We start from the raw sequence: 144179 nt of genomic DNA, 5'->3' as shown, positions 1-144179 counted from the left end.
AAAATTATGATACGACACTGCTAATATTTTGAATGTTTTGTTTGTATTTGTCCGTTACTTGTGCCCTAAGAATTTTTAGAAACCTTTGTCACGAGAAGGACCGTATGCGAACTCATCTGGCAATCCGTAGTAAATCATGTCAGTTTGAGGGTTTTTCTGGTGAAAGGGCATAAAAAAGTTCGGATGGTACTTTCTATTTTTTAGTTTAGGATGTTTAGTGCTGTGAGTCTTTGAAGAACCTCCATCAAGTCAAATAGCTTTTGGTCTATGTCTTTCTAAGGGACTCGGTTTGTTTCTTTTTTTTCCCAAAGCACGTTAATGAAAGTATTCTTTAAATAAATTCTTACTGGTGTATGAAAGTTTCATTTTCGCCTGAGTCAAATTTTCAACACGGAAATATAACTTTTTTTCTAATTTCATTAAATTGATTTGTATCATTAAAGATGTTTTTAATTTCAATACATTGATATGTTTCTAGACTTTCACCTAGAGTTCTTAGTGATGAAGCAACAAATCGATAAGAGCCTAAAAATCTAAGTTTAATGAAAATATTTTTAGTTTTATTATTTAATATTATCATTTTATCTACTAAAATTGATTTAGAAAATACAATATATATTTCTTTTGTTTGTAGAACATCACATGATCCCTCACAACAAAGCTGTTTAATAAATAGATGGGAGTCATAATTGAGATTGTGAAAAAAAACTGAAATAAAGTTTGACGCTTTGTAGTATAAATTAGGTAGGCTGTGGACTTTTCCACGATAAGATTCAGTAATATGATCATGGTCTTTACCCTTAATATCTTCAGATTTAAATTGTTCATTGCAAATTCTACAAATAGCAAAATTATCGAAATCTTTTTTCTTCATCTGTTAATAAAATCATTTCGACAACATGTTTCAAATGAGTATAGTAAATTCTGTGAACGTGTTCTTAAATTTGTTTGCAAAACACCTTAGCTACCTTCATACCGAAATAAAAATCAAGTAGTGATGGTAAATTATCGTATGAGCATTTAATAAAATAAGCAAAGGCATAAGGTTCATGTTTAAAAGTATTTTTAGTATCTTAGCGTGCATCAATCCTAATCGCCCGGACTACCGCGGCGTGCGCCGCCTGTCTTATATAAACCAACCTCTTGAGTTTTTGAGGTGTGGGTGATGACTCTGAGAGGGTGGCAAGGCAGTAGTCTTCGGGAACAAAAGGAAGAAAAGAGATATATTGGGCCAAGAACCAAAAAGCGAGTGTCTGTCTAATAATACACTGCATTGTGGCAATTAGTTTGATTTCTTTTTTTTTTTTGATAAAAGGTCTTTCTTTTACCTTTACTTTATCAAGTATAAGACTCAACACAACTTTTTGGTAGTTCAAATTCTAAAAGTTTTAAACAACATTCAAAGTTGGTATATATTAGAACGAAACTTTTAACTGACATTGAAAATTTTGAAATTGAAAAATATTTTCTGGAATGTTTTGACCATACTTATCTATCTTTTAATTTCCGTTGTAAGAATTTTTGTTGTCAAATGGTTACAATCATTTCTTTAATGCTTTCTAATTTGTGCTAAGTTGAAATACATTAAACAACCATCACGAAAATATTTTTTGTACCCTACTTTATTAATTTGAAAAGAAACTAACCTAGACATATCCTTTATCCAACAATAATGATAATTCTTACCTTGATTTACAAATAACCAATTTACATAGGTGGGAAGTTTTCGAGAGAAATAATGAAGGGGTCCCATTATTTCATATTTGTGTTCACTATCAACACTCTCTAAACCATATACATTCACAGAAATATGATTTTTGCAATTCAAATAATTTGACGTCTTTTAACTTTACGGGAAACGATATTCTAGTAAAGTTAAGAACATTAAAAAAATTTGGATATGAATTTTTTCTATCAGCGTTCATTTCTGCAGGAAACTGCATTTATAATACTCCACCCGAAACAATATTGATCCTTATTCTTCGCGTTAATTACGGCATGTTTGCTAGCGATCTCTTTTGGTAACGGAACATATGAGGAACCTCGCCTTGGATTATATATGTCAATGGGGACTTCTAAATACATTATTTTCTCCAAGGCCCACCCTGATCCAATTTCAGCAAAACACTGATGCTTTTTCTTTGATTTCACTCAAGAAATCAGCAAAGATCACTATCAGATCCGATGTTGAAGAAACAATCTTATTCGTGTGTGTACAAGGTATTGTCCAAACAACTCAACATTTACCTTTATCAATCTATGTTTCTTAAGTTGTTGTAAAACCAATTCTATAAAAGATTTTATGACATCATCAAAAAAATTCCCAATATTTACCTGTTTCTTTTCTAAAAGCAGCGTAAAAGAAATTATTCGGTTTTTAAATGCCGACCTTATAACTTTCACAGCTTTGTTGTTTTTTTTTAACACTTCACTTTTATGTACATTTAAGCGCAAATGAGCATGAAATCTGTTCCGACTGTACCAGTTATTGCATTCTTTACAATGTGATAGCGCCAACTTCAGAATTTTGGCTTTCTTGACAGGACTGCTACAAAACTCAGCTTTTCTTTTCTCCGCTTTATCCACTGCACTAGAACAAGACGTTTGGAAACGACACGATTGCTTTATGTGGCGATGCATGTTACGCTTTTGTGTAGAACTTTTATTACATGCACTAGACAGGGTGTTTCATAAATAATGCGAAGAAATTCAGAATAAGTTTCTTTGCTTAAAAATAAGAAAAAAAATTCATATGAACATATGTCCGGAAATGCTTCGTTACAAAGATACAGGGTGTTAAAGTTTCATTGTTATTTTTGTTTTTTCTAAATAATATTTGAAATAACGTCAATATTTTCATGCAAATTGGTATTTGAGGGTTTTTTGATATGCGAAATTCGAATTTGATCTTAGTATCGTTCTAACCCGTAGAGGGCGCCACCTAAATTTATTTTTATTCTAATGTACAGCCATAACTTTTTTACACGTACATGTATTACATTCTTAAGTGAAAAAACAGATTTTTTTATCATTTTAATGCAGAAAAAGTATATCTGGTGGAAATCGCTACGGCCAACCATTCTCGAGATATTTGAATTTGAAATAATCGATGCATGTGATTTTAATAACAATAATTTATTAGAAAAATTGTAGCAAATAACAGTACTGAAAAATAATGAGACGCTAAATAATTGTTTACTTATTAAAATTAACAACTAAATTTTAAAAAAATACACCACCGAATTACAACAGTTGCTCAAAATGAGCACGCCCAACGGAAATGTGTGTAGATTAGTTGTTGTTTACATTACTTACTAGTTGAATATTATGTTTTACTCGAAAACGAAACAATAATACGAAAAATTATATGACCCCCAAATACCAATTTGCATGAAAATATCGACGTTATTTCAAATGTTATTTAGAAAAAACAAAAATAAAAATGAAACTTTAACATCCTGTATCTTTGTAACGAAGCATTTCCGGACATATGTTCATATGAACTTTTTTTCTTATTTTTAAGCAAAGAAACTCATCCTGAATTTCTTCGCATTATTTATGAAACACCCTGTATATTCGGATTCATTTAATTAGAACTTAAATTTGTTTTAGACAGTGACAAGGATAAAGTTTTTTAAATAATTTATACAAAACCGAATAGAATGAGGAGGGGAAATGATAACAATAAAAAGGAGCGAATTTTGTTGTTTAATTAAATTTGAGAACAAATTCTAAGGAAAGTCTTTCAACTAAAGAGATAAGCAACGATAAAAGCTTATTTACCAGATCAGACTTGAGGGTATTAAAGTTAACAAATCACTTAAAATGGACAAGAAAGTGCAACAGTTGTTTAAGCTCTTTCCATTTGAATAAGAGAGAGACAGTACCTAACATTTAATCATTATCTTTCGGGGCCCTTTTGAGAAAGGATAGTTTTTCTCAATTGTTTTTTAATGCCTTGTGCGTGCACCAAGGAGGAATTAAGGGGTATCGTGTTAAGGTACAAAGATAGAAGGTAAAGTTCCTCAAAGCCCAAGCTTGTATTAGAGCCAAAAGAAACGCAATTTTTCTAGCACAGATCGAATATACTTTTGTGATTGCTTATCTTTTTAACTGAAGGACTTTCTTTAACCATTTTGTGGTCAAATAGAGTTTGTCCGATACGAAACACTCCTAGTGATAATTTATTAATTTCAGAGAAAGCAAATTGGGGCTTTAAGGTGAAGTGTAAAACATTTTACATTTTTTTTTTGGGGTGGGACGCGACCCCGGGGGTAAAAAATCTTGTCAGTAAGACGGTACTGGAACCCGTGCTACCAGCCTGTGTGGGGTTTCACCCACTAAAAAAACCCGTGTTTGCAAAGGATTTCGAACCCGGTGCCCGAAGTCCTCTCACGCGCTTTTGGGCCGCTTTCTGTAATTGGCATCAGATAACAAAGTCAAACGGGATTATCGCTTTTTACTCTGCCATCTCTCTAGGCCTCCTTTGTGCCTTTCTCGGGAGGTGAGAAATATCTCCTCCCGGATCTTTGGCTTAAACCACTCCGCCGACAGGGGTTCTTCCGCTCTCTTCTGTCCTTCTGGACGCTTGTTTCTTCGTCGGTTGTCTTCCTTGTGGTTTTTTGATTTCCTATGATGAGTTAGAAGTACCAGAAAGGATATCCAGCCTTCTTCCCTCCATCATTGCAAGGGTTGCTTTTTGGCATTTTGTATTTCCTTTATTTCAAGTCTTCAGCTTGTTTTATCATGTATAGGAGTATTTCCTTCGTCATCTATTTTCCATCAACTGGTATCTCGACATTTCGGAGTTATCTCTAGAAAACACGTGAACAGGCCTTCGTTCCCGCGTTTTCCGACTGAGATGGTGACGACATGCGCCATTGTCTTCTGCTGGTCAATTCGAATCCTGAGTAAGTGAGGACAATCGATTTTTTTTTTTTTGGGGGGACGCGACCCCTTCTCGGTAAGACGTACTGGAGCCCGCACTCTAGCCTGTGTAGGATTCTTACCCACTAACGAACCCCGTGTGTTGGAGGATTTAGGGCCCAGCGCTTATGAATCCTCGAACTCTTCACGGCAGTCATCGTTGGAATTCGCTTTCCCGTTCTAAAACATCTCGCAGCCCGCCACCATGGCTGCGGCTTGACACATCTTACAGGTTGAAGGATGTCTTTACTTCACTAGGCGGATAATTATGTCGTCTGTGAAGCCTACAGCTGGTGTCGTGATCGCTTCCAGGACTGTTTTATTTCAGGCTCCGGTAAATAGCTAACCAGTGCCTTCAGTAATTCGTCTGGATGATCTTTAGCCTTATAGAAGGTTTTGTCAGCTTTGGCTCTCATGAAGCCGCACACCGGTTGCCAATTTAGATTTGAATGAATCTCTTCGTTACTGATAAATCTTGGCGCATTCACCACTCTTCAGAGGTAAATGCTTTCAATCGTTTGTATGTGTCTAAGATGAGTTTCCGCAACATATCCCCATGTTGCCGATCCGTATGTGAGGATCAGCCGCATAATGGACTTTATTATCAGCAGTTTCCCATCAACAGACATGTGGCTTCTTCTATTGAGAAGGAGGTATAGCGAGGGGGTATTAACTCCTTTGCCTTAGCGACGGCCACCTTGATATGGGAGCCTCAGGTTAGTCTTTTATCTAGGATTATTCCCAGATATTTGACCGTGTCCTGCCACGGCACTTCAATGCTGTCGATTTTTAACGGATCTGGAACGTCATCAAGACGTCTCCTCAGCATCGGATTTACTTTGATCCGCCAAGTTACCATCCATTCATGTAAGTCGTTTAATGCAAGTAGTAGATTTCTTTTAACAACCATTTTTCTCCGGTGTTTGGATAAAATGGCCGTATCGTCAGCGTAGAGTGCAAGTGAAATCCTAGTCGTTCTAGGAATATCACTTGTGTACACATTATACAGGTGTGGTGATAGAATGGCTCCTTGGGGCTCGCCTGCTTCCAGTTTACTGGGAACAGAGAAGACGTCTTCCACTTGGACAACGACCGTGCGATCTTGGAGATAGCTATCGATAAGTTGGCAGATATCTGCCGATATACCTAAGTACCTCATTTTGTAGATCAACCTATCGTGCCATAGTCTGTTAAATGGTCCTTCAGTGTCCAGCAGGACAAGTCCAGAAGACAACTTGTTAACCCTGCCTTCAGTGGCATTTTCTATGATTTTCAGAAGCTACATTTCTGCAGAATGCTTCCCCCTGAAACCATATTGTTAGATTGGCACGATGTTTAGCTTCGTACAATCGTCGGTCAGTCTTCGTAGTATGACTTTCCCCACGACTTTACCAGTCCCACACAGAAGCGTGATTGGTCGGTAATTTTGCGGGAACTTCTTGTCTTTGCCGTTTTTGTGGATCATTTTCACCTCCCCCTGTTTCCACCTAGTAGGAAAGTGACGTAGCCTGAGTGTGGCATTTGCTACAGTGCAAAGAGCTGCGACGCCTTTTCTCGTCATATTTTTTAAAACTCTGTTGGAAATTCCATCACGGCCAGAGGCTTAGCGAACCTTGAGATACCCCAGGATTTCTTTGATTTCCCTCGGTGCTACCAGGTCAATCAAATCACGTGGCTCCTCCAGGGCTACGCCCCTTAGTTGGCGCACGCTTCTCTCCACCATGAGTATATAGTATAATCCCACGAACTTTCAGATGGTCAGTAATTAATCATGTTCATGAGTCGATAATGCATTTGGGGTGGGAGAAAACTCTTGACAAGGTACATGAACACTATTGGTTCGAAAACATTTCAAAGTATGTTGGAAAATTTGTAGAAAATTGTATAACTTGTAAAGTGTCAAAACCATCATCCGGTAAGATCCAAGCCGAGTTGCACCTTATCCCCAAAGTGGCCATACCGTGAGTTATGGAGCCACGAGTTTCGCCTGGTCACCATGACGCTCCTTTGTTAACTCATTTATTGGTGCAAAGATGCTTGGTACCATAAAACCCTGGAAATTCCCAAGGACCTACCACGATTGGTACTCTTTCCGCCCATTGTTGCATCATTTGGTACAAGGACCCTCGGAGTCATAAACCATGGGAACCAAGGAGAACGAACGATATACAGGGTGAATTTTTTAAGTGTGTCACGTAAATATCTCTGAAGTCATGAGTTTTAGAAAAAAAAATTCAAATAAAAAAGGGATTATATGAAAGGGGAAAACTTTTGGCATCATCACTGTTTCGATTCAAGGTCATCTTCAGGCTCTAATCAAGGTCAACTTTGTTTTTTCAAATGGAAACCCAACATTTTTTTGACAGATTCTGATTTGTTGTTCAAAACAAACATGTTTTTACTTGAAACATTTTTTTATTCATTTGATAGTTTTGGCACAAATTGACATTTTTAAAAAATTTTGTTGTAATGAAAATGCTTGTATCGATACATTCAAGAGAAGAAATTTAAGAAAAAACATGTTAGATAATGCTTTCTTTCATAAGGCAAAATTTATGAAAGTATCACTTCCATCAGACACATAAATTATTTTTCGATAGATATGTTTGGTCTAGTTCCTTCAGGATTATATACAGGGTGTTCCAGTTTATAGTAGCAGGACTTTAACAGTCGATAGAAGACCTTTTCTTAAGATGAAAATGTTATATAAATATATATTGAAAACGGCTCGGTTTTTGAGATACAGGGTGGCAAACTTGCCTTTTTTTAAAATTTTTTAAAAATAATTCACTCAAATATTAAGACACAGCCATGAAATTTGATATTTTGGGATTTTTCGCAGTGCCGAATTTATATTTGTTAAAATTTTCGTCAAAGGCCGTGTATGGTTAAGGGGTTAATTCGTCCCCCACGGGCGATCGATCTGAAATTTTTACCAATTGTCCCTACCACTCAAAGGACTTACCACATAAAATTTCAACTTCCTAAGTCTCACCATTTAAGGGTAGGACGGGGTTGAGGGTGAAAACTTTAAAACACCATATCTCGGAAACTATTCATCGTACAGCGTGGGGCAAAATGGTGCGTCCTTCAGTAACCACCTTCTTATTTTCGTATACTTATAGATTTATCGGTTGATGCCAAAGGGCCGAAATCTCAAAAAAAAAAAAAAATTGTGATTTTAGAGGAGTTGGCACTTTGGTACACTAACCATTTTTGCACACTGTATAGAGGGCCTCTCGAAGTATCTACCCACGTTGAATCAAATTTGTACCATATTCAGTATTTGGGATATAACGATTGAAAATATAGATATATAAATATCAATAACTTATAAGTCTAAATCCATATAATTCATATAACTAACGCGGCAGAAAACAGCATCAACACCAAATGACTTCGTTATAGAATATATAAGGCATAGAGCCCCTAGAGCTGCCCTTTAAAGTGATGGGCAAGTAAGTATAATTATGTACCCAGAAAGAAAGGAAGAAATTCAATGTTTTTGAGAAGACTGGTTATTAATCAGGTAGGGTGGTGACGTCAGCATCTTCATCCGTATCACTGTCTTCTTGGACACCTACGAAACCAGTGTTCTTAAACATGTTGGTTAAAATCTCGGCCGGGTTGATAATTCGGGCTAAGTAACGAGCATGTGATAAATAATAAATAATTGCAGCCACATGAGAACAACAACCGACAGTACGCTTTCCATTCGCGCAATCACAGCAATAGCGACATATACCTGCTACATCATTTCGTTTTAGCGTATAATCGATGAAAGAGGTGTAGGTTTTCCGATTACTATGCCTAGAACGAGATTGTATTCTCAAAATAGTTGCATTCTCTTTCAAGTAGTCAACATTCAGGGAACCATCTTCGTTCGTTATCTCTGCTAAATACGATTTAGCTTGGCCCAATTGATAAGTACCTGTGAAAAGTAATATTAATTGAGCTTCTGTTAATTGAGGGAAATCCTTTATCGCATTTGAAGTAATCCGTCTGAAAATAACTTTCTTACGCGCCCATTTTCCTGTTTCTACTTCTTCCGCCAAGTAATTCGGTGTATCTACTAGCGCTTGCATCCTTGCGATGATTTCTTCTCCAGCGTCTTTATCGGAAGTTAATCGTTGCCCAAACTGATTTTGTAAAAAAGCCGCGATTCTAAAATACTCGCCTATTGTCGGAATCATCGCTATTCTCGTTGATATTAATCTGAATCGACTCTTCCACCACAGGATTTTTAGAGATGTCATTAGAAAGTCCAGCGTTTTGCTGAATTGGGACCAGCATTCTTTGCTTTTTGTAAAAGGAAATGCGGCAATATCCGCACACGGTGCGATTCTGTTGAACTGCAACACAGAATACTTTTGAATATAAACGGACGTCTTCAGGAGTGTTGATACATTTTACCTTTCCAGGCACTTTTCTCCAGGCACGTGAACAAATCACACACTTAACATTCAGCGACGCTGATGTGGAAGGTAATGCATCATGAGATTCCATAATTTAAAATAAATGTAGGTTTTTCCAACGTTGTCTAGGGTTTTAACAATAGGGTTTATTGATATTAACGGATACACTTTGAATTCTACTTGCGGATAATAGTTCTGGTGAGCCACTCGAAAGAAAGAGAGAGCTCTCTAGCTTCGGGGCGCTCTTAAATACTAAACTAAGGGTAATTAAACAGTGTCGTACCTAATTACCGACTTAAGACGCCACCTGCAACGTTACCGTGGTACCGGGTTACCGTACTGATAACACTTGGTCGGTACATTTCCATAAATGCCGATAAAGGGCGGCTATCCTTTCTCACAAGTACCGATAAAGGGTGGTTAGACGTTAATCATAAAATATAAGAATCGCATGAAAATAACGATTGCGAAACCCTCTTAATTGACGAAAATAGTTCTAACCAGGTTGCGACATACATAGGCGTCCTATAGGGGCAACATCAGCCCCCTCAAAACTCTTTCATCTTAAACTAACAGGCCTAACCTAATTAACAATATTAGCACTATCACTATATACAACTCAAAGATTTCCTGATCGTACCTCGACTTTGTCGTAAAAATAGAGAAGTTTTTACATATGTGCAAAAGGGTTAGATCTATTTGACCTTAGAATCCCACATGAATAATAATTTAAAAAACTGTAAAAAACTAATCGAAAATTGCCAAGTAAATATACACACCACTAGGCACAATAGTTTATTGCTATGTGTACAAGTATACTAAGGCCATAAGTGAGAAATTTTTTAAAAATATTTATTGCGATAAATACTGTTTTTTTGCATCGTGGTCTACGTATACTTTGAATCGCTATATCCCAAATACTGAATTTGGTACAAATCTGATTCAACGTGGGTAGATACTTCGAGAGGCCCTCTATACAGTGTGCAAAAATGGTTAGTGTACCAAAGTGCCAACTCCTCTAAAATCACCAAATTTTTTTTTTTTTGAGATTTCAGCCCTTTGGCATCAACCGATAAATCTATAAATATACGAAAATAAGAAGGTGGTTACTGAAGGACGCATCATTTTGCCCCACGCTGTACGATGAATAGTTTCCGAGATATGGCGTTTTAAAGTTTTCACCCTCAACCCCGTCCTACCCTTAAATGGTGAGACTTAGGAAGTTGAAATTTTATGTGGTAAGTCCTTTGAGTGGTAGGGATAATTGGTAAAAATTTCAGATCGATCGCCCGTGGCGGCCGAATTGACCCCTTAACCATACACGGCCTTTACAGAGAGCGTCATATGAAACATACTAGTGAATATTTAAATTATGATAATTTTTTTGTGCCTCTTTGTAGCAACTTTTTTTTAATCAAAATGGATTCGCCGTTCATTTTTTTCTAAAAAAGGTACTCTTGTTATAAATTGCTAAATGTCAATATTTTCGAGATATTTTGAATTTGGTCCTTAGCAGTACGACTGGCTTCCACAAAGGAGTTGTGATTTGATAGTAAATCATTTATTTTGCCAATTTTTATGTGTTTAATAAATGCTAAAATATTTTTTTACTTCATTTATCAACGTTATTAATTATTATGACTATTACATTTAATATTATTTATTTATTCACATTTTAATGTTTTGGAAAAAAATTAATACCAAACACTTTTTAATTGTTAATTAATACAAAACAAAGAAGTAATTATAATCCAACTAATCTAAAAATTACTGAAACATCGTCCCACATTTTTAAAATTGAAATAAATGGAATTAACGCGTTAAAACCTCTAAATAAAATAAACACATAAGCACCGAAAATGACAACTGAGATTATTGAAATGAGACTTGAACTAGTTGCCAAGCAACTGTCATAACTAGCAATAATAACACTAATAATAATGTCATTTATGAAAACTAAGATGATTATTACTATTATTGTTTATTTTATTTAGAAGTTTTAACGTGTTAATTTAATTTATTTTAATTTAAAAAATGCCATTTTATTTCTTGCCTCAAGAACAAGCCGATATCCATTTTGTATATGGGTTCGCAAATGGAAATTCAGCGTTAGCAGCTAGAGAATACAGAAGAAGATTTCTCAATAAACGACATCCCCATTCTTCCGTTTTCGTTCAAATCCATAACCGATTTGTGATTCAAGGTTTAAGGATTCTACCGAAAGATTTACCTAATCATATTCAAGCAGAAAGGACAGCTAGACAAATATTACAAGAATTTGACAGAGACCCCACAACAAGCATTAGACGAGTGTCTATTATCACTGGTACATACCAAACAAAAATTTTTCCGGTATTAAAAGGAGACCATAGGCATGCCTACCATCGGCAACCAGTTCAAGGATTACACCATGGTGATGAAATACTTAGACTGAACTTTTGTCAGTGGATTTTAAACTCTTTGGACAACAACAGGGATTTTTTATGTTGTATTTTATGGACCGACGAATCAATATATCTGGGCGCAAAAAAATACGCATTCTACTAGACCTAGAAATTTTCAACGGGAATTTAGTGTAAACATTTGGGTGGGAATTTTCCAAAATCATTTATTTGGACCCTATTTTTTGCCAGATCGATTGAATTCTGTAAATTTTTTGGAATTTCTGGAAACCGAGCATGATAATATGTGGGACGATGTTCCAGTAATTTTTAGAAAATAGCCTTGGTTACAATTGGATGGTTGTCCAGCGCATTTTGGAAGAAATGTAAGAGCTTGGTTGAATACGAATTACCCCGGAAGATGGATAGGACGTGGTGGTCCTGTTTTGTGGCCTCCATGTTCCCCGGACTTCACGCCCTTAGACTTCTTCGTGTGGGGCTTTCTAAAAGAAAGAGTTTATGCTACTCCTGTGATAAGTATCGAAGATCTGAAATTACGGATATGAAACGCTTGTCAAGATACGAGTCAATCATTTAATTGAAATACGAAGGTCTATTGAACGTCGTTGTCAACTTTGCATTCGGCTAAACGGTTTTCACTTTGAACATTTACTTTAAATTAGAGCCAAATTAGTTTCAGATTAGTTGGAATATGATTACTTCTTTGTTTTGTATTAATTAACAATTAAAAAGTGTTTGGTATTAATTTTTTTCCAAAATATTAAAATGTTAATAAATAAATAATATTAAATGTAATAGTCATAATAATTAATAATGTTGATAAATGAATTAAAAAAATATTTTAGCATTTATTAAACACATAATAATTGGCAAAATAAATGATTTACTATCAAATCACAACTCCCTTGTGGAAGCCAGTCGTACTGCTAAGGACCAAATTCAAAATATCTCGAAAACATTGACATTTAGCAATTTATAACAAGAGTACCTTTTTTAGAAAAAAATGAACGGCGAATCCATTTTGATTAAAAAAAGTTGCTACAAGGAGGCACAAAAAAATTATCATAATTTAAATATTCACTAGTGTGTTGCATATGGCGCCCTCTGTAAATTTGACGAAAATTTTAACAAATATAAATTCGGCACTGCGAAAAATCCCAAAATACCAAATTTCATGGCTGTGTCTTAATATTTGAGTGAATTATTTTTAAAAAATGAAAAAAAAAGTCAAGTTTGCCACCCTGTATCTCAAAAACCGAGCCGTTTTTAATATATATTTATACAACATTTTCATCTTAAGAAAAGATCTTCTATCGACTGTTAAAGTCCTGCCACTATAAACTGGAACACCCTGTATATTCCAAATTTTAGCTAAATATCTCAAAAACTGCAGGAACTGTAAAGAAAAAATTAAAAATTTCTGAAATTTGAACATCCTGTTGATAGATAGAGAGGCGTTTGCGAATCTTTGTTTATACAGTTAGGGCCAAAAGTCCTGCATAAATTCATTTAAAATTAAGGGGTTTGTTTTTTGGAAAAACGCTCGGACTCGTCGATTTTAATTTTTTAATGTGGTTTTTTTATGGTAAATTCATGTATAGAGGGTAGCCAGGTACAACCACCAACTTTGTTTTTTCAAATAGAACCATTTTTTCAAATATAAACATCAATTTTTTATTTTACATTTTCATTCTACATAAAATTCTACGTATGTTTCATATAACAAGTTCTATACCTAAACTTAACAGTTATCGAGTTATTTTGTAAGATCGTATCAGGTGTACAACTAAAAAAGGCAGCCTTGATTTCTATGACATATCAGCAACTAAAACGATTATTTGTTTGGTAGGTTTGCTTATTTATTTCCACAGAATAGTACAAACCATTGGAATCTAATGTATTAATTGTTCAAACTGCGCCCCATCGAGTTTTTGACAGTAAGCAAGCCGCAATTCAAATTCTTCCATAACTGTTAAGACTGTAACTAGTTACATCGGACTATTTCCTTAATTAAGATACCCGATGCTACGCCCCTGTATTTGTAATTTCGTTTTAGTTCCCGAATCCTACTAGGTTTTTTTTCTGTAAGTTAGTTTAGTAATAGTCACGCGCATTCAAGGAATTCTCAGCGTTAGCACCCATCATCCCCAGATGGTGGTGTTTTATGATTAGGATTCCTAGCAATGTTCTTTGTCGGAGCCATACTGTCCGTCCAATTTAAACGCCGCTCCGCCGGCCTGGCCAACGAAGGCCCAGTCGGCTATTCATCTGGACGTTGCGCGTTAACACGATGAGTAGCCGGGAAGCCGACAATTGCTTCTAAGTTAGGGGTACGTCTATGAGTACCGGCCCTTAGCTCTATTATTTAAGACCCAAAAATTGTAGAAATCTCGCTCTCATCTATCACCTCTCAGTGCAACAACATCACGACCAAGAGACTGTGAGATCCTCAGCTACCTCGCGCACCCCTTTCCGACTTGTAATATCCACTCCGGGCGTGAATTATTAAGTTAGTTAAGTGCATTACTTCGTGTATTGTTCAATAGTGCAATAAATGAATTGTAAAGTACTCCCGAGTTCATTGTCCGCGAGTCACGAGATCCTGTAAAATATTCACGAGGGTGGTACTCGCGCCAATCGAGGAACGAACCCCCTAACCCGAACAATAACGTTAGATAACATTTGATGTGAAATTTGTTGAATTTCATGTAGAATTTTATTTTTTGTCTTCTATACCGTTGGACTTCTCCACATATATTTTATGTTTTAGATAACCCCATAAAAAGAAATCCATAGGGGTGAGGTCCGGTGACTTAGCAGAACCTCACCCTATTGGCTTGACTATTTTGCTACTTCGCGCAATCCAGCGACCCGTAAATACTTCATTTAAATATTGACGCACCTTTACGGTAAAATGTGGAGGCGCGTCATCTTGTTGAAACCAAATTGAATCCAGTAGAATAGCGAGGTTATTTGCCTTTGGAAACATAACACATAAGTCGAGAATTAGTTCATTCCTTAAAAAATCCAAATAACGTTGCCCTCAACAAAATTCGGTCCTATTACTCTATTATTTCCAATACCGGCCCAAACATTGATTGACTGACGATGTTGAGTGTGAGCTTCAATCGCCCAATGAGGGTTGGTGCTAGACCAGTAGCGACAGTTTGTCTGTTCACCGTACCGTTTAGACAATATCCACTCGTCAAAGAAAATTATTCTACGCCTAAAAAATCTATCGTTGTCACATATTCATTAAAATTTCACAAAACTCGATTCGACAGTCGACATCATCTTCGTTAAACTTATGAATACTTTAATTTTATAAGGATGAATTTAGCTTTTTCCAAAATCCTTCGTACAGATGTTTTCCCAATTTTGTTATACAATGCTACTTGTTAATTTGATTTATAAGGATTTTCTTTAATGAGCAAAATAAGATTTAATTTTTCATTCTCGGATATTGAAGGTCGACCAGATCTAAAATCTTTCACATGTTCTGCTTCCCTAAACCTTTCAACTCTGTTTACGGTAGCGACATTTGCTTGTCAGGATATTTGGCATTAAATATTTCGTAAATCTCTTTTTGGGTCCTAGTTTGATCACCACATCATTAATATATTTATTCTCTGCATTTCACTTAATTTAACCATCCAAGGATTAAAAATTTAAAAGGAATATGTATAATCCAAAAATTTTAATTTTTGACAATAGATTTCACTACGTATATAAAATGAGCTTCTTTATAGTCCAGCATTTACATACATACAGGTGTGAGCAAAAAAATAGCGTCACCTACTTTTCGTTTTTGTGTTTTTTTGTAACTTTCCTCAACATTTTCTTTAATATGCGACGCACCGACATCAAATTACTTGTAGATTGTTCTTAAAAGTGTTCAAAGAACGTATTGTGTTTATGATTTCACTCATTTCAATTGGTAGAAAAATATTCAACTTAAAGCTACGAGCGCATAGGTGACGCTATTTTTTTGCTCGCATCTGTATATAGTTTGAAAGTCATTTTTATCCCTTGTAAAATAGCACTCAAAATACAGATATTGAATCAAAAAGGTTATTATCTTCGGAATTATATTTTCAAATGGGATATTATCTACGTTTATTTCAAACGGATTTTTATCTTATATATATTATATATCTTATATTGAAATTGATACAAAAATCCATACACGTGTTGTTTTCCAACCTTGTTGACAAGTCGCTGTGGCTTATGTTAGATTATCATTATCTTTGATGATACGCAACAGCAATAACGCATTCCCGATATCGTTATGATTACTCAGTGCATATTATCGGAAACACCGTCAGAGCCAGGCTTTGAAAAAGAGCTGTAGTAGTTTTTTAAAGTTCATAGACTTAGCACCGTTGGTTTAGTCTTTCTTTTACTTATTTAATTGGTCTTCCTTTTTATATATCGAAATTATAACCACCCTGAACTATCTGTGTGGTGTTATTCCTGAAACCTTGTATTTTCTAACAGACTATGGGACCAGGAATGCTAAAGAGACTAAATTAAAATCGGTATAGTCGTGTAATTACGCTTAGTTTGTGATCGTTTCGGGCAAGTGTTAAAATTTTAAAAAAATGTCCGGTAACAATAACTTGCACATCGGGACAAGTTTCGAAAAACTACGAGGTCGAGAAAATTATACCGACTGGAAGTTCCAAACAACAGCCTTATTAAAATTGGACGGACTTTGGAACTGTATAAATGAACAGAGGGTAACAATGGATGACGAAGTTACGTGGATTAAGAATAAAGAGAAAGCCTTATCAAAAATAATTCTTTCTGTCGATAAGTCCATTTATCCCTATATTATGCAATGCAAAACAGCAAAAGAAGCATGGACAACGTTGGAGACAGTATTCGAAGATAAAGGCCTTAACAGGCGAATGACCCTCCTAAGGAAGTTATGCTCAATAAAATTGACGAAGTTTGCCAATATTCAGGATTATGTGAATGAAGTAATGACTCTTTCACAACAACTTATTTCCATAGGTAAGCCCTTAGATGATGAATTCATAGGTGTTCTTATGCTGCTGGGTCTTACTAAAGAGTATGAACCCATGATTATGGCCCTTGAAAATTCGGGCGTAGATATAACTGCAAACTTCGTGAAATCCAAATTGCTGCAAGACAAAAAATGGCAAAATGATAAACACGAAAGTGATTCAGCACTTGCCACCGGAAAATCTAAAAAATCTCCATGGTGTTCGGGCTGCAAACAAAAAGGCCACTACAAAAATCAGTGCCCACAAAATAAAGAAAGTACTTCAAATAAAAATAACGTAAATTCCTCAGAAAAACACAAAAAGGGGAATAATGGACGCGAAGGTAAGAACTGCGTATTTGCTGCTGCTCTTGGGATGAATATGAATGGGTCAGCTTGGTATATCGATAGTGGGGCTTCTAGCCATATGACAGGAAATGTTGACTTGCTATCAAACTTAACAAACCAGAACTTAGGACAAGAAATTACGGTAGCAAATGGATCAAAACTGTACGTCAAAGGAACAGGAACTAGTGCTGTAAAGTTGAAACCGAACTGTACTGAAAAGGATATTTCAGAAATAAAATATGTTCCAAATCTTTCAGTAAACCTGCTTTCTGTAAACGCAATGGTTTCGAATGGTTTCTGTGTATATTTTGACAATGAAGGGTGTAAAATTTTGGACAGTGACCATTGTACCATTAAGGGAGAACCAATAGCTACAGCGCTTTATGTGGATGGCCTATATAAATTGAACATATCCTCGGAAACCGCGAGTGTAGTTAAAGTGCTTAATTCGTAAAAGTTATGGCACAAAAGGCTGGGACACCTTAACCACGTGAGCATGAATTTGTTAAAAAATGATTTAATTACTGGAATAAGTTACTGTGAAAACTATGAACTGGATTTTTGTAAAAGTTGTGTAAAAGGTGAGAAATCCAAAAAAACATTTCCCTATAAAAAAGATAAGGGTGTTACTCGAAATAAATTGGACCTCATTCAGTCAGATCTCGTAGGTCCAATAGAAGTAGAGTCTTGGAGTGGCAAAAGATATATATTCACTTTAATAAATGACAACAGTACAAAAAATGTCTGTTACTTTCTAAAATCAAAGAATGAAGTTCCTGACATATTTCAAGACTTTTGTTCTATCGAGAATCAAACTTAACGAAAAATAAAAACATTGGGATCAGACAACGGAGGTGAATACTGCAACGAGCGCTTAACACATTTTTTTAAAGGGTCGTGGCATAAAACACGAGCTCACGGTACCTTACAGCTCTCAGCACAATGAGGTAGCAGAACGCTACAATCGTACTATTTTGGAGAAAGTTCGTTCGATGCTAAGCGATTCAAAAAGTCCTAAGGATTTATGGGCTGAAGCTGTTAATACAGTTGTATATCTTATAAATCATTTACCAGCCAAGAAAATACGGGGCGTTACACCAGAAGAAAAATGGACAGTCCAAAAGGTTGACCTCAGTCATCCAAAGGTATTTGGGTGCCATGCATTCGCTCATATACCGGATATAAAGAGAAGAAAGCTTGACGAAAAGAGTAAAAAATATACATTCGCTGGCTATTCCAAAAATAGTTCAGGATATAGACTCCTAGATCCAGAGAATCAAATTATCAAAATAGCAAGGGACGTCATGTTTCCAAAAAGTATGTTTACGGACACATTCATTAAAAACACGTCCACTATACCAAGGGATCCGGGGCTTATTCAATTATGGGTAGACGATCCTGAAGCCATTGACCATCGGCCATTTGACGCTCCAGTACAGCCAGCTGAGTCCCAAGACTTAGAACAAGAAGATAGTGAAGTGAGTGAAAATAGTGAAGGGCAATTGAGTGATGAAAAACACATAAGTGAAACGAAATATCTTAGACGTATAAGGTAAAAACCATAAAGGAATGGTGAATATATGTATTTCTGATTGGGATTCAAATTTCGTTACATTATCTGTATCAAGTGATTTAGAACCTTTAACTCCTTCTGAAGCATTGTCAGTTCTTGAAGGGCTAAATGCAGTCAGGCTATTAAAAACGAAATTGATGCGTTCAAAGCCAACAATGCTTGGGAATTAGTTGATAAACCTAGCAATAAAAATATTGTGAAAAATAAATGGATTTTTAAGGTGAAAAAGGACAAAAACGGAGAAATAGCGACATATAAAGCAAGAATTGTTGCTAAGGGCTTCATCCAAAAGTATGATATCGACTATTTTGAAACTTTTTCACCTGTTATACAATTCAGCAATTTAAGATTAGTGTTAGCATTAACTGTAGAATTAGATTTGGAGGCAGACCATTTAGATGTCGAAACCGCCTTTCTGAATGGGGACATTGACGAGGAAATTTATATATGTCAACCAGAAGACTTTATAGAGCGAGGTTCAGAGAACAAAGTATGTTTATTAAAGAAGGCTACATATGGTTTAAAACAATCATCCAATTTGTAGTATGAAAAGGCTCATAATGTCCTTCTAAACCTTAATTATATACAATTAAAAATAGAGCCGTGCATTTTCTTCAAAATTTCGGCAGAAGCTATCGTTATTGTAGTACTCTATGTTGATGACTTTTTTGTTTTTTACAATGATAAGATCGAGATAAAACGCCTTAAAGAGGAGTTACATAAAAAATTCCACATCAAAGACCTTGGTCCAATATCACATACATATGTATATTGGGCATGAAAGTCGAAAGAAATCATTCTGAAGGTAAAATGAAAATTAGCCAAGATCAATACATTCAAAAGCTGCTTGATAAGTTTGAGGTGACAAATTGTAAAACTGTCAACACCTCTTTAGAGCAAAACCAAAAGTTTCTCACTGAGGGAGAACTTTATGACGCACCTTACTAACAGCTTATAGGTTCAATAATGTATCTTGCAGTTTGTACAAGACCAGATATTTCATTTGCAGTATCATTTCTTAGCCAGTTTAATAACAATCACTCTAAAAATCATTGGTTGGCGGCTAAGACGGCCCTAAAATACCTAGAAGGTACAAAAGACCAGGGAATTGTATTTCAGAAATTAAAAGTTCCTATATCTGGTTTTGTGGACTCTGATTGGGCCAACAACGTAAGCGATAGAAAGTAATTTTATGGTTATATTTTTATATTAGCGGGTGGGCCTATGTCATGGGAAAGCAGGAAACAAAATACCATAGCTTTGAGTTTCACAGTGGCAGAATATATTGGGATTTGAGAAGTTGCAAAAGTCAGTTTACTTCAAATCATTATTCTCGGAGATATTTAATAAAATCAACTCATGTAACTTCTTAAATATCGATACGCCATTTTAACGATAATCAAAGTGCGATAAAGTTATCTGAAAGTCAAAACTTTCATAAACATACTAAGCACATTCACGTGAAATATCATTTTATCCGAGATAAAATAAAATACAATGACATTTGGCTTTTATTTTATCTCGGCTTATATTAGCCGATAACTGAAATGGTTGCAGATACGCTGACGAAGTTTTTGGGTCCAAAGAAATATAAATTTATTTGTGACAAATTAAACATTAAATAAATCGCTCGGATCGCAGATCTGTAATTGTTTTAAGAAGGCTGTTAGCTTTAAGTTTTAACTTATGGTTTAAATTTTTTTTTCTCATCTATGATGTTGAGGGAGAATGTTGGATTATCAACATCTTTGATGATACACAACAGTAATAACGCATTTCCGATATTATTATGATGAGTCAGTACATAGACTTAGGACCGTTGGTTTAGTCTTTCTTTTACTTATTTAACTTGTGTCTTCCTTTTTATATATGGAAATTATAACCACCCTTAAATATCTGTGTGGTGTTATTCCTGAAACCTTGTATCTTCTAACAGCTCTTTGCTCGTTGTGTGTATAAATTGTTGTATTTTTGTTGATTTCAATGAATTTTGAAAGAGTTATAATTAGTGAGTGCAATGAGGATAGTCGAAAGAGAAAATGGAATATAACTAAACGGTAAAAAACTAAGAATTTAAGGTAAACTATGAAAGTGTTTTGGAGTGACATTAAGGTGATATTTACTGCGTAATTTTAGATATCAGGATTATTTTCCGAATATTGAAAATTTCGAGAGACCTTGTAAACATAACGAACCTACCTATAATTGCATGAAAATTCCTAGAGAGGATATTATTGCTGTTAGAAAACGAGTGTTACATATTCTTGATAAGGTGAAACAAGATCGCAAACTGTCGTACTTTTGTGAAATCCAAATTCCTAGAAGGCGACGTGAGAAATATAAACCAAACTTTAGTTTAAAAGCACGTATGTGGTAGTTTAGTTGTTAATATATTTCGTTGATTGATTTATTTACAATTATTGCATTTTGTTGATAAGTATGTGTAGGTGATAAGAATTAAGAACAATTTATATTTATTAGTTGGGTAGGATTTAATATTTGATATATTATCGTTGGATGACTCAGACACCAGTTGTGAGGATAGCGCGGTCAACTGGGGTTTTTGTAGAGTATTCCATTGCGCATGAGGCGAGAATAAAGACGTGGAGGAGTGACACGGCATTTTTATTCTGGGAAGGTGTAATACATATTAAGCCGCTCCAGACTTTTGAATTACCTTATATAATATTATACAGGGTGTCCCAGATAAGGATGAACAGCATGGGGATCTCGGAAACGGTAATAGATACAAAATGGTTTAAATTGGGAAAAAGTTAGGCAATTTAAAGCAAATTAATAATCTGTTTTTATATCGACGAAATTCCGAATGGTTACGAAGATATCCGGAAAAAAACGAATTTGGCGGTTTTCGTTTTTTGCAAATAACTCTTATACGGTTATAGTTAGAGGAATAAAAGTTTTACATTATTAAAGCACTTTTTTGAGAACTGTTTAGCAGTGTTGCCAGTTTTCTTGTTACATCCTTACTTTCGGAGAAAAATGAGTAAACTTTTGATTTTCATATGGGCGTGATATCAATTGTTTATATTTTCAAAATCGTCATAAAATTCCCTTTTCAGCCATGCATTACATTTAATATTTTTCTCAGAAACTCTATGAGTTATAGCCATTAAAGCATTTTTTGATAAGTAGGCCATGATTTTGACTTATAGTAATGGTGCACATTAAATAAATGAATGCTGTGGAAACGTCAACATTTGATTCGATCCAAGTTTAGCCGCATTGTTGTTATTAAATACATAATTTGAAACAATTATTTTTTTAATTTTAGGGTGATACCAGTAATATATTTATACTTTTAAATAATGTTGACGTTTCCACAGCATTCATTTATTTAATGTGCACCATTACTATAAGTCAAAATCATGGCCTACTTATCAAAAAATGCTTTAATGGCTATAACTCATAGAGTTTCTGAGAAAAATATTAAATGTAATGCATGGCTGAAAAGGGAATTTTATGACGATTTTGAAAATATAAATAATTGATATCACGCCCATATGAAAATCAAAAGTTTACTCATTTTTCTCCGAAAGTAAGGATGTAACAAGAAAACTGGCAACACTGCTAAACAGTTCTCAAAAAAGTGCTTTAATAATGTAAAACTTTTATTCCTCTAACTATAATCGTATAAGAGTTATTTGCAAAAAACGAAAACCGCCAAATTCGTTTTTTTCCGGATATCTTCGTAACCATTCGGAATTTCGTCGATATAAAAACAGATTATTAATTTGCTTTAAATTGCCCAACTTTTTCCCAATTTAAACCATTTTGTATCTATTACCGTTTCCAAGATCCCCATGCTGTTCATCCTTATCTGGGACACCCTGTATAGTAAAGACGTAAATAGCGACAATTCATCCCAACGACGAAACACTGAAGACATGGTGGTACCGTATAAATTCATTATTTTCAAAATCACAAATATGTCGAAAAAATGTGTTTGTTGTATCTCTATATCTTTCTATTGTTGAATTTTTGTCAATTGAAGGGGTTTAAAAAAGAAGACATACCGATACGTTATACAAAGTACAAATCGCCGGACCAGTTTATTTTTTACATACCCGTAGTTTATATTTTACTGCCATTTAAAAAAATCAGGAGAGAAACGTTTAAAAATTAAGGCGTTCAAGTGATTTTTTTTCCTTTGTTAGTAATTTTAATAAATTACATTAATATTAACATTCTTGCTTATCCTTATTAAGCTTAATTATCCATATTTGGATTTTTATTTTCTGCAATAATTGATGAAGGAATTCGTAATGTCCCTTACTCCAAGCGTCATATTATTGCAGCAACAGAGTTCTCTAATATTGAACACTCCCAACCCATAGAAGCTGTAGCGTTATACAACAATCTGGCCATTCGCTTTGCCGCGATCTCTATAAACCTCATAAGTAATACCATTGGCAAATACACTCTTCACATGAAATGCACCACCCAGTAATAATAATAATTAAGTCTTGTAATTTTGGCAAAATAATGCTTCATAATAGAGTATCAAATGATCAGACTTTCAGTTAAAAGATACAACATTTGATAATGAAAAAATTAATAATAAGTGACATCGCCTCGTACGGGAATGCAAGCACGTACTCTTCACGATATGCTTTGCAACAAATGATCAATATCTTCGTGGGGTATTTCATTCCATGCTACCTCAAGATCATGTCGTAGGTCATCCACATTGTTTGGAGGCCTCGGTAAATTTCAAAGACGGCGACTCATCATATCCCAAAGATGTTCGATGGGCGATAGGTCCGGTGATCGTGCAGGCCAAGGCAGTATTTCTAATTGTGCTTCTTCCAGGTATCGTCGAGTAATGTTCGCACTATGTGGTCTTGCATTATCCTGTTGGAAAATGCCATTTGGTAAAGTTTGCATGAAAGGTACTAATACTGGCCTCAGAACATTGTCAATGTAGCAACGTGCGTTTAGGGTGCCTGGAACGAACACAAGAGAAGATCTTCGGCCAACACATATCGCACTCCAGACCATAACACTAGGTGTTAAAGCTGTGTGACGCCTTTCAGAAAATTGCAAATTTCTTCTTTCACCTCGGTATCGTCTGACTCTTCTACGACCATCATTGATCCATAAACAAAATCGCGACTCGTCACTGAGGACGATATTGTTCCACTCATGATTCCAATCAATTCGTTCTTGACACCAGGCCAATCTGGAAGCGTGGTGTTGGGCGGTTAGTAGCAGTCGTAGATTTGGGCGGTATGAATGCGGGCCAAAAGACGAAATTCTTCTGTAAGCTGTTGCCATCGACACCCGACGATTTAGAGCTCCCATCCAATCTACTGCAACAGACATTGTTGTTTGAAATCGATCACCAATGGCCATCCGTCTAAGAAGTCGATCTTCACGTGCGTTGCTGGGAGGACGTCCAGCTGGACGATGTCGCTGAACCCTTTCTTCAGACCACGAAGACCATATTCTCGCAATCGTGGTGTGGTTCCGATTTATTCTTCGGGCAATCTCAAGAAAAGAAAGTCCACCCTCCTTCATGCCGATAATTCGCCCTTTATCAAAATCCGAAACGTGGGAAAATTTTCAACGCTGTCTCACTAGGGGCATTTGAGATGTCTTGTTCACAGTTCAACAACAAAATAAACTGATATTTCTATGTAAATATTATTTTATTTATTTACAATTGAATAAAAAATCTAATAGGTCGATGATAAAAAAACCACCAGCATTCTTTCTTTTTTACTGAAAGTCTGATCATTTGATACTCTATTATGAAGCATTATTTTGCCAAAATTACAAGACTTAATTATTATTATTACTGGGTGGTGCATTTCATGTGAAAGTGAGTGTACATCTTAGGATAGAACCATTCTATAGCCGCCAATACCAATCCCTTATCAAGCATACCCGCCCACACTACAGACGAGCTGTCGGAAACCGAGATAGGGCCCCTTTAGTTACTCATAATGCTCACCGGATACCTCTTCTTTTTAGATTCCTTCATCTACTCCCTCTTCACGGAATTTTCCACTAAATTTGCGCCAATCCAGTGTATAGATAGTAGAGTATTTCGTATAAATTATTGGGATTAGATGTTCTTTTTCAACTTGGCTGTCTTCGTAATTGTAATACCAATCTCCATGATATCTAATTTCACTTTGAGTCCTTTTCGAACAATTAAAGAGATTGGTAAATAAAGTATCGTCATTCAAAATCGCTATTTCTCTATCTTGAGATTTTCAGCTGTATTATATCCAATCTTTGTTTGTTATGGTATATGCAGAATTCCTCTCTACCTCTTCAGTAGAAAGAAGACCTTCCCTAGTGCACACGCCTTTTTCGTTATTATGAGTATAATGAGTGGTATCTTGATCAGTGTCATTGTATTCACTCTTGAAGAATCCGGCAATAATAATTTTTTTAAAATGATCGATATAATGAAGGGAATCTTTATGATTATATCACTACAGTTTGGTGTCACTTACTACGGAGTTACCTTTTTGTGGAAAATCATCCACAACTACAATTTTAAAGTAATGGATGATGCCAAACGTCCCAGTATTCGTAACACAAACAATCCTCCCACCTGTTGTAATGGACAAGATCCTGAATGTGACCTACAGAAAAGTTATTTAGACACTTTGGGTACCATTCATGGGGCTAATCGGATTTGGAGTATTATTATTCTTTACGTTGAATATTGCAATTGATAACTACTAATTGGACTTTCTACTATCCAGTCTAATGTAGCGGATAGCTCATCCGGATAACGGAAAAGCTGCATGCCTGTTATAATTATATATTATAATGTGTGCCAAATTATAAATAGTAGGTAAAATAAGTATTTGCACACCCAAGATTTATATATATATGTTGGAGATTTATTAGTCCTTAAGTTAGAATTGTACCATTAGAACTGATAATAGATGAAGGACAGGCTGACAAAGCCATCTTGAAGATAAAGCATTGTCAAACGAGGTCACTACTACCGACATAATTAAGTGTCCACGTGTGGGATTTGTCTATGAGAAACAAGGACTAGCAGGTACTCCCCTTGGGTCTTAAGGACCACCCGAGCGGGGAAAGGAGCGTAAGAAAGGAACCAAGAACAAGTAGTTAAGAGATAGAAGGGCAGAAGAGCGGTCGAGTAGTAGTGAATTCGTTAGTTTGCCTTTCTACTTTTGCTTTCTTTAAAAACATTATAACGCTAAATATGGAAAACGTTCCTAATGTTACCCCGACATATACAATCTTTATTTCGTTAGAAACAGGCTATCGACCGGTTGGTCTTTCTGCCTATGTTACAATATCTATAACATATACCATATGGTATAATTATGTATCCATTTCACAGTGTTGTTCTTGAAATGCTTAGCTCAGAGAGTGGTGTTAGGAGTAGTAGAAGGCGAACTCTTTTTTTTTTCTTAGTTGGAGTAATGCTCTAACAGGGTTGTAGAAGGGGGGAGATATCGGGATTGTTTCGACTGTGTTTCTATGCAAAGCGGGTTAAGTATTGTCCAGTTGATAGGGTTGTTTTTCCACTTATTTTGTAGTTGTTTTTCCACTTAATTTGTAATTGTAATAGTCTTTCCGTAATTTTAGTCTTTTGTGTTCGTTCGTATAGGAGTTCGTTGGGCGGGTTGTATAGGGAGCTCCTGGGGTGTCTGATCTTTGTTATTAGTCTCAGTGCAATTTGTTCTGTTGTTTGTATATGTTTTTTTGTCTTCATTGAAGCATTTGCCCTCATTGTGTGTCCATAGTCTAGTAGTGATCTGCAGATTGATTTGTATATCTTAACGGCGGTTTTGGTGCCAATGCCTTTATCTTGGTATGTGAGTATTCTGAAGTGCTTTATCCTTTTAATGATTTCTGTTCTTACGTTTTGTACATGTTTTGTAAATTTTCATTTTTGGCCTAGTGTTATTCCTAGGTATTTTATGTTTTGTTTCGGTCTCGTTAGGTGACCATCTGTTTATAATTGTAGGGGAGCTTTCTTTAATTTGGTGGTGTGCCAATAATAGCTGGTTTTTCGTGGCATTTGGTGTTAGTCTCCATTTGTAGAACCACATCATGGTGTCGTTAGTGTCTGAAGTTTTTCGACGGCTTTCTTTGTCGTTCTATCATGTACCACAAGCACTGTGTCGTCGACGTATTGTAGGATGTACGCTTTGTGGTCTATGTGTTTTTTGTCACGTAAGTTGTGATTGTATATATCGTGACAGTATAAATTATATAGGAATGGTGAGAGCGGGGACCCCTGGGGGAGTCCTTGCTCGGGGGAGAAGGGGAAGGATAGAGTATCGTCGCTTCGTACTTCCAGTTGTCGGTTTTCAAGCAGGTTTTTGATGATAAGAATTAGGTATTTTGGTATTTGAAGTTGGTATAGCTTGTATAGTAAACATCTGTGCCAGACACTGTCGAAGGCCTTGTTGATGTTCATAAATAAACTTGCTGTCTTGTCTCCGTTTAGATGTGTTGTCTGTATGTTGTTCGTCAGGACAAACAGTGGGTGAATCGTTGAGTGTTTGCGTTTGAATCCAAATTGATATATGGATATATGTTGTCCAATTAGTTCCTGTAGTCTATTTTTTAATATCTGTTCAAAGAGTTTACTTAGTACCGGGAATAGAGTTATGGGTCTGTAGTTTCGTGTTTATGAATTGTCCACTTCCTTTTTCGGGATTGACACTATTATGTCACTCTTCCATGTTTCTGGAATTGTGCGGTATTCCATACATTTGTTTAGTTAGTTAAGTATCGTTTCATGTGTTTCTGAGGTTAGGCATTTTAAGACTACTTTTTATTTTGTCTTTTCCCGGTGCCGTATTTTTCATATGTTCTACTGCATCGTCGTATTTTGCGCGTGTAATTAGTTTGTATGTGCATTCCGATGTATTGTTAACGTAGTCGTGATACCAGTTGTGCACCACATTCCAGTTGTCTTCATCATAATTAGGGTTGGAGGAGACGACAAAGGTTCCCTGAAAATGTCTGGCGAATGCATCGTCCTTGTTTTTGTCCGTGTGCAGTTCTGTCCCGTTCTCGTCGATTGTACTGATGATATTTTTTTTTTTAACGTGATATTTAAAAAAAAAATTTCCAGTACGATTTTCCTTGGTCGTTCTCGATTTCCTGGCATACTTCTAACCATTTATCTTGTTTGTATTGTCCTATCAGCGTCTTTATATTCCTGTTGAGGTTGTTGAGTTTTGCCTTAAGTTCATCTTGTTGTGTACGTGTGTATAGCCAATATAGTTCCCTTTTGCATTTAATCAGTCTTAGAATAAATTTGGGTAATGTGTGTTGATAAAAGGAGTTCTTTAGTTGAGGTGTAAATGTTTCTATTGTTGATGACAGTTGTTGTATGTTTTCTAGGGAGGTGGAGTGTATCTGTATATAGTCGTGTATGTGGCGTCTTACTTTGTCCGTGTCAGTTTGGTCTAAATTTAGTTTTTCATTCGTATGTTTCAAAGACATATGTGACGCACATCGTAGATCGATTTCAAAAGTCATCGCCAGATGATCCGATCCGAGTTCGTTGGTCAATTCTACATTTTTTATGTTCTCTGTCAGATTCCTTGTATATAGTAAAACATCGGGTGTTAAGTGTTGGTTCTGGGGCATCAGATATATCGGAGGTGTATCCTGCTTTGTAAAGTCTGAGTTCTCTAAAAATCTTTTTAGTTGTTTTGTTTTGTTTTTGTTAAAGTATAAACATGCCTTAGTCAGTATGTTTTGTTCTATGTCCGAAGATGGATGTATATATACCAAGAAGACATGAATTTTGTCGTCTAAGTAGGAAATGGTAAAGTGCAGGCATTCGTTCATGCGGTTGATTAGAGAGGGCTGGTTTGCCTTACCCAGTTTTACTGTTGGATTAAGCAATACTATCGCACCACTTCTGGCATTGTTTATAGTGTGTCCGTGTTTGCATATGTACGTCCATCCTCTGTATGTCAGGATCTATCCCAGTTTGGTTTTGGTTTTTACAAACATACATCCGTCAGTACCATTGCGCTCAATATAGTTGTAAATCAGATGTTTCTTGTGGTTTAGTTCATTGATGTTAGTGTAAAATAGTTTTAAAGTGAATATTCTGCGTTTGTAACTGTTTGTCTTAGTTGATCCTAATGGGGTTCAGTATAGGAGGTCCTATTAAGCATGAGCATATCGATCATTAGTATATACAGGGTATCCCGAAAATCAATGTCAAAAATGGTATCACGAGATTATTTGGGTCAAAACATTAAGATTTAGGTCAAAAGTTGTTTGAAAAAAGTTTCTCGTTTAGATGCTATTGGCGGTCAAATTTCTTGAAAAAAACATACTTTTTGCTATATCTCGAGAATGCTTCAATGGATTTTAATGAATCCCATTGTGCATTTATTCATTAGTACAGGGATTATTTTCATGTAACATTCATGTCTTTTCGCAATGTGAAAGTGGTAAATTTTTAGCCATCTTCGTACAAAAATTATCAGAACTTTTCATTAGGAAGCTGCATCGTATCATTTTTTTTTCTGATGATACATTAGCCTTTTCTCCAACTTTTCTATCTCTTGGAAATTTCTCGTACAGTTAACATTTCACGTCGAAAAAAATTATTTTCTTTTCTCATGTAGAATACCAACTTGCCATTCCTTCGATAATTATCGACACTTGTCGATGTGAACGCTGACGTCACTTATGGAAAATGTCATAAAAATTAATAAAAAATGTTTAACGTTTCTTTTGCATTGTTTCTTTTAAGAACCCATAATTTAGCCATATCATTCATTTCTTCATTAGAAAACGCCATTATTGTTAGCAACAAACCGTACGAGAAATTTCCAAGAGGTAGAAAAGTTGGAGAAAGGGCTAATATATCATCAGAAAAAAAACGACACGATGCAGCTACCTAATGAAAAGTTCTGATAATTTTTGTACGAAGATGGCTAAGAATTTACCACTTTCACATTGCGAAAAGACATGAATGTTACATGAAAATAATCCCCGTACTAATGAATAAATGCACAATGGGATTCATTAAAATCCATTGAAGCATTCTCGAGATATAGCAAAAAGTATGTTTTTTTTTTCAAGAAATTTGACCGCCAATAGCATCTAAACGAGAAACTTTTTTCAAATAACTTTTGATCTAAATCTTAATGTTTTGACCCAAATAATCTCGTGATACCATTTTTGACATTGATTTTCGGGACACCCTGTATATATGGTTGCCGAAGACGACCGTGGTATCAATATTGAAGTCTTCTATGAATTGCTTGCGCATTATTTTTAATAATTCCTCTCTATTGGTGTGGCTTGTTTTATTCAGTTGGTGTTTATATTTATTTATTATGGGGTCGTGCGTTGTAATAGGCGCGTGCACTCTGCTATTTTCTGTTATTGTTTTGGACACCTCGGCTGTTCTCTTATTAAGACATTTAATTTTAACATTTGAAATACCATCTATTGGGGCTGTGAGTCTCTTTGGACATTTCATACTCCATACCGCATGGTTCTCTGCGTTACAAGCGGTGCATTTTATGGGGAGAGGTGACTTGCAAGACATCGTTGTGTGTGGACCTTGGCACTTGTTGCATCTCGTTGGCTGTTTGCAGTCTTCCGTCCGATGGTCAAAGAGATTACATCGGCTGCATGTGGCTGGGATGGGTGCTGGAGGCCTACTTTCCACGATCCTGAATACTCTGCCCAAGAAGTGAACGGTACGGTTGTTCATTAATTTTTCGTAGATTGTTAAGTCTCCGGTAATTAGTCTTATCATGAGTGTTGCTGTACCTCTTTGCCTTGATATAATCCTTTTGCAGAACCTAACTTGGAGATTAAGTTTTTCCAAGTGTTTCAGAAACATTTCATCAGTGATTCCCAGATCAACCCCTGTGGTTACTACTGAGTACGAGGGAGATATCAGGCGAGTTGTCTTCGCTCCTTTTGTTGGATCTTTATTATAGTGCTGCTTGAAGGATACTACTTCTTTCTTCTCGATGAGCGTTCTTAGTGTTTGGTTGGTTTTGGTTTCATCGTTGGTTTTTACCAGGAAGCCTTCTTCCCGTTTAATGATGATGTTTCGATTATTGCGGTTAAGTTCTTCCCATTTAAGGGCGAATTCAACTTTTGTGGTGGTTGCGATAGCTGGAACCGCCGTGAACATGCATAGAAATGATGTCTATTGATATGTAATAAATATCAGCTCGAAAATAAGGGATTTTTCAACAAAAAGTTTCATCAAAAGTTTTGACCAAAAATATTCTTATGTTTCCAAGAAATTTCTTGATAATTAAAATATTCTGCAGATGTCGTTCTAATTTCGAATTTTTTAAAATCTTTTCAAAAAATTCTTGAACATGTACATCGAGGGCAAGATGATGAACTCGTCATCTTTTAGTCTTAATATATTTTTTACAGATGGTGAGAAATTATAAGCGTAAAAGTGATCGACGATCCTAGCAAAATTTAATACCATTTAAAAAGCTTCCGTAATAGCTTCTTCATTGATTAAAAAACGCTTAGAAGACGAAGAAAAACAGAAACACGAAAAAGAAGAAAGAAAACAGAGGAAAACCAACGTGAGTGTCTAAAAAATAAAAGCAAGCTAAACCAAAGCATTTAATATTAAATGAAATAATTTTTTTTTTATATTTCGCCATCTTGCCTTAATGTGGACGTCATCTTGCCCTACATTGGGATAAGAGGACGAAATTTACGGAAAAAAAAAAATCACATTTTCCATAATTTTTCCGAACATATTTTTCCATTAATATTGTTTTACCTCAAAGGCAATATATGGAAATTTATTATCTATACGTTTTTATTTCCAGCAACATCATGTCATTATTTTTACATCACATTGACCCTTAGCATCGTCAGCTTGTCCCATCTAACTCTACCTTTCTTGGAAAATTTATTAATTTTCTACAGCTGGTAAATTTGTTCCAAAACCAAGTTTTGAAAGTCTCTGACTTCATACAAGCTTTAGTCTGATGTGTATACCAGAGTGGTATAGAATTTGGATTTTTTAGTTTTTTAATGCTCTTAGTTTCTTAGTTTTCTCAATTAAGGTCAATCTAGACTTGACATTGCCAGTTGCATTACTGCATGCTAGAACAATAACACGTTCTTTGTTTTTCTTGTTGCCTGGAGTTGCAGTTTTTTTTTTGATGCAAGAGTTTTTGGTCACCAACATTTTGTAATTTAATCCTGTTTCATCACAATTGTATAATTGTTCACGGGAATTGTCTTCTTTCTCAAGGATACTGTCAAGGTGGTTCTTAAAATCAGAAACAGTATTCGTGTCTGCGGACAATCATTCACCACTAATTGTTAACTGACGAATGTCAAGACGCTTTTTCCATCGGTCTAGCCAGACATCGCTTGCCGTAAAGACTGTGTCATCTTTTTGGATTATTTTACTAAAATGCAATATTTTTTCTTGCAATAAAGGACCAATAGCTAATAATCCTTTACCTCGCAAGTGTTCATATCACAAAAAAAGAGTCTCGTCACCTTCCAAATGTTTACTCTTTTGCATTGTTTTTCTTACTTGAATTCCAACACTATTAGCTTGATGAGTACACCATTTTTCAATATCTACGCGGTTCTTTTTCCAGTTCCCAAAGTGGTTTTACCACCCCTAACTGAGACGCTATTTTTCTAGCCGATTCTCCAGAGCCCAGTGATTTTATCGCTTCAAGCTTTTGCTCAATTATCACTACCACTTTCTTCCGTTTATTTCTCATTAGGAGATAATTAAATGAATCCGCAAACAAAAAATATATGCTAGCCTTTATCTAACCTACCTAGGCACTCAACGAAATGTTATGAATAAAAAAAATATATATGTAGTATATAAATACTTATTATTGAATTCTTTGTTCAATTCTAAAAAGAAAAGCTATTTTATTATTTTTTATTACGACACACTGTTTTCAAGTAAAAAAACAAAAACTTAAGAAAACTTTGACAGCTGTATCTTCGTTGATGTTGATATTTCGAAAAAACGCCAAAGGAAAAAAAATTGTAGCCCTATTTGCTGGTGAAAGGATATCTTTAACTTTGGAATCACCCTGTATATTTATTATTTATAGTGAATATAATAAAGTGTTAACCAGAACATATCATACATTTGGTATTCGATAAGATAATACAAGTACCTGCCTTATGTTATTTTTACCTCAATTGTTGCCAATTTCATATTATTAATTCATATCAGATGATATATCTTTTTGATTAAATTTCTCGAAAACTGCTGAATCAATGTTAGTCAAATTGGGAATCATTATAACGAGAATCGAAAGACTTTTTAAACAAGGTACTACTCGACCTTACTTTCCATTTAAAATTTTAGGAGTTTAATTCACCCCGACTAAGGAGTTGATGTGAAAAGAGCGAGTATACGTTCGTAATGTGTCTCCGTCGAATATAAAGTTTACGTATCCGAGCATTTAATTTTTTTTCACATCATTCTTCTCAGTTAGAAGAAATTTCTTAAAAAGATGTAGAAAATGTATTGAGGCAAACAGCGGTTTTTCCATTAATATTGTTTTGAACATCAAATTTGAAATGAAGGGAGTCGAGGGACGACTGAGACGATTCAGACGTGCCTAGTGCGAATTCTAAATAAACATTTTTTTTTTATTGTTGACACCGGGCGCCTTGTTGTTCGCGTCGAGATACGGAAATACGGATACGTAGGAAAACACTACCACCACAGAAAGGAACGCTCCCCTGAGATGGAGGAGGGGAGCTCGCAAGAATCGGAATGGGACAAGTCGTCCCAAGAAGGTTTTAAAACACCTAAATCCAAAAAAAGAGGTAGGAAACCAAAAACTGCCACACCTCCCACAACCCCAACGCCAGACCCCAAAAGACCTGCCTTTTACAGCGCACCACAACCCTCAGCTTCTCAAAGCAGAGCATTTTTAGCACCAACAACAACCACTAAACAACAACAACAACAAAAACAAAACCCAACATTCACCCACACTTTTACAGTGGTAGCACCAACCTCAACAACCAGAGTCCAGTTCGCTCTGGAGTGGGAAAAAATTAGCCCTGACAATAAAGACATTATTATCAAACAAGAGAGGAATCTCCTCATAAAGACCAACAACGAAGGTGGTACGGCGGAAGCACTACAAATGTTAACGCAAAGAGAAATTATAGCTTCTTTCAAAGTAAACAAGACTCCCACCGCAGTAATGAATCAAATAAACACCGTTCGACGCATGTCGCCGTCATACTCCGTGGTCGCCACCAGAGTGGACTTGGATATAACGGACGACCTGTTCTTGAAGCACCTGGAGGGGCTGGGGTTGAATGTCCGGTTCTGCAGAAGAATAATCTCAAGACAAAGGAGCACCCCTACACTAATGATGAGACTGATCACAGGAGATTTAACCACCTATGAAAAGCTGATAAACGACCGTGCAGTACATTTCCTGGGACGTCTATTTAGAATTGTGGAAAGCAAACCACCGGCACCTATACCCGTTCCCTGCAGCAAGTGCAACTCCTTTGAACACCGTGCGGAGGACTGCAAAGTACCCACCAAGTGCAACAAATGCCAGGGTCCTCACCCAACAGCGACATGCAAATCTCCACTCCCTCCCAGGTGTACGGCCTGCAACTCGGAAGATCATGCAGCATGGAGTATGAAGTGTCCGAAAAGACCCACAGCTCCGATCGACGGAATACCTAATGTAAAAATCAAATGCCTGAACAGGAGGACGGCCGAGGTGTCGATAGCGATGTCGAGAGACAGCAGAATTCACTCAGCAATAACAACCCACGATTACATAATAAATAAATACAAAAACCAAATTAATAAAACAACCAACACCGACAGAGAAGAACTATTAAAGAAATTAAGGAAACAATTTGTGGGGGACTTTGCGGTCGATACCTCGGTCGTCTTCTTCGGCAATAATATGTATATTTTGATGTTTGATATGCTCTCTCCAAGCAAAACCTCCCCTACCGAACCTACGGAACAACTAAGGCAAACAATCACAAATACAGAACATTCAATTTGAAACTAATATATGCCAACATTAACGGACTGAACCACAAAAAGCATCTGATCTACAACTACATGGAACGAAACAAAACGGACGGTTGCATGTTCGTAGAAACTAAAACAAAACCTGGACAGACACCGGCATACAGGGACTGGCAGTATATTTGTAAACATGGCAACTCTGTCAACAACGCCAGAGGTGGAGCGACAGTACTACTCAAACCACATATAAAACTAGGAAAAGCAAACCCCCCTTCTTTGAATAATCCCCTAAACGATTGCCTCCATTTCACCATCCCTTACCTAAACGACCTGATCCATATATTCCTTGTATACATACACCCCCCCTCGACCATTGAACAAAACATACTTACCAAAGCATGTCTATACAAATATGCCATCCTCATTGGAGACTTTAACATCAACAAAAACAAAAAGGTGCAACTGAACAAATTCCTTGACAACTCAGACTTTATCACAATACACACACCACCAACATTTTTGATGCCTGGAAACCCAGACTCGACTCCGGACTTACTGCTTCACACAGCCAATCTTACAAATGTCATACAAAATGTAAAGCTAACAAACGAGCTCGGATCCGACCATTTGGCCATAACATTCGACCTCGACCTCCATCAAACACCTACGATACTAACAGTAGACAGACAGAGACTCAACTTAAATGGAACTGACATAGAAAAGGTGAAACAGCATGTGCACGACTATGTTCAAGCCCAGGAAAAGACATGTTCTATTGAAAGTATACAACGACAATTAACAATGGCAATAGGAAAATTTTCACCCTACACAAAAAATACTTTTTACCAACACACTCTACCTAAATTTATACTGTCACTAATCAAACGAAAAAGGGAACTGTACAGAACATACTCACATACGCAGGACGTCGAATTAAATAGGACACTAAACAAACTAAACCGAAACGTCAAGAAGCTAATAGAGCAATACAAACTAGACAAATGGCTGTCAACCTGCCAAGAAATTGAGAGGGATAACGGGAAAACTTACTGGCAGAAAATAAAAAAGCTGTCACGATGCAAAAAAAACAATACTATAGGCACAATCAACGAAAACGGGACAGTACTGTATACCGACAAAGAAAGGGCCGACGCATTTGCCAGGCATTTTCAAAGGGCCTTTACAACCTCAACTAACCCTAAATTTGATGACCATAATTGGGACATGGTAAATGACTGGTATGATAAGTACTTTACTGATGAGCATAATCACGTATGCGAACCTATAGACGACGCCGAATACGATGAAGCACTCGCACACATTAAAAATACAGCACCAGGCAAAGACAACATTAAAAGTAAAGTGCTGAAAAATTTGAGCGCACAGACCCACGAACATATACTTAACTCACTCAACAAATGTATTACCACAAACAAAATACCGGGGACATGGAAAATGGGCGTAATAGTGCCTATTTCAAAACACGGTCTGGACAACTCGCTAACACAAAACTACAGACCCATTACGTTGCTCTCAGTCATAAATAAAATATTTGAACACATTATAAAGAACAGACTGGAAAAACTAATTGGACAGCACATACCTAACTACCAATTTGGCTTCAAACCGAAACATTCAACCATACACCAACTTTTTATACTAACCAACAACATACAAAAAACACATCTATGCGACAATAAATTAGCCTGTTTGTTCATGGACATAAACAAGGCCTTCGATAGCGTCTGGCACAGAGGACTATTGTACAAACTTTACAGACTCAATACACCAAAATACTTACTTTACACCATTAAAAACCTACTGGAAGACAGAAAACTTGAAGTACGCATAGACAAAACCCTCTCCTTCCTTTTCACCCCCGAACAAGGTCTACCGCAGGGGTCGCCATTGTCTCCATTTCTGTACAATGTATACTGCCATGACATCTACAACTACAACCTACAAGATAAGATGTATACCGACGTAACTGCCTATATACTGCAATACGCAGACGATACAGCACTCATCACTCACGATAAAACAACAACTAAAGCCGTAGGAAAACTGCAGACACTTACAAACGAAACAATGACGTGGTTCTACAAATGGAAACTGACACCAAACGCGACAAAAAACCAACTGCTACTACCACACCACCGAATTAAAGGAAACTCTCCAACAATAACCGCAGACAGTCACAAAACGTCACCCAAGACTGACGCAAAATACTTAGGAATAATATTAGACCAAAAACTTAAATTTACAAAACACATACAAAACGTGAGAGCGGAAATCATCAAAAGAACAAAGCATTTCAGAGGACTTACATACAAAGACAAAGGAATTAGCACGAGAACGGCAACTAACATATATAAAGCAATATGCAGACCACTACTGGACTACGGACACATACTGAGGGCAAATGTTTCAGACAAGACGAAACAACATATACAAACAACAGAACAAATTGCACTAAGACTGATAACGAAAATTAGACACCCCCAGAACCCACAACACAATCCACCCAACAAACTACTATACGAGCGAACACAAATGACCAGGATAACTGAACGATTAACACAACTTCAAACCAAATGGACAATCAACCCCCATAACCGGATGATATTGAACCCCCTTCTCCTAACTAGACCAACTAGACAATCCCGATACCTGTCCCCTCCCAACACTACTAGAATGTTTGTTTTAATTTTTAAATTACTGGCAAATTACTTTTAGTTTTCTACAATTAAACTGTTTCTCCTCTTTCGTCAAATACTGTTACAAAACGGTTAATTCACGGGCAGAAAGACCACCAAGGTCGATAGCCCTTTTCTGAGAAATAAAGATGAGTATATATATATTTGAAATGAAGCTTTTCCTATAATTAAATAACTATTGAAAACGTTTCTCAATTTTTATTTTTAAATGTTGTCTATCATTCATGTTGTCATGTTTTTGTGTTTAAATACTACCTGAATACTTTTATTCAACTTTGTTTTTTTTTGCAATTTTTATAAAAAGTATAAAGTTTATCCTTGTTTTATGGTGTTATTTCTTTGTGTTTGTGGATAGCGATCAAATGTGTCAATAAATTAAGTTTACTTTTAGATAATTTGTATGCATAATCACTTTTGGATGCGTTTTTCTCGGAAACCATTGATCTTAGCGACTTCAATAAGGTATATTTTTCTTAACTAGAAAAGACAGGAAAAGAGATTTTTCTAGTCCAAAATAGTACACAGAGCGGAATAAAAAAGCTGTAACGGTTGAAAGAGTTCAAAATTGTCCCGGTGACAATCGCTAGAAGATATATCGAAATTGATAAATTTGAATTTCTCATCCTAAAAAACCCCCCTATAAGAAAATTTATGAAATTAGTTAGAAGTAGTCGAAAGGTAGTAAAGAAAATGTGATTTGTTTTTTCGACTTTGACATCCTGTAGCTTCGTTAGTACAAATTTTTGGACTAAGGTAAATTTAGTCAAATCGATTTATTTTAACGCATACAATCTCCAGTTAACGTATGTTCTATTCTTTACTGAACACCCTGTATACATATAAGTATACAGGGTGTCCCACGATAGAGTTTACATCAAATACCTAACAACCCTGTAGTAATTTTAAAAAAGGTTTTAATAGAAACATATAGGGTTGTGTTAAGGCCATACATTGAAATAATAATAAAATATATAGTGTGGTGCACAAAGCTATAATGAAAGAAACTTGCAATATTGTTGTAATATCAGCCGGCGTTTTATATGTATGTGGTCGATACCACGAAATTGATTTGTCAGGATTGAGACAACTCACTAACGACTCTTTATTTCACTAGTGTTTTAAATAAGAAAAAAAAAGGTACAGGTACCTAGTGATGAATGAATAGCCTTTTTCGGAAATGTTGAGACCAAGCCTTAGAGCCAATACAATAATCAACTGTTTTAAAGGCATTTCTGTTATTTATATGAATGAGATACTAATGCATACAATTGATAATGTGTTTATCTAAAGTAACTATGAAAGGTAGTTGGAGTCAAACAGAACTTGGATCTTTGGTCAAAGTTTATTAGATTTAGATGATTTTCATACATTGATCAAAGGGCAGTGTTTTTAGTACAAACAACATAATTGTTCTGCAACATCAATAAGAATAAGGAGGTATATGACGATATTTTAAATGGTACACCCTGTACATTTTTACATATTTAAGTTCCTAGTCGAAATCTAGGCACATTTGATATAGCATATGCTACACTTAAAATCAAGAGATTGTGAAGTGTATTTCAGTTGAGTATTTAAAAATTCAATTTTTACATTTACGAAAAAGAAGTCCTAGTTAGAAAATAAATAATTTATTATAACATTACGAAATGCTCAAATTGTCCTTGATATTCTAAACATGCTTCAAATCGTCGAAACAGTTCTCTAGTATAAGGGGGTGGAATTAATTTGTAGCGTTTTTTTGCAAGTTTGATGATTTATTATGAAAGTATCATTACAGTAGCATTACTCAAAGTGTTGTTCATCGTTTTCCACTACTTTTTGCCATATTTCTGATACGGCATATCAGAAATCACGTGGTTTTGACGTGGATATCACGTCAAAAGAATTCTGCATCTTTAGATTCGATAAATAACTCGATTCATCTCTTGGTACTTTCGTAGTGTCGAAGTGCTGTTCTGACAAGCCATGCGCCATGGACCGGAACAAGTGGAAATCAAATGGAGCGATGTCTGGTGAATGTGGCGGGTGGGACAGAACTTCCTATTTCAGCGTTTTCAAATAAGTTTTCACAACTTTTGTACCATGGGGTTTGGCATTGTCGAGGAGCAAAATTACCTTGTCGCGTCGATCTTCAAATTGCGGGCGCTTTTCCTTTGATGCTTGGCTCAAACGCATCAATTGAAGCCTGTAAAAGTCCCCAGTGATAGTTACAACCGGTTGGAGCAGCTCATAATAGATTACATCTAGCTGATCTCACCATATGCCCAGCATGATCTTTTCCCCATGAATATTCTGTTTAGGGCATGATATAGAGGCATGACCGGGCAAACCCCACGATTTTTTACGCTTAGGATTGTCGTACCGTACCTATTTTTTATCGCCAGTGACTATTCGATGCAAAAATCCCTTGCCTGCCCTTGGAATGGCTGCTCACAGATGACTAAACGCCGTTCGATGTCCTTTGACTTCAATTCATGTGGGACCCACGTTCCTTGCTTTGTCATATACCTCTTTATCTTTATTGATGTTACAGAACAATTATGTTGTTTGTATTTAAAACACTGCCCTCTATCTCTTAATCGTCTGTTCTTCGTTTCGTTGTCTTAACTTTTCCCAGTCCTGGTGGTCCTTAAGACCCAAAAGAGAAGTGCCTGTTAGTTTCGGTTTCCCATGAATAAATCCCGCACATGGCTAATTAATAGCGTCAATAGTAGTGACCTCGTTTGACAGTGTTTTATCTTCAGTATGATTCTGTCAATTTGTCTCTCATCTTATTGTAACTTCTAGTGTTACATTCCTAAACTTAAGGACTAAATAAATCTCTGACACATGCATATACAGTCAGTCATAAAAATATTCGTACACCCACTGAATTTCCTAAAAAATGAAGAAATGGTAATATAATTAAAAAAAGCTACATATGAGATACCCTAAATGTATTTATTTCCAATAATTAAAATCAAAATTAAAAAATCAATCCGACAAAAAATAAATTCAAATGCATTTTTAAATGATCACGAAAGTATTCGTATAGGATGTCGCATTGGTTATTTTTCGAGTTTTGCAAAAAAATTAGCCATAAAAATATTTTTAATGTTGTTTATACAGAACCTTCATAAATGTTTGACCACCACGTAACCAAAAATATAGACAACAAAATATATACTGATTGGCAACATTGTTCAGTTTCTGGAAATAAATTCACTAAATAAAATCAGCTAATAATCCTTGTTTATAAAATTGGGTCTTTAAGGTTATGTTATTACATATTATTATTAGATATTTTGTATAAACACCATTTTTGGTTTTAACTCGAACTGAACAATACACTATTTTAGCTTCTAAAAAAACTTGTCCCGATAAGTAGGTGAAAATTGCAAGAAGAAAATAAAAAATCTCAGAAAATGTGTTAGTTACAAACTGTCACATAACCTTAAATTATATGCATCAAACTTTTACACATCACCATTACAACCAACCTCAATTTTTCAAAGAGAACTAGTTAAGTTACCACGTTTATAATAACAATTCAAGAAAAATAAAATTTAACCTACTAACCTTTAAAGTCACGTGGCGATCAAATATTTATGAAGGCTCTATAGTAGTTTCTACGATATCAGAATTGTTGGATACACATTTATATTTTATACACCCGGTATGCGTCGCAGAACCATCTTCGGCAAATATCATAAAACCATTCAATTTAAAGACAAAACAGCATTTATTTTCGAAACGATGGTATAGGTATAAGGGCATAACACATCATTTTCAAGGAAATTTAATTCTCTTTTAGCGTGGCTACTAATATACAGAGGGTTCCAGTTGAAGAAACATAGTTTAGACATTTTTTTACTATCTATCCGTAAGACCATTAATTTTCATCCATCCTGTACCAGATAGAACCTTCTTATTTACATGTGACAAATTGACGGATCTTTCAGAAATTATATTCCAAATTTCGTCTGTAAATTCAAAACACGTTGTAGCAGAGGTTTTATTAAGGGTCTCATTCCGAACAAAAAATAATACAATTAAATAATATTCCGAAAATCGCTACAGATAGGTATGGGAAATTAAATGCAGAAATTATTAGAATGAAATATAAAATCCAAAAATTAAAAAATATACAGGGTGTTCGATTTAAAATATCGAAGATGTTAGTACTTTCTGATATAACCGGCAATGCTGCATTACTAAAAATATTTTAGGTCAATAGAGCAAGCCCATTTATCTATACAAATTTTCAGAAAGATCGTAAGATGATTAGTTTTTCGGAAACGTCTAACCTACTATCGACCGTGAATTACCTTGCATATACAGGGTATCTTTAACTGAGTGCCCGTTAAAAATATTTAGAGAACCGCGGAAACTAGAAAGTTAAAATTTGGTATGCAGCCATTTGAGCTCAAGATCTATTGATTGAAATATTATTAAAATGGCAGCACTTCCAAAAATAACGGAAGTTGATAACAAATTTTCTGTTTTAAATGGAATGATGATGTTTTTAATTTTTTTTATGATTCTATGTTGAATTTCAGGTCAACTTTATGTAACATATTGCAACCCTAAAATGTTAACTTTCGAAGATAAAAATTGTTTTATGGCAAAATTGGCAAAAATCTTCTGTGTAAAAACAATTTGTTATAGTAGACTAATAAAGATAGGACAATAAAAATTTGCCAGTAAAATGTCAAAACATTGCACTTCATTCTTTTCTATTGCAATTTTTATAATCATTTACAGGGTGGTCTGCAAAATAAATAGAACTAGGCCAATAAAAAAATGCCAAAAAATAATTTTCTTCAAATGGGACACCCCATATTTTATGGCATGGGTTAAAAGACAATTTCATTCTTCATTCAATCATATAACATTTTCCTATTCTTACATAAGATTTTTTTGGTTATTTGAGTTTGAAATTTCAAAATTTAAAAAAAATCCAAAACACACATACTTAACTGCTTGGTGTTGGAGTAGTCCTAACTTAATGTCAACATTCATTTATTTCTTCAAATTAAATAGTTTAAACGTCGAATCCATTTTGTTTTTTATACTTTCGTCGTTTTTTTAAATCGAATGCCAAAGGTTACTTTATGTTAAGTTTTTAGAAGATTTATTTGTTTGTGTTGTGTTTCTTTCTTCGTCTGCAAACAACTTTTATGAATTATGAAAGTTAAGTATTCTAACCTAGACATCCTAAATCTTTTCTGTATTCATGGCGAATGTGGAAAAATAATTTCGTGAACTTGCCATACTTTCAATGAGAGGTATCCTAATCTTCCCGCAATGACTCGGAAAAAATTTAGAAGATTGGAAGCAAATTTTGTTACCCACGGACAATCTTACCCTTCTAGGCACTTCATTCAATCAGTTGTTGGAGAAGAAAATATTCAAATTATGGTAATGGAATATTTTCATGCTAGTTTTGAGACTTTTATTCGATCCGCTGAAACAGTTCTAAGAATTTCTCATTCTTCCATCGAAAAAATTTTGAAGAATGCAAACATCCATGATTTCAAATTTAATATAGTTCAATGTCTTGAAACAAATGATTTTGCATTACGGATTCAATTCTGTGAAAACATCCTTGTAAGATGTTAAGAAGACAAACATTTTTTGAGGAAGGTGATTAGGACAGACGAGGCAAAATTTTCGAATGAGGGAATTTTCAATAAACGAAATAGCCATTATTGGGCTGTAGAAAATCCGTATAAAACTCGCGGACGAGTTTTTCAAAATAGATTTTCTTTTAATATGTTTTGTCTTCTCTATGACATTTTTTTATTTATGACGAGACCCAAAATGGTAATCGTTATTTAAAAATTCTTAATAAACATGTTGAAGTTTTTTTTCAAAATCTGCCTGGAGCTCAAAGAGAAAGCACATGGTTTCAATTGGATGGAGCACCGCCGCACTGCACATTGGCAGTAACCCATAAATTATACAAGTTTTTCGAAAATAATTGATTTTATCATTTTGGTTCTTGGATGTGGCCATCTAGGTCTCCAGACCTTACTCCTCTAGATTTTTATTTATGTGGTAAAGTTAAGTCACAAGTGTTTGACAAACCAGTAATATCAAGAGAAAGTATGGAAGGAAAAGTTATAAGAACCTTTGGCACTTTGAATGGAACCGAAATTCGCAAAGCCATTGACCAAGTATACTTATGGCCAGAAAAATGTTTAGAAATAAACGGTGGACATTTTGAACAATTATTAAAATAATTTGTTGACTTGTAATTAAGAATATACAACACCAAGTAGTTAAGTATGTATGTTTTGGATTTTTTTTTAAATTTTGAAATTTCAAACTCAAATAACTAAAAAAATCTTATGTAAGAATAGAAAAATGTTATATAATTGAATGCAGAATGAAATTGTTTTTTAATCTATGCCATAAGATATGGGATGCCCCATTTGAAGAAAATTATTTTTTGGCATTTTATTATTGGCCTAATTCAATTTATTTTGCAGACCACCCTGTAAATAATTATAAAAATTGAAATGGAAAAGAATGAAGTGCAATGTGTTGACGTTTTATTGGCAAAATTTTATTGTTCTACCTTTGTTAGTCCACTATAACAAATTTTTTTTACACCAAAGATTTTTGCCAATTTTGTCATAAAACAATTTTTATCTTCGAAAGTTAACATTTTAGGGTTGCAATATGTAACATCAAGTTGACCTGAAATTCAACATAGCATCATAAAAAAAATGAAAAACATCATTATTCCATTTAAAATAGCAAAGTTGCTATCAACTTCCGATATTTCCGGAAGTGCCGCCATTTTAATAATATTTTCAATCAATAGATCTTGAGCTCAAATGGCTGCATACCAAATTTTAACTTTCTAGTTTCCGCGGTTCTCTAAATACTTCTAATGGGCACTCAACTAAAGACACCCTGTATGCCGGTAAATACCGGGTGTTGCATCGCCGGACCGATCATAGGAAAACCCATGTAAATTTCAATACCATCTAATATTATCTTCCTTATTCGTTCAAGGGTTAAATTGTACTAAACTTTTTTGAAGATCTTTTTATGAGGGACTTGCACGTAAAATATGAAAAATTTTCTTCACACCATTTGTGAGATGTTTTCAAAAAAGCGTTTCTAAAATCTGCAAACTTATAATGCTGCCCTGATATTTTTCTCAAGTAAACTACCAGCAATCGTCACCTTATCGTCTACTGTGACATTATGTAAATTAGTTTTATCAAAGTTTTTTGATGATTGCTGATGGTTTAATTGAGAAAAATATCAGGGTGGCATTATAAGTTTGCAGATTTTAGAAAACTTTTTTTCAAAATATCGCGCAAATGGTGCTAAGAAATTTTTTTTCATATTTTACGAGCAAGTCCTTCATAAAAGGACTTTAAAAAAAGTCTAATACAATTTAGCCCTTGAACGAACAAGGAAAATAATATTAGATGGTATTGAAATTTATATGGATTTGCCTATCGTCGTTCCTTTGATATATGTATATTATATAATTTTTGACTCCACTTCAAAAGTTCTCATCAAAATCATAAATCATAAATTTTATTTCAAATTTTTAAGAAAACTTAAAGTGAAAAAGAATATTGTTCTTCAAAGTATAATCCATCACTTTCTATCACTTTTTGCCATCTTTTGATTGGTTTCGAAATTTGGTTGCGATACCATTCGAGTGTTTTTGAAGCGAAAAAATTGAAACATCTAATTTTGACTTCTTCTATATTTCGAAATTTTGCGGCTTTAAAGAAATTTTGCAGTGACAGAAACAAACCATAATCGGAAGGAGCAAGGTCAGGGCTATACGCTGGATAAAGTAAAATTTTTATCCAATTCAGTTCCCGGAATTTGTTATGGAGCATTCTTGTTGTGGATTGATTTAAGAATACTTATTGATAATAGTATATCAAATGAAAGATTTGTTTTTCTGCGTCTGATAGACAAAAAATAATTATATCATTCCATTTGAAAAACTGAAGTTGTTGGTGGTTGAATATTTCTATTTGACAAATATTAGAAAATTGATATTTTAGACAATAAATAAAAAAATCGTAGCTGCTGTAGTAGTCTATTTTCTGCTCTTTGAAATGAAAGAAACCCCAAAATTTTATCCCTTTTACTTTCCTTGATTTTGGACTTTTTCTTCAGTTATGCATACGTCAATTTTTTTATAAATTGTCTAATAACTTGTGAATGGTACGAATTAATGCTTCTATATGCTTAATAAACTGATATTTATTTTGAATAAGAAATCCAAAAATGTAATAATATACAGGGTGTTCCATTTAAAATAAGTAAGTTAGTGTCAACTTCAGGTATAAACGGAAGTCCGCCATATTTGAAAATAATTTTTGAATGTGCAGCACTTAAATCGAAACACAATTTATGAAATAATTTTTTTTATATCTCCATTGGTTTGGGAGCTATCGAATGTTCTAGCTGGGGTGGAACACCCTGTATACGTCCATAGATTGGCAATGAAGTTAAGTAAACAATTTTTATTACGTATACATGGTGTTTTCTAAATGTTATGCAATAACTTAGGGAGCTATTTTCTAAGTAATTTTGAAGAATTTTTGTTCTTTGATGATTTTTGGAAAAATGTTTTGTTTCCTAGATACAAGGTGATAAATGTATTTCATGAGGTTTATTAAAAGCTATAATAAAAAATTGTTCAAAATGACTGCCGCCAGCTTCGATGCATGCTTCTAACCTTCTTCTCATTGACAACCGAACTCTTTCAAAAATACCAGGATTGTTTTTTTATTGAATTGCGCCCATAAATTATACAATTTCTCAAATCTTCCAGATTTCCCACTGGATTAGTGTAAACTAAAGATTTTAAATTACCCCATAGGAAATAGTCTAGAGGGTTCAAGTCTGGGGATCTAGCTGGCCATAAGTGAGGTCCACAACGATCAATCCAACGTTCTCTATATGTTTCCATTAAAAATTCACGAGTAATCCTACTAAAATGAGCTGGTGCTCCATCGTGCATAAACCACATTGCATTTTTGGTTGCCAATGGTACATCTTCAAGGAATTTAGGAAGCGATTGTTCCAAAAAGTAATGATAAACTGTGCCTATAAGTCCTTCTGGTAGAAATATTGGTCCAATTGGCCATTCACCCACAATTCCAATCCAAACGTTTAACGAAAATTGGTGTTGAAAATTAACGTCTAGCACTTCGTATGGATTTTTTTCGGTCCACGCATGATTGTTATGAAAATTTCTTATTGCATTTGTCGAGAAATTTGTTTCATCGGTAAGAAGAATCAACGATAATAATTGTGGAATATGCATCAATGTGTGCAAAAGCCATTGACAAAATGCACTACTCAAGGGAAAATCTGTTGAAAAAAGAGCCTGAACACGTTGTATGTGGTACGAGTGCAATAAATTTTCCCTCAAAACTTTCCACACAGTCTTATTACTAACATCCAAAGCCTTTCCAATTTTTCTAGTTGAAGTACCTAGATTTTGCGCTATTATGTTTAGCACATTTTCTTTTAATTTTGCCATTCTCACTGTCACTGGTCTTCCTGCGCCTCCGCTTCCTTTTAATATACCTGTTTCACGAAAATGTATATGATTTTTTTCGAACATTTTTCAATTGGAAACATTACGATTCGAAAATCATTCAACGTAAAATTGCCTAGCTCGTAACGAATTTCCATTGGCAAGTCAGTACATGAAATGCATGTCAGTCATCTCAGAGTTCGTATAGGTATTCGGGATAAAAAAAGATTAAAAGTGACAAATTTCGAAATGTATTCAAGTAAAATGACGGTCAACGTGTTTACTAGTGTTGTTTTCAAGATTCACACTATCTTGTCACGTTTATTTTAACCATTTTAATAAAAAAGAAAAAATTTAGTCAATAAATATTTATGGTCTTGTATCTAGGGAACAAAGCATTTTTCTCAAATTCGTCAAAAGACAAAAAATTCTTAAAATTACACAGAGAATAGCCCCCTAAATTTGTGCCTAACATTTAAGAAACACCCTGTATACCGATAAATAAAAGGTTCCAAGAAATTCAACTATCCCGAATTTCACACACGTGATACAATGCACTTTATACAACTTTTGAATAAATACTAATGACAGATGGAAATATGAGTTCACGCATGCGCACCAATCCCAATGATATGTATTCCCTGCAAGTACTGACATGTAAGGGCGGTCGAAATACTTTCAAATTACAAAACAGTGATTAAGAATGACAACAAGACTTTTAAGTACCGTTATGCGCTAAAGGATTGATAAAAATTGAGGACCTATAAATAGAACGAAAGGCATCACAAGAAGTCCAAGGAGACCTGTAATATAGCTAGCAACAGTTAGAAAATCACGACCAATCACCACTTATTCCGCAGACGCGCTTAGATTCATGCCAGCCCAAATTCTCACGTAACTTCCACCAAAATTTATTTTTGGCGAAAAATTACAGGATGCAAATCATTTGCCGAGCCTCCTCCATACCCTTTAACGTCAATCTGAAGATCTTAGGCAAAATCTTGATTCATCCGGGAATTATACATGCGCCCAATCGGCATTAGTCCAATTTAAATGTTCTCGAGCAAATCTTAATCTCTGAACATGGTGTTCTCTGATGAGCAGCGATCCAATTGCTGGGGGGTGAGACATCAATTCATATACATTAAGTCTTCTTACTATACGCTCAGAAACTTGAACCTTTCAGAAATTTTGTAGAAAAAAAATCAAATTAGGACCAGTAGCGTGCCGATTGGGAAGAGCATGTAACCACAAAAAACAGTCATCTCTTACAGTAGTTACCCTCGGGGACCTTCTCCTTTTTTGATGAATAACTATCAGTTTCTTAGTAGCAATTCACCACTGTTGACACCAACGATTGTGAACGTGTAACCTACTTGCAATTTCTCTTTGGCTAAACCCTCCTTCCATCAGAGCTATCATTCTAATACTTCTTCAACACTAAACTGTTTTCTCTGCGCCAAGCGACGATAATAAAATGTTTATGAGGACTACCACAATCCCCTGATGTTGGGAGAAGTAAATTCCATATTTTTTAAACAAAAATTCGTTATTATCCGAAATACAAATAAACGGCAACATGTTTTCATGTTAAATTTTTTTTTATTTCATTTTAAAAAGCGAAAAATATGTTTAACAATGATTTTTAATTTTTTTTTATCAATATTACAAATAACAATATTAAAGTTTTCGATACATCAGAAGAAAAAAATTTGGAAATATTGAAGTGATAGGAGTATATTAGGCGTTTTCCGAATTTCTCTTCTAAACCCTTAAAAATCTGTAGAATTAAATATATAGGATTATTATACATTTTTATCTTATTGCATAGCACTAGGTCATAAGAGTTTGATATATCGCCCATTTCCTTATTTTACCGCCATTAATGATCTCGTCAAAATCTCTTTAATTGATCTTTTGATCTTTTTGATTTTTGATCTTGACCCATTCAAGTATCTATCGCGTAGGGATTAAATTAAAAAAAAAACGAAAAATAAATATTGTTTGTACTGTGCTCCATTTGCAGATTTTACAGCTTAGATTCGTGTATCTCCTGGAAGTCACCGGAAAAAAACCGAAATTCTCCCATTGAAGTGTATTCTACAGCATCAGCCAGATTTATACGGTTTTTATGTTCTGATGCTACCTGCACGCAGATAAATATTCCTAAGCTGCAGATTATTATTATTGATACGAAAAATATCAAGCAGCTAGGATGGGTCTCTACTTCCGAGAAGATAAACCCCCAGATATCCATATCTAAAAAATAATGTTATGCTAAATCATTATTTTTATACAGAGCATTGGTCTAAAAAATGTTTAACATGTGATGACTAAAGCTTTTTTATTTTTCCAAATAAATCGAAAAATAAAGCAACTTTTTTCCATCATTGAAGTACTTTTATTCGCAATATATCTACTGCAATAGACGTAAATTAATTAAATCTCTGAGAAGCTGTAAAAGTTATAAGCAAAATGAGAATAAATAAGTAGATATAACACAAATATTTCTAAGTCGTAGAAGATGCATATGATTTCAAACATTATCCTTTCAAAATATAGAACTTACTTAGAATCGTGTGTGTACCGATGCTGATTTAACTGATATCCGAGATACAAATACAAATCGCCTCGAACAAGAAATAAAAACGTGAGAAATATCGACGGGTAGGTGTGGATTTATATTTCATTAAAAAGGTAGGCATGAATTAAACTGGACCCAGGAATACTGTGGAACTGATATTATTTATAAACAACATACGATTAATTAATTGTGCATCCGTATAGTACAACGCGAAACTAAAATGTATAGTTGTAATGCCTAGAATCATATTAGATTTCCTGTAAGTTAAAAATAAATATTGTTATCAGTGTGTACATACAGGGTGGAACAGTCAAATGGAATAAATTTAATGTCTGCATATTTCGATATACAGTGACCGACAGAGAGAACGCACCATATGGGATTTTTTTTTAAATTTGAATTTATCAGAAAATTTTATTCTTAGTAAAAGTTTGTGAGTGCATTCCTGCAAACTCAAAACGCAGTTTACAAAATTTGTATGTCTCATTTCATATGGCGAAGATTCGAAAATTATGAGAATGGCTTATGAGTAAAGTACCTTTATTTTTAATTTTAGAGGAAACACGTATTATGAAAAGTTGCTTAGAATCAAAAGATAAACCCAACAATGATCTTTTGCACAAACTTTTACCAAGAATAAAATTTTCTAATAAATTCAAATTTTAAAAAATCCCATATGACGCATACTTTCTGCCGGTCGCTATACCGGGTGTTGCATTGCCGGACCGACCATAAGAAAATCCATGTAAATTTCAATACCATCTAATATTATCTTCCTTGTTCGTTAAAGAGCAAAATTGTATTAGACTTTTTTGAAGGTCCTTTTACAAGGAAGTTGCATGTAAAATATGAAAAAAAATGTTCGCACCGTTTTCGAAATATTTTGAAAAAAGCTTTTCTAAAATCTGTCAACTTATAATGCTGCCTTGATATTTTCCTCAATTAAATCATCAGCAACCATAAAAAAACTTTGACAAAACTCATTTACATAATGTCACAGAGATAATAAGGTGACGATTACTGATGGTTTAATTGAGGAAAATATCAAAGCAGCATTATAAGTTGACAGATTTTAGAAAAGCTTTTTTCAAAATATCTTGCAAATAGTACGAAGAAAATTTTTCATATTTTACGAGCAAGTCCCTCATAAAAGAATCTTCATAAAAGTCTAATACAATTTTGTCCTTGAACGAACAAGGAAGATAATATTAGATGGTGTTGAAATTTACATGGGTTTTCCTTTGGTCAGTCTGGCGATGCAACACCCGGTATATGGAAAAATACCTAAACAAGTCGCTTGTAAATTCTGAAATTATAGCCTACAACGTAAAAATTTCATTTCCAAATTTAACCCTTCTTGCGTGTAACAGTTGCAACCCTCAAATTTTTAAATAGGAAGGATGGGTTTGTGATACTTCAGTTCAAAGGTCTTTTCAATCGATCAATCTCAATCTATCATGAGACAATTAAAGCTAATATTAACTTTAAATCTGTGTTTTCATTTTCATATCCATCATCGGAAATTAAAGGAAACAAATTTGAATCAAAAAGCCGTGCTCACACTAATTTTTGGCATCCAAGGTTACAAGAGTGTGTTCGGAATGGCTTTTCTTAGCGATTATCTCAAAAAATATAAATTATCATTTTTATTGAGAGTCTGTGCTTAGAAGTGAAAAAAAAAAATCGAAAAAGTGCATCAGTTTACCGTCGTTTGAAACGTCACTTGGTGTGGTATTAATTAGTGGCGCCACTAAAACGTCATACCCAGCACTAAATGCTAAACAGGGATAGATTCATTCCATCGCACTATGCTCGGTTAGCCTACTCATTCCTAGATGGCGCATCAGAAAACGACAAAGAGCTACTTAGTGGATAGGTAGCACTACATTAAGTTTCCAGCAACCCACAATACAATTGAGTTTTACTAATGTAGCCGCTCATAGGTGGTTATTTATTTCTTTTCTATCCATAATTTTGCCACGTTCGAGCGAAACACTGTTGTTCCAAATTTATCATAGTCCTAAACGTGAGTTTTAAAAAGAAGTAATTAATTTGGCTACTGCTGAACGACAGCGTTTACATTTCGACTTTCGAACCCAAATAATTTTGAAATCAGAGTAACTGAAAGTTTATGTCAAAACTTTTATCATTTTTACTACAAATCAGCCTTCAACAAACCAGTGGCGCACAGGACAGTTTTAAGTAAAAAATTAAATGAAATCTGAAGTGGTTCGATCTCAACGAGATTCGGTTTCGCAATAGACGTACGGTAAAGATTTAATACATCTCGATCAAAACTCAAATCGTACAACTTAGATTTTTGGATCCAAAAAATATAATCAAAATGTTTCGTCAAAAAGTTCAAGTTGCTCCCATTAAGAAAATATTTGGTACCAACGTAGGTACTCCAAATATTTATCCAAAAACTAAATACATATCTTTAAAATCGAAACTCTCAATTTTCGTAATTTTTTTTTGTGCAAAATTGTTCTGTACACCACTGATTTTCTGAAAATCAAATTTTGGGGTGAAGTGCGGATTATATATTTTTTACGAAAAACTTTAGATCTATAAAATTTTACCGACAAATTTTGTCTTCACGAAGACAGTGGCGTCCATAACAATTTTATTTACATAATTTCTTAACAGTATACAGGGTATTTCAAATTCGACCCTCACCATTGGGATCTCGGAAACTAGAGGAGATACGAAAAAGTTTAAATGGGGGCAAAGTTGCGCAATCTAGTGCTTGATCGAATACCGTTTTCAAAATTTTAATTTTCCGAGCACTTCCGAAGATATCCGAGAAAAACTAAAAATTGGAGAATCCATTTTTATTTTTTTTTAGCGTTATTTGACAAGAAAGGTTAAATCCGTAAGCACATTTTCATTGTCACTTTTTCTCAGCTACACAATGACATATTCAAATTTGCGATCCGACGTTTCGTCTTTCGACTACCATCATCAACTTTATTTTTTCTTATGGGCGCCATATTGGATTTTTCGACAAAAAAATAGTGCGTTTCATTCTGAATTCATTGATATAGAACTTCTTATAATTTACTTTTTTAAAAGCCGAAATATTTAAATAAAAAGAAATATTACATAGTTGGCCTTGACTCCATCGAAAGACTTTCTTTTGTTCGCGTTATATGACAGAACTTCTCAAACGAATTTAGAGCGTGTGCAGATTTCCAATGAAAATGAGTTTCCGAAGTGAAGAAAAACGAGATATGTTAAGACTTTATTACAAATTTGATAGGAACAGTACGAAAACAGCTCAAATGTATTTTGAGTTATATCCGGAAAGACAACAGCCGCATAGAACATTATTTAAAACTTTGGACGAACATTTAGCTGAGTTTGGTGCTTTTGAAAAACCTAAGATGAAGTATGGAAGCAGAATGAAAGAAGATACTAGAAATAACCTACTGGCAGAGACAAAACTAAATTATTATTAAATGTTACAACAAGTGCTCAAATTGACGACTTTTTTGTGGGGCACTTTGAAAAATAGAATATATGAGAATCGAGGTTATAACACAATAGAAGAACTTAGAGAAAACATCATTACACAATGTAGAGTAATCAGAAGGAGAAATATTATTAGGGCTGTCACTAATTTAAATAGACGTGTTCGTTTATGTATGCAGGAGGAAGGTCGTCAATCTGAACACTTGTTGTATCATTTAATAATAATTTAGTTTTGTCTCTGCCAGTAGGTTATTTCTAGTATCTTCTTTCATTCTGCTTCCATACTTCATCTTAGGTTTTTCAAAAGCACCAAACTCAGCTAAATGTTCGTCCAAAGTTTTAAATAATGTTCTATGCGGCTGTTGTCTTTCCGGATATAACTCAAAATACATTTGAGCTGTTTTCGTACTGTTCCTATCAAATTTGTAATAAAGTCTTAACATATCTCGTTTTTCTTCACTTCGGAAACTCATTTTCATTGGAAATCTGCACACGCTCTAAATTCGTTTGAGAAGTTCTGTCATATAACGCGAACAAAAGAAAGTCTTTCGATGGAGTCAAGGCCAACTATGTAATATTTCATTTTATTTAAATATTTCGGCTTTTAAAAAAGTAAATTATAAGAAGTTCTATATCAATGAATTCAGAATGAAACGCACTATTTTTTTGTCGAAAAATCCAATATGGCGCCCATAAGAAAAAATAAAGTTGATGATGGTAGTCGAAAGACGAAACGTCGGATCGCAAATTTGAATATGTCATTGTGTAGCTGAGAAAAAGTGACAATGAAAATGTGCTTACGGATTTAACCTTTCTTGTCAAATAACGCTAAAAAAAAATAAAAATGGATTCTCCAATTTTTAGTTTTTCTCGGATATCTTCGGAAGTGCTCGGAAAATTAAAATTTTGAAAACGGTATTCGATCAAGCACTAGATTGCGCAACTTTGCCCCCATTTAAACTTTTTCGTATCTCCTCTAGTTTCCGAGATCCCAATGGTGAGGGTCGAATTTGAAATACCCTGTATATGTATGTATGTACACTGCCAGCCAAAAAATTGAGACCACCATGATTAAAGTGGAAAATTAAATTTAAATCAAAATCTTGAAAGTAAATGAAGCATCACAGTAAAAATAAAATCGACAAATTATCTTAAACTGATTTGTCATAAAAAAATCCTCCTTTGCATTTAATTAATTTTTGCATCAGTCTTGGCATACGAGCCATTAATTTATCGATTGTCTCCTGTGAGATTTGTCTAGTTTTGTTGCAAAGCTCTCCACATGTCTTCACGCGATGAAGGACATCGATTCCGAACATTTCTCTCAAGTTCTTCCCACAAAAGCTCTATTGGATTGAGATCGGGACTTTGAGGTGGCCATACCATGTTTTTCAACACTTCTTAGATCTCATTCTCTTTCAAATAACCTCTGCATAATTTTGAGCTGTGTTTTGGATCATTGTCTTGTTGACCCCATTGATGAATCTTGACCTCGAAGGAATGGCGTTTTGTTTAAGATCAATTTATACTGCTCCTTTTTCATATTTTCATCAAATTGTACTAAATCTTCGGTTCCATGGCTTAAGAAACAACCCCAATCCATAATGGAACCACCACCATGCTTGACGGTTGGCACCACATAATCTGGAATTATCTTTTCTTCGGTACCACGTCGAACATAAGCTCTTCTTTTTGAACCAAATATTTCTAACTTCGATTCGTCAGTCCAAAGAACTTTTTTGAAATCGTCTTCTGGTCAGTCTCGATGGGTAAGGGCTCACTGCAGCCATTTTTTTTTATTTTGGGGCCTCGATAAAAAAATTTTCGAACAGCTACGCGACCAAACAAATTAGCTTCCCTCAATCGTCTTTTTACTGTAGTCAATAATACAGGTTTTGATCGAGATTTGTTTATTTCAGCCCGAATTTCTGGTACTATTAGTCGCCTATTCCGCTTACTGGTAACAACTATGAAATTGTCTTTACGAGATGTGATAACCTTGGGTGTTCCCGAACGTAGACGATTCCGATTACTGCCAGTTTCTTTGAAGCGGACAACTGCGCGATGAACACAAATCTTCGATAATTTAAGTTGAGAAGCTATTACACGTTCGGATTTATCTTCATTATAGAGAGTAATGATAGCAGATCGAGTATCAGTGTTAATTTCGTGCACTTTTTCTATTTTCAAAAAAGCTTGAGAAATCTGAAAATAAGACAAACTATGATTGTTATTCATAAAAGATTATATTGTATTGTATTCAAAAATAAGAAAATTAATTAATATGAAATATCTATTTTGAGAAACTTAAAACACGCACAATGTTTGGTCTATATAATACAAAGCAAAATAAATTTTAAAGAGAACGTTATACAAATAAATACACGACCGCACTTAACAGGCTTTCAATTGGTACTAATTGCAATTTGGAACAAAACGGCTTAATTAAATCTTATCTTTAAAATTGTACAAAATACTGACTATTTGAAGATTTTGTACCAAAAAAAGGATACGCAAGTAGTGCAAAAAATTTGGTTTCATTATTGAAATTTAATATATTTGAAGATAAGGTAACTTTTCTACATGTGGTGTCAAAATTTTGGCCTGTACAAGATGGTGTACGAGACGATTCATATAAGATGGTCCACTACTTTATTTCAAAAACTGTAAGGTCTAGAAAAAAAGTTTAATATGAAAGTTATTTAGTTTTCTATGCATTTTAATTTTTTAGTATTTTCGAGGTTACAGGGTGGTCCAGAAAACCATAGCGTGACAAAAATACATTGTAACTTTAAGTATTTTTTATTATTAGAAAATATGAAAATTTTTAGCAATGTTTGAATTACTTGAATTTAAAGTAACAATTGAAGGAAAATAAGCTTTTTAAAATACTCAATAAATTCACATAGTTCACATCGTTTGAAATCTTGTTCAGTTAATAACAAAAGGTCGTTCCAGTAAAGTATATTTTTAATTTTCGAAAAAGTTTATGTGAAGAAAATCTCTAAACTTTTTACATTTCAAATGTCTCAAACTTCATTTTTTTAATGGGAAACCTTGTATTTAAAAAAAAATGAAATCTTTAACTCACTTTGAAATACTACATGTACATATCATATATCTAAGCTGAAGAGATCTTACATATTAAGATGATAAATATTATTAATCACCATTTTTTCTATTTAAATTGCTAATTCCATACGTATCATTAAATTAACTCACAATAATTATATGTAGAATTCTACCATATAAAAATTATTCTAAACTAAAATTAAAGCTTATTGTAACAAATTTTCCACATGGCTACCTCAATTTGCTATGCATGCGGTATATACATATTTTCTCATGTTTCTTTGTCGACCTTAATACCGCTTAATCAGCAAGTAGGTAAAATTTCTTCAGTTTAGATATACAGGGTGTTTCGCAATTGCACGGCATTATTTAAGCACTCTAATACAAAATAATGGAAAAAGTTCATGTAAACATGTATCCGATCTCGATGAGTAACGGAGCTATAGGGTGTTAAAAGTTAAGAAAAAAATCGGATTTTTGTGTTATTGTGCTTCATCTATTACAGATAGAAATTTCAAATTTTACGTGCGTATTAGATAATAGGTGCTGCTTAATACGAGAGTAGATTGTGTCTAACAATTATACAGGGTAGTGTATTTTCTGAGGTCTTGGTACATAAAATCCTTTAGAAAGATTTGTTCGTACGCTACTAGTGTATGTTCATATTTTTTTTAACATCTTCAATCTATTAGCTATATTTTATCTATTGATTTCTGGTAGAATTTCGTTTAGTTTCCTCATAAATAAATAAATTTATAAATTCAATAAAATATATGGATCTCGCAATGTTTAAGGATTGAATAGCACTATTTGAGGTATGTATTTTCTAGTGCATAAACAAGAAGTGCAATAAAGAAGAAAGTTCATAAAAGCATATGTCTTAAGTCAATTCATTATTGAGATACTAGGGTATAAATTCTTTATTTTGCATTAGAAAATACATACCTCAAATAGTGTTATTCAATCCTTAAACATTGCGAGATCCATATATTTTATTGAATTTATAAATTTATTTATTTATGAGGAAACTAAACGAAATTCTACCAGAAATCAATAGGTAAAATATAGCTAATAGACTGAAGATGTTAAAAAAAAATGAACATACACTAGTAGCGTATGAACAAATCTTTCTAAAGGATTTTATGTACCAAGACCTCAGAAAATATACTACCCTGTATAATTGTTAGACACAATCTACTCTCGTATTAAACAGCACCTATTATCTAATACGCACGTAAAATTTGAAATTTCTATCTGCAATAGATGAAGCACAATAACACAAAAATCTGATTTTTTCTTAACTTTTAACACCCTATAACTCCGTTACTCATCGAGATCGGATACATGTTTACATGAACTTTTTCCATTATTTTGTATTAGAATGCTCAAATAATGCCGTGCAATTGCGAAACACCCTGTATATCTAAACTGAAGAAATTTTACCTACTTGCTGATTAAGCGGTATTAAGGTCGACAAAGAAACATGAGAAAATATGTATATACCGCATGCATAGCAAATTGAGGTAGCCATGTGGAAAATTTGTTACAATAAGCTTTAATTTTAGTTTAGAATAATTTTTATATGGTAGAATTCTACATATAATTATTGTGAGTTAATTTAATGATACGTATGGAATTAGCAATTTAAATAGAAAAAATGGTGATTAATAATATTTATCATCTTAATATGTAAGATCTCTTCAGCTTAGATATATGATATGTACATGTAGTATTTCAAAATGAGTTAAAGATTTCATTTTTTTTAAAATACAAGGTTTCCCATTAAAAAAAGGAAGTTTAAGGCATTTGAAATGTAAAAAGTTTAGAGATTTTCTTCACATAAACTTTTTCGAAAATTAAAAATATACTTTAGTGGAACGACCTTTTGTTATTAACTGAACAAGATTTCAAACAATGTGAAATATGTGAATTTATTGAGTATTTTAAAAAGCTTATTTTTCCTTCAATTGTTACTTTAAATTGAATTAATTCAAACATTGCTAAAAATTTTCATATTTTCTAATAATAAAAAATACTTATAGTTACAATGTATTTTTGTCACGCTATGGTTTTCTGGACCACCCTGTAATCTCGAAAATACTAAAAAATTAAAATGCATGGAAAACTAAATAACTTTCATATTAAACTTTTTTCTAGACCTTATGGTTTTTGAGATCAGGTAGCAGACGATCCTACGTGGACCACCCTATACATACATAAAATGTGTACAAGTGTATTAGTCATTGTTACAGAGCATCCAATGCAGTACCTTTATCTCTTTCTAATCTGTTGGGATCAAGCGTCACGAACAGATTTTTGATAATTACTCGAGCGATATGCGAATTCCAAAAGAAAGTGGTAGTTCAGGTTAGCACTAGGTACCTTATGTATACCATCGATTTTTAAAAAAATTTTACTACACTTTCTTCGGCTGTGCATTTATCACTAACTGTGCTCATAAAATCAATTAGCAGCATGTACCTACTCCGCGAGATGCAGCAGAAGGAAGAGAGAAAAAAAGCAATTTTATCGTCGTTCGTGGCGAATGTTTGCGTCCCCATAAGTCGCTCATGCAAGTAGAAGACAACAATATATGGGCATCTAACTGAGAGGGACCCATGCCATCGGAATAAATATTACCATTAAAGGTGAGGTTTAACAGCGGGCGATCGGGGCGCCCCCCACGGTGAGAATTACTGCCCGAATGAATAACTATATACTTTATTACATTACTAATAACATGATCGCATTAGCATGTGACTGTTATGTGGGGTTATTAATCAGCGCACCACCGTCGAAGCCGCTACCTTTCACTAAGGTTCCCCGATTGGTAGGCACACTTAAAGATGTGCACAAGAAACTATATACTCTTTAAATTTTAAAAGAGAGAGTCTTCATTGATTCATGAGTGTAATTTAACGCTATAAGTTTTTTTTCGTTAATTTTTTTTTAATTCAACGTTAGAAAAAAATGGTATTCTGCATACGTTAGAAAATGTTTTTGGAATAAACACGTTAGAGATTTTGTTTATCAGTGTAGCTCACGATACGCGCTATATGAAAGCGACGAGCCACAGGTATCTCGAAGAGATTTAAGTGCCTTTGCTGATTTATGACGAGCAACACCCATATACTTACTGGTAATTTATTCGGAATGCTTTGACAACTATAGAGGCGAATTGAAATGGGTATTAAACAGTTTTAATTCCTTACGATAATATAGGGAAAAAATTTTGCAATACAATATTGTGATAAATAAAAGAGAGGTATTCTCTCATACTGTAGATAATGAATTTTTAACATTTATTATTACGCAGCATGTCCAAGATAAGGATGTCCAGCGTGAGAATCTCATAAACGGTAATACATACGCATTTGGTTAAATAGGAGGAACCTTGCGCATTCGAGGGAGTAGGTTCATTTATTTCGAAATAACTAAATACGTAAATAAAACGAAATAAATTCATTTATAAACATTTGCTTTAATTAAAGCCATCAGCATAGAAGTCAGACAGATCCTTCACTTTACTATAAAAAGCATCACCTCGCTTATTTAGTTGGTTGAACACCACTTTATCTTGTTTGCACAATTTTCATTCTGTTTCGCTATTTCTTCCCCTTTAGGAAAATGATAAAACAGGTTGAATCTTCCTCTTTGCCTGTTCTCCTTTACGTCCTTCAATGCCCTTTGCATCGATTTAAAGAAAGGAATTAATTTACAAATTAGGAGCTGAACGCAGCCGCTCTCTTCCTCGGACGAATGTTCTCGTATGTAGCTGATGATCTTCTCACCAATTTTATCATGAAAGACGTCGGAAACGGCTACTCCAGAGATATTTACTATAAAATCGTAGGAATTTTCAAATGTCAATCCGCCATTTCGTTTTTCGTCAACAGCAGCGGCTTTTTTATTAGAGATTAATGAGGTACCTAGCTGTCATAAATAAGAATGCTGTAATTGCATTAAGACTAAATATATTAAGTGACATAGAAACCCGAATACCCAGTAAAAATTTGCCGATTTTCCTAATATTTTGTGAACATACCAGAGGGGTCAGTAAAGAAATGATTAAAGTATCAAGTAAATTGGATAATTTTAATCCACTAATTGAAGTTATTATAATTAATAATGTGTTGATGTGTACCGATTTTTCACAGTTTCACTAATACATGTAGGCATATTCCTGATGAGGTGGTTAATATCCTCCTGGGGTATCTGATCCCAGGCAACTTCTATCTCATGTCGAAGTGCTGCCAGAGTTTCAAGAAGCGGCTGTAAAGTTTGCATCTTTCTACCGATAATGTCCCACATGTATTCAATTGGAGACAAATCTGGAGATCTTGAAGGCCAATGCAGCAGTTGAATCTGAGCTTGTTAAAAGTACTTCAACGCTACCAGGTATGGTAGAGCATTTTCCTGTTGAAACATAGGATTTTTTAGGGTTCTTAAGTATGGAACCAAATAAAGTTCAATTATTTCTTGAATATACTGCTGTGTGGTTATATTGCCTTTAATAATGACTAGGGATAATCTAGAGTTATAGGCAATGGCACCTTACGGTATATAACACCAACAACACGACGAACATGCCTCTCGACAAAAAATTAAGGATCTCGTCGTTCCCCATAATGCTTTCTAACTCTTGCCCGACCGTCATGCATCTCCAAACAGAACCTAGATTCGTCGTTGAAGACTACATTCCACTTCTTATTCTAAGCTAATCGTTTTTTACTCTACCCAAGTCGATTTCGTTTGTATTTCGGAGTTAAAGGTAAGACAAATTGTTATCAATATGAAAATAGATGAAAGCTTCTGATTCGTCGGGATACATTTCGCATTCCAATAACTCGGTCATGTTCTGCAAACCACTAATTGGCAATTGCTCTGGTGATAGAGAATCGATTCCGTATAGCCAGCAATCTGAGGCAACGATCTTAAAGTAGTGTCGTTGTATCCCTGACTCTTTGTGTCTGTCGTTCCTCAATCCAAGTCTGACGACATCTGATCACAGTATCTGCCCTTTTATTGACTTGACGCGATATCCCGAAATTAAAGTTCGGCCTCCCTGAAGCCGATAATCCTTACCCTAGCAAACTGACTCAAATATCGGAAATTTGCATTTTTTCGTACTCTGGACATTGTAAATGTTGTCTAAAGTTGATAGAAAGTACTCTTTTTGAAGAATAAAGACGCTGTGGCATCGAAAGCTAGTTTTTCCATGCTTCATAAAAATATTCAAAAAAAGAAAAATCCAAAGCATACAGGCCGATAAGACTGAAAATGTAATCACATCTTTTTTGTGGCATCATAAATATGTATTTACACAAAATATCAAAATTGGAACATTTTTACTGCATATTCAGGTTTCTATGTTACCTAGTATACCGTACGGCTCTAAATGTCAACGATAACGTAAAGTGGCCGATTTTGTAAAATTGAAACATGGGTCAAGTGACATCTCAAATTAAAGGCTTTTCAAAACTACATTTAATGGTGTATTGCGATTCAAAATTAACTGATTAGTTTTTGAGAAAAACAGCTACAAATTTGGTAAAAACTGCAATACAAACTAAATTAAATAGTAAGTAAACAATAAAAAAACTTGTTTGTTGATAAGAAATTAGTTTGTTTTCGATTTTGTGCTTACCCAAAGTCTTTGATTATTTTTATTTATTGTTTTTTAAAACCAAAAACTGTCTGTTAGCATAAAATTGAAAACAAATCAATTTCCTATTAATAAACAAGTTTTTTCATTGTTTACATACTATTTAACTGAGTTTATATTGCATTTTTACCAAATTTATAACTGTTTTTCTGAAAAACGAATGGATCGATTTTTAATCACGATGCATCATTGAATTTAGTTTTGAAAGACTTTTAATTTGAAATGTCACTTAACCAGTATTTCAATTTAAAAAAAAAACGGCCATTTTGCGCTACCGTTGACGTCAACAATATATAAAAAAATGTAAAAACGTTAAAAGAAAGCATTTTTTGTGTTATTTAATGCTGCTTTTGGATTAAACAAAAATAATCAATAATAAAAAAGTTAATAAGAGGACAAGAAGGGGGGGGGGGGGGGGGTAGAACCGTACGGTATAAGGAGCAAAGTATTCGTTGACAAAAAAGTTTGTCTTTTAATGATGTTTTACTTACTAACTGTGCCAGAAAAATTAGGGTATTGACGCCCACCGCCGCTATCTTGTTACTATCTGAGTTGGTGAGTTTCAAAAATGCCGTGAATATCTGAGGTATAAACGACTTTATAGTTTCGTGTCCAGTCTTTGCTTTCGAAGGTTTGTTATATCCATTTTTAGCTACAACATTGATTCCGCTGGCTTTTGAGTATTCGTAAAAATCTTCTCCGATGGTCTTCGTTGCAAAAGTTAAGTTATAACTCACTATAAAGATGAGTAATGGCATGACTGCCATTGTACGGTATGTGGTAATGTTCATAATTTTTTACTTGTATTGGCTGAAATACGAAGAGATGAATTACTGTCGAGGTACATTTTGAAGGAAAGATTCAGTTGATTTTACAGTTATTCGCCGAAGATGAATAGAACATGTAGCTAAATAGCATAAAAATCACTGTATTTAAAACGCCAATTAACTCAAGTAACAATTTTAGATAATTAGATCACACATATGAGGGCATGCAGATTTGCACCAACACCGATTTACTTGTTGATAACATGCGTAAATACCTCACTGAGAAATTAGAGACTTTTTTATCTTTATCAGAGCAACGTAAAGCAACTTAAAAATCAGAGACTAACATAAAACAAATTTAGATCTCTCCAGTCCTCTTATTACTTTTATGGTTGTTATGGTGCAGACCGCAGTTTTAACTGTATAATTTTACGTTAAAAACCTTTGTCCAATTTATATGCTTACAAACAGTGGCTTGCAGTGGTCGTAATAAGGAAAATGTATCATATTCAGTTTTTGCCGGTAATTTTCTTATTTGCTATTCTAACAGAACACAACGTTAAAAGTTACGAGTCGATTCGTCTATTTAGTAAATCCCTAAGTTCTCTTCCTTTAACAGATCTGATTAATTTTAAGAAAAACGTATGGGATATGGAACTAGATTATGCTGAACATCATCGAAAGCGTGACAGTGGTGAGTCTTACGGAGAAACCTTCAAGGGGTCTCATTTTCATCTCTTATGTGTTCTACTTCGAGTATAGATCCCCAAGCTTTACCCCTTCACGCCTTGTCAAGAACCAAAAAAGGATCGGATACTTATTATCCCTATCAATTCCAAGAAAACGACGAACAACCTGAAAAGAGGAAGATAACGAAAATATTCCAGTCTTCAGTAACGACTTTGTCTTTTCTGGCATTTGGCGGATATCTGCTGTTTTTGGTAGTAGCTGCCGTCAAAGGCACGAATCCCAACATTGTTGCTGATCCAACCGCTACTCAAATTGTGCAGACAATGATGAACACCGCACTGCATAAACGGAAGAAAAAGAGGAAGAGGAAGAAGAAGAAGAAGAAAAGGAGAAAACCTTTTACGGATGGTCATCACTTTGGCGGTTTCCATTACATAGGGCGGGGAACTCTTGAAGAGGGCATGCAGGAAAAACTTGTTGTGGAACGACAAATGCCACACATAAAGATGAAAGTTGACAGTTACTATGACGCATTATCTGAATTGTGCGCAGGATATGCTAAGTTTGCCGATTATCGATAGATAATCGATTATAATCTGTATGTAAGTATGAGTTGAGTAACTTTTGAACTGTTGCAATCTTCTTCGGAACACTTATAAAATCTATACATGAATACATTCATAATATAATAAAAAATAATATATCTGATTCAATCTGAAACTGCATCAATGAAGCGTAAAGTGATACTTCCCCATATTTATGGGAAATCAACCATCAGGGAGGCAGTTATGTAAATTTTAATGGTCATATGTTGTCCCATATTTCAGATTGATATCGGTAGGCACACATCGATAAAATATTAAACGGTCATTTTAATTTAAGTCTTATTTTAGATTTCAGTATACGTATTATGTACCTAGTGTTAAAATAAAAGTTTAATTTCTGAAATTTAATATAATTATTGTCTATTAATTATTATAAGTGTTTTTTGGAAAAATGTAAATAAAAGTTTTACGAAACAATTTTGTCCAACAGTATTTATACAACAATATCATATAAACCTAAGAAGGCATCTTCGAAGATTTAGACACAGGTTGCCAGTTTGTAAAGAACTTTTATGATGATGCAAATATGTTTCTTTTCTTTAGAAAAAAGGACTTTCCAGAAATGTAAAAAAAATAGGGCCGTATTTGCGAAACGTCTTAGTAAAAATCCTCTGTCCTATGGAAGACAAAAAGTGCCAATGGCATGTATTTTACAGAATAAAATTAAAACAATTTAAGCAGTCACGATTATTTCCGGGACCGATCCCAACAACGAGTAACGAATTTGAATAGTCCTCCGTATTAGTCAACAGTCGCCTTAAGCTACTGCATAGGAGATTCAACACAAATCACTCAATTTATTGGGCGCAACGAAACTCGTAATTACCATCAATAATTAATGTATATTTTCATTACCTCTCGCAGAGAGAAAAATAAACCACCATCTCTTCATTCGCATTAAACTGGTCACCGCCTCACGAATAATCTCGATCTGAACCAATCAGATTAATTCTGTCAGACGCTAAATCCGCCTTCCAGCTTACGGACACACTTAAGCATCTCAGCCTCCGCGACCACCTATTAGGGAACACCCTGAGTTTTAATTAGTGTTACTTGTGTCGGGAAGAGAATTTGTGGTGCGCGTGTGAGATTCCCTGATATTGGAGTTAAGTATGTGTGGTACTATTTTTGATGATTACGGTGTCCAGGAATTTGGGTTTCTAACATGAAATAATGGTAAGTTACTTAGTATTCAGACGAGAACAACCTAAAATATACGGTACCCATTCATCCTCGTTGGATCACTCTGTACAGGGCGATTTCAAATCTACATGCAACGTGACAATTTAAAAATAAACAATGACTATATCTGGCTATATAATTTCTACAATATCGAGGAGGAACTTCATCCCCAGTCTTCCCCAATTGAATAATGTTGAATGGCAACCCCCTACTTGTGATACCTTATCTTGTAGCTCCCAAAAATTCTTTTAGATGGAACCCTACAAAGCTACATTTGATCAAGTAGTTTTTAGTTGATTAAGGAAGATCTAATTGAAATGTATTATCATTTAATTTATTCATTATTAATTTATTAAATGCTGAAAATCATTCATGTCACTGTCCTGGCAGCAGTCTTAATACTCTTAGACATATTATAGTTTTTTTTATGTCTATGATTTTTATTATTAACCGAACAAATAAAAAGTTTAAAAACGCGTTGTGTGTGTTTTAACGCTGTTAATGTTTTCTCCGTAAGTCCTGTTTCGTAAAACAAAACTGTGAAAGTAGACCTGTAAAAACCGAAAGATAAAAACTTAAATAACTCATTTTTAATCTTTTTATTTTTGCGGTTAATAATAAAGACCAGAGACATAAAAAAGTCATCAAATGTCTACGAGTTTTAAGATTGCTGCCAGGACACTAATATCAATGATTTTTCAGCATTTATGAAATTAATAACGAATAAATTAAACGGTATTACATTTCAATTCGATTTTCCTTAGTGAACCGAAAACTATTTAATCAAATGTAGCTTTGTACAATATCACCGAAAAACATTTTTTGAAATCTTTAAAATAAAGTATTATAAGTAGGGGATTGTCATTTAATATTATTTAATTGAGGTGGCTGGCGATGAGAAGATAAGTGAAAACGGATTGCTCAATACATCAATTTGGTTCCCTCTCGATGCTGTAGAGATTGGTTAGAGGAATTTTTGATATCTTTTTTGTTTCCCAGATATAATCATCGTAATTTTTCAAATTGTCATCCTGTATATACTAGATATTAAGGCGGGGATTTGTATTCGAATTAAATAGAACTCAATAATTCTAATAATCTGATTATTCTACACTATTCAACTATATTTTACTATTCTTCAATGAATTTTCCATTCTACAAGGTGTCTCTAAATATAGTGCCAGAAATTCAACCAGGTATTCTAGATTCCAAAGTATAATGAACACTTCATACAAACATATATCGAGAGGCGCTTCATTTTTAATATACAGGATGTGAAAGGTTGATTCTTGAGAATGGATTTTTATTAAATTTTTTTCGAAACATTTCAAGATACATTCATAAAATTTTGTACCTTATTATAACTTTTTGTGTTCTTTTTGAGTCTCTATAACAAAATTGCCTCATTTTTCCAGTGACGGGTACTCCAGGGGGATAGCACTTAAAAAGTACTTAAACTTTTTTGTATCTAACTTTATTAATGATTTTGTAGGAAAAATGTTAAATTTAAAGATTTTTACATAAAAAAGGTACTTTTGTCGAAAGTCGAAATTCCCAACAGTTTTCGAGAAAATTAAGATTTAACAAATCGGTGAATACTATGTCTTATTAAATAAACATCACATTTAAAATCCTTATTTGTTCATATTTCTTAATAATAATTTTAATTAAACACTGTTCCGGTGACAACGAAAAACCACCAAAATTTATTAATAAATGCTGTCATATACGGAAATATCAAAAATATTTTTTTGTTTCGTTTCAAGCGAACTGGGTTTTAAATCTGATATTTATTTAATAAAACATAAAATCCACCAATTTGTTGAATCTCAATTTTCTTGAAAATTGTTGAGAATTTCAATTTTCAACAAAAGTACCTTTTTTGTGTAAAAATGTTCACGTTTATTATTTTTCCTATAAAATTGTTAATAAACTTAAGTACAAAAAAGTTTAGGTAATTTTTAACACATCAAGGAGTGAGTTTTTGATTAATTAAAATATCAAAATTTTTGAATATCAAATGGTATCATTATGAATAAACTACAGCTAGAGCAGTAGATAAATTTCTTAAATACAATATTTTCTTAGTAATCGCCTGTTGCCATATGGCAACACCAGTACTTAATGATAGCATCGAAAATTGAAACCAGAATATGAGAAAATTGAACAGATTTTTTAATTCAACTGTGCATAATATTATAGTGTAATTAACATACTCTTTACAAATACATTATATAGAACATTAATCTTATTTGGTATTCTTTTACACTTCTTCGGCAATTACTCTGGCAAAATCCCAATACTAATAGCATATCAACTTGTTCATTAAATATGAATTTTCCATCCATTGTGTCTACAAAATTACTACAAACGAAAATAAGATACATGAAAAATGTGTAAACTACATAAAATTGAATAACATCAGATTTGAAAACAGTCGTATCCTAACAACAGAACAATTGAAGAGCGGTTGGAGTATGGCCTTTTAGTCTTTAAGGCATATAATTTCTTCTTACTCGATTTGATTGGTTTTGACACCAAATCACAATTTTTTTTTCTTAATAACGAACGATTTCACGAAAAATGTAAAAGAATATAAAAAGATTAAATAATAAAAAATACAGTAAAATTAAATTTACTATCATATTGTTAAACCCTAGTTTTTAAATCGATTAAGGTTAAAAAAATTCATATTATTTTAAGGGTGACTCACCTCTAAATCACCGCTTATTGACTTTTCAGCCACTTCAAATTTTTAGCAAATGAAGACTTCAATAAAACAATAACATTTTCCAAATTTGGTTATCCTGGGTTAAGACTTTCCTGAAATACCGAATTTTTTCAATTTTTTTAATTCATCTTTTGAAGCCAATAGGTCAACTACCGTAGGTATCTGAAAAAAACTTCATATAAAAAATCGACATGTTTTTAAGTCCTCTACACGCACCTATTCTGTGTGGGTTGCATTGCGAATCACTCTGTAAATTTGTGTGAAAAACTAAATTACAGTTTTCGCAAAGTCCATCATCACATTTTATACATTTCGTACGCATTATAAAGCTATAATTTTCACTGACACATCGTTTTTTTTTTAATTCTGAGGGACAGGCATTAATAAGCAACCTTGACCATCGAATCTGATATCATCAGACATTCTGCAAAATGATGTGGTGAGAGACATGCATTTTGCGACGCATGTCTTCGCTTGAGTCCCAATAAATTTTTTTCCCAGGTAGGTAATGGTACCCTGTTAGTATAAGAATGCCTAAAAAACAACGAATCACATCGGTTGTTAATTGTGGGTCTGGCGAATCTTTAAAAAGTACATACTTTGTTATTTCTGACTAATGTGTAAAGTAATATCATCGTCAAAAAACAGCTCAAATATTTTAACAGGCGTCAGTACTCGATGTATATCATAATCAGTGTAAGGAAAGTCAAAAATTGTTGCTTGGAGGTCTCCAGTTATTCAAATAATATTCATGTAATCAGTTTTTTCCTGAGGTGAATTGTTGATTTTCTTGTTGTTGTTGTTGTTGTTGTTAGCTTTCACATTCTTCCATACTAGATTCATTTTCTTCGTAACCAATGCAAAATTCTTGGAAAACTGCAAGCGAAGCAGGTGCCAAAAGTTGGTTTCTCAATAAATCATCCGCTTGACCTCCACCATCTTCATCTCCCCAGTCTTCATCTGTATTATCGTCTGCATCGGGAGGTTCTAAGTAAATGGTAGCAACATTTAAATCATCTATAAATACAATACTATTTCAAGCGCTTCTTCAAAGGTAACACTACGATTGTAACAAAAAGAAAACAATAGTAGTGCCTTGGAGGATTGGTGGTGCCATATGGTAACACTTAATTTAAAATAACGAAAACTAAATAAGAGTAATTTTCATTGCGAAATTTTCCTTCTACAGCAGTACAATACTTTATTGGCTCAATAAAATGATGTAGGCGAGGCCTAAAATTGTATTTTTATTATGATATTTGTGAATACTTACACGAAACTCATCCATTTTGGTCACATGAAAAGCGTAATAGATGTTCTGGAAAATTTCAGAAAATTTTCACTAAAAAACCTGATAACTAGAAGAACGACGCGAACCACGTATTGCAGAAGTACTGTTTCAAACGTAAATATAATCTATCGATAATGCAGGGGAATTCTCCGGTACAACTTCAGCGTTGCCAAAAGGCAACGCAAATCCTTGATGGGTTAAACACTGTCCGCCTGTATTACCTGAAAAAATGTGGCAATTTTTTTATAAACACTCAAAAAGAGCACAAAAAGTTATAATAAAGTATAAAATTTCATTCATTTATCTCAAAATGTTTTGAAAATGTTAATAAAAAAAACTTCCCTTTCACGCCCTGTATATCGAAAATGAAGCGCCTTCAATATATGTTTGTATGAAGTTTTCATTATATTTTAAGACCTAGAATATGTGATTGAATTTATGGCACTATGTTCAGAAACACCTTGTATAATATAAATTAATAGATTTATTTTCTATTGCCAAAGTTTACACTTGTCTCATCTACAGTGTGCTCGCATTAAGAACTTACCACCCTTGTAAAATCTGTATTTCTTGGCCGATTTTGACGTTTCTTTTTGTTAATTAAATATTCAAAATGCGCATTTAGCTAATGACGTCTGACAATGACCCATAGCCAGGACTAACTACGTGTATATTTTAATAGATCAAATTTCAAAAATCACTATTAGGGCTTTTTTTAGGGTAAAAATGGAAATATATTCTCAAAGAAAATGTCCTAAAATCTACTTGTACCGATTTTAATTTTTTTGCTATACAGGGTGGTAGAAAAAATCAATGAAACATATTTTTAAAAAAAGTAGTAAGACACCTTTTAAACCAAAATTTCTTCATACACTTGAAACTGGAGATCAAAATCTAAGAATGGAGTTCTGTTTATAGCTGCAGGGTATATATCAAGAAGATTCTAACTTTTTAAAGAACACCTTATATATCGACGAAACTACGTTTATGACAAACGGTATAGTATCGGCCCAAAATAGTAGAATGTGGAATGATCATAACCCGAATTGGATAATCGAATGTAAACGACAATACTCCTCAAGAGTAAACGTTTTCTATGGTTTTGTAAATTAAAAGATTATTGGGCTCTAATTTTTCAACGAAAGTTTGAATGCTGCTCGCTTTCTGAGATTTCTACAAAATGAGTTTAGTGACGCATTTGGTGAGCTTCCTCTTGATTATCGGTACAGTTTACATTTCCAACTTAATAAAGCGCCCATTTACAATGCGATTAATATGAGAAAATGTTTAAATGATAATTTTCCCAAACGCTGGATCGAACAAAATAGTCCTCTTATTCATTAGCCGTCGCAACCTTCAGATATTACGCCCATAGATTTTTTCCTTTGAGGATCAATAAAAAATAAAGTTTATGCCACAAAACCCCAGACCTGCGAACAGCTTTGTGCACGCATTAAAGAAACTTGTCAGAACATAACTCAACATCATCTAAATAACGTGTTGAAAAATGTAAAAGAGAATTTGGGGCGTTAATTGAAAATACTAATATTTAACCAAAAAAACTGTCTTGTTCCAGTTAATAATTTATTATTCTATGTTAAATTGAAATTAACATTAATTTGTTGTAAAAAGATTAGTTTTTAGTATTTAAACAGTTCAATGTAATTTAATCTAATAATACATTTTCTCGAACAACCACCAATCAGTTTTATGTTAAAATAATTTTTTTGTCCTTTTTAAAATTTGTTTACATAAAAAACATGTTTGATTGTTTTTCTCGATTACTCTGTATAGTAAAAAAGTAAAAATCGATACAAGTGGGTTTTAGATCATTCTAATCGAGAAACTGTCTTCGTTTTTATTCTAAAAAAAAGCGCTAATAGTACTTTTTGAAACTTGATCCCATAAAAATGCACGGATATAGCCATGACTCTGGGTGAAGAGTCGTTGTACCCATTAAACAGATGCACATTTTGATATCTAATTAACAAAAAAAAACGTCAAAATCGGCCAAGAAATAAAAATTTTACAATAGTGGTAAATGCTTAGCCCGGACACGCTGTATTTGAGCGCCATATTAAATTTTCAAAATTTTCGGCCAATTATGGTTTTCAAGCTTTCAGGAATTAGTTATCTGATTTTAGCCATTATTAATTTGATTTGTTTAAGAAGGAAATTTTCTAAGAAAACAATTTCAAAACTAATTTCTTGAATTACTTTTGACATTCCTATCTTGGATACACTGTACATATACAGTATGCAAATTTTGGATGGAACAATCCATATAACTAAGATGCTGAACATATGCGACCAAAATCCTCGGACACGTCAATTTTTATTTTTCCTTGTAGTTTTTTTTATGGTAAATTCATGTATACAGGGTACTCCAAAAATCAGGTACGACTACTAACTTTGTTTTTTCAAATAAATCGCTTATTTTTATTTGATTTTTAAATTCTACACAAAATTTTAAGTGTGTTTCATGTACCATGTCCTATAACTAAACACAACAAGTCTTGAGAAATTTACGATTGAACACATCAAAAACTAAAACTTTTGATTTTTTTAGTCCTGAAAAGGACCGATTTAATACAAAATAAAACAACAAGCAACAATTAAATTAAATGTTCAAATTGGATCCCACCTACTTCTTGACAGTAAGCAAGACGATGAATGAACTCCTGTTTGACATTTTGAAGCATTGCTAGAGTGATTGTTCTTATTTCATTACGGATTCTTTCTTTTAAGGCTTCGATATTTGCTGGTTGGTTAAAGTATACCTTACTCTTAAGATAACCCCATAAAAAGTAATCTAAAGGCGTAAGGTCAGGTAATCATGTCGGCTCTTCAATTACCCTTCGTCTCCCAATTTAGCGTCCAGGAGGAATGTCATTTAAATAAGTCCTATCATCAACATGGTAATGAGTGGGTACTATTTTGTATTAAATAGGTTTTTTTCAGGACTAAAATTTTTTTTTTTCATCAAAAGTTTTAGTTTTTAATGCGTTGAATCGTAAATTTCTTAAGATCTGTTGCGTTTAGGTATAGGACATGGTATATGAAACACACTTAAAATTTTGCGTAGAATTCAAAAATCAAATAAAAATAGGCATTTTTATTTTAAAAAACAAAGTTAGTAGTCGTACCTGATTTTTGGAGTACTTTGTATACATGAATTTACCATTAAAAAAACTACAAAGAAAAATAAAAATCGGCGTGTCCGAGGATTTTAGTCGTATATGTTCAGTATCTTAGTTATATGGATTGTTTCATCCAAAACTTCCACACTGTCTGTTATATGACCATCTAGTTGAAAAAATGTTGTTTTCACATCATTTCTTTTTTGTTTAAGTTCATTTATTTGCAAAATATTCGCATAGAAACAAAGGGCAACCACAAATATTAATATATCTCCCCGGATTAGAAACATCTCAAAAAAAGTTCAGACTGGGTGTGCTGGTAAAAACTTGACTAATGTATTATGAGACAAAATCAATTTTTTATATACCCATTATCTTATGGAAAATATTATAACAATTGACGTAATAATTATTATTCTTATTCTCAGTTTAGAAAAATCTATCGATATGGAAACGCAAGCTTCAGACATGAAAGAACGAGAAACGACTAAACTAAAATTTGGAATAGACCGGCTCCTATCAAATGACCGTTCAGATAAGATAAACGAGGAAATGAAGACTGTGCAGCGGAGAATTACAACCACAATAACGAAACCACTACCTCAGGTAGCAGTACCCTGTTCCGATTGTGTATCGTCGTTATTTAGATGTTGCAGGTGAGCTCGAATTAAATTTATTTTGATTTACCATCACAGTCATATAATCAATAAGTACATTAATGAAGGTGTTTAATACATGACATAATTATACAATATTATTTCGCCATATGGGTTATGAAAAAAATCTAGTTTTGAAATTGCCATAAAAATACAGTGCGTTCCAACTTTCAGGGGTCAAATTTAAACCACAATTTCTACATAAAAAATGATCATAGTATGCTATACAGGGTGATTCACGTAACTGTTTCATTAAAAACTTTTGTGTTTGTAACTAATCTAAGTTTTTGATATTTGAGGGTTAAACTAATATAGATACATTCCACTTTTTAAAAATATTTTGAAGGTCATATCACTTCTGGTTATACCGGAAGTCGAGGTAAACTTCCTTATTTCAAATAGAACACCCAGTATGTTTTTTCATTTTTGGAATCTAGGAATTAAGCTGATTAAATTCTTATTAGGTACTCCTATACCTAAACCTAACCGTTTAAAAGATATTTTGGTTTAAAAGAAAAATATTTCTAAAATACCATTTCTATAAAATTTCAAATTCTAAGCTATTATTGAAGCTAACTTTACGAAACTTTGCTGACATGTTAACTAGATATGGTAGATTAGGTTAATGTGAAAAGTTTTTAGAAATATCATACAAGGTGTCTAAAAAATCACGTCATATTTAAAGAACTTTGATAGCAAAAAAGTCGCATATTTCAAATGGAACATCCCCTATATTTTTCTATGTCCAGAATCAAAATTTAATTCTGAATCGATTACTATTAAGCATCCCTATACCTAAAATTAACGCTTTTGCTTTAATTTACGATTTTTTAATATTGTACAATAATAATTCTAAGTATCTTAGTTGGCTTTGAAAAGAACATGGCTGCTTCCGGTAAAATGCGGTCATGTAATTATTAATTTAATAAGTTCGCTCAGCAGTTTAGAATCATTAACTTTAATAATACTTATTCAAATAGTGATATTTTAAATTTATTCTTTATTCATGGAGAATGTAACAAAGTTTTGGAGAGAACTTGCCGTATATTCAACGAAAGATATCCGCATCTTCCGAAAATCACAAAGAACAAATTTAGGATATTGGAATCAAATTTTTTAAGACATGGAAAAGTCGAAACTAAAAAGTCTTATTTTAGTCCCATCATAAATTAAAAAAATAATAAATAAAAACAAATAAAATTAAATTAAAATAAATGTTCAATATGACCCCTATTAACTTCTAAACATTTCAAAATTCTTTTTTAATCTTCATGTTGTGTCACTTTATTAATTGTAATGAGGTGAAGATCTTCAAAAACTTTTCGAATTCTATCACAAAGATTTTGTTTACTTTCTATGGAAACTTCATAAACCCGAGATTTTATATGACTCCATAAAAAGAAATCTAGGGACGTCAAGTCGAGTGATCTTGGCGGCCATTTCCATGGTCCGTTACATCCGATCCACCGGTCTTCAAATGTCCGATTCACCTTTTCATAACCTTCATGGGAAGAGTGAGCCGGTGCATCGTCCATTTACGGTACCAAACAGTCTGTAGCATATTAAGAGGTAAAGTGTCTAAAAAATCGGAGACAATATCTATTAATATATCTAAATATTTTAAATTATTTAAATTTTCATTGTAAATAAAATATCTTGCTTCATTACTCATAATCATGGCAAACACGTTAACACTAAAATTATCTTGATGACGGGCATCTTTCAATATTCGAGGATTTTTTTCTGCCCAATAATGAAGATTTCTTCTGTTTATAAGCCCCCCTTTTGTGAATTTTGCTTCATCTGTCCATATAACATTTGACAAAAATGATGGATCTTCCTAAATATGAACAAGCATAATTCACAAAATTTACTTCTTCTAACTTCGTCTCCCGGTTTAAATGACTGTACAATTTTATAAGAGTAAGAATGCATTCTATGTTTCTTTAGAATCCTCTGAATTGATAAATATGATAAATCTTTAAAAATCATTAATGGAAGATAAACAATTGCTATCATTAATAACAATAAAAGTACAAATCTAAATCATTAGAAGCAGTTCAAATAGAAAAATTCGAATTTACATTAAAATATCCTAAAACGGTGATTTCATTGTCTTCGTTATTTATTATGGGTCTAGAATAAGACTTTTTAGTTTCGACTTTTCCATGTCTTAAAAAATTTGATTCCAATATTCTAAATTTGTTCTTTGTGATTTTCGGAAGATGCGGATATCTTTCGTTAAATGTATGGCAAGTTCTCTCCAAAACTTTGTTACATTCTCCATGAATAAAGAATAAATTTAAAATATCACTATTTGAATAAGTATTATTAAAGTTCATGATTCTAAACTGCTGAGCGAACTTATTAAATTAATAATTACATGACCGCATTTTACAGGAAGCAGCCATGTTCTTTTCAAAGCCAACTAAGATACTTAGAATTATTAGAGTACAATATTAAAAAATCGCAAATTAGAGCAAAAGCGTTAATTTTAGGTATAGGGATGCTTAATAGTAATCGATTCAGAATTAAATTTTGATTCTGGACATAGAAAAATATAGGGGGTGTTCCAATTGAAATAAGCGACTTTTTTGCTATCAAAGTTCTTTAAATATGACGTGATTTTTTAGACACTCTATATGATATTTCTAAAAACTTTTCACATTAACCTAATCTACCATATCTAGTTAACATGTCAGCAAAGTTTCGTAAAGTCAGCTTCAATAATAGCTGAGAATTTGAAATTTTATAGAAATGATGTTTTAGAAATATTTTTCTTTTAAACCAAAATATCTTTTAAACGGTTAGGTTTAGGTATAGGAGTACCTAATAAGAATTTAATCCGCTTAATTCCTAGATTCCAAAAATGAAAAAACATACTGGGTATTCTATTTGAAATAAGGAAGTTTACCTCGACTTCCGGTTATACCGGAAGTGATATGACCTTCAAAATATTTTTAAAAAGTGGAGTGTATCTATATTAGTTTAACCCTCAAATATCAAAAACTTAGATTAGTTACAAACACAAAAGTTTTTAATGAAACAGTTATGTGAATCGCCCTGTATAGGTTATATCCCAAAAAAGTTTCGTAACAAAAATACAGTGCGTTCAAATTTTCGTAGAAAACTACAAATTTATTAATTTCTCATGAATCGCTTGATTTATTTTATTACAATTTTGTAGGTGTTACTCCTATCAAACAACTAGTTTTTTTTAACCAAAATATAGTATTTGATTTGGACAATAGCATGAGCATGGATATTACCTTGAATATGTTTAAAGAAAAAATGTACGGTACTAGTTTTTTCTTGAAATAAAAATCAAATTTGTAGTCTGCATTCATTTTTTAATAAAAAAGATATCTAATTTTTTTTTAGAAAACATTGTTTAAAAAAAAAATTATTGTCTTAGCGCATCAGCAGTAAATTTTTGTTATCTTAAAAATAATATTGAGGTGACATTCATTTTTGAAATAAAATAAATTATAATATTAATAATTAGCAAGTCGTTAAACATTATTGAATTTTATAGCTACTCTTCGAAATATAATTCATCGAGCTCCATGAATTTTTTATATCGACGAAGTGGATGAAAGTTGGCGCTGGAAAAAGAAAATTATTAAATTCAATAATGTTTAACACTTGTTAATTGTTAATATTTTAATTTATTTTATTTGAAAAATTGAAAATTACCTCAACATTATTTTTAAGATAACAAAAAAAAATTACTGCTGATGCATTAAGATGGTTTTAATTTTTTTTATTCTAAAACAATGCGTTTCTCAAAAAGAGTTTAAACTTATTTTTTATTTAAAAATGAATGCAGAGTACAAATGTGATTTTAATTTTAAGACAAACGTACATTTTTTCTTTAAACATATTCAAAGTAGCATACTACTGTTGAAGTCAAATATTATATTTTAGTTCAAAAAATTAATTGCTTGAATTGAGTAACGTGTACAAAGTTGTAATCAACTATGTTATACTGTTTAAGAAAAATTAATAAATTTGTAATTTTCTATGAAAACCTTAACGCAGTGTATTTCTGTTATGAAAGATATTTGGGATACAATTTATACAGAGTACATAATATGTATCAGGAATAATGACAAAAACTTTAAATAATATTTCTATAAAAAAATATTTCAAATAAAAGTTACAAGGCTAATTTGTTGTCACTTTTTGATGCTCTTGAACTTGTTTTTTTTATCCCATAACATTCCAACGAAATCCAATTTTAGTTTTTCAAATGTTATCTTCTATTTCTGAATTGTTTATGGAATCTACGTTTATTTACGTATATAGACATATCAAATTTTGTTGGGGTTAAATAAGACAAATTTTGAGAAAAAAATTATTTCCCTTATTTTATTCAAAAAAATTTAATTCCATCAGAAAACCAAATAACAAATTATTGCCTATAAGAATTAATTGTTATTTAATATTCAAAGCATTTGTTCAAAATTTCTTCCGTCGTTATTAAAACACAGCTATTCTTTGTGTGAATGGTCTTCTCAACTGAACATGGGTGTTTTCCTTGATTGATTGCATTACATCGACGATACGAGCCTCAAGTCATTTACTTTATTTGGGCGATCCTTATAAACTTGATTTTTGAAATAACCCCAATGGAAAAAATCCTAGGGATTTAAATCAGGTGCTTGGGCTGAACACTCTACCTCACCAAGCCAAAAATTGGTACTGCTTTTTTTAAAACTAAAAATTGAAATTTTCGAAATGCTATTTACTTGAATTTTAAAAAATACAGAAGTTGTTTTTATAATTTTGCTTTTCTGATTGAATTTCATTTTTTTAAATAAAATAAAGAATATTATTTTTTTCTCAAAATTCTTCTTATCTAACACCAATAAAATTTGACATGTTTGTATGCGCAAATAAGTGTAGATTCCATAAAACAATTCGAAAATAGAAAGTCACATTTGAAAAGTTAAAGTTCGTTCTAATGTTAGGAGTTAAGAAAAAAGTTCAAGGTCATCAAAAAGTGCCAACAAATTAACTTTATAATTTTTACTTGCAACATTTTTTTATAAATAACTTATTTAAAAAGTTATTGTCATTATTCCACATACATATACAGAGTGTTTTTTATGTACGTGGCCAAACTTCAAGGGATAATTTTTTAAGCGATTCTTAACCGAAAAGTTTATATAAACATAGGTCCGGGAAGGCTTCATTTTTAAGATACAGGGTACCAAACTTTTTTCAAAAATGATTTTTTCGTAAAAATCTTAAGAATCTTTAGTCGATGCTGTTGAAATTTGGCAACATTATTTATGGTAGAAAAGTATTAATTTAGCCTTAATTTGATTCAAATTATTAAGTCCAGTGGCGTCCCGGGGGGTAGCTTAACCAACTTTTTGGCCAAAAAAATGTGCACCACTGACTTTTTTTTAAATGTTTATATATTTTTTTTTGGAATAAGCAAGTAAAAATACAACTTATTTGTTTAAGTGTAATTTTAATAAAGCGTTTTTCTTGTTTGATTTTTTATTTAATTAAATTTTTCAAAGCAAGATACGAAAAAAATTCAAGAGACATAAAAGTTGTATTTTTAGTTGCTTAATGCAGAAGAAATATAAAAGTTTTTAAAAATGTCAGTGGCGCACATTTTTTTTAGCCAAAGAATTGGTTAAGGTACCTCCCGGGACACCACTGTACTTAATAATTTGAATCAAGTTAGGGCTAAATTAGCACTTTTCTATCATAAATAACGCTGCCAAATTTCAACAACATCGACTAAAAGATTCTTAAGATTTTTACGAAAAAATCATTTTTGAAAAAATGTTTAACACCCTGTATCTTGAAAATGAAGCCTTACCGGATCTATGTTGATATAAACTTTTCGGCTTAGAATCACTTGAAAAATTACTCCTTGAAGTTTGGCCACGTACTTAAAGATACCCTGTATAGCAAATTACGATTATTTTTTTATGTAGAAACGATGATTAAAGCTTGAACCCTAAAAATTGGGACACCCTGTATAATGATATGATGCAGGGCAAGTCGCGGTGAATATAATTTGATGACATTAGCAGTGGCGGCAATTGAGAGTTTTAACAGTAAAAACAGGAAATAGTTTTTCAGCAATTGGGATTGAGAATAGTGATTAAAGCCCCTTTTTGAATCTTTTCATGCCCTGACATAATTATCCAAAATTCTCCCAATTCGCTTTCAATTGTCTCTTCAAAAAGTTTAATAACATGTACGTGCTCTGAAATGAAGACAGAATCAGACGCGTCAACTATATCCAGACCCTTCTTTATTGCTTAGGGTAGCAGGATAAATGTCATATCTTGCGTCCTTTAAAGGACGCTTTAAGAGCAAAAAATCCAGATCCGCATTTAAAAAAATTCGGTGAATTACCGGTATTTCGGGCATTAACCACTATTTTAAATAAGTCACACGTAGGCTATAGTTTTAAAAAATATAATTATTTTGTCAATGTTTATGGGCAATTTTACATTTTCTTCGATATACCTAAAAGGCTAAAAACTGTTTATAAATACCGTATATATAAAAACCGAAAACTTTTCTTTAACTTAACCAACTTCGCACATTTGAGACGCCCTGTATAAAAATTACGATTGTTTTCAGAGTGCGTTCTACGGGAGAATGCCAATCAGACGTACTTCCGGGCATATCAGGATTTTTAGGGAGCCATACATATGACATTCCCGGTGGCAGCTCTGTTTATACCATCCAGCCAATTAAACCATTTGCAACTCGACCAAGTGAGTATTCTTATAACTGGGACGACGCCGTAAATAAATATGAATATTTACACCGCAAAAAACTGTCTTGAAAGGTTGCTGAAACTATTTATAACTGAGCTGTCTTAAATCTGGCCACTAAACATCATCGCTTCTCCCCATTCCCAAATATTTGATTTTTATTAGGAAATTAATTAGCCAGTTCTGAAACGGAATTGTGTTTATTTGAAGAAAAATCAGGCCTTTGCCCACGCTCATTTCGTTTACATTTTCAACGGATTTGTTGAAATTTTCATGTGTGTAATCAGTGGCGGAACATGTGATTTATTACCATAAGCATTGACTTCACTAAACCTCTCAAAGCCGGCAATTTACTGCTAATATTCACCTACATAACGTACTAGGAATCATACAAATTAGCCCTATTTTTTCTTGTTAATGTCTATGTGGTAATCGCAGTTCGAAAGAAGGCGAAAACTATTTAAATCGGATGCATCATCTAATAATGTTTTCAGCGGGATATTTTTCCATGTGGTAAAGTTAATAAACAAACGATAAAAATCAGCGAGAAGATCTCCAAGATGTTTGTATATGCCTCTACATTGAGACTGACATTTAACAGTCTTTGCGCGTGTAAACACTCACAAATTGCCTGCCTCGATATTGTCTGTTTATTGGTGATATATACGTTTAAAAATACTACGTTATACATTATGCGTGCAGAGTTTGTATTAAGGTAGTGATGAGAAGCATGCCATCAAGCAATATTATCGCCTAAATATCACTTCTGAACTCAAGTCTTGAAGAAATAAACAGTCAACTATAGTTGTGAGTTTTCCTTATATAAATTTAAATAAATAAGTTTGCGGGTTAGATTATTTTTCAAATATTTATATGCGGGGTGTCCTGTTTAATGCCCAATCCGTATTTGAAAAACCTGAGTTTGTATGAATAAAACCTATCAGGTTTTTTTCCACAACTTTATTCCTTTTAACAGAATTCGAATTTTTGAATTACATCAAGGATTTCCGTGAATACGTTACGTCAACCGAAAGCCACAAAATAACAGGGGTGTGGGCGTAGATCGCCCATCAAACAGATCGAATTAATCCGCTTATGCTCAGTAATTAAATCAGCCACATAATGATTTTATTACACCAAATGGACGCACTTAAACACCACTCTTTCATAAGTACATCGTTCCTTATGTCTGTTTACACAAATGTGAAAATACTTAAAACTAAATCGTAAACGAAGTGTTTACGTGATAACGGTAATAGAGCGATCTTTGTTTATGTTGAACACGAAATTTGGAAGCCATCAACGGTTTCTAACATGTATATTTACAAATCCAGCACAGTCTGTTTTAAGTTTTACGAGCCTCTGACTAATTAAACTTTTCTAATGCTGATATATTCTGGATGGATATTTCCGCAATTATTATGGGTGTTTTAATTTTTCTTAATTGATTAATGACAATTAGTGAGGGCTGACGAAACGGTTGAATTCAAGCAGCAAATTCGTGACCAGCTATAGATCAATAGGTCTCTAAAGAAACGACGATCCGAATCGATCGATAGAAGGCTAAGATCATTTTAAACTTTTAGGTTTTTAAAATGATTTATAAGAGATACAGCGTGGAACCACGCTATGTCTAATTGAAGAAAACGCTATTGCAGCCAGGATTTTTTGCAACGTTTTTACACATTTTATAAATAAAAGGACATTAATAAATATAATATTTTAAAAAAACTTTATTTTAGCGGCTGTTAGATTAACTATATCCAACAACTCACCCTCTCCCCCCTCGAACATTCCCTGTGTAGGGAGCAATAATAAGAGGAAACGGTCTTGGTCTAGGGCGGTTTTCAGCAATCTCCAAAGAAAAGGTCTGGAAAGGCGATTTCAACTTCAAAAGTACATCACAAAACCCGACAGAAGACAGTTGGCTGCTACTTTAGGTAAGTGAGAAAGTGCGACTTTATTTTAAGCTTTGATTTTATTGCCCCAGTTTTAACGAGTCGTCCTCATATTTTCATTAAATTTATTGATCAACAGGTCTTACCGATGCTCAAGTAAAAGTGTGGTTCCAAAATAGGAGAATGAAATGGCGACATTCGAAAGAAGTCTCAAAGACCAACGAAAGTGCTGTCGATTCTACCCAAGAAGAATCGCATATAGACGTTGATACTTTAGGTGAAGATGATGAGTGTTTAGATAAATAAAATATTTTTTGTGTTATAGGTTTTTCAGTTAATTTTCCTGACGAGTTGGTTTAAGGTCTACCACCAATTAAACACGATATTAGCGTAAAAACTATTTATAGTTAAAATTATTAAGGTTGAAATAAATAAAATAGACTTAAAGGAAAGCTTTCTGTATGGGCTACTTCTTACAATGATTTCTTCACAAGTATTGCTTAGTGTCAAATGTCGAGCTATTATTAGGCAGCTTCGCTACTAAAAATTGTCTTCGCTCTTGCTATAGGAGTTCTAAAAAACTTTAATTACATAATATTCTTTAATATCCACGTATTAATTTTACTTGCTGACTGCTTTGCAAATTGAATAAGAATACTTACAGTTGCAAACACTTACTGTTAAGTATTTAAACAGACTCCCGTTGTCTTTTCTCTAATTTAGTCAGAATATCCGTAAGTGTGTCCATTTTCTTGTCTAGTTCACCCAACTGAAAAAATCCAACAAAAAAGTCAATTACTGTTCTCTTTTGTCTACGACTCTCTAAAGGTTTAATTAATGAAAATTAACACAGATCTGGATAATTTGCTTCCTTCCCAGCTTAACCAATAATTCCAAAGCACAATTGCCACTGGCTGAAAGCCTCTTAAGATAATGAAAAATCCACCGGAAAAGAAATGAATTGAATTGCAACCACAACAGGTAATAATCTATATTTAATAACGGATGGATGTTATTACAGAGATTAATGTTAGAAATATTTGGCGGACTGATTCGATTAGAGTGGCATTTTGTTGAAATTAAAAATTTAGAAGCATATTCCTTGAACTGTTCCTCGATGGTAGACGAGGTAAACAAAAATTATTCTCATCCCACGAGACGAACGTTCGCGTGATATTTTTGTATCTTCTGATATTGAACCATTTTAACATTCCACACGCGACAATCCAAGAAATTTTCAAAATTGCGTGCTTACCTGTTCTTCAACGGCACCCACCATTCGATTACTTACATGGTGTTCAAGTTGATAAAGCCGGGCGCCTATTGTCATAGGTTTCTTGTGACCAATTTTATCCGTTCCATAAGAAAAAATGCCAGGTTTGCCAAGAGTTTGATCTAATTTTCTTTGCAATTCCTAAAAAAATAACATACAGGGTGATTGAAGTATTGTGATTTATTTTTAAATAGAGATAATTTTACTGTAAATTTGATATATTACTGAAAATTATCAAATGATAATTGTTTAAAAAATCGTATTTATTTAAAAATAAAATCACAACACTTAAAACACCCGGTTTGTTGGATTGGATTAGAATAGGGAAATTAATGTGTGGATTATTACTTTAATGCGCCACATCATATTCAAATGCCCCTGACTGTACTGTTCGATAACATCTCTGACATCATACGGTTTTCGAGCTTGCTGAAACTTTCGTCTTGCTACGAAATATTTTATTTTTCGTATCGCCCTTATTGCGTTCTTATGGGCTTCCGTCAATCTGACGAGAAAAATTTAAATAGGTATTTAAAAAATAAATAAAATCATACTACATTACTGTGTAACTCTCGGAAGTTCCGTTTCATCGTCAATTTCGTCTGATGCCGTCTCGGTCACAGTACTGTTTTGACTAACGAACATTCCCCTGACGTTTTCCCTTTCGCTCCTTCTAAATGAGGGACCTAAATTGTTGCAGGACTTGAAAACAATCACAAAAAAAATAAAAGCAGCTATATTTTTAATCACGCAGTAATTAAACATATTCTTGTACAATGCAAAACCAGTTTTATTTCAAAACCAGTAAACACGCAACTTTCTTACCCGGTGACGGGTCTTCTTTATTCAACGCAACATCAGTGTCACATATGCATTGCTGCATCAAATCGCTGCCAACACCACTCGGCACCTCTTTAATTGGAGTATGCACTGAGAAATTGCTAAGAGAAGTTGCCAACGGTTCCATTTTGGTTCTCGACCTCATACGTTTTAGTACCGACGTTTTCTTAAACACCTTAAATCATAAGGTGATCTAAAAACATACCTAATTATTGTCAGGTGATACATACTTGAGGGTTGTTGTCTTTTAAGTAAACCTGCCACGTTGCCACAGAGTTGAAGCTCTTCTCTGAGGCACAACACCGCCAGAGGCACTGAATCATCATCGCTGCTGCGGGAATTTGACGGTTGAAGTGTTTCTGACGTTGCTTTTGTTGAACTTTTAACGCAAATCCCGAGCCCAAAATGCCCTGAAGCATGCAGTTCCATATACAGGATGTCCCAAAAACAACGGTGCAAATAAGTATAGGTTGCTATGAAGCTATGTTATGAAGAGTATGCTCATTTGCACCAACGTGTCTGGGCCACGACTTACGGCAGGAAGTGCGAAAAATGAAATAGCGAAGACGCTAAATCCAGATGCCACGATTTTGCCCATCCAAGTTCTAGGAACTGTGTCGCCGTATCCAATGGTGGTTACAGTTATTACCCCCCACCACAAGGCGTCCGCGTAGCTAGAAAAAGCTCCAGTATTTTTTCCATCTCCTTCTGTTGTGTAGTCTTTTTCGGCGAGATACACGAAATAGCTGCTGAATATTAGCCCCAGGAAGCCGATGTAGAGCGTAGTAATTAATTCCTGATATCAGTGAACAAAAATTAAGTTTCGTTTTATTTTAAATTTTATTTTAAATGCGCCATCTTTAATACCTGACGATGAATATACACGACGGATCCGAGCAAACGCCACGTGCCACCCTGTCTGTCCACGTGCAACATTCGCAAAATCTGTAAAAAGCGTATACCGCGGATCGCGGAAGTCGCAAACACCTGGCCATTAGACCCTAACGTTAGTACAACAATGGAAGCAATAACGATGATCAGATCTACAAATTCAACATAGTATTTTATATAGAATATATAGGGTGTCTCAAATGCTATGTGGCACTATACGGCTTTTGTTATACTAGACAAAAGTTGCCATACTTTAAACCTTTTAATTTTCTGTATACATTTAGGACACCCTGTAGAACTTTATTGCTATTTTACCAATAATACAAATGGGTTTCCTTATAAATCGAAGGCGGCCCCATACACCCATATACTTCGAACGGCAACCAGCTGACCAAAGGCGTACCAGGTATTCCGCTCCGAAGAATAGAACTAGGTATATTTCCTGCAGATATTAATGGGACATGTTAGACATCACTTTGTTGATGAAATCTATATGAATTTAAATTTTAGGTTTTCAGAACTGTACGAATCTTAAAGAGCAACAAACTTTTCTGTATATTTGTTTGCAATGTAAAAGCAGCATTCAACTACAACCACATACAAAGTTTAGGCCAACACGGCTACGGTGACGGGTGTCCAAAATTATTATTAAACTTACCATCCAGAAAAGCGTTTCGTTGGCGAAATTCGAATACGAATCGATTGTCGAGAGAACACTAAATATTAAGCAAACTAGGACCAAAATAAATCTGCAACAAAAACACATTGAAAACATCTAAAAGCAGCATGTTAATAAATACCTCAAACGTTATGAGTAAATACATTCATTTAACCACCATTAAATTCACAACTTAAATCGGATATAATATTACATTTTGAAGCCACACGAATAACAGAAATAACTAAGTATACGGGATGTTTTCTAAATGTGTGGCACAAATTTAAGAGGATATTCCTTGGGTCACTGGGAATATCTCTATCCCTAAACATGTTGCAACCCGTTTTTAAATGAATTTAAAAATTATTAATTAATTGATTAAAAATGCCAGATTAGCTATTATTCAATTTGACATGTCATTGTCATCCTCATCCCTTACAAAATGAGTGTTTGTAAAGGGTCATTTTTCATTAAGACTGCAAAATGCGTCCTTGCAGCGGATTAATATCCTAAAATGTGATTGTAAAAAGTCAAACGTTCCGCGATATCCCCTTGTACAGGGTGCTATTTTAGAAACGGCGAGAGCTACGAAGTCGGTAAAAAATGCCACTTTTAGAGATTTTTAATACGTCGTTAACAGCATTGCTAAATTGATTTCTGTTTCCCAGATTTTACGAAAAATGTAAAATTGGTTCAAACTTTCTATGAAAAACGTTTCAAAAACCATGATGTTCTGACCCAGGGAACATTCTCTTATCGCAGGTCTAGCAAACACCCTGTATAATAAGTAGCTAATTGACGAATTTAAGCATACTTACACGACAATATGATACAAAAAACATCGCCAATTGTCGGGTCTTTCCAAAAAATTGTACACTTGTCCCTGGAACGTAGCTCTACCGGCGATCTTCCTATGTTGCTTGGTGGCATAGCGCCCCGCTTCACCCCATTTGGGAGGATTTTCCAGTAGAAGAGGAGTCGCCGTTGAGGACGTAGATATAGGAACTATAGAAAATTCTGTCTGGAGTCAACGGTTTAAGTCTAGAATCAAGGCCGTACCTGAGTTTAACAACACTTCCTGTTCTTCCAAAGCCATGGTTGTTGGTTCTTTTTTTGGATTAAACCGCTATCGTTATTGAGCGTCTACATGTAAATAACTTAACAATGTAAATTAGGTAATTATTCCGGCTACATCTAACGCATAGAAGGACTTTTTTTTATGTAAGATATAGAGTTCCAACACAGTTTGGCCCATGCGATATCTTAATTTGGCACTGTTTATAAAGACGAAAATGAATTAGAAATAATTGGTACTAGGTACCAATTATGAACGATTTATAAATTAGCAAAATAATCGATATCTGCATGATACAACAAAAGGATATTCTACATAGTTATCAAAATTAGGTAAAAATAAAATTCTTAATATAATTTCGCTGTAAGATTTGTAAATATGAGGTTGTTTAGATGAAACTCGTGAAAACACATGTATCTAATATTATTTTATAACATTATGGTATTTACCTACATCATAATATGATTGTCAAATTTTCTAAATCTCAAAGTTAAGATTCTCTCAAGAATTCAATCACACCAAAAGTACCTCCTTGTTGGAACTTAATGAACCGTTGTGGATGAAGAAATCGACGAAAACGTAACACATATTTGAGCGGGCAAAAATATCGATTATTTTCTGTTTTAAATGCTCTTTATAGAGAAATGTATTCCACAGAACGAGGTCACGTAAACTGGCTTTATGGAAAAACTGGAGTTTTACTATTTAGGTGGACACTAATCGAAGGGACGAGTTTGCGTGCTACGTCAGGTAAGGATTAACTTTTGATTGATATCTATGTTGCAACTAGGAATATAGGTAATTTAATATGCAAATTCACCAAGAAAATTTCCAGTTAATAGGCACATCGCATCTATTTGCACCTAAATTGCTTTATGTACAACTTATTTTATTCCTGTCACATTTGGTTGGCAAGTCCAGAAGATCATTCGTTTTTGCGATTGAGGGTGACCTCTCCTTTTCAGACACGCGTTCGTTACTTTCCGCTTTCGCCTGCACTAGTATGGTTTGCGATGGTCTGGGAACAGTATTAAACTCTTGAATGCAGCTTTGAAGAATGTGGAGAAAATATAAGAAAGACAATAGAGTAAGAATACTTAAGCCGATGCTTCGCCTTCCACGACTGGTTTTGTTGTTGCTGGGCCTAAAATTATTTGAACATTATCTATTTTCGGTTTGGAGAAAAGTAATGTTACTTACCAATAAGGCGTTCCGTATCTATGGGTAAATGATGACAGTCCATAATATGGACTTTTGTCGAAATTAGTCGAAGTATCGATTTTTGCGGGCTTGAAATTAACGGAAGAAATGGCGCTTTCTATTCCATGATTCACTGACATTGCCATGGTCGTCATTTAGAACGCTTAAATGTGCTTACTCAACTACCCAATGCAATACTCACACTACTAAAGTAAGAATGTATATTCCTCTCAATTTATTTATGCAGTACCTAAGTTGGAAATCAAAAGAGCGGACTATTGTAATTTTGTTAATTTGAAACGGCACGTTTCATGTTAACGGTGCCACTATTTAATTTTAAGTGGAAAAAATTGATGTGTTTCTTTTATTATACAGTTCTTCGTCACAATCAGCTCGTACGTATGTACATTCATCGTAATCTGGACGTATTAAGTTTGCATTTGTGTTCTTTTATTATACTTGTAGTTAAAGTTGACGACATATTAATAATTTGGCCCTTAGTATAATCATGTTGAGGACCATCTTCTTTTTTCCAGGGCTTTTTGTCAACATAGCCTTCATGCTAAAAATTAAACCTGAATGAATCTCATTTTAAATTATTGAAACTAAAAATTAACAGTACGAAAGTGCAGTTGTGTAAAATCAAGTATCTAATGTGAAACACCCTCTCAAAACTCCTTGTTTCAATCGCTAAGGAATGATAAGTAAAAACCTGTAAAAAATGTTTATATTTGCAAAGTATCATTAAAAAAAAAATAACATAAAATGTTTATTCCTTATATTGGATTATCATATTTAAGTGCAGAATGTGAAGTTTTATGACACGAATCAGATATTACCGAGAGAGTTTCTAAGCGATAATCAGTTATGACCGAGCAAACTACTGAAAATATAATAAATCATCTGTTTCATTAGGGCCATATTCGATCAGTTTGTGGCCTCAAATACAAAAATTATTGTATTTCCCCACATACATTTAATTGCTGAAATAAAGAGGTTCGTTGACTTAGAACGCATTAAAAGAAGACACTACATAAAAATGTAACGATTCATCACTCTTACATTGCCGTGAATCAAGATCTCCGGTAAAAAAGAATAAATTAAAAACATTTCACCAGGGGTGCAAAAAAAGTGACATTGGAAATAACACATAAGTGTAAAAACCACATTACTTGCGTTTATTGCCTCTAGATTTGTGTACTCGTGCACGCAAAATAAAGTACGCACTAATTCTTATAACCAAAAAGAGTCCAATCAGGAACATCACAGCGCGCGAATAACTGGACTCGTCCATATCCATGAATTCAAGAAACTTCTGAGGCTGCCGGTAATGGCAATACTCTCCTCTATAACAGGGCAGTTTCGGCCGATTGTACCCTAGGACCGCGAGTACCATTCCTTCGAAGCCGTACTTAATGAAGGAGATGTGAAAGAGCCATTTCATAGCAGAATGGCACGCGTTCAGTTGAACGAAAAATCCGGAGAATATTGTAAATGGTAACATGCAAAATGGTCCAAATATCACTCCATTCTACAAGATTAAAAATTAACCGTAAAAATAAAAAACATACTTTTCCTCGTTTTTTACCTTAACATCCATACACGCTCCAATTAAAAGTCCGAAACTTTGAGCGACCAAAGAAATAAGTACGCACATAAAGAGAAATGAAATTATTCGGAAAGTCTCCAACGGTTGCCTCGTTAGAAAATAAGTAAAAAAGCCATAGAGAAGCGTGGCAACAATCTACAAGAAGACGCCATCAACTTGTAGCCACCTGAACCCAGAAAATTATATTTACCTGAACAGGTATATCGGCGAGAGTAACTGCCAAATAATACGATTTTAAGGAATACCACTTGTTAAAGTGTTCCCTAATCAAGATTGGTAATTCAGAGGGAACTACAACAATCAAGAAAAATTAACTAATAATGACCAATGAACCAATAATTTTAGAGTGCAAGTGCCAGTAGGTATTTTTTCGGCTGTTTTGATGGACAGCAAAGTCGAAATTCAATGGCCTATCGCTTTGTACAGAGACATCCAATTAACTGTCTCACGCGAATCACAACTTTCCTACTTACTGCTATTACTTTATACTCCCTCTGACTCAAAATAAAATATACATTTCCGATTCAATTTGTCCCTGAATAAGATATGCAAAAGTCTCAACAGATAACTTTAATTAGAGTTTTGAAAGAATTATGAACAAATTGAAATGATTTTTCTTATTAACCTAATTAATAACATTACTGACAATATTTTGGGTATCTGCCAAAACGTTATTAGCGCAATGTAACGATACAGGAAGTCGACCTTCACGGTGAAGTGTGGCTTTGCTCATATGAATAATTATTTTAACCTTCAACCGTCATAATTTGCTCTATACAACCTTATAAAGTCAGGAAAATGTTTCCCAGTTTATCTTTTTTTAATCGATCAAACACCACTAGCATGCAATCAATAGACTCTTCAATGCTTTTCCCAGATGATTCATATTGAAGTATTATAATTGAATTGAGTTTAAAAAAACCGAGATCTAAAACACTCAAATCTGAGTTATTTGATGGTTGAGATCTAATTCTAATATTCCAACCATTCCTAAATCCGTCAGACAGAACTTCCTGATCATCACTATACAGGGTATTTCAAATTCGACCCTCACCATTGGGATCTCGGAAATTAGAGGAGATACGAAGAAGTTTAAATAGGAGTAAAGTTGCGCAATCTAGTGCTTGATCGAATACCATTTTCAAAATTTTAATTTTCCGAGTACTTCCAAAGATATCCGAGAAAAACTAAAAATTGGAGAATCCATTTTAATTTTTTTTAGCGTTATTTGACAAGAAAAGTTAAATCCGTAAGCACTTTTTCATTGCCACTTTTTCTCAGCTACACGATGACATATTCAAATTTGCCATCCGACGTTTCGTCTTTCGGCTACCGTCATCAACTTTATTTTTTCTTATGGGCGCCATATTGGATTTTTCGACAGAAAAACAGTGCGTTTCATTCTGAATTCATTGATATAGAAGTTCTTATAATTTACTTTTTTAAAAGCCGAAATATTTAAATAAAAAGAAATATTACATAGTTGGCCTTGACTCCATCGAAAGACTTTCTTTTGTTCGCGCTATATGACAGAATTCCTCAAACGAAATTGGCGTTTGCTTTTTTGTTGAGTTATATCCGGAAGGACAACAGCCGCATAGAACATTATTTAAATCTTTGGACGAACATTTAGCTGAGTTTGGTGCTTTTGAAAAACCTAGGATGAAGTATGGAAACAAAATGGAAGAAGAGACTAGAAATAACCTACTGGCAGAGGTAAAACTAAATTTCATATTAAAAAAAACGTAATATTTTCTTGCTTGTTGTAGATAAATGCAAATCCTTTACAATCAACTTATCAAATTTCGTCAAATATGGATGTACCACATACTAGCACCTGGAGGGCATTCAAAGAAAGTGGTTTGAAATGTTATAAAATATACGTTTCCCATAAACTACATCCAGGTGACCCTGAGAGAAGAATGTTGTTTTACAATTGGCTCTTAAATAAGGATGATGCTCAAGATTTTTTAAAAAACATTATTTGGACCGATGAAAGTACTTTTTCAAATTGTGGTGTGTTCAACAGAAATAATGAACATATTTGGAGTCAAAATAACCCTAGATACTTTAGAGAAGTTAGACCACAAATTCGCTTTTGTCTAAATGTATAGGCTGGAATTTGTAACGATCAAATACTCAGACCTTATTTTTTCAACGGAACCTTAAACGGTGAAACATATTTACAGTTCTTGACAACCCAATTTGAAGATTAGGTCGATGCGTTGCCTCTTGCCAATTACAATTGATACTGATTTCAGCATGACGGGGACCCTCCACATAATACTAGAGCCGTTTGTAACTATTTAAATCACAGATTTCCACATAGGTGGATAGGAAATTCGGAGCCGGTAAGATGGCCGGCAAGGTCCCCCGACCTTACAGTTTTAGATACTTTTTTGTAGGGCATTTTGAAAAATAGAATATATGAGAATCGATATTATAACACAATAGAAGAACTTAGGGAAAACATCATTACACAATGTAGAGCAATTAGAAGAAGATATATTATTAGAGCTGTCGCTAATTTAAATAGACGTGTTCGTTTATGTATGCAGGAGGAAGGTCGTCAATTTGAGCACTAGTTGTAACATTTAATAATAATTTAGTTTTGTTTCTGCTGGTAGGTTATTTCTAGTATCTTCTCTCTCTTTCCACTTCTTTTCTCTTTCCATTCTGCTTACATACTGCATCCCAGGTTTTTCAAAAGCACTAAACTCAGCTAAATGTTCGTCCAAAGTTTTAAATAATGTTCTAAGCGGTTGTTGTCTTTCCGGATATAACTCAAAATACATTTGAGCTGTTTTCGTACCGTTCCTATCAAATTTGTAATAAAATCTTAACATAGCTATCTCGTTTTCTTCATTTCGGAAACTCATTTTCATTAGAAATTTGCACACGCTCTAATTTCGTTTGAGGAATTCTGTCATATAGCGCGAACAAAAGAAAGTCTTTCGATGGAGTCAAGGCCAACTATGTAATATTTCTTTTTATTTAAATATTTCGGCTTTTAAAAAAATTAATTATAAGAAGTTTTATATCAATGAAATCAGAATGAAACGCACTATTTTTCTATCGAAAAATTCAATATGGCGTCCATAAGAAAAAATAAAGTTGATAATGGTAGCCGAAAGACGAAACGTCGGATGGCAAATTTGAATATGTCATCGTATAGCTGAGAAAAAGTGGCAATGAAAATGTGTTTTTGGATTTAACCTTCTTTGTCAAATAAAGCTAAAAAAAATAAAAAATGGATTCTCCAATTTTTAGTTTTTCTCAGATATCTTCGGAAGTACTCGGAAAATTAAAATTTTGAAAATGGTATTCGATCAAGCGCTAGATCACGCAACTTTGCCCCTATTTAATCTTCTTCATATCTCTTCTATAATAGTTTCCGAGATCTCAATGGTGAGGGTCGAATTTAAAATACCCTGTATATATACAGGGTGTCCCAGATAAGGATGAACAGCATGGGGATCTTGGAAACGGTAATAGATACAAAATGGTTTAAATTGGGAAAAAGTTGGGCAATTTAAAGCAAATTAATAATCTGTTTTTATATCGACGAAATTCCGAATGGTTACGAAGATATCCGGAAAAAAACGAATTTGGCGGTTTTCGTTTTTTGCAAATAACTCTTATACGGTTATAGTTAGAGGAATAAAAGTTTTACATTATTAAAGCACTTTTTTGAGAACTGTTTAGCAGTGTTGCCAGTTTTCTTGTTACATCCTTACTTTCGGAGAAAAATGAGTAAACTTTTGATTTTCATATGGGCGTGATATCAATTATTTATATTTTCAAAATCGTCATAAAATTCCCTTTTCAGCCATGCATTACATTTAATATTTTTCTCAGAAACTCTATGAGTTATAGCCATTAAAGCATTTTTTGATAAGCATACCTATGCCTGGAAAATAATGGTGGTTTATTTGAACATTTGTTATAATTTGAGATTTTGATTCGATCCAAGTTTAGCCGCATTGTTGTTATTAAATACATAATTTGAAACAATTATTTTTTTAATTTTAGGGTGATACCAGTAATATATTTATACTTTTAAATAATGTTGACGTTTCCACAGCATTCATTTATTTAATGTGCACCATTACTATAAGTCAAAATCATGGCCTACTTATCAAAAAATGCTTTAATGGCTATAACTCATAGAGTTTCTGAGAAAAATATTAAATGTAATGCATGGCTGAAAAGGGAATTTTATGACGATTTTGAAAATATAAATAATTGATATCACGCCCATATGAAAATCAAAAGTTTACTCATTTTTCTCCGAAAGTAAGGATGTAACAAGAAAACTGGCAACACTGCTAAACAGTTCTCAAAAAAGTGCTTTAATAATGTAAAACTTTTATTCCTCTAACTATAACCGTATAAGAGTTATTTGCAAAAAACGAAAACCGCCAAATTCGTTTTTTTCCGGATATCTTCGTAACCATTCGGAATTTCGTCGATATAAAAACAGATTATTAATTTGCTTTAAATTGCCTAACTTTTTCCCAATTTAAACCATTTTGTATCTATTACCGTTTCCGAGATCCCCATGCTGTTCATCCTTATCTGGGACACCCTGTATATTTGATACATTCGAGTTTAAGAGTAAATTTTAAATAAAATTCATTAAGTTACTTTGTACTTTCGTTGGCTCATCTTGTATATAAATTGGGTTTTTTGTGTAGCTATCACTTTGGATTTAATTACAGGTACAACATTCTTCAAATACATTTTTTTGCATTCTGCAATATTAACGCACTTAATACTTTTAATAGCAAAACTGCTTTTTGGATGGTTTTGATTATTTCGGTTTATTTTTTTGGTAGAAACGAACGGCCAAATTTCTGATTTACTGTCTAAAATTTTCTGTGGACATCGTATGGAGGTCTTACTACTGCAACCATGAACATCACTTTTGTTATGAATCGCTTACTTTTACAAGTTTTTTCAGGTAATTTTTCATGCAGACTGACATAATAGGAACTTTTTTTTTTTAGGTATAATAAAACGTCGTTTATGTAAATATAGTCAAAAAAGTCTGAAATATCCATTGAGTTTAACCATCGAAATACAATATTCTAAATAGGCAAGCTTATTTTGATCAGTCAGGAAAGGTTTGACTGTCAATAAAATACCTTTGAAATCATTACCCTCTTTAAATTTGCAAAATAAAGTTAATCTTGGTATCTTTACAGCGCATATTAAGCTGCGAAAAGTACCCTGTTGATTCAAAGCCACGATTTTGATTTTTTTCATGTTTTCTGAAGAATCTTTGCGTTTTCCACCACAATTATTCTCTTCATATGATGAAACATTTGCAAAGATTTTACCATCAGAATATAGCGGTTTTGATTTTTGCCATACTTTTAACATGGTTAGATGCGTAACGTCAAATCTCTGTGCAACTTTATTTATTATCCCGCCTTGAAGTTTATTCGACATGCTAACATATTTTAGCAAACTTTGTAAAACGCAATTTATTTTCTCTTTAATCAAAATTTTTGCTTTGATATTTCTTTTGGGAAGCAACTCAATTTCTTCAAAAGTATAAATCTCCTTCTGTATTAACACGGGTGCACTTAAAATTGGTTTAAGTTTTGAGAAGTTCTGAATCGTCATTTAAAAAATCATAACCTATAAAAATTGCTGAGGTATGATATATATAATTATGTATAAATTTGTATATATAAATATATATAAATTTGTTTCCTTATACAGCGCTTGTAAAAAATATTGCAATATGTTTATAACGTTCATAAACCCGATATTTAAAAATATGCTTAAACACGTATAATTTTATTAAAAAAAGACATTTAATGCGTTATTTTTCAATGTTCAATTTTTTACCCCTATCCAGCTACCCCTACTAATTTTTTATTTTCAAATGTAAAGATACCCAGATACCCAGTGTAGTATTAGGTTGATGCAAAAGAAATTGCAGTTTTTATGTTGTACATTTAATTTGTCGAAATTCTTAGTAAAATCTTAAATAAATATTTACATACTGCATACCATTTTAAAGGTCAGGTTCTATTCTTTACTTTGGTTAAAATAATTTTGTGCTTGTGTTTAATTGAAACTGTATTTTCTTTAATTTCAACATGTTAGAAAAAAAGCAATTTCGAGCTATTTTTTTGTATGAGTTTAAGCTTGGTCGAAAAGCGACTGAAGCGGCCCGCAATATTAACACAGCATTTGGACAGAATACTACTAGTGAACGTACGGTACAATGGTGGTTTGCTCGATTCCGTAGTGGCAATGAAAGCCTCCAAGATGAAGAGCACGGCAGTCGACCATCAGAACTTGATGACGACCAATTAAAGACTTTAATTGAAGCTGACTCGAGCAAAACCACACGAGAAGTTGCAGAAGAACTCCATGTAGACCAGTCAACTGTCGTTCGCCATCTAAAACAAATTGGAAAGGTAAAGAAGCTCGATAAATGGATACCGCACGAACTGAATGAAACTCAAAAAAATCGTCGTTTCGACGTATCGTCGGGGCTTCTTCTACGCAACAAGAACGACCCATTTCTCAATCGTATTGTGACGTGTGATGAAAAATGGATCCTATACGATAACCGGAGATGTTTGGCTCAGTGGTTGGATCAAGATGAGGCTCCAAAGCACTTTCCTAAGCGAAACATGCATGTGAAGAAGGTCATGGTTACTGTTTGGTGGTCTATGGAGGGTTTGATCCACCATAGCTTCTTGGATCCGGGAGAAACTATTACAGCTCAGAAATATTGCCAACAAATCGACGAGATGCACCAGAAACTTCGACAAAAACAACCGGCATTGGTCAATCGAAAAGGTCCAATTTTGATACACGACAATGCTCGACCACATGTATCTTTGATCACGCGACAAAAGCTTCATGAATTGGGTTACGAGACTCTTGACCACCCACCTTATTCTCCCGACCTTTCTCCTACAGATTACCACTTTTTTAAACATCTGGACAATTTCTTGCGGGAGAGATGCTTTAGAAATCAAGGGGATGCAGAAACGGCCTTCAATGAGTTTGTCGATTCCAGAACCACAGACTTCTATGCTAGAGGCATAAATAAACTTTCATCTCGTTGGCAGAGTTGTATTGATGCTAATGGTGCTTATTTTGATTAATAAAATATTTCATAAGAAAAATTATGATCATTTAAAATTAACGGTCAGAAACCGCAATTTCTTTTGCATCAACCTAATATATCAAATAAAGGGTAATTCAATAAGGGGTACAACGGTATACTCAGAAATAAAATCTATTGTTTTCTTAAAAAAATAAAATTATTAAATACAAAATTCATTTATTTAGAAACTACTACATCAAGCAAAATAGAAATTCCTACATGATGATTGCTACAATGATTACTCGAATTGGGTTTCAGTACTAATTTGGCAACGATCTAATCCTTCTTCGTACTCTTTTATGCAATTATCTAGTGTTGCTTTTGATATTAATTTTAATTTTATTTGAAGTTTAAGATGTAATTCATCTAAATTTTGTGCTCTATTTTTGCAAATGGAACTTGGAAAAGTGACCCCACAAAAAAATCCAAGGACCTAAGATCTGCAAATCGTGAAGGTCATTCAATTGCGCCTATTTTGTCGATCCATCTACTAAGGAAAATTTGATCAAGATACTCTCTCATAGCCATGGGATAATGTGATAATGCACCATCTTGCTAGAAGCAAACATTATTGACTACTTGTTCCCCATTTCTTTCAGGAAAAATGGCGACAATTGATAAAACAATTTCGTTTTGCAATAAGTAATTTTAAAAAATGATGAATTGTTTAAGCTCTCTTTTTCAAAAAATAGACGAATGAATTAATGGTCGATTATACCCCTCTATAGATTAACTTTTTGCAGACGTTATCTATGCAGAATCTGCATCCAATGAGGATTGTCTGTAGATCAGTAGCGACAATTATATCGATGAATAGATCCATTTAAACAAAACGTTACCTCATCCTAAAATAACATTCTAGAAAAGAACCTATTATTCTGAATACCTTTTTCTTGCATCAATTCACAAAATTCCATCCTGTGACCAAAATCTTCAGCCGACAACCCTTGGGTAAAGAAAATTTTATATGGATACAATTTTTCTCGTTTTAAAAGATTGCATACTGTTTTTACAGATATATTAAATTAATCGACAAGTTTGCTGATAGATTGCATGGGATTTTAATCAATAAATTTTAAAAAATGTCTAGTGCTTTATCGTCACTAGTTGCTCTACGAGATTTTCCATATTTTGGAACACATTTCCAGGTTGTCAAAATTTTTTATTAATCCAACAAACTAGACTTTTATTAATAGGTCGGTCTCGATATTTTCCATTAAATAGAATATATTTCGTTAAATATTATATTATTACAAGACATACCTCTTTATAATTTTTTTACGATCTACACACTCCAACAAGGTTAAAATCTTAATTCTTTATTTTTCAGATAAACGATCCATTTTTTTTATGTTCTAACTGCGGTAGATGTCTAACAACTAAATCCAACTGCTAAAAGATTATATAAAAACAAAATATTTTGGATCTAAAAAATTATTTACATTAAAGACTATTTAGAATTTCTACGTCTTATTATCATTTTTTCATTTAAAACTTTTAATCCTGCTAAGATATGGACTTTGTTCCTTTTTTTAACGAAACTGTAGATCAAATTTTAGTTCTGAGTATACCTTTATATCCCTTATAAAATTACCTTTCATTTCATATACCATACCGAGTACCTTTCCATTCGAAAATAAAAAGTTAGTAGGGGTAACCCGACAGGAGTGAAAAATTTGAACATTAAAAATAATTCATTAAATGCTGTTTTTTTAATAAAATTATATGTGTTTAATCATTTTTTTTTAATATCGAGTTTATGAAAGTTATAAAAGCATTTGTGTGTAATACTTTTTCCAAGCGCTGTATCATTTTAATTTGTAAATGAGAAATAAATAATAAAAACTTCCTCTTCTTAAGCATTATCAATAATTTTCGATTTTTGCAGAAATGTGTATCCTATTTTAGGATAGAGGGAGTAATATTTTTGACACCGTTTAATTCACGATATCAATAATAACCCGAAATCAGAGATGAGTTAATAGATATACAAATACTTACAAGTTGTCGTGACACAATTAAACGAAGTCAGCATTAAGAACATGACACTAAAAAACATGAACTTAAAATTGTTTAGCATATCGTTTGCTTCTAGTCCAATTCCATAATATAAAATCCCTAAAATTTGATTTATAGTTACATTTCATACACTAACCTGAACTAACCGGAAGTTCAAAAACAATTTTTTCGGGAAAATTTAAAGTGAAAACTTACCTATAAATATTGCGATTAGGACGTGGGTTAATAGTCGGTTGAGAGTTAAAGTTTTATCTCTGGAAATTATCTTGAAAGTCCGTTGTACTAAAACTGACACTTGATATAGAAAACTAGTCGAATAACTGCCCGTACATATTCTTGAAGGTTCTTTGATATTGGAATCAGTCACTTTATTCGATTTGGAACACGGTGGAATGCGTTCATCTATTGCTGAATATTAAAGCAAATAAATTAGTTTATCAGTGGAATAATGTTAATTTACCATTATAACTTGAAAATTGAATCTGTCGCCGCCATTTTAGGCTTAAGCCATTTTTAGATTTCTGTTGCAAAATTTCGAAATAATCCCCATATTCGCCGCTAAGCACTTCCAGTACTGCAATCCATTGGTAGTTAACGTAACTTTTACACAAAGTAACTTACAAAAATCCGAGGGATTATGAAACGGTGGACATTTCAGTTTAATTTCTTCCAGATAAGGCAAAAGCTCTGTAACGGATCCTTGATACATGCATGCCCCACTTGAAACCACGTATAGGTGGTCGAACAGGCCTAATATCATGGCACTAGGTTGATGAATAGTGCATATAATGGTCCTATTTGACGATGCCAGTTTTTTCAGCAATAAAATACATTGTTTTGTTGACACTATGTCTAATCCGCTAAAATTGGACGGCGAATTAATGCCTAATAAGAGTACTAGTAAGGTTCAAAAATTTCCGTCATAACATACTTTTAAAAGTGGTATAATAGAATAAAACATTTTTTTTTAATTTTACAAATAACCTCCTTTTATCTCAATGTACTTTTCAGAACGACGAATCAACATTTCTGAGCCTTTAAAAAAATAATCAGAAATTTTGGTGCTAAAATGTTCTAAAACTATTGAGTTGACCTCTTGATTCTTGGAAAGTTTCCTATCACGTAAGTCAGATTTTAATTTTGAGAAAATAAAATCACTGGGGGCCAGATCAGGATTGTAGAGTGGATGGTCGAGTTCTTGAAAGCTGCTTTCGAGCACTGCAGCTTTTGCAACCGCAACTATGTGAACTGGAGCATTATCATGCAATAGTCGCACACCTCAACTAAGCTTTCTACGACGATGTCCTTTGATTGTATCCCGTAATTTGTATAAAAGAGAGGCATAATAAATCCCGTTTACCATAGTATTTCTTTCTTTGAACACGATCAAAAGACTTCCATCACAATCCCAAAAAATCGTAGCCATCACCTTTTTAGTCGACTGCGAATCTTTGCCTTTATTAGGTCGTGGTTCACTGGAACGCCACTATTCCATTCATTCCCTTTTAGACAGAGGATCATAATTAAGGACCATGGTTTCGTCGCCTGTCACAATTGTCTTCAAAAACTTGTCTGGATTTTCCCTACAAAGTTCTAAAAATTGTGTACAGCTTTCTACACTAATTTTATTCATATGAAAATATTTATGTAGAACTCCCAAAACTGTGATTCTAGAAAGCTCTAATCCTGGTGCATTTCTTTTGCTTCCAAACGACTGTCTGAAATCATTTTCCCTTCTACAGCAGCTATTATTTCCAGTGTCAACACTTAAACAGGGCGTTCTGAACACGGATCATCTTCGATGTTTTCAAACGAAATAGTCAAGCCCAATCGGTGAAATAGAATGGAAACAAATTACTGTGTACAACGTCTATCTGTCCTTTTATTTCTTTTGGCGATTTTCCTTCTAAGACTAAAAATTTAATCATCGCACGATACCAAATTTTCAATTTTGCAAAATTTAATCAGCAGTTGGACCTCAAAAATTTTTAGCTGAATAACTACTTCCTTGATTTAGCTTATTTTATCCCTCGGGTAAATAAAGGATTGGAGTATATAAACAAAATTTTGTTAGTTTCTAGAAAAACCGCAAATGTACCAGGACGGAAACTTTTGAACTTTACTATGTATGTATATTTAACTACAATAGTGGGTCCTTCAAAGAGATAAAACATACGAAGTTGGATAAATTAGAAAAAGGTGTCATTTTTGGAGAATTTTAATTTACCATTTTCATTTCCAAATAGTTTTTAGTTTTTCAAATTTTGAGGAAAATGTAAAATTATTTAAAATTATATTAAAATATAAAATAATAGCTGAAAATACTGAATATAGAAAAATTTGTACTCCTTTCATTTTACAACAACAACGTATCGCTTTCTCAAAACGCTGCATATGATTTGATCACATGTGTATAGTGGTAGCAATTGAGTTTTAACAGTAAAAACAAGTTTTTTCAGTAATTAAGATTAGGAAAAGAGACTAGTATTTATTTAGATTGAAAGAGTACTAGTATTACTAATCTCCCCCAATTCGTAAAAGAAGAAAATAATAGAAACTTTATAGTGTGATTACAAATTGTTTCAGAGTTAAAATGACAAAAACCTAGGAGAGACTTCTCTGAGCAAAATATGGAAAAAAGTTTATATGAACATGTGTCCGAAAATGCTTCATTTTCGAGATACATGGTGCTACATTTTTTTAAAAATTGAATTTTTTATTAACAACTTTTTTTAACCGACTTTAATGAATTTTTTACGGTTTATTAAAATAATTATCAGACATCTACTGAACCAATTATATTTGATCCAGAATTTCCAGTGAGTTACTCAGCGAACAAGTCGGTTGTTTTTGGCAGAAAAAATATTACCCTATAGTTTTTTTTAATTTTTTTGTTTTCATGTAATATTCAAATAAATCCATTAAAAATACACTTTTGTCTCTTAACTTTTTTAGTGTCTCACTTTGTTTTCGAGGAAAAATTACAATATCATATCTCGGCACGTCTCTAAATTCCATAAGAAAAAATTAAAATTTTTAGGAATTTATCCAAAAATTTATCACAGTGTATTTAATGTATGAAATGAAAAAAAAAAAATTCTCAAAAAGGCACACGTACTTGTTAATATTAAAAATACCTTCGAAAATACTGGAATTTACGTTCTTGTCCATTCTAAAACTTATTTTTTTACAAAGTAAGCGTGTTTGTTTATTGTGAACACTCTGAATTTATTCGAGTTGGAATTTAACAGCGTTCGTTTTTAAATACCTATCTCGATTATTAGTGACGAAAAAAAAAATGCAATACACTTTTGCTGAACTAACAGATATGCTTCTTATGCATGGTGAGGCCCATTGTAATGCTCGAAGAGCCGAACGAATTTATTGTAGAAAATCTCCCAATAAGCATCACCTCAGCAAGATAATTTTTCCAAATTTCGAAAAACATATGCGAGAAACTAGTACATTGCGTGTAACAAGGCATAATGTTACTCCCAGAAGAACTTCCCGAACTTTGGCTGCCGAGAAGCATTTTTTTTTTGAGTGGCAAATACTCTATCCGCTAACACTCGTAGAATAGCCAATGCTATGAGAACTGAGCCCAATTCAGTTTGGAGAATTTTGTATAAATAACCGCTGCATCTCTACCATTTGCAAAAAGTCCAGGTACTAATTCCAACACACTATTCACGTCACGATTTTTTCTACCAGTGCTATCATCGTAGCCTTGCAAATTCACAGTTATTGAAAACATTTTATTTTCCGATAAAGGGTTGTTTACAAGAAATGGATATTTTCACAGCCATAAATATCATATTTAGTATGAAGAAAGTCCTCATGTAATGCATGTAACAGGCCACCAGCAGCGTTTTCATTTAAATGTCTGGGCAGGAATGGTATTCGATGAAATGAGTAACTCATTTGTGTTTCCACCGCACTTAAATGGAGATAACTACTAAGGTTTTTTACGCAATACTCTTTCAGGACTCCCAAAAGAAGTTTCACTGAATATCAGGCGTCAAATAATATTTCAGCATGATGATGTACTAACTCATTTTCACCGAGAAATAAGAAACCATTTGAACGAAGTTTACCCTGGATAGTGGATAAGTAAAGGAGAACCATATTGCATGGCCGCCTCACTCTCCAGACCTTACATCCCTAAATTTTTTCTTTAGGGTTACCTAAAAGAACCTTGTGCATACTACTCGCGTAGAAATAATAGAACAAATACATTAAAGAATTTTCTATTCTCGCCGAGCTATTTAGAAGACTGCAGGTATTTTTGAGCGAGTACGACAAAGTATGGTGAGACGGTACAATACTTGCATCGAAGCAGGGGTTTGTCAGTTTAAAAATTTGTTGTAATTTTGTTACCACTTATTAATTTTAAAAAATGCGTTATTAGTGGATTTATCTGAATATTACATGAAAACAAAAAAATTAAAAAATACTATAGAGTGATATTTTTTCTGCCAAAAACAACCGACTTGTTCGCTGAGTAACTCACAGGAAATTCTGGATCAAATATAATTGGTTTAGTAGATGTCTGATCATTGTTTTAATAAACCGTAAAAAATGCATTAAAGTCGGTTAAAGCGTTTTTAAGTTATTAGTAAAAAATTCAATTTTTTAAAAAACTTAACACCCTGTATCTCGGAAACGAAGCATTTTCAGATGCATGTTCATATGATTTTTTTTCATATTTTGCTAAACGAAATCTCTCCTACTTCTCCCCGGTTTTTGTCATTTCAACTCTGAAACATTCTGTACATAGAGTGACACGTAACAGAACCGACACAGAGCAGGTGCGTGTAGGAATCTCAAAATATGACGATTTGTTGTTTTTTTTCTATAGTTGAGTGTGTTCCGAAGTTGACTTGTAAATTTCTAAAAAAACGGCATATTTCATTAATTCATCATCACAACGCAAACAAATTTGGAGCATATTTTATTCTTATCAATATCTTTAATTAGTAGAAATATGAAATCGGTAGATGCTCAAATCAGTTGAATTAGGGGTAAGATAAAGTTTAAAAGAGTTGGATTTTTTTATTTGTAAAGTAATTAACAAACGGATAATACCGTTTACTAGCAAATTTAATTCTAACATTTTTATATCCTTCCAAATTCATCGAAAACCTGATCATGTTTAATAAAATAGCAGTTTTGTGGGTAGAACTAAACCGAATTTAAACAGATTTAAAGAGATTACAAGTCAAAAACCGCATCGTTTTTGACTGTGAGCTGTTTTTAATCTGCCAAAATCATGCGAGTTACAGTTATACTAAATGCGGCATTACATCATTATATTACATTACATTTTACTGGTAATCCCTTGAAATTCCTTTAAACATAATTTGATTCTATTTCACAAAATTGCGGTTTTATCAAAAATGATAAGGTTTTCGACAAATTTTGAAGGGGAATATAAGTTTTAGGATTAAATTTGCTATTAGACGGTATTGTTCGTTTATTCGTTGTTTTATAGATAAAAAAAATTTCATCTCTTTTTCATTTTACCTTACCCCTAATCCAATTCTTATTGACTTCACATTTCACATTTATACTAAATAAAGCTATTGATAAAAAAACATGTTTCAAATTTGATTGCCTTATGATGATGTATTACTGGAATATGCCGTTTTTTAGAAATTTTCAAGCCAACTTCGGAGGTTAATATCTTCTCAACTATCAACCATAGAAAAAAAAATCAACAAATCTTCATATTTTGAGGTCTTCTAAACACACCTGTTCTGTGTCGGTTCCGTTATACTCACGTTTTATATTATTTAATACATTTATTGTATAAATTTATTACCGTTTCAAATATAGCAACAGTGCCACATGGCATTTGAGACAGCCTGTAGAATTCAATAATATTATCGATGACTTTAAAAAATGATGATGATTCTACTTATTTAATCTAAATAGGAATTTATTAGGAGGAAGATCACTTATTATACCAAATTACCTGGTTGGTTCATCAAAAAACATAATCTGTGGATTTGTCAGCAATTCCAGAGCAATGGACAGCCTTTTCCTTTGTCCGCCAGAAAGACCTGACGTTCTAGTTCTCTTCTGAGCCCAAAGATCAACTGATTCTAATATTTCCTTTACCTGCAAATATTTGTCACTTGCAATTAGCGTCGCAAGGAGCATTGTTCCGACTATATTACTTTTTCCTCTTTACTTTTAACATTCAGTTGAGAAGATAATTTTAAGTTGGCGGCTACCGTCATTGCCTCGTGAACAGTTAACAGTGGTTGCAAATGATCGTCTTGCATGATATATGACGAACGTTTCCTCAACCACGAAACGTCGCGTTCTTTATCGTTTATGTAAACATGTCCTGTTACACCACTAGTTCTAAAATAAATGCATGAAATAGTGTGAAATTACATACATATGTGTGATATGGAGGTTTACGTGTATCCGGCTAAAATATCCATTAAAGTAGATTTGCCGGCACCCGACGGTCCAATGATTGCTGTCAATTCGGAACTGTAAAAATCCCCGCTAACATCTTGAAGAAGGAACTTTTTCTCTAGAAAATACGGTCATATTAATACGAATTCAATATGATTTCTTTTTAATCAGAAGTATACATCATTTAATCATTTTTGCAAATCTTACGTACTTCAAAAAGACACCCTGTAGAGGTGGATGTAAGCAATTCTAAAACAATAGTACAGTACAGTGCAACATCCTGTAGGCGGGTGAATTTCTTTTGATGATTAGTGAAGGGATGTCGGAAATTAGCAGTTACGAAGTCGGTTAAATGGGAAAAGAATTGCAGCCTCAGGGGTCCAATTTGAAGCCACTTTTGGTTTCTTCAAGTCCATGGCTTATTAGATATTTAGCAAAAACTAAATTTTGTCGATTTCTTTTAATTTATCTAGGCGCATAGCTATTTATTCTAGAGAAACTATGTAAATACGCATATTGTAGATAATTTTGCCCTGAAAAGAATAGGCTAACCAAATTTTTTCTGACTACTTTAATTTTTGAAATGTATAATAACTTATAATATATAAACTTTTTTTTTTATGAGAAGCATAATAGGTTATGATTTATCTAAAAAGGTATTTTTTCAAGCTTTAAAATGATACCAATAAATAGACTGTTATTTCTCAAAATGGCGGACTTACATAATTTTTTTAATTCGACATTGATTTTAATTGAAATTGACACTGATCCTTCGCATCATTTAAGTCAGATGTAAATTCAGATTTTTGAATTGCTTTGATAATAATTTTTCAAATCAAGAAATTATTAAATGCGCATAAGTTTTTGAAATAATTTTTCCTATGGGAAACAATAAAAAAAGAAGTTTACAGAAAACTTATAAATCAGTCGAAGCTTTTATAGAAGCGATTGAGGAAACTTTCGATATTATCGACGGGCGTTCAATTAGAAAAACTGCAATTTCAGTTTTGAAGCATTGTAATGTGTACATGTGTAAATAACAATGGAGAGCTTTTTGAACATCTGTATTATTAATAATTAATTACGTAGTTAATAAATAATTCATAAATAGGTATTAGACCGTTTGACAATTTAAAAATTCTTATCAAAGCAATTAAAAAACTTAAATTTATGTCTGACTTAAATAATGCGAGCGATCAGTATCAATTTCGTGGCAAACTATCTTAAAATTGCAACATCGGTTTAAAAAAAGTCTATAAGTGTACCAACCTGTCTACCTAGTGGCATCATTTTAAAATTTGAAAAAATTCCTTTTTAAACAATTTGTAACCTACTATGCTTTCCATTAAAAAGAAATAAGTTTATGACATATCTCAAAAATTAAAGCTGTCAGAAAAAACTGGTTAGCCTATCGTTTTCAGGACAAAATATTTTACAATATTCGTATTTAAATAATTTCTCTAGAATCAATAATTATACAGCTAGATAGATTTTAAAAAATCGACAAAAAATGGTTTTTGCTAAATATATAGTAACCATAGATTTTTGCAAGAAATCAAAAGTGGCTTTAAATTGGTCCCCTAAAGCTGCAATTCATTTCCTATTTAACCGACTTCGCAACTCTACTAGTTTCCGAGACCCCTTCACTAATCATCGAATGTATTAGTATGTATTATATATATTAATAAAATATTCTGAATGATTAATAATATAAAATACAGCACCTCAAGAAATAAGTACTTGCGTAAATGTAATTATAGTGTAAGTGCCTTATATGGCCTTACTAAATTTGATACTGTTACAACACATAAAGTACGTAAAAACGTAAACATTTTTAAAAAGAGCAGTTTGAACGAGAATTTACATGCTTTTACTGTTTGCCCAATTATCATCTATTAGTATACCTTTTCAGCATTAAAATGTCATAAAATATAATCATGCTGGCAACATAAACATTGTAATAAAAGAATACCTTAATGACCATTATGACGATAAAAAAATAAAAATAATGCTTTTACTTTGATACCTACTTCAATGTACTAAAAATCGACTCGCTTCATACACAAATTAACATAATTAATAATGATTGCAAATTTGAAAATATGTGTTAAAAACCTTTATCTGTATTGTGCCATTCTGAAAATAATATGAAGGATTTTTTTTCGCTACTGATCATTTTCAGGAAATTTCTCTCATTTTTAATAAATTATACATGTAAACCTTAGTTCAATATCGTCGATATCACTAAGCATGTTTTACAACTTGAGATTAAATCCTCCTGCTATATATTAAATTTGTATTAACCTAACGTTATCCGCGATTTCGCCAAAAATACAGATAATTTATTTGAGATAATCAGTGCCGTTAAATCGAATTAGTAATTGAAATCCAAAAAAAAATTACAATTACTATTTATTCCTAATTCGCAACATTTTATTAACGATTATGGCTTTGTGAAGAATTACTCGTTGATTTGACGTTAGCTTATAAAGATACCTAGAACTAAACCTTTTATCGATTTAAGTTATTGATATCGTTGAAAAAATGGAGATACACTCACCTTTCTTGAAAAACCCTCGGTCAATAGAGTAACCCACATTTCTAAACGTAACTTTAACTGAATTTTCACCGTTAACACATGATTGATCTAATGCATTCGAGGAAAATGCCGCCGCCAATTTAAGATCCGAAGACTCTGAACATTGTTCATTAAAATTTACTGAAGAACGAACTTGGTCCATGGTCAATGCGGCGCGATACCTAATAAGTACCACTGCGAAAATGAGTTGTGATTACTATACTATATGCTGCGGACTGCGAAATGGATCTCGAACATGCTGATCATGTATGAAATATAATTCAAATCAAGCAATTAGAGATTACACACAGAAACTTGGAATATCTCTTATTTTGATAACTTATCGTATATCAGATAAACTTTTATTTGAACAGTGAACTACATATGATTGCCATTAAAAGTGTGATTACACCTATATACAGCGGGGTGTGGCTTAAAATTATACAGGGTGTTTTCTAAGTCCTTTTCGATCTAATGTCATACATTCATGTTTTGATTCACTGATGAGGTCTCAAATTTGCAGTTAATTGGCATTGCAAATTTATCTAATAATATTTCACTACACCGGGTGTCTATTTCTGGAGCTCAACAATGAGGATCTCGATAAATACGCAAAATACGAGGTCTGCTAAATTGGGGCAAATTTCGATGACTTCAACAACCAAAATTTTGTGAATTTTACTTGACATCACCAACATTTACAAAATTAATAAAAATGTATTATCAAAAAACCTTTTTCGGGCCACGAACAGCGGAATATTCTAGAAATGTATTACGATTTGCATCGAAATATGAAAATTATTTTTGAAAATATGGCAAAATATAAAAGACGTGTTCATAAACTAAATAGGAACGAAGTAGAAACTTTACAGAGAAATGAGTGCAAGTTTATCAACTCAGGCACGTTCAATCGTCATAATGAAAACGTCTAGTTCACTAAAAGGTCACACGATCGCCAAGGAAGTCTATCACAAGCATGTTTAGGGCTAAATATATGGATTGGTTTATTCAAGGATAGGATCATGGGCTTATCCATTTACGACAATTTGACCTCAGATTGCTGTTTACACATTTTAAGGACCTACCTTACGGATGATACCGATAACAATATTTGTCTCAAACGATTCATCAAGCTTTCGTTCAAACAAGATGGTGCTCCTCTACTTAACGCTAGAAAAATAGCTGATTATTTGGATTAAATATTTCCCGGTAGAGTCATTTCAAACAATAAAGCTATACGTTAACCAGGATATTTATCAGACCTTTCCCCATTAAATTCATTTATAAATTTCTACCCACCGATATTAATTAGCTGCGAAGAAAGATCATTAGAAGTTTAAAGATCAAAATAAGGATAAGGGATATTTTTAAATCACTACAGAGTTCGAGAAGACGCATAGAGCTGGGATTGGAACTGCAGGATGAGCCCTTCGAACACCTCTTATATTTTTATAAAGAGTAGAAAAAGAATAATTTAGAATTACTTTGTTAAATAAGCGGACGAAAAAATTATTCATTATTCTTTAACTTCAAATTGCGCAACTTTGTTCCAATTTACCAAGATTCTTGTGAAGCTCCAAAAACCGACACCATCTATAAATATCAAATCTTGATCATAAATTGAAACGTCAATATGTCAGTATTCAAGTAGTACCAGTGTAACTTTGGATCGTTATAACGCAATATGCTTAATTGGTTCAACATATTGATAATAATATTGCTAATACATCTCTTTTCATTGTCAATTAATCCCGCAAAGTGTAGGACACATTGGGGTAAAATTGGGAAATCTAGCGAGCTAATTTTATGGGCCCAAACCCCTAAACCAACAATCAGTCAAAATATCTCAGAGTTCCCTTGTTAACTCCTAGTTGCAATGAGTGGGTACTCCTTCCAGTTGTAACCAACAGGTATGATATCCCTTCAGAGTTAGATTTTCTGGAAAATCATTTGAGGACATTGAGGTATGTGGTGGAATTTAACGATTTCGTCGCAAACGACAAAACTTATTTAATGACCCTCCAGGAAACAAAAAAGCTGAATTTCTTTTGAAATGTAAATTCTTCAACCACATGTGGATTATGATTGGTTCAGAAGTGTTTATTTGGTCTATTGAAAAAACCATCTTCGGAAAACTTGGCTTTGTCTGACCAATTTATATTTTCAAAAGAGTTGGGGTTGTTTTCAATAAAATTGTATAATGCAAAATTTAATGCAACAATGGGTAATTTACTATATACAATAACTTGCTCTAACTTTCGTTCGCAATCTCTGGTTTCAAGGCCGTTTCCGTTCCCGCGCCCTTACACCTTTCGAGCAGCTTGATCGCCTCGTCGGTACATGGGGATTACTCAACCATGGTAGACTAAAATAACTGCAAGAGATTTTTGATATTAACATTTCATTAAAAAAAATTAAACTTACCTGGGGACAAACTTTGGGATGGGGTGACCGAACGCCGACACCGGCAACTCGTCACTGATTTCTAGATATCGAACGTCGTCTGCTTTGGGCCACAAAGTGGTCAACGAGTCCTGGGTATCGGTATTATCCCCCCTTGCAACTCCCGCTAAGCGTTCCTGCCTCTGCTTTAGTTTTTCTACCATTCGCTGCTCTCTGATCCGCTGAACATCCCATCTAAACCACTTATTTATTAATCACCTGATTTTCTTCATATCCGAAAGATAGACAAGAAATTCTCAAAGTCAAATTTCCATGGAATGCATAAAAAAATGAGAATACCTCTTTCGACGTCTCTCATCGATTTCCAATCGCAGGTGCCGCTTATTATAGACCTCGTCGTCGAGGTTCTCTGTACCCTCCATGGTGTAGCAACTTGTGTAGTGTTTTACTCGCCATCTAGGAACCTGAAAACATAATTATTAAAAAAACAATTGAGTGCAGAATGGTATACGGGGTGTTGAGTGAATCGCTGTGACAATTTAGCCACACAGAAAAGGGTTCTTGAAAAACGCCTAATTTTCCAATGAATGAGGGACACCCTGTTTGTATTATTTATATTTAGCATAGAATAATCATTTTATAGAAGTTGTATAAGAAGCCTTTTGCAAGACTAAGGATTTATTGTCAAAAAGGAACTGACACCAAAGTAGCTACTGAGCTTTTAATGTTTGTTTATTTGCCTCAATACCTATAGGTATCAGTACATATTAATATTGTAGTGGAAACAACTCCTTTTAAGCTTTTATTTTCTCAATACTTACTTCTAAATTACTTTGGGTCATGTGTGTAATTTCAGGTTCTGCAGGGGGATCATCCTTTGCATGGTAAACATAGTATGGATCCTTGGTTGTCAGTATTTCAGTGTCTTTTCCTAAACCTTGAAATATACACAATATTCAAAACAAAAGTCATAGTATTATATATAACCAAAAAGGTTGAACATTTTTAAAGAGAAGCTCAAGATATAATCAATAAATGTTAAGAATAAGAGAAATCTAAGGTATAAAATACTTACGCCGCTTCTTTCTCTTTAAACGTCTTGTAGTCTTTTTCTCTCCTGTGACCAAAGGCTCATTGTTAGAGAGAACTGAGGAGCTGCTAATTCTTTTCCTCCTAATACTCATTTTAATGTTTTTCATAGGATCAAACTCTTCTAAAGAGAAACTATTCACTGTGAAATTATATTCAGAAATACACCCTACAGTATCACTTTCAGCTGTAAAACTGTCACTTAAATTGTTTGTCACTATATAATCCTGCTCACTTTTGAAGTCTGTATCTTCGTCAATGTTTATAGTTGTATCAACCTGAGATTCAGCATCATCATTTTGTATATGAGTAGTTGTTACTTGAAATTTAGATACTTCCAAGGAACAAGAGACAATGTTCTCCTCTGCTGGCGGACTGGCAAGAATATCAATGTTTTCTTTAATGTCTTCTTCGTCTTGGCCATATAAGTCTTGGGTCATATCTTCTTCAGAAATTTGATTTTCTGCCTGTTGCTGTTCAGGTAAATATGGAACACCCTTCTCTAAGCAGAACAACCTCTTTTTAAGCTGAAAATGATATCAAAAAATCTAATAATATACAGATATGTATAAAATTAAAGCTGAGAGATACCATTGAAAAAAATTTTGTACACCATTTCTTAATAATGAAAATACATAATATAAGTACATTACTTCTGATACTGCCACTGTTTCATAGAGACAGGCAGAGCCTCAATGTTAAAACATGTATGTCATTTGAAATGTACATTATTTTTATTAATAATCTCCCAACAATCATGACATGAAATGGAAGATTCTGGGACTGTTTTGATAATCAAGGAATTGCCTTAATAGTTTAATCTTAGTCGCAGTACTCACCATTTCATTTTCTTTTCGCAATACATAAATTTGTCGGTCCTTTTCGATGATGTCGTCGTTTTGCTGCTGAATCAGATCATTATGCAGAATTAGCCAGTCTTTTAGCAATTTAACCTCACTTTCGGCGATTTGTTGTTGCCGGTTGTTGTCGTCGGTGGCGTCGGAAGAACTTCCTACTTCCTGAGATATTAAACCGGAAAAACTCTCCTTTTCGCAATCCGAAAAATAAATATTTGGATTATTTGGTTGATTGGAGTAACTTAGAGATGAATCGATTAAATTCGAGTTGTTGCCGTCGTCATATTGACAGTCCTCGTTCATTTTCGGCACAACTCGCTTCTTATGTTTTGGTCATTGTTTATGCTGCTGGTGGGCAAACGCATAACAAACCGTGCGGAAATGGATTTTCGGGTTCAGGTCGACGGAATCGATCTACCCGTTATTCAGCTTTAAAAAACATCTCATCTCGTACGTAAATAAAGGGTGATCATTAAAAAAAATTCGAATTCTTCGTCTTTGATAAATTCATCTGTTATCAGTACTCAGTCAGATGTTCGATGGGAAATAGTAAATAGCTCAATCAACGCCCTAATTTACCGTTCTCCGCATACTGGGAAGTTTTTTTAATGATCGCCCGTCTCCTTTTTTCTTCTTTCCTGCGTATTAGGATCAGCAAGACTCCTAACTTTGAAATCAAACACAACACTGCACACTCGAGACGGTTTAAATAATTCGTGAATTGGGAGTATCCCTGTGAAGTTTTTAACTAGGACCACGTACGGACGGCGTAAACTTACCTCGAAACTTTATAAACACTTCTAACTAACTGGACTAAATTCATAGAATGTCCTCTGTTGTCTTATGTACCTATATGCATTAATTGAACTTAATACGTTTTCTAAAATAATTCCTCCATCGAAGTGAAGGAACACAAGACCAACTGTCAACCTTCATACCAACTAACAGGTGACGGAGGTGACGAAAAATAGAATCGTAATACGTTGGCAAACAGGCTATAGGTGACAACGTCGCGGGGATAGAACAGTTCCTAAGGTATTTGTTTATCTAATGTGCATAACGAGAGATTTGTTATATTTCGCCAACGAAGGTCCCGGAATAATGAAAGCATTCTACAACTGTTCTGGGATAAATATATTCAAACCCAAAAAGAATCTAAGTTATCTGCTAATACCAGGTGCTTTTACAAAGTAAATCCTCCTTAATAAAAAATATATATTTCATCATTCAAAATAAATAACAATTAAATAACAATTGTAATCTATCGTGTGTAGTTGTCTTATCGAAAAATCCGTCAATTTTAACCAAAAAAATTATTTCGAAAATTTCTACGAGACAAATTTTCGTTTACCATGTGAAAAAGGCTAGTTAATGATTTAGTTCGATAACCCACAATTTTAAAAATTTGGGACGAAACAACTTTGCAGAAACGCCTAGTATGCTGCATATGAATTAGAGGACGATTGCGATGTTGCCTTTCTGGTTCAGTGCTTTATGTAATAGCCCAAGAAGCCTTAAACTACAACTACTGTGTTCATTATCTGCAACCAGAGGACTCTGTTCAAAGACTCTTGAGAGTCCGAAGAATAACCAAAGCGAACGTGTAAAAATTTATAAAATGACATTGTTCATTGATGATTTGACATCTTGTTATGTTTTTGGCGCTAAAGTTCCCTAATAAGTAATAGATCAGCCACATTTTTAATGTAGGTGGAAGTGCCATAACTACTTAGGTAAATGAGAGATTTTGTTGATGGTATATCATTGCTTTCAATAGGCTTTAAGAAGAAATAATAGAGGAATGCTGGAATAATAGATCGAAACATGGCAAAAAAACACTGGGTAACTTTGTGTTATGAGTACAAAAACCAATCAAATACTAAGCAAATAATATGGGATTCTTCAAGTTCAGGAGACAATTGTTCAGATGAGGAACTAATGTACAATGAAAATTGCTATAAAAAGTTTAATGATCTTGAAATGGAGTGCAACTGCTCAGCATCTTCACTCTCTTTAGCTGGATCAAGTATTCCATCAAGCAATTCATTACAGTCTCCAACTATAAGACTTAGATATGTTGATTTAAGTAATATATCGCCAGAATTGGTTTCTCAAAGGAACAGTAATAGAACACCATCTCCTGTGATTGAAACAAGACATTGTTTACAAATTAAGAAAAAGCCAAAAATTGATAATACTCATAATTTAAAGGTCTCTCAGAGTCCTGATATGTTTTGTTTGTCTCAACCACTAAATGAAAACAAACAATCTAAGCTAGTAGAGGAAGATTTATTTCTTCAATGTACTCCTGAAAGTACAGAGGAAATAATTCAGTTTTCCCAAACATCAGATACTCAGTCATCAACTATAGATCTAAATGAATCTCAAACAGAAATTGAACCATTCGAAAGCCAATTTGGAACTACTGTAGAAGCTGAAAAAGATATTCCACCAAATGTTTGTTATTTCAAAGAGATAAAACATAAGACAAAATATAAAAAGGGTAGCATTGCTTATCAGTTACATTATGCCCTGCAAGTTAAAAAGGCAAAAATAAATATTTGGCATCATGAGCAACGAAAAGAAGCCTTTAGGGAGGACAGTGTAGTCAGTTTTAAATGCTTAAATTATTGGACTGAATATGGGGTAAAATTCTTAGAATGTAATAAGGTTTTTAGTGCCCAAGAAGAAAAATTTGTTGTGAATTTAGGTTTCGCTCAAATATTAAATGTTGACTTTGAAATAGGGACTTTGTATGAACTTTATGCCCCATATAATATAGGAAGTGTTAGGCATGGTCATGCAGAAGTGCCTTATTATTACAATGTTTCAAAAATCATTCAATCTAAATCCCAAAGGCCCTATTAAACTAGTAAGTAGGTAAATAAAATGCAAAGTGCTAACTATTGTTCCATTTAATATTCTTTTACATATAAACGAACTTATACAGAGACATAACATACAAATATACTGTTTTATGTGTATTGCTATTTGTTGACTACATTACCTTCTCCATTATCTACCTATAATTAATTACATTTTATCACCATTAGGTTTGATCTCAGAAATCTGTATCTCACACTACTAGGAGAGTTTTTGTTTTTCATGTTTCCATGTATACTGGAACATTATTGAAGATGCTTTCATGTTACAGTAAAAAAATAAAAGTCACTTCGAGAGAGAGACTATACAATTTCTTCAGTTGGTCTGAAGTGACTGCTATTACCTACTTATTAAGGTCAATTTATAGTTCTATAGCAATAACGATAATGGTAAGATACATATTATGCTGTAATCCCAATGTTCATTCAGAGGTTATCGTGACTGAGAAAGAACTGTACTGGGTGCCCCACACTCTGTTGTGAGAATCTATGAAAATTTGGCCATTCAACATTCTGTACAATATTGAATGTACAGATTTGCCTTGTAATTTAAAAAATATATAATGCAGCATTCTATTCTAGTAGTAAATAATTTTCGAGATATTCATATTTTAAATATTACATTTTTTGAATTTTCAAAGGTTGTAACATCACAAGTTATTAAGAAAACATTTTCATAAACAATGTCTAATATTCCATTGAGTGTAGAACACCCTGTATACATATAAATCGGCCTTTACTGTTGATAAAATATAATTTGTTTTGGACTAACTGTCTGCTAGAAATAAATTATGAATAGAGTTTGATTGTCCTTTGATAGAGTGTGAAAGTCTGAAATTATTATTATTTGATAAAATTTTGGATTGTCTTATTTGAGACAGCGATATTTTTTCAATTTGATTAAACAAGATTTTTTAACTGATGAGTTAAGCGACTTCAGGTTATTTACATTTTACTCGAAATAGATTTAACATCAACCATAACAATGACTCCATCTATTCGCACACGATTTCTTTTATATGTATGTATATCATTGAATTAATATTTAGTGTGGAAGATTAACATTAAAGTGACCTGTTGGCAGTACCAAAAGAGCATCGAAAACAAGACCAACGCAAATATATAAATGCTCTGAAACGGGTCTTAACAACATATTTTCGTATAGCAATAGTTTTTCCTGATATTTCAGTTTTATATTTACTTCATTATTTTAAATCTATCAACCACAATAATTTATTACAACCACAGAGGAAACAACGGAATAACCGCCCACCAACCACTAAGTTCTGTTTACAGACCACCGACATTTCCTAATTATGATGGTTGCGAGCAATAAGAGTACTCCGCATTGTATGGGTACAATTGCATATGGTGGTAAAAATCCTGGACGCAAACACCCGGGCAGAAGACTTGGCACGGTTAGACCACGCTCCGATTTTTTTCGTTCCATCTGTAAGAAAAAGGAATCTAACGCATCCATTACGTAAGTAACTATATATTATTTTTTATAAGATAAACTGAAGACCTACGGTTATATACAGGGTGATTCATTAACAATGAAACAACTGAAAGCTAGAGATACTACACATTAAATGGTGACGATAGGAGAAAATATGCTTCATCCGAAAGTTAATAGTTTGGGATACATACAGAGTGTTGAATGTTAAAATTTTAATTCATTTTTTTGGCCAATATTCGAAAAATATCTAGGTTAGACACTTGAAAATGTGTAAAGTTATATTTTTTATGTGTTCTCGAAAATGAAAATACACTTGTTTTGTTTCGCTTTTGATTTCTCGTATTATTAAATTTAAACGTAGTGTTCGTTAAATAAATTTTTCTTAAAAATGAGTTCAGATATCAAAATTAAACAAAAATACAATGGAAAAATTATTGCTCTTTCAGATTTAGAATCAAATTTCATGTTAGACATACAGGTTAAAAAGTTATTAACTGTAAATTCTGTAAAATTCATCGTAAGTGACGCTCTCTATTAGCAACGCGGATATTACAAAACGTATTTTATTCCTAACCTAAAAAAACATAACTTTACAAATTTTCACATATTTAACTTAAATATTTTCAGAAAAATGGCATAGAAATGCATTAAAATTTTAACTTCCAACAATCTTCACACAGTACATTTAACGACACTAGTGATATAAAGGAGTGTATGCTTCTGCACATCCCCATTTATAGTATTCAAAAAACGAGTTAAACATAGTGATTAGCTGTCTTACTGCATAAGCCCTGCAGTGTTGCCGGCAAGATTTATTTTTTTAAATCTTAATACATATGAGTGTTTCACGTTTAAGAGTTGTATTTATTTTCTTATTTAATTTTGAAAAAAAAATTATTTAAAATAATTTTTATAGCAAACTTTAAATAACAATCAAACAACTTGGCTGTTTAAAAGCAAGTCGGAAACATTGCACAGCCTATGCAGCACGACAGCTGACCTCCACTAAGTTTACTTCCTTTTTTATATACTATTAATGGAGATGCGCAGAAGCATACACCCTTTCATATCGGTAGTGTCATGAAATATACTGTATATCCGAAACTATCAACTTTCAAATAAAGCATATTTTCTTCAGTCGTCACTATTTGACACGTAGTACTTTCAGCTTTCGATTGTCCCATTGTTAATGAATCATCCTGTAGACAAGAAGATTTTTAAAATGCAAGAAACAAAACCACAAAGTAATCCAAGAGATTTTCAATGTCATTGGGACTATTTGCGACAGATTGGTGATTTGTCGAGTGCGGAAATCGCATGTCTCTAACTAAAATTGAAAATGAACACCCTGTAAAAGCATTTTCTGAGTTACTCAGTGAAGAAACTGAGCGTTATAGACAATTACATGCAATTTATACGTGCGAAAGAGAAGAGGCTTGCAAAAAATTGCAAATTCTGGTTTATAGAAACTGATGGAATATGATAAGTTCAAAATTTAACTTTGAAGTCTTTTTCTTTTGCAGATTTTGAAGTTCTAAATCGAGCAGGATTCCTTTTTTTTTAATTTACGAAGCGATAGGTCATGCAATCTCAAACCATAAAAGATACGACGTCGTTTAACTCGGAGCAAAATTGGGCGACTCGATATGCGGGAATATGCCATATCAAAATTGGGAAAAATGTATTTAATTTTTCCTCAGTTAATTTTGAGATGTATCTCAAAATTATTGACATTTCATCATTGCAACTTTTCCTCTTCTGCCATTCATTTTCTTATCAACCATCAATAACTTTATTTTTTCATAAGAAATGTCTACAATTGATTATAGTTGCCGAGTATCTTTCATGGTTTCGAAATTCTCACGATTAAGCTTCAGAAACGGGCACCCTGTATGTCGTAAAAAGAAATTAAATCAAACACCTGGTTACGGTCAGAACCCATGCATTTGCAATAGGTGAGAACAGTCATGCAAAAATTTTGCATAAAACTTACTTTGAAATCCTAAAGCATCCTGCAAACAATATCAAAATTTGGTTAATATGTTAGTGGTTATTTTCAATGTCGGCATGCTAACTAATTTATTCTTTTCAAATTTTATTAATACATAATTATTAGTTAGGTAGTAAGTATTGTGTGTATGTAGGTACATATGTATGTTCGGAAGTTAAGCCCACAATTAAGCACAGCCAGTATCGAGATACATATACAAATAATCTGGTTATATTCACTGTAAAAGCATGCTAGGATAATGTTTCTTTTTAATTTAATGTTGAAATTCTTGATTAAATTGATAATTGAAACAATATGTAAAAAACACTCACCAATTTATCTTTGGACCCTTTTTCGTTTCGTCTCTGTTCAGTCTCTTTCTGCGCTTCTTCGAAAAGTTCACTCAAAAATTCGTTCACATCCGCCATTTTTTGCGGATCATTTTTGAACTGGTCTACTCTGCTCTCCAAAGACTGACTTAGTTCCAAATGCAGCATCTCGGCCATCGCTGGTAACGTTTTGATTTACTACTAAAATTTTACAAGAAATTAATACAAACTTACACTTTCTTGATGCACCCCTTCCCCGGCTAGTAATAAAATTTTCGTTTAGTTAATTGAAAAATTGTGGTAACTGGAACATTGATGAATAAACTAGAAGCATCAAAAGTTTCCAACGTGTGATTTGGGTCTAAATCTATATACTCTTACTTGAATAAATATATACCTATTTTTAATTTTTTTTAGTGCAAAACTCGTTAATACACCTTTTTAGCAACTAATCGTAACATTTATAAATCTATTGCAGTGATTTACCTTTTACGTTTTCTTGTACATCAATTTGTACCTTTTAGATTTTTGTAAAAGTGTTGTGACCTAAATCAAACAAAACGAATCGATCTTCGTACACATTGGAAGCGAACCAGTCCCAATAATCGTTATATGTATAGGAAAGTTGTTTCGAACCGCAGTCTACGCTGCACAGCAAATGTATTAATACTACTCCAAAATAATCCTAATCACAAATTTTTCATTTTTCGCACTCGACTCGCGCCAATACCAGTTCATTTAATACCCAGTTGGTTATGTTTGTTATTTTATACACCATGCGCTCACGTATTGATCATTTCCACTCTGCTTCGTATTTCAGTTAAGCGGTGTGCTTTGATTTCCCGGGAGAGGCTGGAAAAGGGAAAACTCTGTGCTGTAATAGGGGCGCATAGGTCGAGAAAGGTGCAATAATAAATTCAATAAAGAGAAATTAATATAAAGGAATTTACTTTAAAATGTCTCATTGAAAAGTGAAAGTGTTAATAATCCTGAATGAATTTTAATGAGAGTGGAGAATAATTTTTAAAAATGATCATTCCGTGCTAATTTATCCCGTAAATATGTAACACACGAACCGACGAAATATTGTAGTAGGTAACTGTATCTAATGGACATGTATTGTTTAATATTTTATTTCATAATACCGCTCAACTTACAAAGGATTTGTGTTCTAGGCCAAAACAAATGTTTCTTGGCAATGTGGCGAATGCAATGTTTGTTTATGTATATGTTTTTGTATCACTGTCAGTATCAAATGCTTTGAAACATAATTAGTGCTATTTCAATAATAATAATAACAACAATCTTCACTGAAAAGTTGTCAACCTTGTTAAGTTCTACCATGGATATAAATATAACTAAAATCTGTCTTAAGAAATTATTTTTCTCAAGTATACATACTAAAAATTCACAAAATTATAATTTCCATACTTACGTTATCTAAATACTTAAACACATTTGACGTCACTAATATAACTGATTGAATTATTAATTTTTCCATTTAAGATTATGTGTATCAACATATAAATTCCTAGATCATTTTAGTAATTCAAAGTAGTTTTTAAACGCAAAACCTCTATAGCACCGTATGCCACATCCTTAGGTACATGATATGTGAGTACAACAAAAGTATCAAAAGCGATATCTTATCAGTTTAATTTAGTAGGGAATTTATGGCTTAGTAGCTACATATATTACTTACTGCATTATATGTATACACGATTAAGGTAATAATGGCCACGTTATTATATCACCCTTGTCAGTTGCTTCACTCAATATGTTGTCACGTCAACTGGCACGCTTATGACGATATCAATACTTACTAAATAAAATAGTGCTCAGATTGCTATGGACGAAATCTGCAGTTCTAATTATTTTAGAAATTTACTGATATTTTCTTTTTACTAATATTTATTAAAATTTGTTATTATTCGTAAAATTTCGGAAATGAAAAACAATTTGGCAACACTTTTTACGGCATATTAAAAGTCTCAAAAATGGTTATTATTTTCTATTTAAACGATTATGTTACTTTCCGGAATCGTGCTATAATCGACGGTTATGATGCGTACGTAATAAAAAATAATTGTAATATTTACCTAATTGAATAACATACTAATTATTACATTGATAAAAACAATAGAATAGTGCAGATTATAAGAAACGAACTTTATAATTGACACCACCATACAAAACAAATCTGTTTACTTACCTTGGTTAGATATAATGGTTCATCGAATTCGTAATAGAATGGGAACATTTCAAATAGGCTCGTAAAAGGTGTCTAGCTAAAGGTCATCGAAGTATTTGTCTTATTCAAATTATTTCATATTGCGTTGTTTGTATTACAACTATACAATATATAAATAATAATTAATTGTTTGGGAGTTCTTAAGGTTTAAAGAATCTGCTGGTATAGATATTTTGAAAAAAAAAACACCAAAACGAATTCGAATAGATTTAATTGAAGTTTTAAGGGAATATAATAAGTAGAGAGAGCTTCAAAGCCAAAATTACTGCAAATCTACATGTCACAGTATCCTAAAGAATTATTAAGGAAATCAACTCATCGATTTTGATGTGCGTAAACGTGTTTGATTTGCTTGTTTATGATATGTTATCCCAATTTGTTAATAATCATGGGGGTTTGCCATCGAAAATAAATGTTTTTCTTTTTATAAACATTGGAAAAATAGTGGCCAAATTTGATGAGTATGGTAAATTAATATAAAATTTAAAGAACAATAAATAATAATATAATTTCACGTAAACTGAATTATACAAGTTCCGGCAAAAAAATATGCTAATACATGGCGACTTTCCGTTCAAACAATAATTTATGTGAAACTATCCATAAATTGCCACCCGTGAAATTGGCGAAAATTGTCCAAGAATCGACTCTACTATAGTACAAACCGTTGTAGGTTAAAGGCTATATATGGCTATACATATAGACACCTTCAAAATACTCTTTTACACTTGTATTTTGATAAAAGTCAATTCGATGAACTGAATTCGTATTTTTCTACTTTTCAGTCACAATCACAATAAATACATGGAGTGATTCATATGAGTATACACACATTAAAATGAAGAGACCAAGCTAAATGTGTTCTGTCCTAGTTGTTAGTCAGAATATTTCAAGAGGGATTGCATGGGGTTCTTGGGAGTGGACTTTTGCCTTTATAGTGGTGTACCCATATAGACACACACTTGTCTTTGTGATACAATGATTGGCATACGGCAGGATATATTCATTTTAATTAGTGATGAAGAGCGAGCACACATTTTCGTGTTTTGAAGATTACAGTTTCCTTCGTCTTACGCATGTGTACAACGATACGTACTATAGAAGTAAGCCGAGCGGCTGCTTCGACAATCTTAGCTAATTTATGGGTAACTTTTTTAACCAACATTTTTAACAACTTGGCGTACCATACATATACTTTCAACTAATTGGGTTAAATTTTGCCAGAACTAGGTATATCTGCTAGCTCTTGAATCTTGTAGATACGGATGGAGCAAAGGCTGATAAGTGTGAGCAAGCCCGCAATTGTAAAAGCTAATCATGTCTGTATAAGCCAAGTTGTGCGCCTCGAATTTCGGTGCCACTGATGTTGATAAATGTTCAGTTTTACTCGTGGGCTTCATACCCGGGTCTTGATGTCCTCCATAGGCCATATTGAAGAGTGCTTCTGGATCACAAACAAACTTATATACGTATCTTTCACCTGCAAATAACGTTTTTTTTTGTGTGAACACGCATGCGTGTAAAACATGTATTTTTTCTATCGTTAGAAAACATACCTGCAACTTTTTGCATGATTCCCTTCTCATAGTAATACCTCAAAGATCTGCTGAGTTTATCGTAGTTCATTGCTGGACGATTTTTTTGGGCACCCCACCGCCTGGCCACCTTTTTGCAGAATTTTGTTATGGCAACTTTTTGGTTATGGATACCTACCTCTTCTGGCTCAATCAACTTAAACTCCATTCCTCGACCAGTCCAGGCGATACAACCAGCACTGACGTCCGGAGTATCGAGCAGGGCCACCAAAAACTGCCAAAGTTGGAGAGAGCCTCTCCTTCCTGATGACGTGGTGCTCTGGAAGTTGTTCTCTTTAGGATGGTCGTTTTCGATTTTTGTATCTAGATATTGTGGATATTCAGCACAGATATGAGAGTTAATAGTAATAAAAAGAGTTATTTGCTTACTATGATTTGATTGTTTCCATATCGGTTTGTCGTGATTGGCCTGAGGTCGTAGGTTGTCGCATTGAGGCTTAAATGGACCTGTCAAAATGTGTCAATTCTTAAATATGAGGTAATATGCACATAGCTTCAAAAGTTATGCATCACCTCAATTCTTGGATATTTCATTATGTGGTGCAAAAAATATGAAATATTCTACCATCCATAAGTATGTACCCATGGTTATATTTTTATTAAACAAAACCGGGGTACAATATCTTCAAGTAAGCGATGGATAACGCAAAATTAAATCTTAAAATTATCTTGTAATTATATTTGGCTACGACTATAAATTTCATTTTTACAACCAAGGGAATTGTCTACAGAGGGTTCATTTGAAAACTTACCACCCCAAATATCATAAAAACGAAAATGCATATGAAAACACTGAGTAAAGTGGTCTTCCAAGTCCCGAGGAGGAATACTTTTGAAATTATCTGCGTAAATCTAATAGTCACCCCTTACCATTCCGCTACTCCCATTTGAAAATTTTAAATGGCATTCCCCACTTAGTTGTATCCCATATTAAAGGCAATTAAAAGTACAAAATACCGGTGTATTAAGAAACTCGATTTGTCACAGCGTTTTCGAAAAATCAAGGAAAAGCTAATACCACAATTTCAAATACATGCAATAAATCTTCAAACTCCTTAGATTTTTTGATATTTCTTTTTGCTCAACAATTAAATAAATAAATATTTTTTGTCAGATGGGACACATTCCAATCATCGTTTTCGGACAGAAACTCATTTTGCAAAGATTTTGCTATTTAGTATTTGTTAAATTGTGTACGATAGTATGACATTAACATCACAATTAACATGGTATATTCTGTAGAAGAAAAAATAGAAATTGTTTTAATGTATGATACGAATAATCAATCCCGACGGCAGATCACTAGGGTTTTTAATGAGAAATATCCTCACAAAAATATTTCTGATGTCTACATAAAACAACTTTCAGAAGAATTTACAACCTCGGTATCAATTTCAATCAGTAGCCAATTTAAAACGAAATTAAACGAGAGTATTGAATGAGGCTTTCACAATTGAACTGTTGGAGCAATCTGTGGCTGAACCAACCACATTAATTAGAAAAATATCCCGTCAAACTAGAATTTCAATTGGTTCTATTGCGAAAGTGACAAAAATACACAAATTTATCCCATACAAAATGCAAATTCATCAGGTACTGACTGCGGATGATCCCGATCGTAGAATTGAGTTTTGTGAAAGCATGACAACACTGATTACCACTACCTCAAATCTTGTTAAAAATATCTGTTTCTCCGATAAGTGCACATTTTATTTAAATGGTTTTATTAACAAGCAGAATTATCGTTATTGATGCGACCAAAATCCTCATGTTTTTCAGAAAGGCCATACTCGGTGGCCTCAAAAAGTTAATGTATGAACTGAAATATTGAGAGATACTGTAATTGGACCATTATTCATCGACGATAACCTTGTTAGTGAATTATACCTCTCATACCATATGTTACAAGAGTCAATCATCTTGTCACAGGAGCTGTAGCTACGCAAGTAGACCACAACAGTTATTATGTACCCAATGAAAATCTTTTACACTTTCAATAAGGCAGAGCACCACCATATTATGTCGTACCGGTGCGACAATGGATTGATGGCCGATTTCCAGGTAGATTGATTGGGAGAAGAGGAGCAATTGAATAACCCCCAAGGTCTCTTGATTTTCTAATTTGGGGCCATCTTAAATCAATTGTTAATAAATCAAATCCTGAAGACATTGATGAACTAAAAAATCGCATCACAGCAGAATATCAGGGCATTACTAGAGCCATTTTTCAAAAGGTCCGACAGGAATTCGAAAGTAGGTTATACATAATTTGTGTTTAGTACAAAATGGAAATCATTTTGAGCATCTAGTGACTTAAATGTGACAAAATCACAAGTCTAAAAACGTTATTGCTACACATTTGCTACGGGTAAGTTGATGTTTTTAGCTCCATTGATAAATAACACTAAATTGACTTTTTTTTGTTTTTCTGTGATTTTTCGAAAATTCTTTGACAAATTGATGCACCGATATTTTGTACTCTTAGTTATCTTTAATATGAGGTGCAAGTTGGTAGGAATTACCATTTAAAATTTTCAAGTGGGGGTAGCGTGGTGACAAAGGGTAACTATTAGATTTACAAAGACAATGTCAGAAGTGTTCCCCCTCGCAACCTGGAGGACCACCTTACTTAGAACTTTCATATGCATTTCCGTTTTTACTATTTTTAAGGTGGTAAGTTTTCAATTGACCACGGTGTATATTGAGGAGCTAAAGTCGTTCTGAAAAAAATTTTAATATGATTAGCGTACTTTGTTTTTTGGCTTTTTAATAAGATATGTGTTGACATTTGCGTTTGTGCAACTTTCAACTAACCAATCATATTTTTCTCCTCTGTGTATCTGTTAGGCGTTAAATCATTTAAAAGAAGGACGTGATTTTCCTAATCAAACTTTTTAGTGTTTTTGAATAAAATTTGAAAATTATACCTAAGAATAGGCAAATCTTACTTGATATTCGTGCATTAATAGTACCCAAACATAAAATTGGTATAACTAATCGCCAAATTGCACGTGACTTAAAAATATCTTTCCAAATTATTAATTACCACGTAAAAAAAATTAACAATCTTCAACTCTTATCCAACAAAAAACGGTGTGGAAAACGACGGGTGACAACAGTAATTAAAGATAAAAATATGGTAATCACATTCAAAATAAATAAACGACTCATAGCTCCGGAAATCGCTACCACCATAAATTTATCTAGTACCAATCTCATCCGTATCACCACGGTAAAATGGCAACTAGCAAAAAGTGGCCTTAATGGAAGAATCGTTACCAAGAAACCATTCTTAAGAAAATCAAATGAGCGGAAAAGATTGCTGTGGGCAAAGTTGCATAAAGATTGGACAATTGGATTATAGAGCGACGAATCTAAATTCGAAATACACTGACTTTCAAAAGAAACGCAACACCAACAAGAACACATCGCAGGTATTTGAAATTTTGGTATGATGTTAGATTTGTAAAGAGAAAGAAATTATTCAAATTTCGAGTTTGTACTTGATGCAATATGAAAATTTTCTTTACTTGCTTATCTGTGACAACCATTCTTTTCGCAACTTTCTCTAGGGATAGATAGCGATAAAGGTATTATTATTTGTATCATATTTAACGTTTGATGGTGCAATATGCCTCTTATTCGCCAAAATGCAGCTTACCGCCAATTAGTTCCCTTTGAAAGAGAAAGAATTGTTGGCATGCATGAAGCAGGTTTATTTATCCGCGACATTGCACGAAAATTGAATTGAAACGCATCAACAGTGCTAAGAGCTTGGAGAGATTGATCTAACAAAGGGTTAGTAAATAGTCATTGTGGTAGTGGTCGCCCAAGAATGACGAACCAACGAAAAAATCGGGATTTCGTCGTTCAGCAACAGGCGCCCCGATTGAAACAATCCCGTCTCTTAGTGCTAACTGGGTAGTCACCCTAAATCAAAAAGTCCCCTTAGTACTATTTATCGCAGAATTCAAAGTTTCGGAATAAATTCAGAGCGTCCTATGCATCGGCTTCCATTAACACGAGACCACAGGGTGGCCCTACTGGAGAAGTGTCGTCCGAGGGTGCAATGGGTGGATGAGTAGAGAAAGATTATCTTCAGTGATGATGGTTACGTGTTAGAAGGCGCAGAGGAGAGCGATTAAATTTAGACTTTGTGGAAAGACACCATTCTGGTTTAACACTAGGTGTCATGATTTGGGATACCATCTAGTATAGTAGTCGGTCTCCTCTCGTTTTCCTTTATGGTCGATTAAATGCTCAGAAATACATTAATAATGTCTTAGAACAGGTTTTTGTACTATAAATGCGTAACCATGCTGGAATCACATTCCTACAGGATATTGCGCGACCACACGTAACCAACTTTACTTTGAGGTATTTGGAAACCGAAAATTTGGATAGCTTGTCTTAGCCGGTTCGATCTTTAGATTTATCCCCAATAGAGTACGTATGGGATATAGTGGATTGGAGACTTCAACGTTTAGCTCGTTCTTCAGAGACCATAAATGAACTCTACGAACTGGTGCGCAGATTGCCTGGGATACAATACCACAAAAAGATATTGACAATTTAATTTTGAACATGCCACGTCGCTTACAGGAGTGTATTAATTTAAGGAGAGATGCCACCCATTATTAAGTTTTTTTTACTTATTCAAAAAAATTGTCTTTTGATATTTTAATCGTTTTTATCTATCACACAACCCAACATCATGCCAAAATTTCAAACGTGTACGATGTGTTCTTCTTGCTGTTGCGGTTTTTTTGAAAGTCAGTTTATTTGGCTCAAAGCGTCGAGTTTTTGTTTACAGAAAACCGGGCGAACTTTGTACTAAGTAATGTTTGGTGTCATCAATTAAACATGGGGGAGGTTCAGTGATGGCCTGAAAGTGCTTTGAAAGAGTTTCCATTCGGAAACTTTACAAAGTGGAAGGAATAATGAAGAAAGAACGATATTTAAGTATTTTGCAGGAGTAAATGTCATCTATGAGCTAAATGTCTGAGTCCAAATTTATTTTCCAACATGATAACGACCCGAAACATTCCTCAAAAATTTGATGTGAATATTTGTAGTCACAGAAAAAGGAAAATAAGCTTGATGTGTTGATCCGGCCACCACAATTGCCCGAACTCAACCTAACAGAATTACTGCGAGATGAACGAGATCAGAAAGTTCGAACAATGTATCCAACGTCAACAGAAATGTTCAGGAATTTGCTGAAAGAAGCGTGGCCTGAAATCACCAGTGAAACACTTGTAAAATTACTGAATAGAATACCAAGATTGTGTGTCGTTGTGATTCGATATAAACGAAGGCATATCATTGAATCTAAAATTTATCTTGAAAGTGCCTAATTTCTTAGATGTATTCTAATAATATAAATCTTCATGTTTTTAAATTAAAAATACATATTTCGTTGCAATTCTTTAACATAAACTGGAGATGAACATATTTTTTAAGGTGGGCAAATCTTATAACGGTAGTGTATTTATTTATTAATGAATTGTGATTAAAAATCAATTAATTTGTACCAGAATTATTTTATTATTAAATTTTAAACAATAAAAACATTTTTTTAAAGACAAAAAACGAAAATTTTCTTTCAAAATTTTTAAAGTAAAAAAGAAATTAATAACGTAGTATATTTCATCCCGTGGCATCAATATAAGCTTAAAGACGTCTATGTTTTAAACACGGTTACCTACAAGATCTTGAGGAATATACTGCCATTCTTTTGCAGCAACAATAACAAGCTCGTGGATGGTTTTGGGAAGATTTTTTCAAGAGTTCACAGCTCTGGAAAGTATATCCTCAACAGGTTCTATAAGGATCATATCAGGCGTCAAAGCAAGTCAATCTAAACATTTGATTCTCCCACTTTAAAGGTTGTCATTTACCACCATAATACTATGAGGATAGGCACTGTCATCTATGATGACTAATCTATGACCAACAGCCCCACGCCATAGTCTAAGACATGGATTCAGAATGTCCCTAATGTATCTATCGCCCGTCATTGTCGCTTAAACGTGAACTAAGCATATGTCGGAGATTATCCCAACCCAAAACATGATACTTTCTCCCAGAAAAGAAGGCACACAGCAATTGTAAGCAAGTTGAACAACTCTTGTTGGTTCTCTCCAAATATGAATTCGGCGACTATCGTTTAATAGACAAATTCTGGTGTTATCAGAAAAAAGAGCAAAATTCCAAAATTCTTCGGGTAAAAGTATGAGCTGTTCAGCCCATTGTAATCGACGAAGTCTTTGTTGATATTGTAGCCAAAGAATTCTTATTGGGCGATGATATTGTAAACCAAACTGAATAATTCGTCTTCTTAGCGTTGAACAGAAAATAACAACTCCAAGTGCAGGTCCAACTTCTCTTCAAAGCTCTAATATTGCCACAGTAGGATCTCGCCGAATTGTTCAGTGTCTATAGGGTGACCCAATTTTATCAAGTCAAATTTAAAATTTAGGTTCTACTAATCAAAGTAAACAAATTTAATTCTATAAATTTTAATTTAATTTTTCATCAATTCCGAGATATTGATGTTCAGAAAATTTCTAATTTATCCACGCTCCAATTGTTTTTAAGCAGTTACAAATAAGAGTTTTGCTTATTTCAACTCATAATTTTTTTCATTTAAATTTCTTAAAGTATTTGCTTTATTGAAATTTTTACTTCCAAAATAAAAACAGTGTTCTTATCAGGCTGACTGAGAAAAGTTTTTACTTCAAAAAACGTTTATTATTTTACAGATTCATTTACAAATCAATAATTTAGTTGTGATTTAATATTGCTTGATAGTAATTTTTTAATTCCGAAATTAAAATGCTTTATATGTACTCGAATGGAAAATATGCTGACATTCATTTTTATTACAGCCATGCTTGGGGTATCGCAAGAGAAGTTCAAGGGTTGTAGATAGTTGCATTTCCTCAAAGACGCCATCCCCTCGTGAAATTTTTGTATGAGTATATGGAGTTCTTAAAAAAACAAGATCGTTTATTATTGTGAGAGATCATCAGTTGTGCCTCAACAAGATGACGTTATTGCCAATCATTTCAACAATAAAAGTAGTAGACGAGACTGTAATATATTAAACATTCCTAGAGAAACCAGTAGACAAACTTTAAGAAGAGACGACAGGCATCCTTTTCATATTTGCCAAGTGCAAGAACTTTTAGTTGGAGATTTTGAAAGGCGTATTAGATTTTGCAAATGGTTTATTAATGCTATGCAACTCGATAGACAACAATTGTAAATGATTTTGTGGACTGATGAAGTTACATTTACTCGAAGAGGTCTGTTGATTACGCGCAATAAACATGTATGGCCACATAAAAATTTTTATTCCACGTAAGAAGATCGCTTTCAATGTCAGTTCAGCGTTGATGTTTGGAATAGACTAATCAACAATCGACTTGTAGGTCTATTTTTTCTGACAAATAGACTTAATGCCAAATATTTTTTGCATTTCTTGCAAAAACAGCTTCCTGTTCTTTTGGAAGATTTGATGTTAAACGGAAGACAGCATCACTGATTTCAATTAGGTGTACTGCTCATCAGAGTCGACTTTTTCGAAATTGGCTAAACAGCAATTATGCTGAGCGCTGGATCGGAAGAAATAGACCTGTAGCCTGGCCTGCTAGATCTCCAGATCTTACCCTACTCGACTTCTTGTTGTGGATAACTTTAGAAGCTCTGGTTTACAGAAATCCTCCTAGAACAAGAGAAGAGCTAATTGCTTCAATCCGAGCTTCCTGTCAACTTATAACACCATGTCAAATAGCAGCTGCAATGCATTCGATATTTCAAAGATGTCGAAGTTGCGTAACTTACAATGGAGGCCTCTTTTAATCGTTTCCTCGGTAATTTAGGGTTCAATAAATGGCAAAATAAAAACATTGAAAACGACGAAACTGACGAAGAAAATTAAGTGCTTTGAAATAAGCAAAAAAATTTATTTAGAACTTCTTAAAAACAATTAAAGCGTGGACAAATTAGAAATTTTTTGAACATCAATGTCTCCGAATGGATGAAGAAATTGAACTAAAGTTTATAAAATTAATTTTGTTTACTTTCATTAGCAGAATCAAAATTTTAAATTTGGCTGGATAAAATTGGGTCACCATGTACAGCGATTCTGTCTTTGGTTAGTAACACGTCTACAGCCACTTCTGAGTCTATCTTGCTCAGAGTTAGTTTCTAAATCGCAATTTCATATGCGGAAGACGTCGACTTGGGAAACGACTATTCGCTCAGCTATAAACTTGTGTGATTAACCTTTCTTCCACTAAAGCCACTATCTTGCACGATTAATTTGTAGTATCACTTGGCTATTCATGGTTTCGCTTTGAACCCTAAAATGGTATTAGCTCATCCCATTAAAATAAACCCCGAATTCTTTATTTAACAAAAAAATATGTAAACAAATTTTTATCGATACGAAAAGGGTACCGTTGATAATAATAAATCATAAATATGAAGATAATAAAAAATTCTTCACCAAAACAAGAAGTAAAATACCTCGGTATAATACTTGACCAAAAACTGAAATTTACAAAACACGTACAAAACGTAAGATCGGAGGTTATTAAAAGATCAAAACACTTCAGAGGACTTACGTACAAGGACAAAGGAGTCAGTACTAAAACCGCAACCAATATATACAAAGCGATCTGCAGACCGTTACTAGACTACGAACACATATTGAGAGCGAATGCTTCAGTCAAGACAAAAAAACACATACAGGTAACAGAACAAATCGCACTAAGACTAATAACAAAAATTAGACATCCTCAAAACCCCTTGCACAACCCTTCCAACGAACTCCTGTATGAACGCACACAACTGACTAAAATAACGGAAAGACTAACGCATCTAGAAGCGAAATGGAGGGACAACCATCACAATTGGACTTTACTGAACCTCTTTTGCCTAACAAGACAGACGAGACAACACCGATTCCTGTTCCCCTCTAAAACCCTGCTGGACTACTTCATGGAGTGAGTTTTTCATTTTTCCGGCTGTCTAATTGTTTGTTTTCTTCCCTTCTATTAGTTTTAATACCTTTAAGTTGTATTTCAGAAAGACCACATTGGTCGATAGCCCATTTCTTAATTGAGAAATAAAGATTATATATATATATAAAAAATTCTTGCAGCAAATCATTTTGAAATAGAAAAATCAGATAATGCAAAACTTTTAAAGCTATATGTATTTTTTTGGTAGGTATTTGGCCTGCTTTTACTTTTACCACGTAAGGTAAGGACACCGGTGGTGGGCACTGTCCCGGTAGTGGGCACTTTCAACTTTGACAATTGGTAATAAATTGTTTCTACGTATGATATTCAAAGAAGTGCGATTTTGTTCGTTAATTCCTGTAATGTCAATAAATTGAAATGCAGTTTCTTTTATGCCTCAGTGCCGGTTTAAGAGCGTATAAACTGTGACTATGTATAGATGTGTCATGAGACGCACTAATATTTCCTACATTAGATAAGGAAGTAAGGATAAAATTTTGATCATCAGGGGGATATATCACACAATTTCTGTGCATATAAGCTTTTAATCTAACAAGAAAGGCACAAAAACCCCGTTTTCAATGCGTAACATATCATGAGATATTATTTTGATGTTTTTTTAATGTGTGCCCGCTAATGATTCAGAGAATTTCATGTCTTAGTAGTGGGCACTCCTACCCACTACTGGTACTTTGCGACTTTTACCAAAATACCTTTTTTTACGGTAACTACTTAAGCATAATTCGGCATGTAAGCATATCGTATTTCGGTCCTATTAGATTCTGAACTTGTGAACCAATAGTGGGCATGATGTTTTTATTTTTGACAGCTGTCAAATATTTAATTATTGATACGCTAAGAATTGTTTTAATCCTTTAAAATACAATACGTGGTAGTCTCTGTGGTCTGTTTACGATTTGTTCTCCAAAACGCAAGTACTATGAGGGAGAAATCCAAATTTTGGAATTACTCGCAGGATGCCATGGAAAATGCTCTGCAAAAAGTTAGATTGAGGAGGCTTTTAGCAACTATTGCGAAGAAATACGGAGTACCGCGTACGTCATTACAACGGTTCAAGAAGAAAGTGCATTAAGTTAAGAGAAAAAAGTGACCGCCTTCGACACTTGGCGTGAAAGAGGAAAGTGATTTAAAGAAATGGATACTGTCAATGGCACAGGCTGAGTTTCCTATCACTAAAATGCAGGTTTTAAATAGTGTTCAACATGTAGTCAATGTTGAGAAAATAGCAAACCCCTTTGCAAATGGTCGTCCCGGTCGAACATGGTTTCAAGGATTTTTGAAAAGAAATCTGTCTATCTCGAAAAGGGTCCCACAAAATTTGGCTATAACTAGAGCTTCAATTAACGGTGAGAGACTGTTAAAATGGTTTGAAAGCCCCCTAAATTATATACAATTATATGGGTATCCACAGAAATAATACCTAACGTAGTGACTTCAAGAGAATGGCAACAGTACCATGAAGGCAAAGCACAAAAGAAAGCAGATGTACAGATTGGAAGAAAAGAAAAGCTGATATTAAGCAAAAGGAACGTGAAGAAAAAGAACTGACTAAAAAAAAGAAGGTGCAAGAAAAGCAACAAGTCAAGCAGAAATTACAGGAGCAAAGAGAAAAAAGAGAAAAAGATTTGGAAAAGTTGCAAAGAAGCGGAAGTTTAAGCGCAAAGAATTGAAAGTGAGACGGAGACAGACAAGCAAGATGAGTGGTTCGCATTGAGTAGCTTAAATGACTCCCTATGTCTGGATAGGGGGTCTGTAATTGAAAGTTAGAGTTGAAAACTTTATTGTTTTGTTGTTTTTCGCTTCCTAAATTTGTATTTTTCCTGTTTGACACATAATAAAATCAAAAATTTCATTACAAATAGTCTCTTGTGTTACAAAATTTTCAATACTTGCTGTTTAATTAAACGAGACATGTCCTCTACCGGAACAAAGTTGTGACCACTACTGAAAATTTCCTGCCCACTACCGATGCATTTGACAACCTTCAAAAAACCTATTATTTCTACCTGTTCATAAATCCAAATGAGTATTTCAACACAACAGGCTTATGAGGAAGAGATTAACATAAGTTCAAAAACGCGAAAATGTCGCTTACAGCCGAAACTGTTAAAGTCAATATACAAAATAGTAAGATTTCTTCCTTAAAGTGCTCACTACCGGTTTTCTTACCTTATCTCTTGGGTTTAAATCTGGCGAGTCGGACAACAATGCTAATTTGTCTTAAAGCAACAAAAAATTTGAAATGACTTGATGAAACGTTTTTGAAGTAACACTCGTGTTTTTTGTTTCAAAGACGAATTTAATTGCCTAAATACACTACTGCTCATGAAAGTATAGACACCTGCTTAAAATTCCACTATGCAATAAATAATTACGTTTTTCATATTGAATTTTATTTAATATAACTCTGTACCATTTTCTTAGACAATATTGTCTTGAATTAGAATAATCAGTCACTTTTTTTAGTTTATTTTTTATAAATACTTGTTATGTCAAAAAAATAAGAAAAGAAGGCTTAACGCTTTTACGATTTCAAACCGTCACATAACACTTCGAATTCTTTTGTTTTTTATCTGTATCTATGGTTACACAGATATTTGTTTACATTTACTTGTTAATTTGACAATTGATCTTGTACTGTTCATTCCGACTTTTTTAACATCTTTACTTTAAATTGTTGCCACAAATGGCTCGTGGTAAGCCCCTCTCCATAGAAACGCGTTCAGTTATTCTCACTTTACACCGTGAAAATATCAGTGCATAATATTACGAAAAATAAAAAGTTTGTGCTTTGACAGTAAATCTTACTTTACAACGGTACAAAGAAGCGCCCTGGACCATCGCGAATAACATCCAATGCACAGTATCAGTTCATTAAACTGACAAGTAAACGAAATAGAAAATTGACCGGTCCAGATATTGCTGCCGAGTTTAATCGGGGCCCTGATAAACCAATATCAGTTAGCACCATAAAGCGACGCCCACAAGAGGGTGATCTTCATGATCGAATTGCGACCAAAAAACACTGTTACGACGTGGTAATAGGGCTAAACGGCTTCAATGGGCAAAAAAATATCGTTCCTATACAATTAAACAATGACAAAATGTATTATGGACCGACGAATCCAACTTTGAAATTTTCAGTCAGAAACGAAGAATTTTCGTACGTCGGTTTAAGACTGAAAAAATGATCCCAGATTGCATTGCTCAGACTGTCAAACACAGAGGTGGCTGTTTTAGTATGGGGCTACTTCTCTTTGACTAGTGTTGGAGGCTTAGTAAAAATTGAAGGCATTATGAGAAAAGAAGATTATAAAAATGTTTTAACAGAAAACGTCATACCATCTGGGCTGCAATTAATAGGACATAGATTCGAAATGATGCAAGACAACGATTCTAAACATTCTTCAAAACTATGCAACAACTATTTAACACATCAAGAAGAACAAAGAACGCTCAAAATGACGGTATGGCCTTCGCAGACTCCAGATCTCAATCCCATTGAGTTGCTATGGGATGAGCTTAACCGAATAATAAGAAAGAAGCGTCCCACGTCTAAACAGCATTTGTAGGGTCTTCTTCAAGAAGCCTAGAGAAATTTACAGCATTATAAGTTAAGAAAATTAATTGAAAGAATGCCTAGGGTCATAAAAGCAGTAATAAATACAAAAGGTGGTTTTTTTGACGAAAAAAAAAGTTTAACATTTAAGTTCATTTTTTCTACTATTTTGTTCATTTTTGTTTCCTTTTACGCATTAATATATTCCTCATTAAATGTTTTTCTTGTTTGAAAGTCTTTAAGTATACTTTTCATCAAGTGTCCATACTTCCATGAGTGGTAATGTATTTCTCTTAGGTAAAGGTTTCTTTTTATTTTTTGCATGCTGGTAGATCATTGAATTTTCTGGTTTTCTGTCCTTTTTCAGTTTTGCACATGCCATTAATAGAGCAAATTTGTTAATCTGAGTATCCAAAAAAGTAATGCATTAAAGGAAACTTCCCATTTACACACAAGACGGTAATGTTGGATTGCTACACTAGTCAAAGTGGAAGAATGTAGAATTTGCCTGGTATTCCCAATATTATGCAAAGAGTGAAAAAGACGTGAGAAAAATGTGCTATCAGGCAATCAAAATTCATTGTAAGGTTTTAAAACCGTGCCACAGGCACTGAAGGGATCTTGTAGATGAACCTATTATATTTTAAAATTGGGGATGCAAATTGGTTTTACGAGAAATCAATAGGGAGAAGCACTGAGAGTACGTTTAAAATATATTGCCGTCATGTGTTATACTATACACAAGAATCAAATGGTTCAGGTTGTTAAAACCACCATATAGACCGTTTCCAACGTCCTCAGCCTCTTGTTGACTTAACAGTGAAAGGGCCCTGCTTGCATAATCGCTTTATTAATATTGATTGCCCTCAATTAATATCTTCACCCCTGGGTTTGTTGGATTACATGGCCCCCGGATATTTGGCGAAACAGCAGAATTAAAAATCATAATAATAATCAACGTTTGGAAGTTTCGTTGTTGAGATCCGTCAATTCTAATTGAATAGAAAATTTATTTTCTGCGAGAAATAGTTTAAGTTTGAAGTTTTTAAGTAATTAAAAAAACTTAAATTTTAATTATTTTGTAGATATTTCTGCTCAGTTTCACTTTCTACGTTCGTCATAGAGATTGTTCTTACGCTAAAAATTCGAACACTCACCAGCATTTTCTTTATCACCAGGTTCTTGCTTGATCGTCTGATCGTGGGGTGAATTTTCTGATATTATCTTCGGAAGATGTTCCTCATTATTCCTATGAACCGGCAACGTGCTTATCCTATTGTACAGAGAGTTCGAATAAAAACATCCAGAGTGCTGGTAAGCGTTCGTGTAAATTTCCTGGAAATTTTCGGTGCTGTAACTAGAATGGCTGAATGGGGTCCTTGAGAAGTTAGCGTGGGACTCTTCCAGTTTGATGTCTGAAAAAGGAATGCTTTCGTTGGGAGTATTTGAATAAACTCTCGATTTTTAGTACATCTCGCGCGTTTGTCAGTTTTTCAATGCATCATGCTGTGCGAGGGATCGACCTCTGCAGCCGAGAGTCTTTCAGGAAGCGAAACGTCAATTTATTTCGTGTATCAAAACTCCGCGGGAGTCTCAATTTTTGTCCTTTTATGTCATCTAACTTCTTCATCTTTAGAAGTTATAATTTAATGTTTGCGCTTGTCACCCGTAGGTATTAGTGAAATGAGAAATTATTGTCGCAACTTGAGGTATGTCGTTGCCTCAAATGGGATTTTGCAAACTCACCATTATTATTTGTACTCTGTGTGTCGTAACCATCCGGCTCCGGAACATATTGCTCGCTGTCGTTTGTTTCGGAGTTGTGTGCTAGAAATACATAGACTGGAGACTTACGATCAACAATAAAAATAACAATTAAGACAAATGTTGGAAACAACATACAGGGTGGGTCATCGAGAATTGTCTACTTGATTTTGTGAGCGTTTGCTGGAGAAAACTGAAAAACGCTCGAACCCGTTTGTAAGCTGATAAGTGAACGCATTTTGACTGATCTACAGTTTCTGTTTAATGTTTGTTTTTCGGAAAAATGTTCGTTTTTCCTAAATGGTACATTTAAAAGACATAATTGTCGCTATTAGTTATATTCTAATCCAAGAATTTTTCTGAAGACATGTACCCAGCACCCCGAAAAATTAAATGTGTGGACAGGAATTTATGGAGATTGGATTGTTGGTCCATTTTTTTAGCTGGCAATTTAAGAAATGTAGAGTTGTTAGAAAACGCCATTGATCGAGTAATAACAACTATTATCGAAGAAGATAACCGATGTAGCGTAGAAAATGTGATTTTCCAACAAGACGGTGTCCCGCCACACTACGTCATGACAGTAAGACAATTTTTAAATGACAATTTTCCAGAAAGGTACATTGGTAGCAGAGATCCTATTGAGTGGCCCGCTCACTCTCCCGATATAACTTCACTGGACTTTTTTTATTGGCTATTTAAAATCAAAAATTTATTCCACACAGCCAAATTACTTAGAAGACTTACGTCAGTGGATTGTATACAAATGCCGCCAAATAATACCTGAAGTATTTCAAAATATCCGACAATACTTCGAACAAGTCCTGTATTATTATATGGAGGTTGGTGGTGGCCATTTTCAACATTGACTGGACTAAAAATGGTAAGAAATTAAATTTTTGATGACGTATTTTCTCGAAAACTACTAATCGAAATTACGAAAAATTGGTATCATTGAAAAGAGAATTTAGAGCGTTTTAAAACAAGTTGCCACTCGACACCCCTTTCCATTCAAAAATTTCAAGGTCACTAACACCCCTGCCAGACGATGACATTTACTTTCATAATAATATGAAAGGAATGTGTCGCCCTTAAATCTAAAATTGATAGATCCGAGCGTTTTTCAATTTTCTCTAGCAAATTCTCACAAAGTCAAGTGGAAAGTTTTCGATGGCCCACTCTGTATCATTCCCCTCTAACACTATTACTACAAAGCATTAATGTATTTAGGTATAACAAAAACCTCTTTAACCTCGCATAAATAATTCGTATAGGATCTAATGCAGGGTAATTACTTTAGCGTAGTGTAGCTGTATCAAAACAGGCGGGAATTTCGCCTGTAAAATTCCCGAGTTGTGAGAGATATCCCTCAGGGATCATGTCGACCATTTAGGGCATTCATAATTGATAATGCTTTTAATCTTTGAATCAACAAGTAGAGAGCTTCCGTGGTTTTTCTTCGGCTCTTAAAATTATTTTGTTGGCACAAAACAGGCGAATAACACATATCAGACTTACGATTAATGGAAATCACGTGACTAGAGTTCGAATTCAGTATAGAGATACAATTTGAAAAATGTGGCGCATCAAAAAAGACGTTTTATTGTTATCATCTCTTAAAAAATGTATTTAACACAAGCTAAAAAGAGACAGAGCTTAACAACTGTCGCAGACGTAAAGAAACGAAAACTGACAAAGGCGAATGAACATGTCAAACGCTCTGTCATTGAATTCGTGCCAGATTAATTAGATCAGTAGCTAATTTCGCCGCGTCTTCTCGTTTACATAAAATAAAAAACTGGTCCATAATCGTAATAACCGTCTTAATAAAGTAGTTTTTTGTAATTGAACCAAATAGACGCGAAAATAGCTTTGCTCCTATGTAACCGATTTTGTCTACTCCCACAGTTTTAGAGATAACAATAGCGACAACTTAAATAAACACCCTGTATATTTCCTGTATTACCTTCTTGGTGCCAAGATTCCCGCCACTCTGTAGAGAATATTCCTGAAATTGGCATTATAAGTGGTTTATTTCATGATGTAACTAAATAAATGTCCCTTCTAATTTGCAGTCTTACCGGCAGAATGCGGAGCCTTGTAATGATCTTGAGTGTGCTGGTAATAGGGTGACGTGGAACTGAATAAGCAACCCTGCAACAAACACTTTGTAGTTGTTTATGTTCTTTTGTAAAGTTGAAATTTCTGTATTTGCCCCTAAACTTTATTAGCTGATTAAAATATGCCCATTGTGTAACACGAATAAATTTATTGGCTTCATTAATCATCCACTTTTAAGCCATTGTCAACAACAAAAGTTATTCAAATCAGTTCATCCGATCAATCAAAAAAAAATAAATAAATAAAACCAAACAAAACCTAAAAGTAAATCAAACAAAGGCTTTTCTCTTCGACATATTGAAAACCAGTTTCATCACCTAATGATATTGTCTCGTGAAAGAACAAAGTAATAGGGCCAAATATGACAAAAGCAAACAATGGTACGTCGACACCACAAATGGGTGTTTCATGTGTGTTTGTCGGGTGTAGGGGAAAGTAAATTAAATTGGCTAATTTATAGAAGTTAATTTTCTTTAGTAAAGGTAATATAAGTAAGAGCTTTACGGGCCACAACAACACTATTGTACGTGCGTTTATAATGATTGGATTGATATGATGCTGTTACAAAATATTATGAAGGAAGGTCAATTTCTTCTAATTCGGTTTCAAATGTACCGACAACGTTTTTCTTACTCACTCCAATCATATTGCTATAGAAAAATTGTCCCGTTTTCGAGCTGTTAAATTAAGTTTTTCGAAATTAAGTTTCAAAACCAAGATGGCGTCGCCTCTTTTCTCACTATTAGTTTTCGTTTCACAAAAATCGAGCACAGATTTACTATGTGTATGCTACGATGTACAGGGTGTCCCGTAAATCAACGATATCCCTTGAAGAGTGAATAGGCCAACTCAAAATAAGTCGATTTAACTAAACTTGCCTTAGTTCAAAAGTTGGTAATAACCGAAATACAGAGTGTCAAAGGTGAACAAATAAATCACATTTTCTTTAATACGTCTCCACTGCTCCGAACTAATTTCACGAAATTTTGTATTCGGGAATTTCTTAAAATGAAAAATTCAAATTTATCGATGATTAATAATAAATAATTAATTAATAAACAATAAATTTGCATGCATCATCAGCTTTAGATGCTTTTTTCTCGGAAACCGTTTCTTCTAGCGACTTCAATAAGGTATACATTTTTTAAGCATAAAAATGTTGAAAGAAAAGATTTATCTAGTTCAAAATGACATACACCGTGGCACAAAAAAGTTTTAGCAGTTTAAATGAATCTTAATGACCTCCTCTAGCGCCTTCTAGAAGATACACCGAAACGTCAATAAATTTGAGTTTATTATCTTTAGAAATTCCCGAATTCAATTAAAAAATTCCCGAATCACAAATTTTTTTTACACTTTTGACGTCCTGTATTTCTGTTATTACCAACTTTTGAACGAAGGCAAGTTTAGGTTGACTTATTTTAAGTTGGCCTATCTACCCTCCAAGAGATATCGTTGACCTACAGGACACCTTGTATGTGCCTCACTTTAATAGTAACTGAGATGTACCCCGGAAAACCATAAAATTTGAGACGTTCTGGACATGAAAACAATTTAAGTTTCAGTTTGTCCAGGTGACGCCCTATTGGATATTTTGTTGTCACCGTATTTTAATATTGTTATTTTTTGTGTTTTATAGATTGTCATACGTTTAGAAAAACACATACACGCACTTATTTGTTATAAAAATATTTGGCAAAAGCGATAATTATTTATGTTACAAGTCTAGTTCTTGATTTTGTTATAAAGCAAAACACTTTGAAAAATATGGCGTCATTATAACGTTTTTAAAAAAAGTATTTTTGACGCCATTTTGAATCCAATGTAAAGGAAACTTTATGCCATTTCCAAGTATGTAAAAGTAAAAATATGTGGAACCTTATATTTAAAACATCTAAACTTTAAGTTAAACCAGAAGCTGTAAATAATCCCTCTCATATATCAAAAGAAGCAAATTATGAATATATGACATAATGAAAAATTTGTATATTATTTTTGTTACTTAAAACCTTACATAACTATACACCAAAACCCGCTGTGTATAAGGACTTACGTACTTAATTAAGCTAAAAGAATTTACTCAAAAAAAAAAAACATTTAAAGTTGCATGCAGGGCTCTGACTATCAGTTAACTGTTAAAAAGTGTCACTGGATCTAACAAAATTACAGACAGTGTCAAACAAATAACGTACAAATCCACATTATAAAAGGAAAAAAATTGTGGGATCCATTTCCTTTATCGCTTTAATTATTACATGAACATGATGAACTTACCACCGGTCTTCCTAAATCACTTTGATTTGAACCCACCGACGGCACCTGCTGATCATCCTGATTCATTCCGTTCCGAACGCACAAACTCATTATCACCCTTTAATGAACTTAACTCTTAATAGTAAAAAAACTAAATCCAAACCATAATAATTGTTCGTATCATAATTTGTTGATTTACGATTGGCAATTTGATGCTTCAGCTAAGCCGGGGCCACAGGAAATAACCAACAAGTATTGGAAAAGCCGAAAAGCTGTTACATACCTGCAAGGAAAAGCTTCGAAAGTAGAGAGGGGAAGACACGCCTGTTTCCGCCCCTGCGGGGGTCTGTAAGGTAAACTGAGGCCTTGCTTTTGTACGTTAATTATTTAGATTGATTTTTAGTATTGGCAAATAAATGCTTCTTTATATTTTGTGTAATATTTAAATCCATTTAAACCAGTTTGTAGCTTTTATTAGCTTTAAGTATTTTCAGGACCTTTGACTAACTTAATGTGTACTATACTGCTGGCCAAACCAACCGAATGATGCTCCTTTTTACTCTAACTTTAAAGAAAAGTAACTTGAAAACGCGGCATGTTTGAAAAAGGTAATTGAGTCTCAAAATATTCTGAAATTTGGACAAACAGATATATTTTACATTATCCGCATATTTTTCCAAAGTTTGACCAAGAAGAGTTTCTGTTATGAAACGGAATTTAAATTTCTGGTAAGTGCATCAAATAAGTCTAACACAGAATAAAGAATTTTCGATGATTTCATTCGTATACGATATACCGGATGAGTCAACATTTTATGATATTTTTTAACTGATCGACTAAAGGGGCGTTTGGGTGATTTTCGATGCCTTAATGGCATATTGATACATTTTTACTTCGTGACTTTCAATATTACAAGAGTAATATGCAGAACATTTAATACATTAAAAAATATGTAAACACATTTACTATTGTAAAAGAAAAGTTGTATACGATCACAATCAACGCGACAGACTAACTGTTGACCGGGATTCAAGCTAATAACTATAATTGAAAAGCATTTGTCATTGTGTGAAAACTCGCACTATTCCTTTAAAAGACGTGAGGTCAATGCGGGCGGCTAGCCAAGGCCGTGCTACGAGTTTAATGCCGCTATTAAATATTAAATGGGTTTTTTAGAACAATGAGTTTAACATGAATTCAGAAATGTGAGAATATTTTTTATCCTTTATTTTATCTACGAATTGAAGGGTATGTTAGATATTCACAGCGTTTTTTTGCTTAATTTTTGCAATAATTTTGGGGTGTAATGGACTAATTGGTTTACAGTGGAGTCATTCTGTTCCGCAGGACGAGCGAAGTGAGTTTCAACAATATAATACATGAATTGTACAAAAATACTTTTTTCTAATGAATTTCAGATATGACTTATTCCAATTTTACTTTACAATGAAAAAATTTTACTAAAAAGGCAAATTAAGATTTTTTAAGTTCTGCATCATTTAAAAAAAAAATTCCGAAAAGAGAATAATCAAGTCGATTTTACTTAAAAACGTTGGTTCCGTAAAGTAAATGTTTCGAATAAAAATGAAGGTGAAATACCTTATCGAAAATCAATTTTTATTCTATAATTACTAACATTTCGTTTCTTTTCTTGTGTTCTAATTTATTCGGGCCTTCAATCCAATAATTAAATAATTTTTTTTTAAAAACGTATCGGACCAATTTTAATAAAAAATGTTAGTACTTTGAAAAATAAACTCGACGTTTGAATTTTTCCTTATTGTTAAAATGTGGTTTTAACAATTTTTTCACAAGCCACCCTGTATGCAGAATAGATTTTGTAAAAATATAAATGTCAATATCTTAAAAATTACGCCGGCAATGGAAAAATCCAAAAATACGTTTACCATAATATGATCGAGAAAGATGATTGAGGGTATGATGAACTCATTACCCTCTACCAAATGTCCCCCAGCCACCCCAAATCATTTTTTCTAATAGTAGCACGGATGCGGTTGCGACATATCATCGAAAAGCATTTTCAATTGGCTTTCAATGGTACTGACGGAAGTTTCTGGAATTCCACCCTCAAATGTATGCGGTAATGCTTAAAATGCAAAATTCATGAGTCAGGCACCGAGACATAGAATTAAATGGTTTTCGATCAGAAATAAGTAATAGAACTGATAATTACTTAGAGATTTATTGTAATTAAATCAAAACGTAAAAATTGGCGTTCAACACTAATATTCTTTTATAATAACTGTTCGAAAATAGTCTATTATTTATATACGATATTTACATTCTTGACGCGTATTGTTTTCAAAGAATTGATAATAATAATAAATGTAGAAAATTAGGTATTTTTTCTTTTATCGGTATTTATGAATGTTTTTCTGCCCAGTGAATTGTTGAATTTTGGTTATTATCTAAGTTTCACTTGGCACCTCTTTTCGCAAATTTTCAACCAAAACATTGTTTATTCAATTACGGAACGGGTTGAAATCGGTTTTATTTGTGGTGCTAAAGAACGTTGTTTTTTACGAACCACAGAAATATTTCGTCAGAGATATTCTAGAATGAACATTTATTCTTCCTATGATAGGAAATTAATACAAAATTTTGAAGGAACCTAGAATATTAGATTAGCTTGCCCAAATCAAAGTTCTGGGACAATTTGCCCAAAATCCATTATTATCTATGCTTCAAGCATTTATTTTAACTAGACTATCAACAGCATCGGTCCGAAAAGTTCTAAAGTTACAGAAATTTCATCCGTACAACACTCAATTTCATCAGGAATTGAGTAGAAATGATCCAAACCGACGAATTAAATATTACGAAATGATGCGAGCTTTGATTACCAATTAGTCACGACTACTTTTAACCTTCTGCTTCATTAACGAGTGCACATTTTACTTGAATGGTACTCTTAACAAGCACATTTGTAGAATCTGGAGTAATTGAAACCTTCATGTTATGAGAAATGCAAGTACTCAATATCTACAAAAACAGAATATTTGAGCCGGAACCCTCGGAGATGGTATCATAAGACCTTTGTTTATTAACGGTAATTTAAATGATAAAATATACCGTGATTTTTTAGAAAATGCTATTGAATAATTGATCATTTATGAGCCAGAGAATCAACGGAAAGAAAATGGCGAATTACAACTGGACGAAAACTCATTAAGATTTTTACAGAATGGGGCACCACCACATTTTGTTCTGCCCATTAGGCAGTTGTTAGATAACAATTACCCCGTAAAATGGATTAGAAGGAGAAGAACGACAGGGTGGCTCTCTAGGTCTCCCGATCTTACACCCTTGGATTCCTTTTTGTAGAGGCCATTGAAATTTGTAGTTTTAAATACCGAACTAAAAACAATTTAAGAGTAAAGACAGCAAATCAGCAGTGAGTGTCGTACAATCCCTAAAGAAACTTTTA

At 33.5% G+C, this 144179-nt stretch overlaps 10 protein-coding genes across 15 annotated transcripts; 3 read left to right on the top strand and 7 right to left on the bottom strand.

Annotated features, from left to right (window-relative positions):
• Positions 1-59587: 59587 nt before the first annotated feature.
• Positions 59588-62468, bottom strand: LOC136410502 (uncharacterized). Its single transcript, XM_066392694.1, has 2 exons — positions 62193-62468; positions 59588-59969 (listed from the first exon to the last, which is right to left on the bottom strand). The coding sequence occupies exons 1-2, from the start codon at positions 62466-62468 to the stop codon at positions 59589-59591; spliced, it is 657 nt and encodes a 218-aa protein (XP_066248791.1). The 3' UTR covers position 59588.
• A 472-nt stretch (positions 62469-62940) lies between these two features.
• LOC136410381 (uncharacterized) lies at positions 62941-63739 on the top strand. Its single transcript, XM_066392515.1, has 2 exons — positions 62941-63162; positions 63231-63739. The coding sequence occupies exons 1-2, from the start codon at positions 62967-62969 to the stop codon at positions 63737-63739; spliced, it is 705 nt and encodes a 234-aa protein (XP_066248612.1). The 5' UTR covers positions 62941-62966.
• Positions 63740-64788: 1049 nt separating this feature from the next.
• Positions 64789-81726, top strand: LOC136410169 (H2.0-like homeobox protein). Of its 2 annotated transcripts, none has more exons than XM_066392198.1 (5): positions 64789-64939; positions 72541-72763; positions 79382-79518; positions 81261-81458; positions 81556-81726. In XM_066392198.1, exons 2-5 carry the CDS (start codon positions 72555-72557, stop codon positions 81720-81722), a joined length of 711 nt encoding a protein of 236 aa, XP_066248295.1. In that variant the 5' UTR covers positions 64789-64939; positions 72541-72554; the 3' UTR covers positions 81723-81726. The 2 variants fall into 2 exon arrangements, with proteins under 2 accessions (XP_066248295.1, XP_066248293.1); XM_066392196.1 differs by having other exon boundaries at positions 72536-72763.
• On the bottom strand, positions 81726-86975 carry LOC136410166 (potassium voltage-gated channel subfamily KQT member 1-like). 4 transcript variants are annotated; one of them, XM_066392191.1, is made up of 14 exons: positions 86607-86975; positions 86138-86235; positions 85897-86083; positions 85079-85169; positions 84736-84862; positions 84397-84572; positions 84065-84325; positions 83760-83939; positions 83515-83704; positions 83252-83375; positions 83038-83194; positions 82708-82830; positions 82079-82185; positions 81726-81989 (listed from the first exon to the last, which is right to left on the bottom strand). In XM_066392191.1, exons 2-13 carry the CDS (start codon positions 86172-86174, stop codon positions 82105-82107), a joined length of 1734 nt encoding a protein of 577 aa, XP_066248288.1. In that variant the 5' UTR covers positions 86175-86235; positions 86607-86975; the 3' UTR covers positions 81726-81989; positions 82079-82104. The 4 variants fall into 4 exon arrangements, with proteins under 4 accessions (XP_066248288.1, XP_066248290.1, XP_066248287.1 ...); XM_066392193.1 differs by having other exon boundaries at positions 81726-81997; positions 86138-86221; XM_066392190.1 differs by having other exon boundaries at positions 86138-86221.
• A 30-nt stretch (positions 86976-87005) lies between these two features.
• LOC136410170 (uncharacterized) lies at positions 87006-88377 on the bottom strand. Its single transcript, XM_066392199.1, has 2 exons — positions 87354-88377; positions 87006-87297 (listed from the first exon to the last, which is right to left on the bottom strand). The coding sequence occupies exons 1-2, from the start codon at positions 87506-87508 to the stop codon at positions 87027-87029; spliced, it is 426 nt and encodes a 141-aa protein (XP_066248296.1). The 5' UTR covers positions 87509-88377; the 3' UTR covers positions 87006-87026.
• A 122-nt stretch (positions 88378-88499) lies between these two features.
• Positions 88500-107493, bottom strand: LOC136410165 (ATP-binding cassette sub-family G member 1-like). 2 transcript variants are annotated; one of them, XM_066392188.1, is made up of 11 exons: positions 107109-107493; positions 104549-104666; positions 104299-104488; positions 104094-104239; positions 98741-98979; positions 98580-98693; positions 98315-98527; positions 98102-98218; positions 89153-89253; positions 88942-89097; positions 88500-88884 (listed from the first exon to the last, which is right to left on the bottom strand). In XM_066392188.1, exons 1-11 carry the CDS (start codon positions 107287-107289, stop codon positions 88522-88524), a joined length of 1938 nt encoding a protein of 645 aa, XP_066248285.1. In that variant the 5' UTR covers positions 107290-107493; the 3' UTR covers positions 88500-88521. The 2 variants fall into 2 exon arrangements, with proteins under 2 accessions (XP_066248285.1, XP_066248286.1); XM_066392189.1 differs by having other exon boundaries at positions 98315-98521.
• On the top strand, positions 95076-96098 carry LOC136410168 (histone-lysine N-methyltransferase SETMAR-like). Its single transcript, XM_066392195.1, has one exon. The coding sequence runs from the start codon at positions 95076-95078 to the stop codon at positions 96096-96098; it is 1023 nt and encodes a 340-aa protein (XP_066248292.1).
• Positions 107494-109319: 1826 nt separating the features above from the next.
• On the bottom strand, positions 109320-112407 carry msl-1 (male-specific lethal 1). The gene is given in 7 exon segments (XM_066392503.1): positions 109320-109500; positions 109551-109763; positions 109869-109993; positions 110351-110466; positions 110605-111145; positions 111458-111796; positions 111799-112407. Coding segments are annotated over 7 exon segments (1473 nt in total). The 5' UTR covers positions 111841-112407; the 3' UTR covers positions 109320-109403.
• Positions 112408-114375: 1968 nt separating this feature from the next.
• Positions 114376-120286, bottom strand: LOC136410357 (uncharacterized). The gene is made up of 5 exons (XM_066392489.1): positions 120235-120286; positions 118909-119009; positions 118139-118333; positions 117810-117828; positions 114376-115807 (listed from the first exon to the last, which is right to left on the bottom strand). Exons 3-5 carry the CDS (start codon positions 118310-118312, stop codon positions 115668-115670), a joined length of 333 nt encoding a protein of 110 aa, XP_066248586.1. The 5' UTR covers positions 118313-118333; positions 118909-119009; positions 120235-120286; the 3' UTR covers positions 114376-115667.
• A 1219-nt stretch (positions 120287-121505) lies between these two features.
• LOC136410355 (ETV5-related protein Ets96B-like) lies at positions 121506-140996 on the bottom strand. The gene is made up of 9 exons (XM_066392486.1): positions 140753-140996; positions 138439-138511; positions 138324-138365; positions 136340-136420; positions 135751-136008; positions 122351-122428; positions 122100-122284; positions 121943-122051; positions 121506-121866 (listed from the first exon to the last, which is right to left on the bottom strand). The coding sequence occupies exons 1-9, from the start codon at positions 140840-140842 to the stop codon at positions 121613-121615; spliced, it is 1170 nt and encodes a 389-aa protein (XP_066248583.1). The 5' UTR covers positions 140843-140996; the 3' UTR covers positions 121506-121612.
• Between the last annotated feature and the right edge of the window lie 3183 nt (positions 140997-144179).

The sequence above is a fragment of the Euwallacea similis genome, chromosome 8 (assembly GCF_039881205.1).
Source record: "Euwallacea similis isolate ESF13 chromosome 8, ESF131.1, whole genome shotgun sequence".
Taxonomy (NCBI): domain Eukaryota; kingdom Metazoa; phylum Arthropoda; class Insecta; order Coleoptera; family Curculionidae; genus Euwallacea; species Euwallacea similis.
Note: the sequence above shows the minus strand (reverse complement) of the source record. Positions and strands in the feature narration are given on the sequence as shown.

What these genes read in the sequence shown, in the direction of transcription:
- LOC136410502 (XM_066392694.1), bottom strand. Translation starts at nt 62,468, where the DNA reads ATGGCAGTCATGCCATTACTCATCTTTATAGTGAGTTATAACTTAACT. An exon ending in TAATTTTTCTGGCACAGTTA is followed by an intron (nt 59,970 to 62,192) that starts GTAAGTAAAACA and finishes TATTTATGACAG; the next exon opens with CTAGGTACCTCATTAATCTC.
- LOC136410381 (XM_066392515.1), top strand. Translation starts at nt 62,967, where the DNA reads ATGTATCATATTCAGTTTTTGCCGGTAATTTTCTTATTTGCTATTCTA. An exon ending in TCATCGAAAGCGTGACAGTG is followed by an intron (nt 63,163 to 63,230) that starts GTGAGTCTTACG and finishes CTTCGAGTATAG; the next exon opens with ATCCCCAAGCTTTACCCCTT.
- LOC136410165 (XM_066392188.1), bottom strand. Translation starts at nt 107,289, where the DNA reads ATGGACCAAGTTCGTTCTTCAGTAAATTTTAATGAACAATGTTCAGAG. An exon ending in TTTTTTGATGAACCAACCAG is followed by an intron (nt 98,980 to 104,093) that starts GTAATTTGGTAT and finishes GTCCAATTTTAG; the next exon opens with CGGATTAGACATAGTGTCAA. An exon ending in TCGCCGATATACCTGTTCAG is followed by an intron (nt 89,098 to 89,152) that starts GTAAATATAATT and finishes GTCTTCTTGTAG; the next exon opens with ATTGTTGCCACGCTTCTCTA.
- LOC136410355 (XM_066392486.1), bottom strand. Translation starts at nt 140,842, where the DNA reads ATGAGTTTGTGCGTTCGGAACGGAATGAATCAGGATGATCAGCAGGTG. An exon ending in GTGATTTAGGAAGACCGGTG is followed by an intron (nt 138,512 to 140,752) that starts GTAAGTTCATCA and finishes TGTTTGTTGCAG; the next exon opens with GGTTGCTTATTCAGTTCCAC. An exon ending in AGTTGATTGAGCCAGAAGAG is followed by an intron (nt 122,052 to 122,099) that starts GTAGGTATCCAT and finishes TTCTGCAAAAAG; the next exon opens with GTGGCCAGGCGGTGGGGTGC.
- LOC136410170 (XM_066392199.1), bottom strand. Translation starts at nt 87,508, where the DNA reads ATGACGACCATGGCAATGTCAGTGAATCATGGAATAGAAAGCGCCATT. An exon ending in AGATACGGAACGCCTTATTG is followed by an intron (nt 87,298 to 87,353) that starts GTAAGTAACATT and finishes AAATAATTTTAG; the next exon opens with GCCCAGCAACAACAAAACCA.
- LOC136410166 (XM_066392191.1), bottom strand. Translation starts at nt 86,174, where the DNA reads ATGGCTTTGGAAGAACAGGAAGTGTTGTTAAACTCAG. An exon ending in TTTTTGTATCATATTGTCGT is followed by an intron (nt 85,170 to 85,896) that starts GTAAGTATGCTT and finishes TTTTTGTTGCAG; the next exon opens with ATTTATTTTGGTCCTAGTTT. An exon ending in ATATGATGTGGCGCATTAAA is followed by an intron (nt 82,831 to 83,037) that starts GTAATAATCCAC and finishes TTATTTTTTTAG; the next exon opens with GAATTGCAAAGAAAATTAGA.
- LOC136410168 (XM_066392195.1), top strand. Translation starts at nt 95,076, where the DNA reads ATGTTAGAAAAAAAGCAATTTCGAGCTATTTTTTTGTATGAGTTTAAG.
- LOC136410357 (XM_066392489.1), bottom strand. Translation starts at nt 118,312, where the DNA reads ATGGCCGAGATGCTGCATTTGGAACTAAGTCAGTCTTTGGAGAGCAGA.
- LOC136410169 (XM_066392198.1), top strand. Translation starts at nt 72,555, where the DNA reads ATGGAAACGCAAGCTTCAGACATGAAAGAACGAGAAACGACTAAACTA. An exon ending in TCGTTATTTAGATGTTGCAG is followed by an intron (nt 72,764 to 79,381) that starts GTGAGCTCGAAT and finishes GATTGTTTTCAG; the next exon opens with AGTGCGTTCTACGGGAGAAT. An exon ending in ACCATTTGCAACTCGACCAA is followed by an intron (nt 79,519 to 81,260) that starts GTGAGTATTCTT and finishes ACTTTATTTTAG; the next exon opens with CGGCTGTTAGATTAACTATA.